Source organism: Anolis sagrei, chromosome 2 (assembly GCF_037176765.1).
Source record: "Anolis sagrei isolate rAnoSag1 chromosome 2, rAnoSag1.mat, whole genome shotgun sequence".
Lineage (NCBI taxonomy): Eukaryota > Metazoa > Chordata > Lepidosauria > Squamata > Dactyloidae > Anolis > Anolis sagrei.
This window is the reverse complement of record NC_090022.1, coordinates 99,914,479-100,036,374: the sequence shown is the minus strand read 5'-3', so window position 1 is coordinate 100,036,374 and position 121,896 is coordinate 99,914,479. Positions and strand designations below refer to the sequence as shown.

The following is a 121,896-nucleotide window of genomic DNA, read 5'->3' as shown; positions in this document are numbered from 1 at the left end:
AGTCTGAGCCCTGTCATATGCACAATGGACGACCTCTTTATAGCAACACCAACACCAGCTACTTGTCAAATAACACTTAATATAATGCCAAGTTTTTAAACTTTGTGTTTTTCAAATACATTACAACTGATCTGATAAATAGTGTTACATCCAAAAATATTTGTTTGTTTTATCTTATTTTCTTGAATAACATTTTTCTTAAAAAAGGATAAATGCTGCATTTCTTAAAAAGTATTGATTGTTTTCCAGGAGCTCCCATCTCCCCTTAGGGTTGTTGAAAATGGGCTCTGGCTTCCTTATCGCTCCCAATCAGGCTCAAGTGAATTAAGAATCGATCACTCTTCTTCAGCCTCTCATTAATCCAAGGGGAACAGGGAGCTCCAGGGAAGACTCCAATAAGGCTTTCCCCTGCAAAGGTTATAGATATTACATGTTTCCCTATTCACCCGTTTGTTTTTGCACCAGGTGCCCCATCGGGGCAAAAGCGTCAGAGGAGAAACTCAGCCTGCGGTTCCGCAAGTGGGCTGCAGGTGGCGCTGTGGCTAAAGGCCTCGCTCGCCCGTTGCCTCAGTCGCTTCCTCTGGCCGCCGGCAGGGGGAGCCCGATCCCGCGCAAGCAGCGCCGCCACCGCCGCCCCACATCCGAATCGCTCCTGTGCCGCAGACGCGGGATCGAGCTTCTCTCTCTCTCTCTCTTCTCTCCCGCCCTCCTCTCCTTTCCTCCCTCTCTCCCTCTCCCTGATTCACTCGCATTTGGAAGCAGCCGGCAGAAGAGCCAAGCGCTGTCCTTTCAGCACCATCCGGGAAAAGCCGAGGAAAGCAGCGCCGCCTCCGCCGCTACGCCCTCGATCCCTCCCGCGCCTCTGCCTTCGCCCCGCCGTAGCCTGGAGTAAGTCCTTGGGAAACCGTGGTGTGCAAGGGGGTGTGCGTGTGGGAGACTGTGTGTGTCGGGCTGGGAGCCTCCCCCCCTCCCTTTGTGGCCCTTCCCAACTCCATGCAGCCCACACTGATCACACCAAGGAGGAGAGGGAGGGAGGGATGGGAAATGGTTGCAAGGGCGATTCTTTGTACTTATGCGACTGATCAGACCTCAGAGGGTGGAGGGGGGGGGGGAAGGGTTGCCATTGGGATAATTGGCTTGCTGTGTGCCTTCCAGGTTGTGTGTCCATGTTCCAGAAGCATTCTCTCCTGACGTTTTGCCCACATCTATGGCAAACCTCACAGCCTTTGAGGATGCCTGCTATAAATGTGGGTGAAACATCAGCAGAGAATGCCTCTGGAACACAGACACATATCTATGACAAAGCTCACAACCTCTGAGGATGCCTGCCATAGATGTGGGCAAAACATCAGGAGAGAATGCTTCTGGAACACAGACACACATCTATGACAAACTTCACAACCTCTGAGGATGTCTGTCATAGATGTGGGTGAAACATCAGGAGAGAATGCTTCTGGAACACAGACACACATCTATGACAACCTCACAACCTCTGAGGATGCCTGCCATAGATGTGGGTGAAATGTTAGGAAAGAATGCTTCTGGAACAAGGACACACATCTATGACAAACCTCACAGCCTCTGAGGATGCCTGTGCAAAATGTCAGGAGAGAATGCTTCTGGAACATGGAAACACATCTATGACAAACCTCACAACCTCTGAGGATGCCTGCCATAGATGTGGGCAAAACGTCAGGAGAGAATGCTTCTGGAACATGGACACACATCTATGACAAACCACAGCCTCTGAGGATGCCTGCCATAGATGTAGGCAAAACATCAGGAGAGAATGCTTCTGGCATATGGGCACACATCCCAGAAATCTCACAGCAACCCAGTGATTCCGGCCATGAAAGCCTTTGTCAACACACTGTGATATTTATTGGTGGCCCCTCCCAACTCTATGCAATGGACACATTAAGCACACCTGAAAGGAAAGGAGGGTAGAAATGGTTGCAAGTAACTGATTATTTTACCCAAGTGTGGAGAGAGGGGGGTGACAAATGCAATGTATTATTATTGTTGTTGTTTTTAAAATGGTGGCGTCTTTCAGAGCTGTATAACTGACACAGACTAATGAACCCTGAACAGAAAAAGGGAGGGAATCGGCTTCTTGAAATAATCACAACAGCAACCCTTTCCCTCCTATTTTCCTCTTAGATCTGATCAGGTTGTGTTGGTTACACAGGGCTGATTCATTCCTAATATAACAGCATCCTAGATCAGAGCAGCATTTATTTTTTGATAACTGACTCTTATGTGTTGCTTAAGAGCAACCCCAGGAGTGGTTGGGTTATTATTCATGCTTAATGCGGCACTTGGGGTTAAGAGGGAGCACAACAGGAGTCCCTTCCACGCACAAAGCCAAACAGCCCCTTGTGAGGCTGTACAACAAAGCAGCAAGGCGGGGTCCACCCAGATAGCAGGCATCTTTCCTGGCAATGTGCTGTCGAGGCTTTCATGGCCAGAATCACTGGGTTGCTTTGAGTTTTCTGGGCTGTATGGCCATGTTCTAGAAGCATTCTCTCCTGACATTTCACCCAAAACCTCAGAGGCCGAGAGGTTCATGGTTCTTATGTCTGGATCTTTTTTTAAAAAAGGAGGGGGGAGGCTTGGTTTTTATTCCCTCGGTTGGAGAAGTGTGGGTGGTGTTTTGTTCTTTCAAATGAGGTCCAGAAGGGAAGGGTTACAAGGCACGAGATGCCGTCTGCTCTTCTTTCTCCCACCAGCAATCTAACAGAGACGACTAAGCTGCTGCTGCTGCGATTTGAAGCACCCCAGCGTGACAGATCGGTCTTGATTGCTGTATCTCCCCCCTCCTCCCACCTCCCTCCACCCTGGCTTTCTTTTCAGCCCTTTAACACCAGCTGTCTCCATATGCTTTCAGGTCTGGAAAGTGAGGTCTAAGGATGGTGAAGCTGGGGAGCAATTTGAATGACAAGACCAAGCAGCAGCCGTCCAACGAGGACGGCTTTCAGACCGTCCCTTTGATAACGCCCTTGGAAGTAAACCATTTGCAGTTCCCGGCTCCAGAAAAGGTAAATGGAAACAGAATGGAAACCAAAACGACACACAGGCACAAGGAGATACAGCAACTCTGTTTCCCTGCTGTTCGGTTGTCTTTCAGAAGTACTTAAAAGAGCGCCTATTATCCCATTTAAAAGCAAATGGATTGAAAGGGCTTGGCTTTGGCAGACTCTGGGGCTGTGTTTAAATGCAGAGAGGATCATATATATAATCTGGGAAATGGTTCATGACTGAAATCACCAAAATGGCAGAATCTATTCATACTATTGTTCGCTGCCATTTAGTGAGGAACAGATTAAATGGCACACAAACCACTAGAATGATTTCATAGAATCATAGAATCATAGAATCAAAGAGTTGGAAGAGACCTCATGGGCCATCCAGTCCAACCCCCTGCCAAGAAGCAGGAATATTGCATTCAAATCACCCCTGACAAATGGCCATCCAGCCTCTGCTTAAAAGCTTCCAATGAAGGAGCCTCCACCACACTCCGGGGCAGAGAGTTCCACTGCTGAACGGCTCTCACAGTCAGGAAGTTTTTCCTAATGTTCAGATGGAATCTCCTCTCTTGTAGTTTGAAGCCATTGTTCCGCGTCCTAGTCTCCAAGGAAGCAGAAAACAAGCTTGCTCCCTCCTCCCTGTGGCTTCCTCTCACATATTTATACATGGCTATCATATCTCCTCTCAGCCTTCTCTTCTTCAGGCTAAACATGCCCAGTTCCCTAAGCCGCTCCTCATAGGGCTTGTTCTCCAGACCCTTGATCATTTTAGTCGCCCTCCTCTGGACACATTCCAGCTTGTCAATATCTCTCTTGAATTGTGGTGCCCAGAATTGGACACAATATTCCAGATGTGGTCTAACCAAAGCAGAATAGAGGGGTAGCATTACTTCCTTCACAATGATTTTGTGAATCATTGTCCACTGCACCTTCAAGAAAACAGTGATGATTTGGGTATGTTACTTTGCAATTCTCAGCATCATGTGGCAGCTTTAGAAGTGCAACATAGATTGGTCATTTGCTAGTAAAACAGCCTTGAGCAAAACGACCAGGTTCTTCTAATAGACGGAGCTAGAGAGGGCCCTGCCTTCATCTTTGTCTGCCCACTCCAATCAAATTGCCTTTCAGGGAGGAATAAGAGAGCTCCCGATGAAAGCTCATAGATTTCAAGTGGCATGATCAAACTGCGTGTCATTGATTGGCTCCTCATTGATCTGTTTTCTTTATATAGCCCATTGTCCATTCCCCACACACTGTTAACTCTCATCAATATAGTCACTGGGAGAAATAGTGCAGTGGTGCAAACACACGTATTGCCGTAAAATTATGTGCTCAGAACATCTATGTGGTATAACTCCTTTGGGGAAGAAGAAAATTACTGCAATGCTGCAGTAATTCTAAAGATGTGTATATGAAAGGACACAGAAGGGTAGCTGTCTAGAAGTAACAGCAACGTCAATCTATTCACTTCTGAAAAGGAACATATAATAAAGGGAGGGGATGACCTTGAGATCATGTAGATATTATGATGACAGTGCATTTAAAGACAAATAACAGCAAATAGGGTGCAAAATACCGGGCTCAATTTGTTCACCTCAGCAAAAACAGACTTGTGCCACAATACTGGAAAGGGATTCCTTTAATTTAACTAAGGGATAGAAATGCTAAAGGAAAGCATTAAGGAAGGATACTCAAGAAGAGACAAAGATAAACTGGGCATCTGTGTTTCTCATTACAAGGAGCTATTCTCCAAATGGTGAACATGTTTGGATAATGTGACATTTCTTATCTTTTAAGGTGTTCAAAATGGAGATTGGTTATTTCTTCTACTATGTTTCCCCTTTTAAGGGAAAAACAGTTTGCTTCTTAAGTGCCAGTTTTCTGGTGTAGCTGCCAAATCCCTAAAATATGATTTTAGTTCTGCCTCTCTCTCTCTCTCTCTCTCTCTCTCTCTCTCTGTTTTCTTCTTCTTTTCCTGAGGGTCCACTCTACACTATTTACAATAGTTTGATTCTACTTTAACTGCCATGCCCCTATCCTACCATCTCCTGGGATCTGTAGTCTAAGAAATACCCAAGCACTGGCATTCCCTTGAAGAGAATTCAATGTATTTGAGCAAATGGTTGGTCCTAGAACCTCGTAGAGTGGAGCCATGGCAGTTAGAGTGGTATCAAACCCTCCAACTGTGTATGCTGATCTACTCTGAGAAACAGAAGAAGGAACCCAAAAAGTCAAAAAGTTACCCCATGAAATAATTTATTTTCAAAAAGGGAAAAGAAAATTATCCCATCAAAAAAATTTTTTTCTTTTTGAAATGAAAATAGTTTGAAGTTCTGAACTCCAAGCTAATGATAATTGATGATAGGACAAAGTAGACTCAAATATAGAGCCATTACTCAACAATTTTGTGTAGATGTCCTGGAACAGGAACCTATAAGACATTGGTTCTCAACCTGTGGGTCCCAGATGATTTGGCCTTCAATTCCCAGAAATCATAACATCTGGGATTTCTGGGAGTTATAGGCCAAAACACCCGGGGACCCACAGGTTGAGAACCACAGTTATAAAAATAAAATCCCTGGGTATATGGAAGGGTTCTGGAGGAACATCTGGAAAGATGGAGGCTTGGGAAACATTAGTGAAAAACAGGGTTTAGGGGAAATTCTCATTTGAGAAAGACCTGTATTCTACTGTAGGTAAAGGTTTTCCCCTGACATTAAGTCCAGTTGTGTCCGACTGTGGGGTGTGGTGCTCATCATTTCTAAGCCAAAGAGCCGGCGTTGTCCGTAGACACCTCCAAGGTCATGTGGCCGGCATGACTGCATGGAGCACCGTACTGTATCTGAACCTAATCCTTGTGAAGACTCAGTGTCCATGGAGATAACCACTTTGGAGATGCAAACTTCTAAAGTTTTATAGATGTTTGAGAAGACTTTTATGAAAACATTGGGGCCCTGGTTTATGAGAGGAGGTCAACACCAGATTCTACAAAGAATCAGCTGGTTAATGATGTGTGCCTTTGAGGGAGACATTAATGACAACAATTTTATGGTTATTTTCCAAAATCTTTTTGTCTCATTGTAATGATTCCTTCAGCCTTATGAAAGTCTCATCAACACATATCAAAAGCCCATCTATGTATGAGGGCATCTCACATTCACTTCAACTAGCATGAGGAACAAACCTGCAGAAAGGATGACATATGAAGCTGGATCACCCAACAGGGGTGGATGGAGAGCAACAGCCACTCTTGAACTTTGTTTGTTTGTTTGCGGTATTTATATACTGCTCTTCTGAAGGGGACTCAGGGTGATACACAGTGTTGGCAACACTTCAATACCATTGATAAAGAACAGTATAAAACATCAAAGTTGACCCTCCCTTGATAAAACATTAAACATTATTAAACATATCACATAAAATAACATCCCATATCACACAAAGACATAGCCATTGTCCATAAACAGTCCTGGGTCATTGCACTTTCAACTTTCACTTTCACTTTAAATATTTCTATGATGGGCCGAATGCTTGGTTCCACAGCCAGGTCTTTAGCTGTCCTAAAGGTCAGGAGGGAGGGGACCGACCTGATCACACTCAGGAGGAAGTTCCACAGCCATGGGGCCTCCACTAAGAAGGCCCTATCCCTCATCCCCACCAGCTACACCTGTGAGGCTGGTGAGGCCAAGAGCAGAACCTCCCTGGAAGATCTTAATCTACTTAATGCACAAGTTGGAGTTCACATGGCACCCAGAACTATGGCATGATTTCTTCTTCTATTACTACTATTAATAGAGATGATGATGATGATGATGATGATGATGATGATGATATTCCTTCTGCTAAGAGGAAAAGAGGACAGTAATGACACTAGAAAGCAAAATAAGAGTGCAATCCTAACTGGTGAAGATGGAAGAGATCTAACCAAGACCTAACTCAAGACCAACTGATATTGTATTGAATCTAAATTCCTGCTAGATTTCAGAGTGATGGAAATGATTTAGGACCACCTTCATCCTACCTTAATTTGTGGGGCATTGTGGCTGGAAGACATTTGAATCTTTCTGAAGATCTCTGACATTCAGCCAATAGAATAGTCTGCTTCATTCTAACCTTTTTACGAGGTGTGTATAGTTTTATTATTTTAAGCAGATTAGCAAGTGTTTCTCTTCAAAAAGGAAGAAAAGTATCTACTGCAGGCCATGGAAATCTTGAATATTTTTAACAAGAGTATCCAAAAACACGAATGTGTGTGTGTGTGGGGGGGGGATCCTTGTAACAAATTATTGATACCTCATCTTATTACAAATTAAATATGCTGGATTTTTTTTCTGTAGCTTCTATATATTTATATAGTCAAGGAAGCTATATTTCTTTCAATTAGTAAGCATTGCTGCCATAAGCAATGCATCTGAAGAAAAGCTATCAAAAGCAAGTCATCACTTAAAAAAATTAACTAATAAATGATCCTGGCCAATGATTAAGTTGATCTTAGAAGATGGGAACATGATTGGTGATGAAACAAAGAACAGTAAATGAAGAGATGGTTTATAATTCATAACTGCAGTTATGAATGTGTATCCTAGAGATATAATTATAACAAATTGATATTCCACAATCCCTACTCATTTAATAGTGTAGGGAATATGTGAGGATGGTAAAAGCCCCCAGTCCTGACCAAACATGCAGCATCTCTGTGAGCACTGGGGGTCTGTTCTCCTATTGATCAGGATGCAGCAAACTGGTGTTGCTACCCTCCTCTCATGAGTGATCTCTGGTGTACAAGAACAGAATATCTGTCTCAATTCCTCTCTACACTGAAGATCGCTGTTGAGAAAGGGGTAGAAATGGTGGTTTGATGTGCCCTGAATGACAGGAGAACAGACCATAGTCATTCACAGAAGCTGTTGTAAGTCATGGCCATCTGTCTGGGTTGCTTTGAATGTGATTTTCCTGCTTCTTGACAGGGGGTTGGACTGGATGGCCCATTAGGTCACTTTCAACTCTAGGATTCTAGGATTGAGAGGGTCGGGTCAGGAAATGCTGCGTATTTAAGTAGAGTGAGTAGCTGATCTAGAATCTCATCCATTGTTTCTATTTAGTGTAGCTTCTGATAGATCTGAAATTGGCCACTGATGAAGACATGGTAATCAGTGAGATAAGACTCAGCTCATCATGACTCTTATCTCTCTTACTGATCTTGGAAACAGATTAGACTGTTTGTATTGAGTGCAGAGTGGTATCAGTTGCCCAAGAGACAGATCCTGGACATGTTCCTATTAATTAACTATGGCTTTGTTTAAGAAGAGATCAAGTGATGAAGATACATGCCGTAATTCACAAATCAGTTCAGGCATCCAGGAAGTGATATCCAGGAAGACTTGGTCTGTTTTAAATAGGTTTCAGCCAGATAGATTTGAAATAAGCCTGTTCTGGTCTATGAGGTTTTTAGAATGCTTAGGACATATTACTTCTCACTAATTTAGATCCTTAAATAAAGCAATTTGGTCTTTCTTTATCAACCACCTAATTTCTCAGTACTCCATCTCTTACACATAGTATTGGCAATTTTGGGGTAGCCTTAGCAAATTAAAATACATAGAACTATGAAGTAATGAAGCCATACAGTTTTTCCACGTATAGCATGGAAGTATTTGCCTGTGACAATAGTGCAACATTAACACGTGGCTGGGCTGGAGCTGTACTTATTCCTTTCTGAACTTTGGGTTGTATCATTCCACATCTGCTTTGAAAGTTAGACTTGGTAATAAAGAGATGAGTTTTAATACCTATAACATTCTGCTTCATTTGGAGTTGGAGAGTCCACTATTTTATTCCAGAAACACAAACAGTCATATAGTGAGCAAGATGTCATGTTATGAGGCTGTTCAATTTTCATTAGGAGAATGGAAAAAAGCTTGATATGTAGGTGGTCATTTTTAAAAAAAGATATGTCACAAATTAAAGTAATTCTGGTCTGCAGTTCCATTGGCTGAAGGCTAAAGTTCAGTTAACTTGCATGCTTTCTTGGGCCAGACTATGGCTCAGCTTGAAGCACTCATTTCCTTCTGGTAACATTAAGCTTCAACTTCCAGAGTTCCTGGCCATTAGCCATGTCAGCTGGGACTCCTTTGGAGGACCATCTGAATGACAACTATGATGTAGGTACATAATTTGCTCTGCAGAAGGTCAATGAGCCTCAGTCTCTGACATCTTCATTTGGAAGGCCCAGGCAACACTTGAAGAGATGTTCTTTGTCTTGCTGGGCCCAGTCAGAGCACACTGAATTAGACAGATAAGAAGCAGCTTCTTAGGTAATTTCTTCTGCTTCATTGTTACCATAATGAGGCCCCTTCTCTGCAGAGACCTCTCTCCCCCTCCTTCTATTCTCCTGGTTCAAGTCAAATCATTTCATATTGTTAGAGAAAAGAATAAACTGTGAAAAATAAGCAAATATTTTAATTAAAATATTATCTTTTTGATGTGATCATTGTGACTGATGAAAAAATATTGTCAGTGGGCTGGGATTTCTAAGGGATGCAGCCCAACAACATTTGGAGGATTGAATGATTCTCACCCCTAATGTATCACCCTGCAGTTTAAAGAGAAAGTAATTAAAATAAATAAAGTGGATTAAAAAAATAGAAGTGAGCAAAGAGTGGCATTTTTTTTCACTCAAACACTGAAGGACCAGTGCAATTATGCAACAAATTAAAGATTGATGTTGCAGTAGAACGAATAATTATGGGGTGCTGCTACCAGTATAGTTCTGTGGTGAGGCCTTCCAGATGTTGCCAGAATGCAACTCCATCAGAGCCACCATGTTCTATGGTAACAGATCTGGAGAGCAACACTCCAGCATTATCAGAAAGACTCAAGTTTAATAAATTGGGGGGGGGGGGGGGATGAAGATGAAATACTTAGGTGAACATTCCTGTCCACCAAAGTATCCATATTTTAGAAAACTCTAGCAGAATCTTGGCATATTCCAGCTGAGACTGTTTTTTCCATTTCCAATGGTGTCTGACATTGGCAATGTTAAGAGAAAGATGTTTAGCATCGAAAGACTATAGGACTGACATTTAAGTATGCAGTACTGTGTTTATGTTGAGGGAGACATTGTAAATACAGTTCTTCTTTTAGCATGGAAACATCATGGTGATGTAAAGTCAAACTTAGGAATATGAAGCTGTATTTTAAAGACACAATATTAATGAGACAACATATTACTAACATTGTAAATCAGGAAATAGCAGCAATGCCTATCGGTGGACTGCAATTCCCACAGTTCCTCACCATTGGCTATGTTGGTTAAATCACAGATTTAACCACATCTGGAGCATCCCACTTGTTCTCACCTGTTGTAGGTGGCACTGCCTGAGGTGTGCTCTGAATATGTAGCAGAAAGATGTGATTGAGTGCGCTATACCACTTCTGCTATAGGGGACAACATTTTGGAAGCTTTCTGCTTGATAAAACATATGCTTAAGGTGATATCCCATAATGAAGGCAGAACAACTATGGTATTCAAACACTTCATTTTGTCAAACACTTCAACGTTTCCATTATATCATCTCAGAGCTCCATCACCTCATTCTGTTTAACCCTGACCTGAGTGATAAAATAAAGAATAAAATATGTATTCTTCCATTTTGCAGGATAAAATTGAACACACTGAAACCCAGATCTATATAAAAGTGTGTGGCATTTGGTAATGAATTTAGGTGCTAGCAGAATGCTTCATGTCCTTAATAAGGTCAGATGCCTTCAGTAGTAAATTTTGATGGACAGACATTAACTACAACAATTCCCAAAGCAACAACCCAAGGGTAGTTTAAAAATGTCAGCAGCTAGATTTTGTTTTATTTTATTTTATTCTATTTTAATGGAGGGTGGGGTGGAGGCAGGGATGGCTTGTGGTATGGGATATTGTGGGGTAAAAACATTTTTAAAATGTCAGAAGCTGTTTTTTTTTTCATATCAGCGAACCACTTAGGACTTGAAGGACATTATTTCTCTTCATGAGCCTCTTAGAGCTCTAAGATTGTCTGGAGAGGCCCTTCTTCCTGCCCACCTCCTTCTCTAGCCTGTGTGGTGGTAATAAGGATGTCTTTGGTGGATGTTCTCAGACATTGGTATTTCCTCCCTAGAGAGGCCATGATGGCACCCTCTTTCCTTACTCTCCTTCAATCAGCAAGTTACAACATTTGTATGCTATTAGGCTTTAAAAAACTCACTGGGGAGGCATTTTCATGATGTAGTGTGCTGTTTTTAAGATGTGCATATGGTCTTAATGAATTTCAGTGTTTCAATGTTTAACATTTAATGTTTTACCTTTATAAATGGTTTCATCACCTTTTCAGTAACTCCTATTCATACTTTTATTAATAGTGTTTAATCATTTTAATCTATATCATTTTAAAATATGCTGTTAGCTGCCTTTAGTCCCATTTTTGGGAGAAAGTCAAGTTAAAATTGAATTATAGATAGATAGAATTGGTAGCTGTAGTTTTACAACACCTTTAGCCTTTGCTACCACAGTGTGGTGGTGCCTCATCAAACTACAAATCCCAAGATTTCATAGAATTGGGCCATTGCAATTAAAGAGGTGTCAACATACATTAATTCTACAGTGTACTTGCACACCAACACACCCTGAAATTGTTTGGACGTGCGCCGGTCTATCCATCTGTCTGTCTCATAGCAATTAATTGTTGGTGGGGAAATCCATCTTTCTCTTTCTCTGGAGAGTGCCATCAAGGAAACTGGTTTAGGAGGTGGAATGGCAAATATTGTCACTATCCTTGTTAGGCAAAAGGTCCTGGAAGGCCCTAGATTTATTATACCACTGGGTGTTATCTGTGGTATTCAATCACAACAATCTCACAGTGTTGTTTGCAGCACCAAAGGGAAATATATATATAAATCAGCCTAGGAGTAGCCCCAAAGACCACAACATATGGTACTATGTATGCAATGTAGGTTAATGCTTAATGTAGTCCTATCCGGATGTAAGTTCATTTGGGTGCTGCTATATTAGAATTCATCTTTTGTGTCTATGCAGGGCTTCATTAAGGCAACCGTATAGCTCAGAGTAATTTAAGGATATATAGATGGCCACATCCCTTGCACTGTGGTATAATTTGCCACACTGTAGTTGTAAGCTGTCCAGTGCTTCTCTTCATTTGAAAGCAAACAAATCCTCTCCAAGCAAATCCTTCAATTAAAATTCTGCAGCTACTTTATCCTATTGGTATTATCCACTGCTTTCTTATGTATAATCCAACCACTATAAAATGCAGAGCTTTAATTTTTTTTCTACTGTGAGAGATATAAAATTGCAGCCATGGAAAATTCCAGTGTAACATGAACATAAAAGTCCTGCTGAAACTTTGGTGCATTGTGGTCAGTGCCAAGAAGAAATAAACCAGAGCTGGGGTTTCCCATTAACAACACAATGAGGATTTCAGACAGGCACCCATTAGGTCCCCCCTGGGCTCAGTTTTCTTCCCCACTATATTTCAATAAGAATTGCAGTATTAATGCCAAAACATACATCTATATGTAATTACAGAGAAAGTAATTCTTTGTAATTCATGCATACTTTCTTAAACATTTTATGCATATCTTCATAAAAAGGGATGATGTAATGTCCTATGACTGGTACAATAAACAATTCAATTCTTAAATAGGGATGGCATTACCCTTTGGGATGACATTTAAACGGAAATTGTCAGACTAGTTAGAAAGCATCACATGCTGAAGGAAACATTGACAAAATGAAGATATGGCACTCTAGGAATGGGTTTATTAAACAGAGAGAAGGGGACCACTGAAGGAGGCTCTTACAATGTTAGGAAGCAGCCCAACAGAAAAATGGGAATGTAAAAAAGAGATTAAGGAAGACGAATGACATGAACCTGGGAATAGAAAAGTGAGTGAGAAAGAAAGAAAGGGATAAGAAAAGAGATATTGAGCTGACCTCTGAATCACTTCAGACTGTATATTGTGCACTATTAGTTTGTTCTCCCATGGTGTGTGTATGTGCATGTATGCATGTATGTACCTGTATCTATATCTATATATCTATATCTGTATTTGGGGCTCACCATTCTAGAGGCAGGGACATTTCAATGTCAAAAAGCATTGAAAGTGTTCAGTGGGAAAGGATGCTGTCTCATGCATGACATGTCAGGCTGTGTTGTTCAGTTCCGACCAATATTTTGAGAAGAAGAATCATAGTATGAGTAATGACTTGAACTTTAATACAAATTGTTATGGAAAGCCCATGTGAAGTGGCTTAAGAAGGTAATTGAAATCATCTCTGAAAGAGGAGATGGGGAGAAAAGAGTAGCAGTGACAATGTCACCTACTGAATGAGAGAAATATGGCAGGAGGAAATGTCTGTAAGTTCTAGGCGTCAAGATACGTGACCAGGTCATGGGCAAAAGGGCTTTGGGCTTGAACTCTAGTGACAGTCAACTTATCCTTTCTCTGTGGAGTGAATCACCCTCTGCTTGGACTGTGGGGCACCAGTGTTTTTAGCAGTCAGTTATAAAAATGTGGATTTGAAGGTACTTAAAATTGTATAACAGTGTCCCTGATGGAATACAGGGAAGATGGAAATCCTGAGGATTCAAAGATGATACTTACTATTTCATCATACTAGAGAATGAATCCACTTTAAATCCGGTTTCTGCCTCCTGCAGAATTCTGGAGTTTGTAGTTTAGTGAGGCTGTTAAAGGCTCCTCCCTAAACTACAAACCCCAGAATTCTGCAGGAGGCAGCATCCGGTTTTAAAGTGGATTCATTCTCTAGTGTGATGAGGTCCTGTTTGTCTCAGAAACGGGAAAGATGAGACAATTGACCTACTTCAGTTGATGGATGAGGGAGGGTGTGAGGGAATTATAAACTCATATGGACCCTGTTGAGTTTGTGACATGCAATGGAATTTGTAAAAGTACATTTTAGAGGCAGAGATGAAGGGGTCAGAGACAATGTAAAGTGTAGAGAATAATCACCAATGACTGGAGAAGAAGCCAGAGGAATCAGTCAGATCATCTTGAATTATTATAAAAGTCAGGGAGTGATGGGCAGTCACCCTTCAAAAATTTTGTACCCTTCAAAGGTGAGTAGTGAAGTGAAGGCACACTCAGAGACAAAGAAAAAGTAATTGGTATAATGGGAAGATAATGGCTTAGAAATGCCTAAATCAGCAAGCAGCAAGCATCCTCACAACCTCTGAGGATGCTTGCCACAGATGCAGGTGAAACGTCAGGAAAGAATGCTTCTAGAACATGGCCATAAAGCCCGAAAAACCTACAACAACTAAGCAAGTGGAGTTATTGGTATAGCTCCCAGTGGGTGCCAAGAACAAATCATGCAACTTAGCTAGAATTGTCTCCTTCAGTTTATACTCTCCGGATGTTTCAAACAACAGTTCTCATTGGTTCCTGATCTCATGGCCAGTGATCGGAGGAGACAGGAAAAGTAAGCCTGAATATCTAGAGTAGAGATGGGCAAACTGATCTTATGTTATATGTATGAATTGTCTCTCCTGGAAGCTCCAGAAATGGCAATTCACATTTTAAACAGCCTCTAGCAGTAGTTCTCAACCCGTGGATCCTCAGATGTTTTGGCCTTCAACTCCCAGAAATCCTAACAGCTGGTAAATTGGCTGGGATTTCTGAGTTGAAGGTCAAAACACCTGGGGACCCACAGGTTGAGAATCACTGTTCTAAAGGATAGGATAGACTACAGAAACCATAGGAGACAAAATTGAGGCAAAGAGAAAATAATCAATGTGAAATGTTGAGAGCTAGTGCTAATTGTGCATCAAAATTTTTGGAATGATTCGGTTATGGATATATTTATACAAATATGAATGCAACTGTGTTCAGTTGGGCTTACTCCTCGGAAAGTTTGTATAGGATCACAACTTTTCACAGGATACATCTTGTTACCATTTTGTGGAAATTTTAAAGGTGATATCCAGCTTTCCCTTAGTTGCACACTTAAAAATCATAGAGTCATGGAAGGGACTGCAAGAGCCATGTAATCCAACCCCCCGCCATGCAGGGATAGCTCTAGAGCCCAGCTTGTTCTTAGAAGCTATTGCTAGTTTCAGAATTAGCTGGGGAGGCAGGCAATCACCTGGCTCTATGGCAATCAACATGAGTTGGAGTATGATTTAGATGAATCATGAGTTCGCCTTTTAAAAACAAATTTAAGAAAGAGAGACTATGTTTGCTGCGAGAGAAAATCCGTCTCTTGCTTCTCTTCTCCCCTTGTGTCTTGGGAAATGTCCCAGCCACAAGCTTTATATGAGTCTATAGGCCAGCTCTGAACCTGGAAGCAATCATTCTCCTTGGCAGGAACAACATGTTTTATTTATCAGGCTTGCCAATCCCAGAGACTCCTGCAGCGAGCAAGATTTTCTATTATTAATAATCCAGAGAAGCACTATTTTAAAATTTCATGATCTGCACTTTTTACACCACCTGACCTGCAATATTTTATATACTCCTTGGCGGCAAAATGAGAATTACATCAGGGCTACATGTCCTTTCTTTAAATGAATAATTTAGGAGCGTTTGGAATGCCTAGTTGTGTTAAATGTTATCACTCTATCCTTAGTGAAGATGGAAGTATTTAAGTATGAGTGCAGAAGTGCCAATAAGTGATACTAGATTTCCCCAAATGAAGGGTTCTGAAACAATGCAAGGCAGAAAAGATCTATTTATTTTTTCAGAATGAAAATCAAGTTTTTTTAAAGATGATAATATTGTTGCAATGATCACATGTGTTATGAGAGTGTGTGAGTCACACAAGGTCACACAGTGGGTTTCCATGGCCATAAAGGGAATCAAACTCTGGTCTCCAGAGTCATAGCCCAGCACCCAACCCTCTACATCACATTAGATGGCAAAAGGAAAAGCAGGAATAAGAGATTGCTTACCTTTACCTACCCCATTGCCATTGCTGCCAGAACACCAAGAAAGGTATGTTATTGGATGGAAGTAAAGAAAGGAAGTATGTGGAGTGTTGTGTAGTTTCCAGTCTGTATGGGTGTGTTCTAGCAGCATTTTTCCTGACGTTTTGCCTGTATCTTTGGCTGGCATCTTCAGAGGATCTGATGTCTTGATTCTGGTATATATACTCCATTTGCTTTGCCACCATCAGAAACTCTGAAGATGCCAGCCACAGATGCATGTGAAACGTCAGGAGAAAATGCTGCTGGAACACGGCCATGCAGCCCAGAAACCACACAACACTCCAGTGATTCCAGCCATGAAAGCCTTCAACAAAGGAAGGAAGAAATGCTAGAGTTTGGGAAGTAGAATTGGTTGAATAGAATCTGACCCAGAGAAGAATTTATTGGGTTGTAATATTCTTCTCATATCTGATATAGCGTTATGATTCCCAGATTTCTGAGTTAGGTAAGGAAAATGTGAAGATATTCTTGTCTAGCACTATATTGCTACTTCTCTCTTTTAGGGATGTGAAAATACTTGTTAACTTTGGCACTCTCAATGAAAAAAAGGTGTCTTTTCATTCAAGGCACTCTTCTGAGCAAAAGGGAGATAGTAATGAGATTCTTCCTATTCTGGGATATTAGAAAAAAAGTAAGCTAAACTACATATGGGTGTTCTTGGATAAAACTTGGGGGAGATGTTATTTTCCATTTAAAAAGTTACTTTCTTAAAACACAGGAAATGGTGTTCTGCAAAAAATATGTTTTTTGTTCAATTTTTTTAACAGAAAACATATTTTCTGTTTCCAAAATAATTTTCTGCACAGCAGTTTATTCCCACAATCATGTCTTCTGTGCAGAACAATCATGTAAAATGTACAAGAAGGAATTTCCCCAAATAAAGTCTTGAAGCATGAATAGTGCTTAAAAATCTGCATATTCTTATATACTTCTTATTCCTAAGGAGGAAATTTGTAAAATTATTCACTTGTGGAGTGAGTGTGATACAATGTAAACTGTTAGTTAGAGAATATAAAAAATGTAGTTGATGACTCTAACAATTGGGGAAGTATGTACAGAAGTGGCAGCAAAAAGAGTGAATTAATAGATTTATATCATCAGACACCGGCTCTGGACCTTAACTTACTATTACCTGAATAAAAAAGACCTGCCATTGTGTGATTAAAAGGCATCCTTTAAACTATAAAACTATTGATGGGAGGCCTTTGTGGGCTTACATTCCTATCTGTTATTCATTTATGCACCATTTTAAATTTTCATCCCATTTGTCTTCCATAAAAGTGGTTCAAGGTGACTAAGAATACTAAAATATAGATGGAAAAGAATTAAATTGGGTGAACTTCTTCAACAGTACATCAGCCCATGTGCAAAGGCCTGATGGAGCGAAGTGTCTTCAGCAGGGATGCTTCAAGTCTAGACACAGGCCTTCTCTTGCACCTCTCTCGGGCTACCTCTGATAGTGGCATAACTCTTAGAGATTTTAAATCCCAGCTATCTTAGTTTAATAAGAATTAGAACTAGGTGATCATGGTCAAGTCATATTCTGTCAGCCTCAGAGGAAGGCTATTAAAGTGAGAGAAATCTACGGCTCAGAAGGGAAATTCACTCCTGAAAGAGTTATCGTGGAGAAAAGGTGTCTCAACCAAAGCTTTAGCACCAATCCTTGTTTCCAAAACAAGCCACATTTTTCAAAATCCAATTATCACAGACAGAAAGTGAGGTGAAATATTTTGAACAGGAACACAGATGACAAAACAAATATCACAAGGGTGTTAACCCTTCCCTATGCTATCCGAAGTTTAAATATATATCTATATCTCTATATGTCTATATTTGGTAGCCCCCGGTGGTGCAGTGGGTTCAACTGCTGATCTGCTAAACTTGTTGACCAAAAGGTCACAGGGTCGAATCCAGGAGCGGCAGGAGCTTCCGCTGCCAGCCCCAGCTTCTGCCAACCTAGCAGTTCAAAAACATACTAATGTGAGTAGATCAATAAGTACCGCTCCGGCGGGCAGGTAACGGCACTCCATGCAGTCTTGCTGGCCACATGACCTTGGAGGTGTCTATGGACAATGTCGGCTCATCGGCTTAGAAATGGAGATGAGCACCAATCCCCAGAGTTGGACACGACTGGACTTAATGTCAGGGAAAACCTTTACCTTTACCTATACTTTAAAATGTACTAGTTCTGACTTCTATACAAACTCAACTTAACAAACCTACAGAACCTATCTTGTTTGCAACTTGACGGTTGCTTGTATCTTGTCAAGAGAACCCTGTGTTAGGTTCATTTTAGAATTGGCATGTCAGAAATGAATAGAAAGCATAGAGCAGCAAAGATTTGTATAATAAGAACCTGTAAGTGCCGAACCTATCTATGTCTGTGGTTTCATTTACCAGCACTAAAAGTCTCTGTAGGAAAAGGTCTCTCTAGGAATTTGCTTGGTCCTTCAAATTGTTTTGTCCTATATTTAATAATAATAATAATAATAATAATAATAATAATAATACTTTATTTATATACCGCTCCATCTCCTCGAGGGGACTCAGAGCAGTTCACAGGTAACATCACAAAACATACAAAGTAAAAGCAACATAACCATAAGATTAACAAAACAAAATATAAGCATAAAAATGTCGCCATAACACATGTATATTAAAAGTAATCCTGCTTGTTAAAGGCAATTTAAAAATTTAAAAGGCCGGGCCAAGATTTGTGCAAGCCCAAAATTTCTAGGACGCCCGGAAATTAAGTGCGATGCTATGGCAGGCAACAATAATATTAGGCACGGGTCTGTGACTGTTCATTCCCCCTGGAAGTTATCATACAGTTGTCTTGGAGGATCTCTAGTAAATTCCTAGAGAATCTCAAGGTCCTCCAATGCAATTCTGCGATGTGTTGGAACAGAAGTGAAGTAATTCAGTGGTATTTATTCATATTTGCAATTTCACAGAATTGCCGTCCAGTTAGAAACATATCCCTCACAAATACAGAGTAAGCCATCAGAGCCATGCAGTTGTTCTGTGATCACGAGATGAGAAACAACCTTATAATTTCTGGGAAAAGACAAGGAAGATTGCCAGTAAGCCATTCATGGGTGGATTAAACCCCGTGGCAGTCATTTGGGGAATGCTGGTATAGAGAAAGAACAGCTTCAGAGCCAGATTAGTTTCTATCATACATCTGGTTTATTCTGGGCAAAGAGACTGTCTTGTGTACCCAGTATATAAGGGCACTGCTGACACAGGATGACATACATCATGCTGGGGAATGAGCAACCCCCAGTATTGTGGGTGACATTATTGGGATGTTTCTGCCAGAGTAGATGTGGGGACAGCAGGTAGCTGGGAGTGTTGCATGGTCTGTCCATCCAAGTTATGTTGTAGGTTTGTAGGTCTTTGAGCTGAGTGACTGTATTTATTTTAATTTTATTTATTTACTTTAACTATACCCTGACTTTCTCCAAATGGGGACTCAAGGCTGCTAATAACCACACAACCTGGTTACAGTTTAAAACAAAGCAAATACAAAAAAACCCCACAACAACAACAACAACAATTAAATAGTACTGTGTGGATTTAGTTTAAAATACAGTTTAAATATAATAAATATAATTTAAATTACATTTTGTATGTAAGCCCATAAAAGGCTTGTCACTAAGAGACTTGTAGTAATATTTTTTTTTTATCACTACACAATATCAGGCCTTTTAATTCAAAGAATAGCAAGTTAAGATTTTATTTATTTATTTATCTGCCTCATGTAAGCCACCTATATCCCACCTTTCTCTACCCCAGCAGGGGGACTCAAGGCGCCTTACAATGGTACATACACAGTGCCCCAGAACAACAATTTCGCCAAAAATAATTTAAAATTGCAACATATCAGACACGATTAAAATACATTCAAAGATAAAAACATGCCATACAGAGTTCAAGGTCTAAGGCCATTCCAAGGTCAAATTGCACATAATTCTATATTCGGAGTACTGCATTGTTCTAATTTTTGAAATCCTGCTCCCAGAGCCAGATTTTGATGCTCTTCCTGAAGGCTAGTAGGGAGCGGGCTGATCTGATGTCACTAGGGAGGGAGTTCCACAACTGAGGGGCCACCACTGAGAAGGCCCTGTCTCTCGTCCCCACCAGCTGTACTTGTGAAGCAGGCGGGACAGTGAGCAGGGCCTCCCCAAATGACCTTAATATCTGAGCTGGTTCATAGGGGAAGGTATGTTCAGACAAGTAGCTTGGGCCGGAACCATTTAGGGCTTTATAGACTGAAACCAGCACTCGATAGCAGACCAGTGGATCTGACACAACAGAGTAGTTGGATGCTCTCTGAATGCCACTCCCGTGAGCAACCTGGCTGCTGCTCTCTGGACCAGTTGGAGTTTCTGAACAAAGGCAACCCCACATAGAGCGCATTGCAATAATCTATATGGGATGTAACCAGAGCGTCCAAAGCTGGTTTCAGGTGATACGTCCACTCTTCTTGCTACCAGTTCACTCTTAATAAATAATAAAAATAAAACTTTATTCATACTCCCCTACCATCTCCCCAAGGGGATTTGGGGTGGCTTACATGAGGCCAAGCCCAACAAATACCGTAAAGCAAATATACAACATAAAAATACAACAATAAAATATAATAAAAATAAAAAATACAAAAAACAATACAAGTAAACACACAAAACAGTATAAAATCACAATGATTGAAACACAATAATTGAACACAGTGGGCAGAGATGATTGCAAAGATGAAAAGTTTAAAAACATTGGGTGAGAAAGCAATGTGATGTATTTGGAAGGAGGATCAGATGGGACGAGAACAATGGGGGTCTCGTTCCAATTCTCTACATTCCTTCCCAAATTCACTTACTGATAGTTTGCATTATGGTGACTTATTTGCTTTTTCTTACCTCTCTCTTCCTGCATCACTCTAACCTACAGCTATTTACTCTTCCCCTCTCTCTTTCATTAACCATGTATTTGATTAGTTTTACTAACAATTTGTACTTATGTGTCTTCAAATCATATTGGACTAATAGCAACCCTGAGGTGATCCTAACACAGGGCAAGATTTGTTCAGAGAGTGTTTGCCTTTGCCTCCCTTTGAGGGCCCTTCCAGACAGGTGCTTAATCTGGAGTAAGAACATGGGATTAAAAACCCCACCTTAATGAGAGTCTTCATATGGAGCCATTAGTCTTGGGAAATGGTCTCAAAGCATCCAAAAAAGGTTGAATAATGTGGATTGAAGGGAAGTGCAAAAGGTACAGGACATCTGCCAGAAGTTATCTATTTTTTTTTCTTATTCACACTCAGATGCGCTGCACCTCATAAGCGCTGATGTGGATATAAAAAAGCGCACACAAGAAGATTTCCCATCATTGTCTCTCCTTTGTGCCTTTAAGTTTGCCCTCTTGAACCTTGTTTCCCTTTGTGGTCACTTGCCTGCTATGCTGGTGCACACTATGTAAATTCAAGCTCTGTTTCATTTCAGAAATGTGATAATAAAGGAATGGTTGGAAAGAGTCCTCATGGGAATTGTTTTCCTCTTGTGCCTCCATTTGACTCCATCTGTTTCCATCCCTCATCAGCTGTTTTGGGATTATAAAAAGAGGATAAATGCTGGAGAAGTCTACACCAGTTTATCGCAAGCAAATCCTATGGGTTTGTTTTTTGAGCGCAGGGAAATACAGTGCTCTGTAGCAGCACATTTTTGGCTGATAGCAGATTTTAAGTGAAGCCCTTTTTCATGTGTTTTTATGGCATCTCACAATTCAATTTATGGCATCTCACACATTTTTGGTGTGTGTCATCTAGCCCCACCCCCTTTTATCCCACTTTTTTTCTGGAATTTAAGGCCCGTGTAGGAGGGGCTTGAGAATGTGATTTGCCCAAGGTCAGAAAGTGGCGTTGATTGTTTTTCAGTTTCTGTTTTGCCAGTTTGATTGCTCTGTTGGAGAGATCCACTCCAATCTCTCTCATGTTTCCCATCTTTAATACCACTGGTATTTCCCTGGAGATATGGTGTGTCAGTCCTTTCTACAAGTCATGGATTTGCAATCCATTATTTACTGCACTGCATGCTTATTGATGAATACAACAAGCAAGCCACAGTCTGAACCTCTATTCCTCCCTTATGAGAAGACAAGAATCACTGGCCTTGATCGAACAAAACTATGAGGCATTTACACAGAGGTGGCAAGTCCACCCAAGTTGTCACCACTGCTCTTCTTCCAGCAGTGCCCAGTTGATCAGGAGTTCTGCCAATGGCAGACCTTTGAATGGATAGGATCCAGCACTGGAACAGGTGCTGCACAACCCAAGCAGCAGTGGAAGGAGTAAAAACCCAAGAGTAGATTCACTGCCCATAAAACATTAGATCCAACGACCACCCAATATTACCACCTCAAACTGATGCTCACATTAGAAACTACTTAAAATCCAAAACTAATAGAATGAGGTTATAGCATTAATAGTAGAGTTTAAAAATGTTACTTTTTGGACTACAACTCCCAAAGAGAATTCTGAATTGCTTGGTCACGACAGGTAGTAGGGATATTCTGGAGGGAATCATCCATACCTCTCCTAAACTCTGACTAGGAATAACTGATGCTTGCACTTTCAAAAGTATGATGCTTTTATAACAATCCTTAATTTACCTTGGTCTGTTTTTAGATGGAGGTCAGGCCAGATTTATTTTTGTGAAAACCTTGATCTTGTTCTTTAGACCTCCCCGCTGGCTCTGTAAATGGATTGTTGCAAAGCCTTCCTGAGAGGTGGCATTGTGCTATTTTTAAAAAATCAAGAAGTGCATAGACATCTCTGCACGCCTTATGAAAGAGTTTCAGAACTGAGTTCTTTCAAGTGTTAGCCGGAAGCAGGGATTCATATTAGCCCTTTCATCTGGTGCAATATACCATTTGCCAGTTGCCATCAGATATAATATGCCACAGGGGGCTTTATGATCTCCATCTGAAATACTGAGCATCACAAATTGAGCCTCTGGAACCCATCCAGCATTGCTACATGCCGCATTAAACATACACACACATAGATATATCTGCATACCCCTAAGAAGACAGTATTTTGTGAAAATCCATCTGAGATATTAGGTATGGGCTAATTGTGAGAAGATGAGCATAGAAGACAAAATGGTTCAGCAGTTTGAAAATTATTATTTGCTAACCATAAGGAGAATTTATCTAAGCTTAAATGGAGCATTTCAGCAATTACAGTGATAGTGAGTGAGAAACAATTTTAAAAGGACGTTGAAAGATGATAGAATAGAGGTTTATTTCTTACTGATTTTATATTCAGGTGAAGGATTTCAGAAGAGTTTGATTTTGAAGGTGCATGTATATGTACATTGCTGCTGAACTCTGAATTTGAAGAAATGAGGTCTAAATATATAGAAGGGAAGACAGTCATTGGGAAATGTTTATTGGTTTTTAGTTTTTTTGTTTAGAACAATTATGGGCCACTTTTCTATAAAAGTATTTGAAATATGGAATAAAAAGTAAAACACAATGAAACTGTGGTCAGAAAAAACATAGATGCAACGAATAATCCCTTCTTTAGCATCTTAAAATGCAGAGGTAAAACAAATGGAAGAAGTAGTAAAGATTCATACTAAGAGGCATTTCGAAAACAATTAAGAAGCTTGGAAACCAGCACTGACAGAAAAAAAAGTTCTGGAAAGCCATGAAAAGCTATAAGAGGCAGTCCTTCCCTGACTTCCCTTTGCCTCATTCTGCAGGTGAGACATTGTGACTGAAGAGGCCATCTTCTCAAAAGTCTTAATCCTGATTCAGCCCAATTGTGAGCACATGGAAGAGGGTGTCCAAAGCCAATCTTAGGTCTTCAGACAGGCTCACATAGGAAAAGACCCTGTTTATGACAACCCAGACAATGTTCTGCCTCTGTTAAAAAAAAATAATTTCCAAGGCAGGTAGAAACAAATCACCAGATGTGAAAAAATAAAGAAGCAGTAACTACAAAAGGATCCACCATCATTACAGAGAATAATTGTGGGAAATTGCTTAGTAATAGCAGTACATTCACTTTACTTCACTTTATTTCTTAATTAGTTGCTCCCCACCAAGGTGCTCTGAGCGACTTACAATTTAAGATAGCATTTCACAATATAAAAAACATTCAACATAAAAGCATTCAACAGTGACTATTTGGCAAATTAGATCTGATTGCTTGGGTGAATAAAAGGATATCTGTCTGGCACCTTAAAGAGAGCAATGTTAGAGTAACAAGAAATTCCATAAGTGGAGCACATTCATCGAGAAAATAACTCTCCCTCTAATTGACATTATTCTAACCTCAGAAAAGGGCATCAGTCAACATCTCGAAAGGTCAGGCAGATTGATATGAGCTTCTGCAGTTACCTACATCCCAAACTCTTCAGGGCTTTGAAGGTGAGCCTGTGCTTTGAATCTCAGTAGGAAACAAAGAGGAAGTTTGCTTCACTCTCTTAAATCTAAGGACTTTATTGGAAGGAAGTGGAAGACGGCATAGAAGAATTGACATTGTGTGATACCTGTTGCCAAACCATGACCTTCCCATGATGAAGCCATTAGGGGCTATTGATGGGCAAAGCCCATCAAAAGCATTTGATTGTGCCATGGTCCAGAGACATACCTCATGCAATGAGGTTCAGGCACTACTTTGGCAGCATGCTGTCCTCTTCCCTTGCAGAAAAATGATATTTTTACACAGCATTTCATAATTGTGAAAGAGAAAAGGGAGAGAGCAAATCTAATCTCTAACAGAAAAGAGTTCCACAACTTGAGAGCAACCACTGAGATGATGCTCTCTCATGTCCTCACCAAATGGGCTTGTGAAGTTGGTGGACTCAAAGGTTGACAGTTGAGCCAGCGTGTATAGGGAGAGTGGTCATACTGACTCAGTCCTGTGGCATGAAGCCCTATGGAGAAACCTATGTTTTATATATGTGTGTTTGCAAGAAAGGAATTTATATACTTTCAACTTTTGAAAATGAATGTCAAAAGGAAACCTATAAAACAAGCAAAAACAATAACCAGTTGTTAAGACACATTTACAACAAGCTCACATCAGCAGCAAAGATAAAAGTACAAAATGATCTGAAGTGAACAATCAATAAGTACAATTATCATACAGAGTTGGAAGACACCCCAAAAGCCATCCAGTCCACCCATTGCCATGCAGGAAAACACAACCAAAGTACTCCTGATAGATGGCCATCCAGCCTCTGCTTAAAAATCTACAGAGAAGGAGACTTCTGCACACTCTGAGGCAGCATATTCCACTTCCAAGCAGCTCTTACCATCAGGAAACTCCTCCTAATGTTTAGGTGGAATCTCTTTTCCTGCAGTTTAAATCCATAGCTCTAGGTACTAGTCTCCAGAGCAGCAGAAAACAAGCGTGCCCCCTTCTCAATGTGACATCCTTTCAAACATTTAAACATGGCTATCATGTCGCCTCTCCGCATTATTTTCTCCAAACTAAATATACCCAGGTCTCTCATCCATTCTTCACAGGCTTAGCTTCCAAATCTTTGATCCTTTTGGTCACCCTCTTCTGGACCCATTCTAGCTTGTCAATATCCCTCTTGAACTATGGTGCCCAGAACTGGAAACAGTATTCCAGGTGAGGTCTGACCAATGCAGAATATAGTGAGACTATGACTTCCCTTGATCTAGACACAATACCCCTTTTAATGTAGCTTGGAATCCTATTGGCTTTTTAAACTGCTGCATCAGACTGTTGATTCATGTTCAACTTGTGGTTTACTAAGGTTCCAGACATGCCCCAAAATGTGGGGCCTGTTGGGCTTTTACCTGAGGCACCCAAATGATGCCTCAGGTAAAAGTGAATTAATTTGGGACAAAGCAGGTAAACACTGCTTTGTTCCAAATTAATTTGATACCCCATTAGATTTGGGCCTTTCTGAAAGGCCTGGGTCTAATGGGGTATTGGGCCTGTGGGGACTCACCCCAGGTAGTCCTGGGACTACCTGGGGGTGAGTTCCCATGGCCATCTTGCTTCTTTGGGCTTCCAAAAGCCTTGAGGAGCAAAATGGTGTCCACCCGCTTCCCCCAATCCCCCCCCCCCCCGCCCTAAAGACTTACTAGGCCACCATTACGGCAGTCCTGGTCTCCTGGCGTGTAGAAATGGTGCGGCAGGAGACAGGCAAAAATACAAATCACATTTGTATTTTTGGGCTTTTGAGCTACAATCTACATTTCAGACACTAGGGACCTCATCATATTGGCAACTCCGGCTGTACCTGTTGGGGGGTGTGGGGAACCTTTCACCCCATGCTCCACACTGCCCTGTTTTCCAGAAACTCTATCCCACATGAGGAAGTGTCCACTGCTTGGCTTCCCCCCATTGTTTCCAGTGCAACACAGGAAGCCCCAACAGTGTTGCCGCTGTTGTGGCATATGCTGGTTCAGCTGTAGTTTAGCCACTGAGTCCCACCAGAAGTAGCTGTATGTCATGGGATGGGAGTCAGCAGGCTCTGTGGCTAAATTACAGCTAAACCAGTGCATGCTGCTGAAAATAGCCCCGTCTGATGAGGTCATTAGCTCAACACTGCAGATAATGAGAAAACCTTGCCATTCATTTACTGATACTTGCCTGCATACCAGGGTGTGGATAATCAGTTATGTTCAAAGAGATATTGGAATACAACTCTGTGTCTGCAACCATAAATTGAAAAAGGCTATTCTGCATTGGGCAAACACCCCCAGCTGTTTCTGTAGGAAAACGTACACATTCATAAATCCATGATGAATATGCAGGACAACGAGGATTTTGGACTGTGGTGATGTCCTTGTGTCCTTTTACATCCTCACAAAGGACAAAAAAAAAAACCCCTTCATAAACCATGACTTTATGTTATAGTTTATCTAGACTATTACTTTTTGGCCTGTATATTTTGTCTTCTACTTATTAAAAATTGAGTCCATATCCTGATCCAATTCATGTTCTTGGTTTGTTTTTGTTTTTTAATGAAACTCAACTTTTCAAAACTAAAAACTTCAGGTGAATTAAAAAAATCAGAATGTTACAAACACATCTGAAAAGTAAAGTTACATATATCATATTTTTCTGGTGAAAGATGAGGGTTGGCCCATCCCAGGAGATCCTTAATCTGCCGCAAAGATACCCTCTCCGCCGCAAAACCCCTTTGGCCTGGGCAGGGGTTACCTAGCTTCCTGAGACAGTGCTGGAGTTTCCCCTCTCAGTTAAATGACCCTTGACTTTTCCATAGATCATATCAAAATCCATAATTTTGCCCCCCAAATCTGCCAGTGGTCACTTTATACATGAATATATATGGTAATTATAAACAATTTGTTGTTTGTAACTAAGTTGACCCTCTGTATGCATGGATTCTACACCAATGGCTTGAAAATACTTTTTTTTTTAATCCCAAAAGCAAGGGAGGAAAAAAAAACCAAAGGAGGAAAAAAAGATTGAAAGTGAGACAAAGCTATCTTTATTTTGCCATTTTATGTAAAGGATGCCATTTTACTATACCATTTTATATAATGGGGTTGAGCTACAGATTTTGGTATCCACGGGTGGGGGTGTGTGTGTCCTGAAACCAAACCCCATTAAAAGGGACCACTCTAGTTAATTTCAAGTAGTTATTAAGTATAGCTGATTTCAATATTATTTTTCTTTTGTTTGCTGAACAATTGATTTTTGTCGTATCTGAACTCATTTATATACTTTGTAAAAAAGAAAAAGGAGCTGTCACCTCTTTTAAATGTTAATTTTGACAAAACATTAATCTCTGTGGTTAGTCACTTTGGGCCTCATTCTCCATGGAAAAGTGAAATATAAATGAAATTAAAACTATAATTGACTGTCGACGTGATAGTGTACACGGAGGAAGCACTAGATTTTCAAAAGTCTGCCTACACATCCGTTATAAATTAAGGGAGGGGAAAAAAGATTGAAAGGGAGACAAAGCTATTACAACTGGAAATAAATCACACACTGCAGAGGGAAAATGGATGCTCTGGCAGAGTTTCTGCATTGCATTTTCATGATTAGATAGTGGAAAACGTCCCTCCCCGTGCTTCAGAGCGGAAAGGGCTCGATGCTACGCTCGCTGCCTGGTTTCTAAATAGAACACAGATGCATTTTCCGAACATTACTTAGCAGGTGCTAATGGGAAACTTTCTATAATTAATGATCCCAGCTCAACAAAAGGCATGGAGAAAATGAGCAGAGTGTTGCTGCATCAGAGCTCAGCCAGCAGTGTAAGCACTGCAGCAAGGAGCAGAGCAGGAGAGAGAGGTTAACGCTGCCTCCTCAAAATGCAAGTGTTCGGCTTGCACTGCTGGCATTAACAGGCAGCAGGCATTACTGCAGAACTCACAGACCTTGACAGTTTTTCAGAAAACCTTGGAATTTACTCTGTGCCACTGGATTTGTAGGGATTTTTTTTGTCCAAATTGTCTAGCATGTCGAGCACAAATAATCTTTCCATACTGTAAGACATTTCTTTGATAGGCTTAATTGTACTTATAATTGTTAAAGTGTTTTTCAAAGTCAAACAAAAATTGCCAATACAGTTCTATCTTAAAATAGTGGTCGCCATTTCTCAGAGAACTGTATTTTTAAAATCTTGAGGAAAATGCCTTTTAAAGAGGTGCTGGAACATAATTAAGCACTGCTTAAGTCACCTCCATCTTAATTTGAGAAACACAGGGATATACAGGTTGAATGTCCCTTATCAGGAGTGCTTGGAACCAAGCATGACCCATATTTCATTTTGTTTGGATTTTAGAATACTTGGGTGCGCGTGCCAGGAGAGAGGGCGCTGTGTGTCCTTTCTGGCACGCATGCCATAGGTTCGCCACCATTGCTCTATGCACATTCCAGCTTGTCAATAGCTGTCTTGATCTGGTGCCCAGAACTGGATACTACCAGGTCATGTCTGAACAAAGCTGAAAAGAATAGTACTTCCATCAGTCTGGACACTATAGTCATGTTGGTGTAACCCAGTGGTTCTCAACCTGGGGTCCCCAGGTGTTTTTGGCCTTCAACTCCCAGAAATCCTAACAGCTGGTGAACTGGCTGGGATTTCTGTTAGTTTTCTGCCAGCAACATCTGGGGACCCCAGGTTGAGAACCACTGGTGTAACCCATTGCTTCTATGCATTATAGTGAAAAATACTTTTGCTTAGGATCAAGTTAAATATCATAAATTGCTGAGCATACATTCAAACTCTCCAGAACTTTTCATCAGGGAAAATGTTCGGTTTTGGAACTCAACAAAAGAAATTATAACATTTGTGATTTCTAGAAGTATTAAAATGGCAAGCATCCTTGTTCCTGAATCCCATTGTTAATCCTGACCAGAGCAGAATAATTGAATCCATGGGATTTATCATCCAAGAATGGACTCAGTGACTCTACTCTAGTTGAATCTAACATGATTTTAACCTCAGATTACAATCATATGCCCTATGTCTTGGTGGGGACGAGAGATAGGGCCTTCTCTGTGATGGCCCCTTGGATGTGGAACTCCCTCCCTAATAAGGTTAGATTTGCCCCCTCCCCTTCTGACCTTTCAAAAGAAACTTAAATCCTGGTTATGGGATCAAGTGTTCACAGAATAGTTGTTTTACTGGGAAGACAAGATTTTATTGGACTGTACTTGGACTGTTTTGGATGACGATTTTAATATGGCGATTTTAATCTGGTGAACTAGTTTAATGTATATTTTTAACTATTTTAATGTATATGGATGTATTTATTATGTGTTTTATATCATGTTTGGCATAGAATTGTTGCCTGTTTGGAAGCCGTTCCAAGTCCCTCATCGGAGGTCAAGAAGGATGGGGTATAAATGCTTGAAATAAATAAAAAATAAATATGTATTATCGAAGGCTTTCATGGCCAGAATTACTGGGTTGTTGTAGGTTTTTTTGGGCTATATTGCCATGTTCTAGAGGAATTCTCTCCTGACATTTTGCCTGCATCTATGGCAAGCATCCACAGAGGTTATGAGGTCCTCATAACCTCTGAGGATGCTTGCCATAGATGCAGGCGAAACGTCAGGAGAGAATGCCTCTAGAATATGGTCATATAGCCCAAAAAAAACCTACAATAACCCAATAAATAAATAAATGAAGGGAGAGGGGAAAGGCAGGGCAAGAAACTCCTATTGAACTTAGGGTAGCTTGTCATTAAAAAGGTTACAGCTTGGCTTGGAAAAGTTACTTTTTATAATACATCACCAAGAATTCCCAGTTGATAACAGTTTATGGGGTAGGTGTAGGATTGCACTGTGGTAACCTGGTTCCATTCAGATGTTATGGATGACCACTCATCATCCCTAACTATTGCCCACGCTGTCTTTGATTGGTGGAATGTTTAATCTAAATATCTAAAATATTGGTGGGACTCTAGGTTGTAGACCACTGGCTAGATGCAGAGGAAACAGATATGTTGAACTTGGTGCTACAGAGACAGATCAGCATGGATAAAACAATGGTTCCAAACCTTGGGACCCTAATGATGTCAGACTTCATCTCTGAATAGTCCCAAGCAACATGGCCAATGGTCAGGAAGTCTGAGAGTTGTGGTCCAGCAACTTCAAATACAAAAACTGTGTGGTTTTGAGCAAAAGCAAAATGGATTTCATTTGGGTCTCTGGCCAATGGCACCAATTAAATTTTTAAGAGACCATGCTGACTTGTGGGGTTTTAGGATCTGTTAGTCCCAAAAGAGTAATATTTCCAAGCTCTGCATTGTGGTGATCTAATATTTAGACAGCCAGGTTTGGTTGCAGGTGTTTAGTGTTGCTGCTGCTAATTTTATGACCCAGCTGAAATATATAACATCCTGGATCCTTTGTTGTCTTGTTTGTTTGTACATAGTAGCCAGCAACAGTAGTAGAAACACAGTAAACCTGAAGCATGAGCAGCCTGGCTAGGCTTAGGGAATGGGAAAGGCTGTAAAAATATACTGGTTACAACCACTCCTGCCCCAAATGTATCTTCATATAGAACAGCGGTTCTCAAACAACAAACAAACATAAAAATATAAATTTAATAACAATAACAATAATACCAATAACAACATCAAAGAAAACAAAAGAATTATATATATAATATAAACTTTAACATAGGAAATAAAAAAATAACAAATTTGGGCATATTGAGTGTTTGTGCCATGTTTGGTCCAGATCCATAGTTGTATGGGTTCACAATGCTCTTGAGATGTAGGTGAACTACATCTCCCCTAAATCACTGTCAGTTCCTCCCAAACCCCTCCAGTATTTTTTGTTTGACATGGGAGTTCTGTGTGGAGGTCTCAGTGGTCTGTGGACGTCAGCACTGAATCAGTTGAAGGTACTGCAAATCCCATCATCTGTTTTCCATACTCCCCCAAACATATTTTTTCTGATTAATCATGATGCTTTAATTGTGTTGAATTTGTAACAATGAAAACACATCCTTCATATCAGATATTTACATTACGATTAGTAACAGTAGCAAATTACAGTTATAAAGGAGCAACAAAAATAACTTTATGGTTGGGGGTCGCCACAACATGAGGAACCATATTTAGGGGTCCCGGTGTTAGAAAGGTTGAGAACCACTGATATAGAACCTTAATGCTGGCTGTGTGAATTGTATTTCCATTATTGGATGACTTATGTCTGTATGAAACTGGAATATGCTCTCTTTTTCATAGCTAACAGGTTCATGTTTGTCACTGTCTAACAATCACTGCCATGGGAACAGCTATGCATACGATGGGAATGATGATGTGAAAAAGACTGGAATCAAAGACATCTAATACTGACTGAGAGTGCCTTTAGGTCAATCAAAGGCACAGCACAGACAGGATTACCATGCTAAATCAGTGCACAAAAACCAGAGGCCAGAGGTGGGTCAGATGAAAGAGCATCAAGGCAATGCCAAAGGATTACTACTGAGGTGGAAAGAAGAGATTAAAACTAATGCATGTTAGTGCAGGATCCTTGCATTAAGTAGCTGCTGAAAAGCTCAAAAGCTAGGTACAGAGGCTTTGAGCTGATCTTCAGTGTAATGTACTGGAGACATGAGGTATAGTGACCTGTCAAAGAGCACATCCAGTCTGGCCATAATGGGCTGTTGTTTATGTGTTGAGGGATAAATGAGCTTTAGCTGGCATTGCAATGAAGAGAACTGGAGCAGCATCTTGACTGACTACCTTTAGAATGATGGCAGGCATAACATTGTGTTATGGGGCACTAGGGTCACTCTAGAAGTGTCCTCAGTCTCAAATCTATCCTACATATTAGTGCAGAATTTCCTCTTGTAAATAAAAAGAAATGATCTTGTATGTTCCAAGGAGATGCTAGCTATCTGCGGTTTTGAGTTGTTTGCTATTTATGTTCTTTTCCTGCTAGCCAGATATCCGCTCAGCATTCTCTCTAAAGCAGGGGTCCTCAAACTTTTTAAACAGAGGGCCAGGTCACAGTCCCTCAAACTGTTGGAGGGCCGGATTATAATTTGAAAAAAAAAATGAATGAATTCCTATGCACACTGCACATATCTTATTTGTAGTGCAAAAGACACTTAAAAACAATACAATAATTAAAATGAACAATTTTAACAAATATAAACTTATTAGTATTTCAATGGGAAGTGTGGGCCTACTTTTGGATTGTTGTTGTTATGTGCTTTCAAGTCGTTTGAGAATTAGGTTGACCCTGAGCGAGGGCCGGGTAAATGACTTTGGAGGGCCGCATCCGGCCCCCGGCCTTAGTTTGAGGACCCCTGCTCTAAAGCTTATGCTTATGAGAGCTGGGATTCTCACTTTGCAGTTTTAGATAAAATGGAGTTTGGAACTAACTATACAGGTTGGTTAAAAGTAATATGTATATAAGAAACATTCAGCACAGGTATTGGTGAACTAATAAACACATTTGAAATACAATGAGGAATAAGACAGGGATGTCTGCGGTCTGCATAATTGTTTATTCTGACACTAGAAGTGCAAATCTAGAATCTTAGACCTGTGGCTTATTGAATTAATTAATTTGTCATAAAAACAATATTAAATGTTTAAAAGCTCTGAAACAATCTTCTATGTTGAAAACAGACAACTCATTAGAATGTATTAAGGTATAATTGATAACACTGGAGAATTATAGATTGATATTTGGATTCAAAATCAATAAAAAGAAGATAAAAATGATAAAAAATATGCTAAGGGAAGATAAAGGGAAGCTAATGCAAATCTCTGGTTTTAAATCGGGGGGAAAGGTAAAGTGCCTAGGAGTAATTGTGCCAAATAAGTATTTAAGTGTATATCAAGACAATTACGTTGAAGTTTGAGATGGAATGAAAGAAGACCCACAAAGATGGTCCAAGCTTTTTTTCTCTCAGTGAAGGGGAAATGGTTGGTAGGGAAAGCATAAAAGGATTCTCCCTCTCGCAGTATAAACTACCATATTTCTGGAGGTGTTGTATTTTGGGATGCAAAGAAACTTTTTGGTGCTATAACATGTCAGAGGACATGTCTTGTTTGTATAGGTAGACAGAAGCATAGCTAATCAATAGCACCAGTACAGGCTCGTAGCCAGGATTTTGTTTTGGGGGGGGGGGATTTTTTCAGGGGGTTCTTGGGGGGGGGTGAGTTTCGGGGGGGGGCTGAGTCTGAGTGAAAGAGGGTCTAGCCTAGCAAACCTTTTGTATCATTACTCCAGTACCCCCATGCATATGGGATATATTGAGTATGGTGATCAGATCATGATATGAATAAACATAACAGTTTAAATAATGCACCAGTAAGGCCTTTTCGCGAACCACCATGCCTGCACCAGTACCTTGGCCCCTTCTTCAGACAACTAAGTCACTGTGGAAAGGGTGGGACAATGAAGGATATGGCCAGGCACAAATCCTTTGGGCAAGCTCAGTGTAGCCCAGGCAGGAAGCCAAAATTCAAGAAACAGCGGGGACCAAAGTGTTTGCTGGTTTAACCACAATTAAGTTAGCACACCCTGTAATTGATGGTGGTGCAGCAACTGCATTGTCTGCCAGCTTTCAGAGTATTGCTTGTTGATCTTTTAAATCCCATTTATACCTGGGAGAGAACTTGCTTTCTGAAGAAAACCTTTCCACAAACACATTAAGTCCCAAGCCATATTCCTTCTTAATAAGAGAACATGTCCACAGAGAAGACAACTTTAAAAGAATTCCTCATTCTAGATCAAGATCTGCACCCAACTTTGTTGGGAGTTTGATAGGGTTCTGCAATCTCCAACTGTATTTTCCCAGTCACTTATTTTGTTGTTGTTGCTAGTTCATCTGCCCTCAATAGGTGGATAAGCAATTATTTTGTTGTTTGATTTGGTGTAATTATTATCATCTAATAATTACAGATCACTGTGAGTTATTACTATTCGAGAATTTATTGGGTACTTCTGATTGTCCTCAACCTTATCTTTGACTCTGTAATTTTTAAGGATATAAATCATTGCTATGTTTCTGTGTCGATAAGGCAAATAATAATTTTAGCAATTTTCTTCTATTGGAAATAGCAACTTTCTCAAGGCTCCACTAACTATTTTTTATGTATATAATTTATTGTATATGTGTGTATTGGTATGCAGCTTTACCATAAGTCTTTGCTGTGGGAGAAGCTGCAGGCCATGTGATCAGGACTGGACTTGTTCAGGACTCAGACTCCATTTTAGAACTCTATGCCTTTATAAGACTGTGGGAGAAGTTTTGCTTTTAAAAAGAGGAACTGTATGCTTTAGACTTCAATAGGAACAGAAGCCACTAGACTCCATTGGGCTTTCAGACTAGACAGAGACTCTATTAGACTCTCAGAACAGAGAGATGCTTTGGACTATGGACTATTGATTCTAATCATGCCCTGTGCTTTTGCACATAAAACAGCAATATTTTCTGTGCAGGAAATGCTAGATATAGTTGGGGGCTTATTCTATACAAAATTCAAGCATGGATATTTTTGTGTAAAAACAAAAAAATATTGTAGGAAGCTTAATTTTTATTACAGAAAATAATATTTTTGCACAAAAATAATGTTTAGGCTCAGAAATTCAGGTTTTCATGCAGAAAATGCTCTTTTCTATAAAGAAAACATTTTTTGTGCAAAACTATACATATGAATTTTGTAGAGGATGGCTGAACTGCAAAATGGTCAGTCTGGTATTTTTGTTTGAGTTACTTGATACTTGTGGCCCATGTTTTTAACCATTTTGAACATTTTAATCTCAAATACTGAGGGCTTAAAAAGAAATAAAAATAATAGATGTGCAAAAGAAGATGACTTTGTGTATGAAACCAACTGGGCATGTCAACTTTCTTGGCTTTTTAGAACTGTGTCTTATTAAATTAATAATTCATAACTTAATTTTAGAAAACCTTTTGCAGTTCTTGATTAATTTAGTTTTATTAAAATGCATCAAGTTGGCCCTTTTCATTAACAAAGTTCCAACTTATTACATTTCTTAATTTGATTTTAATTGGGAAGTTGCTCTCAGTGGGTGGAAGCTGAAAAATGACTTTGTCATTGAGGAATCCCAGTGGTTCACTCATTATCAGTTCTATTTTTGTGAGTTCTCAGTCAAAAGTGATCAGGAGGACTGCTAACCAAAAAAAGGCATTTCAAGCAAGAGATCGCAAATTAATGTTTTTAGAATGATGTGTAATTTTATTGGCAGCAGCTATTATTATTCCTTTTGGATCATGAACAATTCTAAAGCAACTACATTTGAAGCACAAGTTCTATGTGAAATATAAACATTATTGCAATTCTAATCAACCTGATTATTTTATCTGATGCATGAGTCAGAATAACTAGCATCCTATGAAATCAAGGAATTATGTACTTGGGATTCAGGCTAGTTCTAAATAACAGTAAGATAAGCTATATCTCTATGGAGAGTAGCAGGTAGGGATTAAGCATACAATTCCTATGTCCCAATGGCAGTACAGTTCCATCCACATCTGCAGAGAAGTTATACCCATTAGGTTCAGTGTGGACTACTCCTCATTAATTAGGTATAGGATTATAAAATAGCTGTCCCCTGCCACATGTTGCTGTGGCCTAGTATATGTATATGTGTTTTTTGTGTGTATATATTTGTGTATATGTGTATATAAGTGTGTTTGTGTATTATTTATTCCGGCCCAAAATTCACAATAATAGATTGGCAACCTCCAAAGATGCTAACAACCCAAGGAAAAATCAAATCCGGCCAAAAATTTATAACAGAACATTGGCAATTCCAAAAATTGAGACCACAATTTGGCCCGAAATTAGTAAAGACAGATTGGCAGCTTCAAAACATCCTCCTGATAAGATACAACTGAGGTGCCAGGATGGTGGTCCCTCCAGGTTAAAGGTGGTGCTGTTCAATGCCAGGTTGGTAAATGGAAAAACTGCTATTATTAAAGACCTAATTCAAGAAGAACATGCTGACTTGGCTTGTATAACAGAGACCTGGTTGGACGAAGGGGGAGGGGTTAATCTCTCCCAACTCTGTCCACCAGGTTACTCTGTTCAGCACCAACCAAGGCTTGGAGGGTGGGGAGGAGTCGCAGTGGTCTATAAGGAGTTTATCCCTCTGATCAGGCATCCCATCCCACAAACATCTTTGTTTGAATGTGCCAGCTTTAGGATAGGTGACCAGGACAGGGATTCTGTTAGTGTACCGACCACCCCGCTGCACTACAGTCTCCCTACCTGAGCTAGCGGGAGTGGTCTCGGACATGGCTTTGAGCTCCCAATGGCTTTTGGTCCTGGGAGATTTCAATGTCCATGCCGAGGCCACTCTCTCGGGTGCGGCTCAGGACTTCATGGCCGCCATGGCAACCATGGGCCTGTCCCAACTAATATCTGGTCCCACCCATAGTGCCGGGCACACTTTGGATCTGGTTTTTGCGCAGGGAGGGGATGAGGATGACGGAGTGGAGGAGCTGTCCATCACTCCATTGCCATGGACCAATCACCACCAGATCAGACTCAGACTAACTGTGCCTTCTAACCTCTGCAGGGGTGGTGGACCCATTAGAATGGTCCGCCCCAGGAGACTTATGGATCCAAATGGTTTTCTGACGGTTCTTGGGGATTTTTCCACCTCCGTGGCAGGCAACTCTGTCGATGCTCTGGTCTCTTGCTGGGACAGTGAGTTGACCAGGGCAATTGACACAATTGCTCCGGAACGTCCCCTCTCGAGTAACCGAGCTAAACCAGCCTCTTGGTTTACTGAGGAGCTGGCAGCGATGAAGCGAAAAAAGAGGAGGCTAGAGTGCGTGTGGCGCCAGAACCCCACCAATCCAGCCCAAACACACCTGAATGCCTTTTTAAGGTCCTACGGTGTGGCAATAGCGGCAGCCCAAAAAAATCTATTACAGCCAATATTGCATCCGCGAAGAATCGTCCGGCTAAGCTTTTCCGAGTTGTCAGGGGCCTGTTAAATCCGCCAAAATGCGAGACCTCGGATAACTCGGTGGCCCGCTGTGAAGCATTTGCTCGATTCTTCACGGATAAAATTGAGCGGATTTGGTCAGGCTTTGACGTCATGTTAACAGCAGTCTCTGGGGATGTAACGAGAACATCTGCTTGTCCAGTTTTGTTGGATTCGTTTCAATTGGTTCAGCTTGAGGATGTGGACAGGATCCTTGGAGAGGTGTGACCCACCACATGCATCCTAGACCCCTGCCCATCCTGGCTGATAAAAGAAGCCAGAGGGGGTTTGGCAGAGTGGGTAAAGGTGATGGTTAATGCCTCCTTACAGGAAGGAAAATTTCTAGCGAGCTTAAAACAAGCTGTTATAAAACCGCTGTTGAAGAAACCGTCACTGGATCCCACTCAATTTGACAACTATCGGCCAGTTTCCAATCTCCCCTACTTGGGCAAAGTCATGGAACGTGTGGTGGCAGCACAACTCCAGGGGTTTCTGGTAGACACTGATTATTTAGATCCGGCACAGTCTGGCTTTAGGCCGGGACATGGAACTGAGTCAGCCTTGGTCGCCTTGGTAGATGATCTTTGCAGGGAGCTTGACAGGGGGAGTGTGTCCTTGTTAGTTCTGCTGGACCTCTCAGCGGTCTTCAATACCGTCGATCACGGTATCCTTCTGGGGCGCCTCATGGACATGGGGCTCAGAGGCACTGCTCTGCGGTGGCTCCGATCCTTCCTTGAGGGACGATCCCAGAAGGTGTTACTGGGTGACACCTGTTCGGCCCCACAACTGTTGTTGTGTGGAGTCCCACAGGGTTCAATTCTGTCCCTGATGTTATTTAACATCTACATGAAGCCGCTGGGGGAGATCATTCGGAGTTTCGGAATGAGGTGTTATCTCTACGCAGATGATGTCCAAATCTGTCACTCCTTCCCACCTATCACCAAGGAGGCTGCCCAGACCTTGAACCGGTGCTTGGCTGCTGTGTTGGACTGGATGAGAGATAACAAATTGAAATTGAATCCAGACAAGACAGAGGTCCTACTGGTCAGTCGTAAGGCCAAACAGGGCATAGGGTTACAGCCTGTGTTAGACGGGGTTACACTCCCCCTGAAGACGCAGGGGGAGTGATCCTGGACTCATCGCAGAGCCTGGAACCCCAGGTCTCGGCAGTGGCCGGGAGAGCTTTTGCACAACTAAAACTTGTGCGCCAGCTGCGCCCGTACCTTGGGAAGTCGGACTTGGCCACGGTGGTCCACGCTCTTGTTACATCCCGATTGGATTACTGCAACGCACTCTACGTGGGGTTGCCTTTGAAGACTGCTTGGAAACTCCAACTGGTCCAGCAAGAGGCAGCCAGATTGCTCACCGGAGCTACATACAGGGAGCACACCACCCCCCTGTTGTGTCAGCTCCACTGGCTGCCGATCCAATTCCGAGCACAATTCAAAGTGCTGGTTTTGACCTACAAAACCCTATATGGTTCCGGCCCAGTGTATCTGTCCGAACGGATCTCCCTCTACGTCCCACCTCGGAACCTAAGATCCTCTGGGGAGGCCCTGCTCTCAACCCCGCCTCTATCACAAGTGAGATTGGCGGGGACAAGGAGCAGGGCCTTCTCGGTGGTGGCCCCCCACCTGGGAACTCACTCCCCGGGGAGATTAGATCGGCAACGTCCCTTCTTTCATTTAGGAAAAAGTTAAAAACCTGGATATGGGACCAGGCGTTTGGTCATTCTGGCAGCTAAAGAAAGACTTGATGACGAGCTGGAACTTGACGAGACGGAATGGATCTACGGAACTCCGAACGCTGAGCCTAGGATTAGCCTACTACTGTGTTTATTGTATTGTTTTGTATTGATGATTTAATTTTTAATTTGTAAATGTTTAATTGCTTTTATATGTGTATGTATATGTGGCAAGGCATCGAATTGTGCCTTTCTCTGTAAGCCGCCCTGAGTCCCCCCTTGGGGGTGAGAAGGGCGGGATAAAAGTGACGGAAATAAATAAAAATAAATAAATATGTGATTTTGCGCGTGCATTGTAATATATTTTTTATTTTTTGCTTTTAAAGTCCCTTACGCTGTGCTTTTCAGGGTTTTTATGAGTGATGGTCACTTGTTGGTGTATTTATTTATTTATTTATTTTATTAATGCGCTTGTATACCGCTAATATCTCAGCCTAAATCGGCGACTCATTGCGGTTTACAACACTTAAAAAACAACAATATTCAGTTTAAAAGCATAAAACACATATACAATACAAATTATTGGGCCACCAATAACCATCCAATGCATCTCGTAACTGGAGTCGCAATCCAAATTCCTCGTCTATGATTACCAGACCTTTAGTCATCATAATTCATTGCAACGGATTAACCGAATGCTTGTTTAAACATCCATGTCTTCAATCTTTTCCGAAACACCATCAGCGAGGGGGCTGATCTTACCTCTATGGGGAGGGTGTTCCAAAGCCGAGGGGCCACCACAGAAAAGGCCCTGTCTCTCGTTCCCGCCAGCCACACTTGTGAAGCAGGCGGGATAGAGAGCAGGGACTCCCCAGAAGATCTTAGGGTCCTGGTGGGCTGATAGGTTGAGATACGTTCGGATAGATAAGTTGGGCCAGAACCGTTTAGGGCTTTAAAGGCCAACGCCAGCACTTTGAATTGAGCCCAGTAGCAGATCGGCAGCCAGTGGAGCTGGTGCAGCAGAGGAGTTGTATGCTCCCTGCGCCCCGCTCCTGTTAGTATCATGGCTGCCGCCCGTTGGACTAATTGGAGCTTCCGGGCTGTCTTCAAAGGCAACCCCACGTAGAGAGCGTTGCAGTAGTCAAGACGGGATGTAACCAGAGCGTGGACTACAGTGGCCAAGTCAGACTTCCCAAGGTACGGTCGCAGTTGGCGCACAAGTTTTAACTGTGCGAATGCTCCCCTGGTCACCGCCGAAACCTGGGGTTCCAGGCACAGCGATGAGTCCAGGATCACACCCAAACTGCGAACCTGCGTCTTCAGGGGGAGTGTGACCCCGTCTAACACAGGCTGTAACCCTATACCCTGTTCGGCCTTGCGACTAACCAGGAGTACCTCTGTCTTGTCTGGATTCAATTTCAATTTGTTCGCCCCCATCCAGACCGTCACAGCGGCCAAGCACTGGTTCAGGACCTCGACAGCCTCCTTAGAAGCAGGTGGGAAGGAGTGACAGAGTTGGACATCATCTGCGTACAGATGACATTGGACTCCGAAACTCCGGATGATCTCGCCCAGCGGCTTCATGTAGATGTTAAACAACATGGGAGACAGTATTGAACCCTGAGGAACCCCACAAGACAAAGGTTGTGGGGTTGAACAGGAGTCTCCCAGTAACACCTTCTGAGACCGACCCTCGAGGAATGAGCGGAGCCACTGCAGAACAGTACCTCCAAGACCCATCCCCGCGAGGCGTCCCAGAAGGATACCGTGGTCGACGGTATCGAAGGCCGCTGAGAGGTCGAGCAGCACCAACAGGGACACACTCCCCCTGTCGAGCTCCCGACGCAGATCATCCACTAAGGCGACCAAAGCTGTCTCGGTACCATGCCCCGGCCTGAAGCCAGACTGTGCCGGATCCAGATAATCCGTGTCTACCAAGAATGCCTGGAGTTGTGAGGCCACCACACGTTCCATGACTTTGCCCAAAAAGGGGAGATTGGAAACAGGCTGATAGTTGACGAATTGAGTGGGGTCCAGTGATGGTTTCTTCAACAGTGGTTTTATCACAGCTTGCTTTAAGCTGGCTGGAATTTTGCCCTCCCGAAGGGAGGCATTAACCACCACCTTCACCCACTCGGCCAATCCCCCTCTGGCCTCCTTCAGAAGCCAGGATTGGCAGGGGTCTAGGATGCATGTGGTAGCTCTCATTCCTCCAAGCACCTTGTCCACATCCTCGGATTGAACCAATTGAAATGAATCCATCAAAACCGGACAAGCAGATGCTCGTGTTACATCCTCAGATACTGCCGTTAATATGGTATCCAGTCCAGAGCGGATCAAAGCGACTTTGTCTGCGAAAAACCGAGCAAAGGCTTCGCAGCGAGCTGCCGAGTCATCAGGGCACCCATCCTGAGTGGCGGGTTTTAATAGGCCTCTGACAACTCGGAACAGTTCGGCCGGACGGTTCTTTGCAGACGCAATAGTGGCCGTGAAGAAAGTCTTCTTTGCGGCTTTTATTGCCGCGGCATATGCCCTTAAAAAGGACACAAACCGTGTTCGATTTGGCTCGCTCGGATCCGAACGCCACACGCTCTCTAGTTCCCTCTTCTTTCGCTTCAACGCTGCCAGCTCCTCGGTGAACCAAGGAGCTGGTTTAGCTCGGCTACTTGAGAGGGGATGTTCTGGAGCGATCGTGTCTATTGCCCTAGTCATCTCCCCATTCCAGAGAGCGACCAGAGCATCAACAGGATCACCAACCGAGGTGGCGGGAAATTCCCCAAGAGCCATCAGGAATCCATCCGGATCCATAAGCCTCCTGGGGCGGACCAGTTTAATGGGTCCTCCACCTCTGCGGAGGTTGGGGGGTGCAGTGAGTCTAAAACTGACCAGGTGGTGGTCGGTCCATGGCAACGGAGAGATGGATAACTCCTCAACACCGCCACCTTCCTCCCATCCCTGGCAGAAAACCAAATCCAATGTATGTCCAGCACTGTGGGTGGGGCCAGATACCTGTTGGGACAGCCCCATGGTTGCCATGGTAGACATGAAGTCCTGAGCCGCTCCCGATAAGGCAGCCTCGGCATGGACATTGAAGTCCCCCAGCACAAGCAGCCGTTGGGACTCCAATGCCAGGTCCGAGACCACCCCCGCTAGCTCAGGCAGGGAGACTGTAGTGCAGCGAGGTGGACGGTACACTAACAGAATCCCTAATCTGTCCCGGTCACCCACCCTCAGGTGGACGCATTCAAAATTTGTTGTCTGCGGGATGGGGGCCCTGGTCAGAAGAATGGAGTCTCTATAGACCACTGCAACTCCGCCTCCCCGCCCTCCGGATCTCGGTTGGTGCTGCACAGAGAAACCTGGTGGGCAAAGCTGGGTTAAATTTACACCTCCCGCTTCGTCCAACCAGGTCTCTGTGATGCACGCCAGATCTGCCCGTTCATCCAGGATTAAATCCTGGATGAAAGTTGTTTTACCGTTGACAGATCTGGCGTTCAACAGCACCACTTTCAATTCGGTGGGACCGCCATCCTGGTTACACCGACTTACCATATCAGGAGACCGATTTGGTTCAAATTTGTGTTCAAATTTGGTGTCAGTTTGCTCAGTAGTTTTTGAGTTATGTTAATCCCACAAACTAACATTACATTTTATATAGATAGGCAGATTACACATTTTTCTACTCAATGTTCCGTACCATTGGCTGCCCAGATGGAAGTGTGGAATGATGCCAGAATACGGGAGAAAGATGCAGGATATGAGAGAAGGGTAGGGATCCATTTTGATCAGGTGCTCCAAGTAATACTTACTTTCACCCTTAAGTGAATTAGACATTGGCCTTGTTGGTCAGAACACAGCACCTTGAAGCAATTGTTAAAGAAGGTGATGATGTCAGTTTTGGTAATACAGGTAAATACATCTTACTTTGGTCTAACGAAGGCAGGATGCAGTTATTTCAGAAACAATGCAGGAATACAACTGGGTTTGGGACTCCCGTATATCTCCCAGAAACCCTTATCCATGCTGCCTGGGTGGTTTTGTGTTTTTTCAAAAAAGAAAGATATGCACTAATTGAAGCATCAGATAAATTCACATTTCCTACTATTGTCTGGAAGATATTGGAAAGCTAGGAGAACAGTTCAGGGTGTGAGTAATATAGTCCACTACTTGATGTAGGGGGACTGATAGTTACTTTTTGTATTATGCCATTGGCTAAAATGCAGTTGCAAAATGCAATTATAGCTAATGGACATTTGTGTCCACTGGCAACAATTGCATTTTTCTTTCCTGGAAATTTGGCCAGGGACTGGCAGCCAATGACTTTAAGTTGTATTGACTTAGGCAACCCTGAAGGCATAGAGAAATTGAAGGTGAACACAACAGATCTTCCTTCCCTGGACTGACCCGATTTATTGTTTCTTCACACTTGACAGGGACCAAACAATTAGGAATCTCTTGAACATAATCTATATCACTTGTGCTGTATTTGTCCATTCAAGACAAATGTCATCAGGTTCTGATGACATATTTACTCACGCCCCCCAACATTTCATAGTTGAAAACCAGGACATGCGGGAAAGCAACATCAGAATGTGGTCAAGATAGCAAATTTATTAATGTATTAATGAGCACACAAGCCAGGATAGGTTATAGTAGTTTGCTTTTGCCTGAGCCTACTGGGAAGGACAAGGCACTTCTCTTTCCTCCCTCTCTCCTCCCCTCTGCTGAATCAACTGTGCAACCTACTTTTGTCCTTTGAAGTCAATTTGCAACCATTGTAGGGCCCTTCCACACAGCCATATAACCCGGAATATCAAGGCAGATAATCCACAATATCTGTTTTGAACTGGATTATCTGTGTCCATACTGCCATATAATCCAGTTCAATGTGGATTTTATACAGTTGTCTGGAAGGGGCCGTAGTAAGCTAAGAACAAAGGAGGGAAGTGGAAAGAGGAGAGAAAACAGATATTATAAAAGCAGTTGAAACCGTAGGATGACAAAAAATTAATCAAGATTGTTCCTACCAAATCATAATTTATTTATTTATTTATTTATTTACTTACTGTACTTGTATACCGCTGTTTCTCAGCCTAGCTGGCGACTCAACGCGGTTTACAACAAAATACAACGGTCAACAGTATACAATTTAAAACCATAAAGACATAATACACAATATTGGCACATCAATAACAATCCAATACATCTCCTGACTAAAATCGTGATCCAGTTTCGTCATCCATATTACCAATCCTTTAATCATCACATTCATTGCACCGAATTAACCAAATGCCTGTTCGAACATCCAGGTTTTTAATCTTCTTCGGAACACCATCAGCGAGGGGGCTGATCTTACCTCCATGGGAAGGGCGTTCCATAACAATTAGCTTGTGTGCTTATCTGATTGTGATATTGAAGAGTTCACATCCATGCCATTATTTGGGGTGATTACTTAAGGGGGACTTAAAGGGGGAAAGAACCTACTTACTTTGTTTTGAAATATTAACCTGTCCACCTTTACTTTCAGGTGATTGTGAAAACAAGAACAGAATATCAGCCAGATCAGAAAAACAAAGGAAAACTCAGGGTGCCCAAAATTGCTGAATTCACAGTCAGTTTCACTGATGGTGTAACAGAAAGATTAAAGGTAAGAAATGCTAATTGCTTGCTAACTAAGCTCTGTGCTAATTTTCACAGGGTATTTAACAGATGACAGCTGTCACAATTTTGCTTCAAAAATAGCACAAGTCAAGGCCAAAGTACCCATTAAGTTGGAGTTCTGGGACTGGGACTTTTAACTTAATCTTCTCTCCCGCCCCCTTCAAAGGCAGCTGCAGTCTGAACAGGAGCCATTTGTGTGTGTGTTTGGGGGGGGGGGGGCTGGATGTGTTTGACCCTCCCTTTGCTACATTTTTTGGGCTCTGTCTATTTGTCATGAGTCATGGGGAAACATTGTAGAACAAGCACTGACTTAAATCAATGATAGGAGGGAAAATTGGTTCAGGTCACATAGTTCAATTCTCCCTACAATGTATCCCAGATCCATATCACCTTGTCTACTTCGATATCCATATAACAAGGTTTCATTGGGAAGTTGGAAAAACCATCACAGAACTCCAGAGGAATGTTTAATTTGGCTCATTCATTGTCTTGATCTGATTCATCTGTTTTAGTGGTTTTTCTTTGCTGCCAACCATGTACAGTGAAAAGCACTTGGCTTTCACAATAAAAGCCTACAACAGAATTATTTTTTGAGGGGAAATGATGAACTTTGTATTGTCAAAGAGTTTGTTGCTCACCTCCTGGGTGCTTTTAGCTTTAGCCCAACCCCTGCAGAAAACCTATTTCATTCCTTTTGAATTTCCGAAGAAAGGTAGTTCAGTGTACATTTGTTAGAAAACAAACTTTAAATTTAATCTATAGCTTGTTCTCTTCATCTCTTTTCTGGTGACATGGATTCAATGCATTTATCCTCATCCCTGAGTCCCTTCAGAGATGTGGGATGGTATATAAATATATTATTATTATTATTATTATTATTATTATTATTATTATTATTATTATTATCTCAAACAATTTAGTTAAATGAAGATAAGGAAACAGACATACATAAGCATCAGATTAGTCCTGTGCCTACTCTTTTAATAAGGATAACAATGTAAAAGGACTTAAATTCAAAGAATGTATGCTTCCAATTCATAAGCCTTGACAAAGCACCATTACTTGTGTTAGGCAGCAGTAGTAACTTTGTCTATGATAGTTTCTCAGAAAACTTAATTTGCATTTGAACAATGGCCTCTATGACTTATTTGCTTGTTTTTTATGCAAGGCCTATTGTATTCCAACAGGCTTACTTTGAAGTATGCAGGTGATGTGAGGGTCAGATCAAACATATGCTTTGAACTCATTAGCCTGGGACTCATATATTCCATTTCCTCATCCTTAGTCCTTTCAGTGCAAAGTTTTGAAACTTCTGTTGCTCACATATGAGAAGAAGATGGTATCTGGCCTAATTGCCTCATTTGGCCCACAGTTTCCCATACAGTTCACAGCAGTGTCAGGCACACACCCCTCCCAGCCCATATGGCTGGCCAAGAGGGAATCCACAATTCAGGAAAGTTACTTTTTTTACTAATGCTCCTAGAATCCTCAGCCAGTGAAGATGCAAGTTGTAGGATTCTGGGAACTGTTGTCCCCCATATTTCAGTGCACTGATCCTTAGCATCTTCCTTCCCCAATAAGGTGTTGAAGCATCTGTACAGTTTGGGATAAATAATGCTTCTCTCCTCCTCTATCCTTCTGAAGTTGGAGGAATGAGATCAAGTTGTTAAAATGCTTGGATGTTAGAAAAGTATTGTATGCATAGTAAATGTATCATATCGTTTTTACATACCACCATCAAAATGTAATAGTCTCAGATAAAAATCTCCTGATATGAGCCTACAGAGGTTTTAAGATTTTTAGGGGAAGACTTCTTTTTTGTGTGTCTCCATCAAAGGCATGTTTGGGCTTTAACAAAGAGAGGGCTTTCTTGGTGGCTGTTCCCAGGCTGTTTGCAGATGGGGTCCTTCTGCTAACAGGTAAAGATCTATGTATTTAGGCTGGCTTTAGATTGGGGAAGTTGTTCTTCCCCACTAGGGGCTTCATCAGACTACTGTTTTAAAGCAGACACCCCCACATTCTTAGTGTGTTCTTCCTTCTGCAGAACTCTGGGAAATGTAATTTGGGAAGGCAAGGACCTCTCTAGTTGGGAATTCTAACCCTAACCCTAACCCTAAACGACATTTTCCAGAGTTCTGCAGGAGGCAGAAGACACTAAGAATGTGGGGGTGCCCACTTTAAAAAGCAAGTCTGATGAGCCTGTAGATTTTATTTTTAAATGGCTTCTACTGTTGGGAGAAAAAGGAATATAAAACAATGACAGTTCAACCCCTGTATCTGTGTGGGATACATTCCTGACTTCCCATGGAAACAAGACACAATGGATAATAACAAACTATATTGAATGACTTCTCCTGGAAGCTATCACAGAGTCATGTTGGAGGACCTAGAACATTCCTAGGGCCCTATATCCTGGGATCTGGGATATAGGGCCTGTCTGGAAGGGGCCCTAGAGGTATCCTATCTAGGAATTTAAGGGTATCTTCTAGCCGAATTACGATATAGAATCACTTGGACAACCTAGGAAATTCCTAGAGAGGAATATTTTCTCAAATGTGGGCATATGAACTTGTGGGTATGGTATTTATACTGTAAATCAATAAATATTGTATACGATAACTATTATTGTTCAGTCTTGTGTTGTTTATAATGTGTAGCTTTTGGAATTGGATAATGAAGGAGGGAGAGAAGTCTTGCTTCCTCCGTCCCCATTCCTATTATAGAAACAATGATACACATAATTCTCTGCGTGAACAGTTTGGAAGGCAGAAGTGAGGGAATAATGAATAAATATGCCATCTACAGTAACTAAAATGGTAAAGGAGTAAATTACATAGTCTTGTACATATTTGAAAAAGGCAAGCAGTGCCTAAGAAATGGAATTATGATCACCATTACAGTAATAGCAGTGTGCTATCATCCATTTCAGATCTGTAATCTAGCTCCAGGATGCTTCCACTATAGCATGAGGGTTAATGCAGTTTCCAGACCAACACTGAGCTTTACTCACTGAGATCAAAACTCTTATCACTTACTGAAACTATGAAAACAATTTTATTCATGGGGCTTTTAATACTCTAAAAGGTGTATTATTTGTTTAGTTTTGAATATGCTTGTTTAAGAATTGCTTCATTTCATATACATATAATGCCTCTTAACTTCCCTTCTACTGACATTTCAAACCTACCACATATATATTCCAGTTCCTGTAGTAGCTTTGAGTCTTGTTATGATTTCTTTCCCTCCATCAGGAATAGAAGAACCCCTGAGTCTCCAGATGAGAGCTAATGAAATGTTACTTTGTTAACATTACAGCAGGGAGAGGAAGGCCATGGGGTTAACCATGCACCCACCATCCTCCTTCCCATGTGATGGGAAGGGAAGGGTGGGCCAATAGCTACAGGTGCCCATCATTTCAACTCATCAGACAGGGGAAGCATCAAAATTGCACTAAAATGAAAGAAATTAGTGCAAAATTTACTTATATAATGGGCTCAGCAACATTAGGCATGACTTCCATATGCTGAATCAGGGTGCCAGTTTTTAGATCTCTAGGAAGCAGAGAAACAGATATTGTACACCAAGCTGGAATGTAGCATTCACCTTATCAGATGATCTTGGCCATACTGGCAGGAGAGAGAATTCTGAGAATTGTAGTTTAAAAATATAAACTTTCCCAAGCTCTTTTGGAGTAAGGATTGCTATTCCAAGATATTTTGGAGTAAGACTCTTACAGTCCCTTACTATAGATTCATAGATTCATAGAATCATAGAGTTGGAAGAGACCTTGTGGGCCATCTAGTCCAAGAAGCAGGAAAATTGTGTTCAAAGCAATTGCTGGTTGTGTATTTCTTGTCTTTATCTCCTTATCATCCATTCTTCCTACCATACACAATGATACTAGGGACCTAAATATTTGAATATTTCATTCATCCATATAAACAATACAGTCCTTTTCTTGCCACTGTGTATGAAAATACACATTTTTTCCTTATTTGCACTGAAAGACACACATCCCCCCCCCCCCCCTGCAGATCAGTTGCTCTGTATCACTTGCACAAGTGTGCCTTCAAGTTACCTGTTGACTTGTGGCAACCCTGTGGATTTTAAAGGGTTTTCTTAGGCAAGGAATACTAAGAGGAAGCTTTGTTACTTCCTCTGAAATGTATGCTACAGCATCTGCTATTTTTTGGTGATCTCCCATCCAAGCACTAGTAGGGCTGATCCTGCTTAGGTTTCAAGATCAAATGAGATCTGGTGCCTTTAGAGCATTTAGGTCCTGGAATACTTAGAGAAGGCAAATACCAAGAGAAAATCGAACAAAATTCCTGTTCTTTCTATTTTTTTACCTGAGAGCTATGAATATCATTTCCATCCCTAATCATTACCCAGGACAGCAAATAAAAGCAATGAATCTGCCAGGTGGTAGAGAAACATGAGTTGTTGCTGAGATCAACTGCACATGAGTTCATGTGTGGAAAGGAGTTCTTTCCTTCACTTCCTTAGAAATTCACTTGTAGGATCAATGGTTGTTCTTCCTTGACCTTACAGCTCCATTTTCAAGCCATTTTTGTTTCCCAAACCCATATGATTTTGATTCTGTGCCCCTCAATGTCACTTACTAATCACCTGTCATCACTACTGAAAGTGGATAAGGCCACGAGCTTCTCCTGTCTGTTTTTCATAAAGGCTCACATGTATCATATTAGGTTTGTGGTATTACTTCCTGACCAAAAATGAGTTGAGATAATAGATTATATTTTATTACCTCCTTTATTTCTGGATTTTTTTATTACTCTTCATTTTTATTCCAATGCATATTTTAGGGAAGTTATTAAATATACCTCCCTCTGGTTATATGCATAATCTGTTATCTAGAGCTGATGAAATCATTTTGCATTTGTGGTTTTTTGGGAGGTTTTGGTAGCAGGAAGAATAAATGCTTAAAGACTTTATGAGCTCAAATTTTTGCTACATATTAAAGAAAAAAAGAAAGAAAAGGAGACAGACATTTTTTATTCCAGGGTACATGCCTGCTTGAGCTCTCCAGTGAGCAATGTGTTAGAAATTTCATTTCCACCTTCCTGTAATAGAGCAGTTTGAAAGAAAGAAAATGAAGTGTTTTTATAGACATACAGACTACATTGCCATCTTTTCTAAATTGGTATATGAGTGAGCCCTATAGATACATTCTCAGTGTAGAGAGCCATCATCCAATTTGATTAAAATTGTAGACAAAATAATTTTAGCTTCTAGTATGGAACACTGGAATAATAATGATAACAATGATATTTGGGATATTTGAATTTGATGAGGGAGATGTACTGCACTCACAGATAAATACTTTCTCATATGCTTGGTTGGACTTCAAGGCTTTGTGACACAATCAGCTTTTCTTTCTCCACAAGAAACCTTTATAAGGAAAACAACAAGAAGAAAAGGAAAATAATAATACTGATAATAAAGCATCACTAATATTTGTTGAATTGTCTTTAACAGTTTTCTTTTTGTAGGCAAAATTGTTAGCTAGAGTTAGTTCTCCATGTTTTTTTTGAGATGGCAGGGTAGACAATTCAATTTCTTGTTCAAGTCCATTGATCACTTTTAAACAATATTTAAAATATTTAATATGTATTTAAGTGATTCTAATGTGTACTTTTTTTGGCTAAATTGTTTACCAAAATTGGGGTCCACATTATATTCACTGGCGCATTAGAATTGCACCTAAACTGCCTCCCCCTCCTTCCAGCATCCTTCTCTCTGTCCAGTCTTCATGTTAAAAGATTCTTTGAGGATTAACTGGATAGAGTCCACTAATGGTTCTTAAGCCTCCCAAATGGGATTTCAATCTGGCGTTGAAAACTTGAACCACTGAAAGGGGTTTCATTGTAGTTTCTGTCTTTCATAGAGGTATTTGTAGCAGCAGTAACGTTGGCTAAAAGGGTTTCTTTCCGCTGCGCATTATATTTGGTAGCAAATTCTTTTTTTGGTTTCAGGGTCTTGAAAATTGAGGTGCACATTAGAGTCAATGGCATATTGGATTTCAGTAAATATGGTTATCTAGTGGAAGATATTTTAGACCTTTCATAAATAGGTTTATTCACAAATAAAGGTTAAGTTGAAGTGATGGAAAACACTAACTCAGTGAAATTACCGATTCTGACAAATTAAAATTTTATTAAAATAATTCTGACAAATCAAAATATTATCCTTGTTATTCAAATATTATCCTTCACTATTCTGTCATCAATACAGCAACAACACACCACACATTTTTCTTTAAAAATAAGATGGAACTGATGCCAAAATGCACATTGTTGATTTTAGTAAATTATTCTGGCACTAACAGAAAATCACAACTATCCAGTAGGACTTACACTCAGGTAATTGTGGTGATTATGAATAATGGCAGGTGTTTGTGTTAAACATTTATCTGCAGTGACTTACTTTTTATCGGTTCTATTAACAAAATTTTCAAGTAAAGATAAAAGGGATAATGGGATCAATGGCTCTTAACACCCTGTTAAGAACAGACTTCTTTGAATGATGACAGTGTGGCAACAGAACATTCCCTTGTCAGATTAGAAGCTATTCCTTGGTCTTGGGTGCTGGAGTACTTCAAAGACTAAGAAATGCCTTAGAGAATTTCTACTTTTCTGTGGCATCTTTTATGACATATATCTGATGAAATAGATGATAGTCCATAAAATATTATGCTTTATATATTTGTAAGTCATTCAGGTGTTTCCCCAGTAACAGTTGGTGCAGCTTTCATAATCACACCCACACACATAAATCAAACCCAGACAGACCTTTTTTTCTAGATGGCTTTGTCTGGGTAACTATACAAAGCAGGCTGCTAATTCTCAGTCTTTACGTAGGTGGTTGAGGTAGGTGGGATGAAGTATGGATTGTTTTTCTGTTGGAAACAGACTGAGTAGAAGCAAGGAAAACAAACATGAATTCATCCACTGAAATGAAAGTGAACATGATGAATTCTACATGTGGGCTTTTGCGTATGTTATTTTCAGGGGCGGCTGAAGCAATATGCAAGTTACGCATTTGTGTACAGCACCAAATCCCGAGGGGCGCCCCCCCCCCCCGGCCGTGGGTTGCTTGCTTGCTTGCTTGCTCGCTCCTCCAAGCGGGTGAAAGAGAGAGAGGGAAAGGAGAGAGAAAAAAGTGTGCTGTCTCTTTAAAGCAGGAGTGCGTAGCAGAAGACAGAATCCTCCGGCCCCGCCCCTCGGCTGCCAATTACCCGGTGGTGCCTTTGGTCTGACTGCTTTTGGCGGAGGGAGGCGCGGGCTGTCTCTGCCCAGTGCGCACACATACTGCTTCTGCCCAGCGCGCGCTTGGTTGCTGGGTTCCTTTTTCCTCCCCAGGTAAACCCCTCCGGCGCTGCTGCTTCTCTCTCACTCAGGCTGGACTAGAAGTTAGTTAAGTCAAACTGATGCAGGAGGAGGGCCAAATTAGGGAGGGAGTGGGTTTCCTGCAGCCACTGGCCCCTTCCTGCGTTCCCTCCTCTCTCTTCCTCCCTTTTCCAGTTTTTCCCATTCTTTCTTTCTTCCTCTCCTCCTCCTTCCTATTCATCCCCACTCTTCCTTTCCTCCATCCTGTGATCCTGGCAGTTTTTAGATCTCCCCTCTCACCCCAACATCCATCTGAGCATATATTCCTATTCTCTTTTTCACAGACTTTGCCTCCCCCTTTTCCCCCTGGCAATCACATTGTTCTCCTTTTTTAATCCTATTTTTGTCTCCATCCCATCTCTCCCTCTGTCTCTCTGAGATCAATAATTTATATTTTAACCCCATTGCAACCTAGGCTCATCAAGGGGCGAAGAGCCAATATGTTGGGGAGGAAAGCAGCAGCAGCAGCAGCAACAACAACATAATTTGATTTCTTATCGGCCTCTCTGCTCAGGGTGGGGTGCAACATAGCTAAAACACATAATTACAATCAATCAAATCCCTATATTAAAATACATCAACCAAAGGTTTACACACATTGGGTTGCTGTGAGTTTTCTGGGCTGTCTGGCCATGTTCCAGGAGCATTTTTTTCCTGACGTTTCACTCACATCTATGGCAGGCATCCTCAGAAGTTAGTTGGAAACTAGGCAAGTGGGGTTTATATCCCTGTGGAATAACGTCCAGGGTGGGAGAAATAACTCTTGTCTGTAGGAGGCAAGTGTGAATGTTGCAATTGGTCAGCTTGATTAGCATTGAATGACCTTGCAACTTCAAAGTCTGGCTCCTTCCTGCTCAGGGGAATCCTTTGTTGGGAGATGTTAGCTGGGCCTGACTGATTCTTGTCAGGAATTCCCCTGTTTTTAGGGTGTATATATCTGTGGAATAACGTCCAGGGTGGGAAAAAGAACTCTTATTGAGGCAAGTGTGAATGTTGCAATTGACCAGCTTGATTAGCATTGAATGGTCTTGCAGCTTCAAACTCTGGCTCCTTCCTGCTCAGGGGAAGCCTTTGTTGGGAGGTGTTAGCTGAGCCTGGTGAACGCTCTTTCTTTACTGTCCTGATTTTAGAGGTTTTTAAAATACTGGTAGCCAGATTTTGTTCATTTTCCTGGTTTCCTCCTTTCTGTTGAAGTTGTCCACATGCTTGTGGATTTCAAAGGCTTCTCTGTGTAGTCTGACATGGTGGTTGTTAGAGTGGTCCAGCATTTCTGTGTTTCCAAATAATATGCTGTGTCCAGGTTGGTTCATCAGGTGCTCTGCTATGGCTGACTTCTGTGTTTGGTGGTCTCTCTGTAGACTTGTCCACAGCTGCAGAGTATAAGGTAGACTTATATATAAGCACAGTTTACGAGGCTGTGGGAATGGGATCAAAGCAAAACATGATATAGGTTGGGTATCCTTTATCTGCAAATCTGAAATCCAAAACTCTCCAAAATTGACCATATGAGTAGCTGTGATAGTGACACCTTTGCTTTCTGATGGTTCAGTGTACAACACAAATGGGTTGCTGTGGGTTTTTCGGGTTGTATGGCCATGTTCCTGCAGCTTTTCCTGCAGCATCCTCTCATAGGAGGGAATGCTGCTGGAATATGGTCATACAGCCTGAACAACCCAGTTATTCTGGCCATGAAAGCTTTTGAAAATACATGCAACACAAATGTTTTATGAACAGTTCTTCAGACTATGTGTATAAAGTGTATAAAGTGTTTAGACCTGGGGGCCCCATCTCCGAGGTATCTTATAATGTATATATATATATATATATATATGTAAATATGGATATTCCAAAACCCAAAAACAATAACTGAAATAAAAACAACATCAAGCATTTTGGATAACAAATACTCAACCTGCTCATAACCTGAAAATGTTAACACAGGTCATAACCCATCAACAGAAACATCCCAGGACTACATCAAGAATATTATCCTTACGATGGTTGTATATCAGTAGGGATAAGCAGCTTCTTGGGATACAGAATTGAAAAGTCAATGACAGATCCCAAATGTAGACTCTGCAAGGAAGCAGATGAAGCAATCAACCACATCCTCAGCTACTGCAAGAAGATCATGTAGACAGACTACAAGCAGAGGCACAACACTGTTGCTCAGATGATTTATTGGAACCTGTGCCACAAATACCATCTGCCTGCAACAAAGAACTGGTGGGATCACAAGCCGGAAAAAGTTACAGAAAATGAATACATCAAACTCCTCTGGGACTTCCAAATTTAGACAGGTAGAGTTCTGGAGCACAATACTCCTGACCTCACCATCATGTTAAAAAACAAAGTATAGATTGTTGATGTTTCAATCCCAGGTGACAGCAGGATTAAAGAGAAACAACTGGAAAAGCTGACACAATTTGAGGATTTAAAGATCGAACTGCAAAGACTCTGGCACAAGCCAGTCAAGGTGATCCCAGTGGTGATCGGCTCACTGGGTGCAGTGCCTAAAGACCTCGGCCTGCACTTAAACACAATTGACACTGACAAAATTACCATCTGCCAGCTGCAGAAGGCCACCTTACTGGGATCTGCATGTATCATTCGCCGATACATCCGACGTGTGATCCAATACAACAGCCAGCAGAGTAATCTTGTCTGCTGTGGACTCATCTTGTTGTGTTTCTAATAATAATAATAATAATAATAAAAATAATAATAATAGTCTTTCAAAGCTTTGCTTATCACAGGCACATTGTAGAGGAGAAAAGCTTATGTAAGTGGATGTGCCATAGGTCTAGGAGAGCAGTGATCTGATTGTGTTAACCATGCTAACATCTGACAGGAATTGTTGTCCCTGGGCATATGCTACTGTTAGTTCCTTGTTTTTCTTGCTGAAACCTTGAGCAATTTCAGCAGTTTGTCACTTTGAAATATGACACTATATTTCCCTGTAGCTCAGCTCAGTTACAGAGCATCCTGCCAGTTTGACCAATTATTCTTCAACTGCATGACTCATCCTTTACATACATTATGACAAATACCTTCCCCACTCTGTGTAGGTGGGGTACAAAAAATGATGTTAAAACAACATTAAGGCCCAGCCACCAATGCCCTAATGTAATTTATTTCATTGTTGTGTTTTCCCCCACAGAGAAGACATGTCAAGATTTCCTTACTTTAGAAGTTTTTCTTTGGAACTACAAAATGTAGTTTTCTCCTTCTGCAGATCTTTTCACAAACTCAGTGACTTGGTTCATCATAAAGTGCTGTTTCCTGTTGGCTCAGAGCATTATGGCTAGTACTCTCAATATGCGAAGTGAATGGCTTCCTAGGGGGTGTAGCTACTGCAGGGAGGAGAGAAGAGGAAGTTACTTATTTTCCTCCAATAGCTGCTTCCTTGTTCCTCCTTCACGGGGGCTCTCTTTCAATGAATTCTTTCTCCCATACACGATTGCAGTATGGTGCCAAAGCCAGACAAGACCCCAAATACTGATGAAAGTGATGACAATGTTGAGAAGGTCAACAGAATTCAGAGGGTCAGTGATTTTGGAAATTTTCCCATCAACCCAGAAATGTTGGGAGGATCCCCCTAATAACACTAGAAGACATATAGAAACTACAGAGATGACAGGAGATAGCCTAAAGCCATTTGCCTCTTCATCCCATAGATTGTTCTACTGGATAAAATAATCTGAATGTCAGGTGTGTCATCAATGGCCCACAGGAACCATGTTTCCATATTTATTTATTTATTTATTTATTTAAAACTTTTATATCCTGATCTTCTCTACCTCCGTAGAGGGACTCAGACTGGGTCACAGCAAGGGTTCAATGCTAATAATACAGTCTAAAAACATCATACAATAACAAGTTAAAATACATATAGATTAAATTACAAATAAGCCAAATCGCCAAGATAAAGTCATGTCCAACTCAGTCTGTATGTGTGATCGATAACTTTATTCTGTATCAACCATTATTTTGAGAATGCTTCCTTCCATAGCCAGGATTTCACTAGCCTCCTAAAGCACAGGAGGGAAGGGGCAGATCTGATCTCAATCGGGAGAGAGTTCCATAGTTGAGGGGCCACCACAGAAAAGGCCCTGTCTCTTGTTCCCACCAGACGCAATTGCAAAAGTGGCGGGACTGAGAGCAGGGCCCCACCAGAAGATCTTAATAGCCTTGATGGTTCATAGGGGAGAATACGTTCGGACAGGTAAACCGGGCCGGAACCATATAGGGTTTTGTAGGTTAAAACCAGCACTTTGAATTGTGCTCAGAAGCTAATTGGCAGCCAGTAGAGTTGTGCACTCCCTGTACCCCGCTCCTGTTAGTAATCTGGCTGCCAGTGTTGGACTAATTGCAGCTTCCGGGCAGTCTTCAGAGGCAACCCCACATAGAGAGCGTTGCAGTAGTCAATACGGGATGCAACCAGAGCATGGACCATACGTTTATAGTTATGATTCCACTGTAACTGTAATTGGAATTGTGGGATTGGCATTTTAGGGAGGAACATTTAGAGTTCTCGAGCACAGAGTTTTAGTACCTCAGAAAATTAGGGTTTTTCTTTTACTTTATTTCTTTGAAAGAGCAATTTCCATTAGTCCTCTGGCCAACATTCTGTTTTAACACAAATGTCACTAGAAATCTTTGTTTGCTCTGAACATAAAGGCAATTTTGCTGTGCTGCTAGCATGACCTCAGCCATCAGCAAACCCTATTAAAGCCGTTCTTTCAGCCTTGGTCTGCCCAGCTCAGTGGTTTCTTGCACCATTTGGGATGCCAACCTACATATTTTGTCTTCTGACAATCAGTTCCAGTCTTTGTTTCGCTTGGATTGTTCTTTCATAGAAGGAAATAATTCATCTGTCCCCTACACTAGATGTTATTAAGCTGTAGCCCTGGACTGAATGGATGAAGGTGGGCGGGAGAAAAATCGGGGTATTGAAGAAAAGAGAATCAAGGCACATGCATTGATCATCACTCCAGTGCACAAGATTAAAAATGTCACCCTTTCTTTGATAAACTTCTATTTGGAATCACATGCTGTATAAGCTTTTCTGTTTACATTGCTGGCTTCACTTTATACCAAAGCTTCTGCTTATATGCTTATCTTTCAAGAGTGCGATCGAAGGCTCTTCTTGCCAGCCAAAACAGGGGGTAAAATATCTTATTATATTTGCTACAGTGATTTCTCCTCTGACTGAAACAGAGTGAAAGGAATAGAAATGGGCTCATATCAATGAATTTTCTGTTGGGAGAGTCATCTTTTTGCTATATTAAAAAAAAAAAGGATAGCTTTAGCATCATAACACCTAAGCAGATTTTTCTTCGCCGTTTTCTCTGTTTTCTTCTGTCTTTTCCCACAGCAGGGGTGAGCAACTGCATGGGAGATAAGGGACAGTTTCCTCCCAGACCACTTGTAGGTTGCAACCCCCAACCCACAAATACAGCAAGTTCAAATGCTTCTGTTGTCCCTCTTTGTGGTGCCATTTTGTGAATGAATACTGAGGAAAACAGAAGTATTGGGGGCTGTAATAGGTTCTGCAGATTGTGTTACGATTTTCTGTGTGGTTTTCCAATTTTAAACCCCCCACAATTGTTCTTTTTTAAAAAATCCAAAATTAAGATGCTAGGGGTCTTTGAGAGAAACAAAAGTCGTGTCCATGCAGTCCATAGCCCACAATGCCTACCTACTGGTTGTTGTGCGACGCTGTTCCTCTGTTCAAGAACAAGCAAATCAATGAGTCATTTGTATAAAAACATAGCCTGTAGGTGTATTTTTAATGTGGTTGCACTCATTTAAGCAAATCATCACAGGTTAAGGTGACAGACTGTTAATAAGCACAACAGAAGAAGGCACCATGACAACCATTGCATCTTGTGCTCATTGTCTTTGAATTGCAGATATATGCTGGGTAATAAATAGCCTATTGTACTTTGCAGAATGACCAAAACCTCAAGAGAAGAACATGACGAGCATGGATCCTCCCACTCTGCCAGTTACTTTAATGTAATTTTCAGTGCAGCTGTCACACTGGAGAGCAGGACAAGTTAGGAAATTCAAAGGTGTGTGTGTTTAAATACGAGAAATCTAGGGACAAAGGCTGGTCAAAGGGCAGTTAGAGGGCAGTGAGGCTGCTGAAGCGTGAAAGACTATCACTGAGGTAATTGTACCATATTGTTACAATGCAATAATGGACCAAAAACTAATTGAGAACAAGGTCTCCTTCTAATGCTGCCTGTTTTGCTTGCTTCCAGCTCTGATGAAGAGCCAGAGGTATTTGCTCTATTTTTCTCTTCTGTCTGTCTTTCTTTCCTTCCATATACAGTATCTGGTGCTATATTTGTCATGCATTACAAACTGATGGAAAACAATTCCACTGAAGTTGAAATTCTCAGGTGCTTTTATACCTCCCAAGATTCTTTTTAAGACAGAGCATACCTTGCTTCACAAATGGGTACTTGTAAAAATGTACATGTAAAAATACAGAAAACTGTACCTATATTTTAAAGATATGAATCATTCAAAATGCCTGCAAGTGTGTGCCTTCAAGTAATTTCTGACTTACAATGATTCTAAGATGACCCTGTCAGATTTCTCAGAAGTGATTTGCCATTGCCTTTTTTGAGGCTAAGAGAGTATGATTTACCATTGGGTTTCCACAGCTGAGCACAAATTCAAACCTTGCTCTCCCATGTTCCTACTCTAAAACTCTAACCCCTTTACCACATTCATTTTCAAAATCTTCAGCTTAAGTTAAGATGGAATATGTGCACAGCAACAAAAATATGGAGGTAAGAAAAAAAAGTTTCATAGTTTGATAGGAACAAAGGGCAGGTTAACAACTCTGGTGGGAATAATAGAAATGTGACTAAAAAATGAGTGTGAAAGTAGATGCCTGGCAAGATTTGAGATCTAACATTCCACATCAACAAACTAAACCACCTCCCCACCAAAAAAATCCACCTTGGAGATGGGGGGTGTCAATGTGAGTCCTACTCACTCTCTGTTCTACATGTGCAGCAGTTGATAGTTCATCACAAGAGTGATGTATTCTGCTGTGGTAGCTGAATATACTATTGTATTTGTCTGGACATTTTAGTCGAAGAATTGACACAAAAAATCTGGGTTGATTTATCCTCTGGTCAATATAAGAACTATTCCCTGACACTTATAAAAAAGAACCATGTTTAAGTAGAATGGCACCACTCTGTCTGCTGTGGTGCTACTTTTGGCTTCTTTTAATGTCTGGGCAGAAAAACGATGGCAGCAAGGAGTGGAGGACTCCCCGAGGTTCCACTGGTCCTTTCACCTCTCTACAAACCCATGAAATTTCCATGGGTCATATCAAAATCAACAATTTGGACCCCCAAAACTGTCCTGCAGTGGACTTATACATGAGTACATACAGTATTCCCCACCTGTGAGCTTCCCATCTGGTTGGTTGCAGTGGGAAAAGACATTCAGACTAGATAGAACTTTGGTCTAACCCAGCATATACATATAACCCAGCATTTTATAGTTGCGCTATGTTTGGGTACAGAAACTAGGCATTCAGATTCCCCTTTTCTTATGTAATCTGTAATTGCATAAGCATGTTTCTTGTTGGGGCAGACTATTTATGTTCAGTAGATAGGTAAAAGTTTTATTTTTGCACTCTAAATTACAACCCTTGTTTTGTTTAGCAATGCTCATGTAGTAAAATATTGCATAATGAAGGCTGTGATACATCTGCGGAAATAAAACCTAGCATAAGAAAGGCCCCAAAAGCCTACTAGAAGCAGTCAAATAAACATCTTGAAGCAGTCTTTTAAATTATGCAATAATTCTGGACCAGGTTCCCTTTCTGAAACCTGGTAAATTCTAATGGGTCAATAAAATCAAGCATCTGTGTGACAATTGTATGTGTTGGCTAGAGTGGAGAAACATTGTAGATCCAAATCAGATCCATTCTAGAATAGTGTCCAATTGGCTTGGTCTTCCAAATTCCTTGGATTCTGAACTGTACCAGCTTTGGAAATGAATGAATGCAAAAGACAATCCATTAGTGGTGAATGTCATGGGAAAGTTTATACAGATGACTCATCATTCAGATCCTGTCGCCAGATCAGAAGGCTGTTCAAAGGCTGGCAATTTTAAAAGCTTTATCCCATCTCATCCTATCAGAATATATAATTATCTGTATTTATAATAAAGAAGTAGAAGCAGCTGTTTGAGGACTGAAAGAATGGAGCTTCCTTCCATGACTATCCTCAAATTGGATAGATTTTTCCAAACCATCTATTTAGGCATTTTATAAAAATCCGGCTATGAAATTGCAGGAAATGCAATGCGTTTGCTGATATTTTGGAGTGCCTAAATGTGATTTGCAGAGCTCTTCTGTGGAAACTCACCTGGACTTGTAACATTGAAAAAATCATACTTCTTGAGATCTTAATATTTGGGCTACACTAATAGTTATATGCCAGATTGCATGAGAATGGGAGATAATCAAAAGTATTTTTGCTTCCCGGATTTCTGCTATTCTCTGTGGTGTTTTTTTGTTTTTTGAAAATACACATGGAGAAGACTGCATCACATAGCCCCCATTGCGCAGATGCTCTTGGAGAAGAGGGGGAACCTTTAAGGCTGAACCTGATACATTTCATTCCTGTGTCATCTGTCTTGAGATCCTACTTGGACAGAACCTATTGGTGAACCACACTAATAAGGACCAGACTTTTGTATGATCATGATCTTGAAGCAGGAAAGATGTCTTCTTGCATTTTATGAAAATGTGGGAACTATCAGAACCCAAAGCTTTAGAAGAATTACTGTTTGGTGTATGGCTTCCAGAATTCCCTAACTAGCATTGCCACTAGTCGCATTATCTAAAAATACTGGAAGTGGTGGTTCAAACAGTAACTTCTGCAAGTTCTGCCAGGACCTTATTGGCTTGATGCATCCAAATGCCACAAACAGACTTCTCAGTAGAGATTTATTGTTTATTCGTGAGAGATTCTCTACATATACTGAAGCAAGTGCAGAAAGATCCTGAACTCCGGTAGCAGTCATGAGTGAATGGTAAAGGTGGTCTCTATATATACATATGTAGGTACAGAGAGCTTATTCTCATGAATATCAACTAGGTTTTTGTCAGGGAAAAAAAAAGGATGGTAATGTTTAATTTTGAAGACAGGTTAGCCCTGCACCTCTCTATACATGATCTTTCATTGCATGGAATGGGGTTGTATGTACCTGCTTCAAATAATTTAAGTGAAGGCACATCATTACTTTATGGAATTTCCACCATTAAATGGAATATGAAGGACACTTGCTTAGATATCTGTGAAAGGGGATTAGATAGATCCATGGAGAATACATGTGTGTCAGTGGTTATTAGTTGTGATGACTGAATGAAAACTTTATGTTCAGAAAAATTGTTCTATTCAGTTTCAGTTCCCAGGTGGATGAGAGTCTTCATTCATCTTTCCAGTCCTGCCTTTGTGGACTTCTTAGCAGAACTGTATGAGGCATTCTCCTGTCCAGGCTGGACAGCAGTCTTCTGATAGCTATGTATAAATATGTGAGAGGAAATCACAGGGAGGAGGGAGCAAGCTTGTTTTCTGCTTCCCTGGAGACTAGGACATGGAACAATGGCTTCAAATTACAAGAAAGGAGATTCCATCTGAACATGAGGAAGAACTTCCTGACTGTGAGATCTGTTCAGCAGTGGAACTCTCTGACCTGGAGTGCGGTGGAGGCTCCTTCTTTGGAGGTTTTTAAACAGAGGCTAGATGGCCATCTGTCAGGGGTGCTTTGAATGCAATATTCCTGCTTCTTGGCAGAGGGTTGGACTGGATGGTCCATGCAGTCTCTTCCAACTCTATGATTTATTATTCTTTCTCACTTGTCCTGACTGCTGGAGGAGGTGGAGAGCTAATGAGAAGACACTGTTGCGTTTTTTGGTGGAACAATGGTGTGGCCCACCCTGATATAGATAGTGGGTAGAAACAGGGAAATTTAAGCTGGCTGAGCTGCCTGTCACTCAGCCTCATACAGTAATAATATCTTACCATTAGCATTCTCCTATGCTGATTGTGTGGCAAAAAGGTTGATGGAAACACAGTTAACCTAATTTTAAAACTAGACATTTGTCTTGTTGTTGTTTGCCTTCAACTTGTTGTTGACTTATGGCAACTATAATGAGAGATGATCATGGGGATTTATTGAAAATATTTGTTCTAAGGGGGTCTGCCATTTTGTATTAGCAAATGCTTCAGCAAATGGTTCAGTGCCCTCTCTCTTTCATTATTATTATTATTATTATTATTATTATCCCTGTTTTCAGTTTGGATTGCCATCAGTATTGAGGTTTGATCTTTCTGCTTGTTTTTCTCTCTCCCCAAATTTCAGCATTTTTTCATAAATAAAGGAAAAACACAAGCATTTTTGGAACAGAGTAGTGATAGGAAAAATACTTGAAAATATTTTTTGAAAGTCAAGAAACATTGTTATGTTGCTAAGAAACCCCAAGGAGAAGAATCCTGGACTGATAGAATTGTTGCCACCTGAGACTAATTCTACACAAAATTATAGTTATTTTCTGTGGGTAAGCATTTTTAGCACAAAAAACACCTTTTTGTGCAGGAAACAATAATTCTGCACAAAATAACTCCCCAAATATATTTCACAGTGGGAATAGTTTTTCCTGTTCAGGAAATAATATTTCTCTATCAAAATTTCATTTCCTGCACAGAAATGGCTGCTCCCTAGTCAAAACAATAACAACAAAAACCTGCACTGCAAATTTTGTGCAGAATATGTCCTGAAATATGAATAATCTTTGAAGAAAAGCATAGTTTTTGAAGATGTTTTTGCAGTGTAAAGCAAATTGCTAAGATTGTGTATTGTTTCCTTTAAGAGCATACATACTGAATAATGCCATCCCTTAACTTTGGCACTCAAGAATACTGCCATGCTCTGCTCCTGTTGCTGCATAGTCCAGCAGTAGTGGATGCCCTTTCCAGCCTAAACCAACTTTGTATGGGAGTGTTTCTGCAGTAGGCTCCAGGGATAGGCTCTATGAATCTGCATGGTCATATCTCCCATCCCATCCAAAAGCTATAGTTGCAGAGAGGGAACAATGCATCCACAATAATTTTCCCAAGGACAGACTTGCAATATTTGGCTAACACTGATGTAGTTTCCTGATTGTTGTGGTTATGTGCATTCAAGTTATTTTACAGTTCATGCAGCACAGTGATCTTTGATACTATCTAAACTATGACAGCTAATGATGGATGCATCATCAGCTGTCATAGTTCAGATACTCAGTTTGGGCAGCCAATTCAATTAATACAGTTAGTGAAAAAAATCTTTCAAATATGAAAAAACTCTGAAGACCATTAGAAAATGTCTCACAAGGCAGGAGAAAGTAATTGAACTCTCTTTTTTTCACATGGAAGAAAGAGACAAGCAAAGATTTACATAGCTATACTGATGCTGCAAGCAGCCCTTATATTCTTTGACAAATCTAAGACTCTTGACTGGAGTTCAAATGTCAATAAGGTTTTAGGATAAAGGATTAGAAAAGCTCATTGTCTAGACAATTGATAGACAGGTTTCGCTTTTGTTCAGTCATAATGTTTGTGAGAGAAGTTTTTTCCTCTTGAGGTGATGATTCTGTCAGTTTTTCTTTTCTTGAATCATCAGACATATGAGTAGTGAGTACCCAACAAAGGTTCCCCATAATGAAGTTACTCTAAGAAGATAGGCTTGAACAACACCTGCTACTTGACTTTTGAAACATTGTAAAGTTTGTGCTCAAAGCCTGTTTCCTTGATCTTGTATTGCCCATTGTTCAGAGGTCACCCAGCTATCCAGTGCATTTAGATTGTGTTTCCGTCTCACTTTTCTCATCTGCATAGGACTTGGGATGCATTACAGCAATATTAGGTAAAGGAAGAATGAATTAAAACACAAAGCAAGGCCATCTCTTCCCTTTTTGTATTATCTTATATTTTCTGGGGTGAGTCCTAGAGTGACAGGCTAGACCAGAAAGGAAGCCGTAGACTAGCCTTCATTCAGCATCACACGTTGACTGAAAGTAGGAGCAACCACGCTATTGCAAAATGGGTGCATCATGTTAGCTCTGTCTCAACCATTCTTTACAAGACAAAAATGAAAAACATATATCCTATTGGAGTTGACAAAATGTACAGGCAGCATATCAACAAGACCCTTTTCCAGATGTATGGTCTGGCTTCCCCACCAGTTGCACCTGTGGGGAAGGAAGTGGGACAGAGAGCGGGGCCTCCCCAGGTGATCTTAATCCCTTAGATGGTTCATAGAGGGAGACACGTCTGGACAGGTAAACTGGGCCAGAACCATTTAGAGGTTTATAGGCTAAAGCCAGCACTTTGAATTGTGCTTGGTAGCAAACTGGCAGCCAGTGGAGCTGGCATAACAGAGCAGTTGTGCGCTCCCTGTACCCCACTCTGGTGAGAAATCTGACTGCTGCCCATTGGCCCAATTGAAGCTTCCAAACAATCTTCAAAGGCAACCACACCAGACTGTGTTGTAGTACTCTATATGGGATGTAATTAGAGCATGGACTATCGTGGCCAAGTCTGACTTCCCAATTGTCATTTTATAAGGTTTTGGTTTTACTTTTTTGTATTGTTCTGTGTGTTTATTTTATGCGTTGTTTTAGGTACTTTGTGCCATATGTAAGCCGCCCTGAGTCCCTTCGGGGATAGAGGCGGGGTACAAAAATAAATTATTATGATTATTATTATTATTATTATTATTATTATTATCAAGCCTGCTTCAACCACTGCTCTTTTTTCACAAGGTTATTTAACAGTGAATCTCTTAAATAAAATTAGACCCCACAGGAACATTTTCCTCTGGAAAAATATGCACTTTTCTGTATTCATTAAATGGGACAACTCTTATACTGCCCCAAATTAATGGGCAATGAGAGATTATTATTATCACCATCACCACCATTATCATCATCATTTTACAATACTGCCCATTTTGAATTTGCATCAATGTTCCCCAGAAATCTGCAAAAAGATTTTGGGCACCAAAGTGACTGTATCAGTAAATAAAAATCACCACTTTCACATCAGTGACACATTTGTGAATTGATTTTTCTGCATTGGGTATAATTGTACAGCATTAGAAACCAACAAGGATCCCAATGTACCTGTATTTCAGTGATGACATGTATTCAATGTTAAACATAAAGGGGCCTCTGCCACTCTGAGGGCTCTATTAATGCATATCCGCACATGTCATGATTATGGTAAAGTGTCATATATGAAATATTGCACAATTTGATGGGAAGTTATTAGATGTCACTTATGAAAAATTGGTGGCTGAATGATATGCCCTTACACAGTAGCTGCATTGACTGAACCACTTGCTCACATTGGTGATTGAAAGGCAAGTCAATTTTGCTTTTTCTGGACACATTTTTTTCTTTATTCCAACTGTAGAAAAACAGTTCTGTAACTAGGCATTACTTGGGGATATTGGCTGGAAATAAAAAGATCTTATCCTTGCTGTCAATTTCTAATTGCTGGAAACACAACAGTTTCTTTTCTTGATTCCAAGCCTAGAGAGCACAATTTTAAAAAGCAGACACATTGTCCATGTATTAATAGTTAATCATCTGACTAGAATTCCCATTAAATAATATATACTTGCAGGGGAGATTTCTGATGTTGTTAGGCTGGAATTCCCATCAATCTCTATCAGAATTGCCAACAGGCAGGGGTGATGGCAGATGCAGCCCAATACCATATGGAGGATCCACATGTTGTATATCCTGACATGTGGAGATTATCCTGAGCTCTCTCTGTTGTACTGGAGTAAGACCACTAAGAGAGATGTGGATTAAAAGCATATAGGTGGAATACTAATTTTGATAATCTTATTTACTACTTCTTTCTATTTGTTTTTATTACTGATATATCAGTATTTATATCCATCTATTGCAGAAGATATAGGTTATATAGGGAAGAGAAAAAAAGAATTTGAATTGTGCAGACTAGCCAGTCTTCCATCCCAATAGATATGAGAACAATATTGGCAAGTGCTACAAGGAAAGTTTACTGGCCTTTTCCCAGGCTAAAGTGAAATCACAGCTTAATGAACCACGTATTCATTCTTTCATGTGCCAAAGAGCTGTTAACTTTTTATAAGAACCGTCGAAACCATTTGTTTACTAGCCAATAGAGCCCTTCCCATCCACACAGTTTATTCTTAATAAAATTGACATTGCACACTTGCCACTGGTTTGGGTCACAGTTCACCCACCCTAGAAGTATATCTTTCCCTTTGTAAGCCCACCTGGAATGTAACAAAATTACTCAAAATGTGGCAGAGATTACACTTTCAAAGAAATATTACTATCTCATTCACATATTTAAAATGGCTCATCTCTGAGATGGACACCTACAACAATTGACACCTACAACAATATCTAGCTCTGATGTTGGTCAGAGCTGTAAAGTAATACCAAAAAGAAAAATGAGTCCCCCTGAAACTGTGGAGACCAAAATCCACTGATTGTAGTAATATGAAAATAACTAAATTGACTCCATGTATATATTACAAATACACATATAAAAAAACCCTGCCACATTCACATTAAGTAGAAACAACTGGTTCTTCTCTTGAAGTAGAAAACAAAGTCTTTGTTTGAGAAAATGTCCTGTTCTTTATTACATATTAGTACAAAGACTCATATGTAATAAAGAAGACTTTGTTTTCTACTTCAAGAGAAGAACCAATTGTTTCTACTTAATGTGAATGTGGCAGGTTTTTTTTTTATATGTGTATTTGTAATATATACATGGAGTCAATTTAGTTATTTTCATATTACCACAATCAGTGGATTTTGGTCTCCACAGAGCTGTAAAGTAGCCATGATAAGAATATTTAGCTTCCACTTAATTGAAAATTATCGCATTATGTTCACATGCCATTTCAATAGTCTAAAGTTGCTACCACTTGGAGAGGTATCTTTCATTCCTTGCATAATAAATGTCAAACTCAACACTTTGTCTCTGCTTCGTAAGTTTCCCACCACATATCTCACAAGCTATTAGTCACTACAGATTCACCTCTCTGTTGCCTGTATTTGTTGTGCTTTGTATTCCAGTAATGTCTTGTAGTCCCATGCTCCCTAGATTGCTCCTAAGTGTTCTACCCCCACAATAGGGAGGGAGAGTTTGGAGGAGTATGGCCTCTGCCACTAGTCATGGGATGCGGAAAGGCTAAAATACACTGTCCACTGACTTAACATTGACTGCAGCTATGCAACCCGTTGTTTCCTGAGCATCATCACAAAATTCTTTTAAAGGAGAAGGGTCTAGAAGTCCTTGAGGCCTTTTGACTGGAAGCCCTTGGAGATTGCTATCATTTTTTTGGACATTTACATTTCACTTTGTATGTGAATTCTCTGTGCCAGAGTGTTTTGATGTCTACTGGTAGCAGAAATTGGAGTAGGAGGCATGCATTAGCACACCAAGGTAGAAAATGAGTTAGCGTGGAATAGCATTTCCTTTAGGATTCACCATATTAAAATTAGACTTATTCTTCATTACTCTTGTACTAAAAGTTGCATGCTGCAAGTCACTTCTGGTGTGAGAGAATTAGCTGTCTACAAAGACTTTGCCCAGGGGACACCCGGAAGCGATTTGCAGTGTGAAACCAACCAAACTCTTATACTTAAGGGAAGGCACACAGGCAAACAATATGTATGTATGGAGAGAAATCAGAATCTCCCTCTCATTCAAAAGAGATAAGTGTCTAAGAATTCATTCTCGTGAAAGCAAACCAGCAGTGGTTTTTCTTATGGAAAGCTGTTTCTAGCAACTTGGCCATGGCCTTATTTTGGTCACCCAAATTTTGAGCTTTAAAATTTTGAAATATTCTACATGCAAAATAGATTCTTGGTTTTTTAAATGTGTTTGCTTATTTTAGATTTTGGACTAAGCAATGAGATATGGTACACAGCTGCCACTTGGCTCCACAGGCATTTAAAAAAATCAAGTCCATTAGGGCCTAAACAGCCACTAGAAATTATATTATATGATAGAGGTTGCCTAGTCTAATTGAACTAGATACTTCATTTAATTATTTAACAAATTGCTTGGAAAGACGATGTACTTGTTTGTTCTTGCTGTACTCATGGGATAGTAGGGCAGCGGGAATTAGCAGCAGTGGTATAACTTCAGTAGATAGGCCTTTAATTATAAAGTGTTTTTAAAAGTAGGACAGTGGTATCAAGGGATCGTTATATAAGATATGCTTAGATCCCAGGCAGACATTGAAATTGGACAGGACCTATATCTAAAGTAGCCAAAAACCGCTGGACTTATTTGAGTTGCTTCTATTATATTTGTTGACACTACATGATTCTACTTATTAAAATTATTTCTTATGCTGTTCATTAGTAATACATTATGTATTACTAATCAGTGGAATTACAAAAAGGACAAAATGATTCAAAAATGTCCAGAATAAACCTTCAAAAATATTAGGATAATGTATTCATTGCTAATCATAATGTTAACTGCATTGTCATAAAGCACTTAACGTAATGGCAATCTCATTCTTTGGTGGTAAAGACTAATGTTACTTTTAACAAGTTGTTATTATGACTGGAAAAATATATTTGGAAAAATGGGACTATGAGTTTGCATATACTTTACTTGCTTATAAAATCAAATGGTTCTGAAGGCTAAACATCTTCAGCTTTAAACCTCAGCTGAATTCTATTCAGGATCAAATAAACGTACAAGCAGAAACTCTAATCTCAGGGTTTTCTTCATATTAGATGGGCCTCTTGTGGGAAATATCAAGGGTTGCAGGATGATTACCTCCATCCTGGCCATGGTCTGTGTAGCTTTGTACATGATGGTGAACATGGGAGGCTTGATAAATAACTTGGTGGGTCTGTAGAGCTTCTACTCCCTCATGCTTCACAAAGAAAATCACTAGTGGTGAGAGATTGAAGGAGAGTAGGAATAGAGCTTGGAAATTTTCACCTTTAGATTGGGGCATTCTGACTTTAGGACTCTAAAAGTTGAACGTTTCTAAAAAAAGAAACTTACTCTAGTTTGGAAAAGTACTCATCCCATATATTATAAGATACAGTATGTATACCTCCCTGGACATGGAGCTGATACTCCCTTTGTATGGATGGGAATGGGAACATTCTCCAGCAACTACTACTCTTCTCATTGTCTAAATGGGAAGTTCAGGCCAAAATAACAAGTCGAGCATGGAATATGAGGCCAAAAAGATCTGCTTAGTGCCATCAAATCCTTTCAGTTGCTGCCAGTTTGGGTTGTAGGGTATGCCTGTGGAAAGCTTGAGGTTTTCACATCTGCTTATGCCTAGAATCATGCAAAAGTTGCCAAAGCTTCCAGGACCCAATGGAGATTGTGGAAGAAGCACAGAAGCTGCAGCTAATCTCAGAAACATAATTTTTCCCATGTTTCACGGCTGACCAGGGGGTTGGACTGGATGCTCCATGAGGTCTCTTCCATCTCTGTGATTCTATGGGCCCTTCCACGCAGACCTATATCCCAGAATACGAAGGCAGAAAATCCCACATTATTTGAGTGTGAAATTTTTCAAGGAGTTTTCTTTGACAAGGAATACTTAGAGGTGGTTTTGCCAATTCCTCCCTTTAAAATATAGCCTACTGCACCTGGTATTCACTGGCAGTCTCCCATTCAAGCACTAACCAGGATTGCCTTGCTTAGCTTACAAGATCAGACTGTATCTGATTCCTTTAGGGTTTTCATTTGATAGCTTTTACCTGATTACCTTGAATATCTGAAGATAATTTGTTTCATTAAAATCAAGTAGTTCCTGATGCAAATCACAGTCTTTCTACATTGTTTTTATGTTCATATCTGCTGCCATAATTTCTTCACATGGCAAGTACTCCAACTTTCTTGTGACTGAAGGCTGCTCTTTAATGGCAAACAAGCTATCCAACATCTGGTCTGGATTCAAGGATTTACAACAGTGGTAAAACCCATTAGAGGTTGTACTCCACTGATATAGTTTTCAAGAGCCCAAGGTCACCACCTGGCACTTTGGTTGTAACTATCATCAATGTTTCAACAGGAAGAGAATAAAAACGGGGAATTTAGGTTACAAAACTGGATGGTCACCAATTTAAAATGGCCTGCATGGAAATCATGCAGTCCTCCAGATTATGTTGCAAATCCACATCCAGCAGAACTAGCCAGCATAGGCAATTGTGAAAACTGCTGAGAAATGTAGTTTAATTAACATCTGATGGATTGCATAATTCCCACCTCTACTTTAAAGACAATATAGGAAATTATACTGACTATTCTCTTTCATACTTCACAATTATTGATAGTGCTTTAATGACTGTGCTGCATTCTGAAATTTGAAGTTTAACCTCTTGAAATAGCAAATCCTGGGATTCCATGGAATGTAGCATGACCGTTAAAGTAATATCAAAGTGACATAATTATGTTGTGCAAAACAAACCTATGGCAATCTGTTGGAACCTTATTAAATTTAATGGCAATGAAAGGTTGAATTTGACTGTTGTTCACAGCACTTTAGAGCCAGCCCAGATGTTCAGCAGGCTGTGTTTATATATTCATGCAGTGTGGATACACACACATCATATACTTATTTGAAATGCAGTATTTTTTGTTATTTTCTAATACTGGAGACTCACTGGATGATCTTGCACAAGTCACATTCTCTCAGACTCTGAGGAAGGTAAGGGCAAATCCCCTCTGAACAAGACTTGGTAAGAAAACGTCTGTCATAGGTCTGTCTTAAGGTCCTCCTATGTTGGAAATAATTTGAAGAGAGCAATAAACATGAAAGTCCCCTAATCCCCACTTTTTGAGCAGCAGCTGCTGTTATTGATGGGAGTTTGTTCCCCATCAGTTGGGAAGCATCTGCCTGATGTTCAACTCTCTTTGCTCAAGAGATATCTAGCATGAAGGGGAATTGTGCCATGGACTATGATTTTGTCAGTCATGCTTGTAATCATTCATGGAAGGAAGTGGAAATGGCAGCTAGCTGCTTCCTGATTGATGGAAGAAGAGACTCCCATTGGTTATAGTGGCTGTTTCTCAGTAAGTGGGCAAAGCGGGCAAGTGTTAGACCAGGGCTCATTGCATACAGTAAAGGCCATACAGGATTCTGACCTAAGTTTTTAGGATCCCCTTTTGTGTGTGATGGGGAAAGAGCTATCATGAAGAGAGGATGTAAAAAAGAGAAGAGCAAAGCTGGCAAGAATTTTGTCCATGAGTTGTATTGCATGCCTTCAAGACCTGGTATGATTTCTGCTTTGACTGTCCCACACGTTGCTGTTCTGATGCTTAGTCCCAGAAAGTCATATATGCTCCATGATCATTTCGCAGAACAATTGTTTTTAAGCTAATACAGGGATCACATGTTGTGCTGACCCTCAGTTTTCCAAGTACTGTAATATCCCTGACACTGGATTTATGTACTCCAATGTGGTGCTCAGAAACCTGCTTTGCTTTGTGATCAGTGGTTCACCCAAGTGCCAAATTGTGTGTTTTATGTTTTTCTGCCTACCTTGTAGATGTCAGTTCTGATCAACTTGCCCACTTTGTGTACCCTAGAGATTCAACGGGTTTGTAGCTTCAAAATGTTAATAACTCTGACATTTCTTTATTGTTGTCATAACCCTTTCCCGTCTATTCCCACAGCAGTTTCTAAGCATTTCATTGTTAACCTGCACATATTTGGGGCCAAGTCACAATTTCAGAAAAAGCAAGTGGAGAGATACTACTGAAACTGCTCCTTTTTTGCATGCAGGTGGAAGCTGCTCATAACTTAGCAGCCTCTGCCTATCCCTATTAAAAAGAAAAACAAAATGTCCTGCCTGTAAATAACTAGTATGACCAATGTAAGGGATTTTTTTTGCAGTGTTCAGGATGGTTTTCTAAAATGACACTCAAAGATTACCACAGAAGCTCAACATTCTAGATGATTTTGTACCTCAGATGTGGCTTTGGTGCGTGCTTACATACAAATGTCCACTTACGAATGTAGTGGGGTGTGGTAACTGAATGCTGTAGCTTCTGTGAACAATATCCTAGAACTGGTAAAACTGACACAGCTGAATGCAGAGTAACTCCAGGGAAACCTTTCAATTCTACTTCGCAGGGCAGTTGAGAGACTGTTCATCACTAATCTACATGCACACAGATTACAAGATGATCAATACAGGAATTAGATGTTTGGAAACTGGGGTACATGCACACTTCTTAGTTTGGTTAGACTTTGGGTACTCTTTTGAGCTTCATGGCTAGTATGAGACAAAGGGGGCTTCTATCTGAATTGGCTCTGGTTCAGTTTGGGAAGGATAATCTAGAGTTTATAAAACTATTTTTAGAAAGAGTATATTAAGCGATTGCACATTATATTTTTAAGCATAACCATAATCATTACTTGCTATTTTAATATCCAAACCTTATTAGTACTTTCAGCTACAACAGACCAACAAAACCTATAGGATTTACATGTTGACTCATCTTAAACAGTTAAATCACTAGATATAATGTAGTTGGGAAAAGCTAAATAACATGATTCAGATCTAACTGGAATGTAGACTAATGCAATATCCATGTGCTTTCATTGTCATTATGAAGTACCCTTTAGAAAATAGCAATGGCCTCAGATCCATGTAGCTGTCTCCTATGAACTGACATTTTAGAAGTAATAATAGACAGTGTACATTTTAGTAAATGTAACATGGTATTGCTATTTATCACAATAATTTTTTTGGACATAGTCCCCCCAAAGCAGTGTGTTACAAATTATATTGATTCTTGTAGTGTGTTACTTCACAGCTCAGGCTAGGATGCTGTAGTCTCCTGCCCAATATGATGGCTGTTCCCTATGTTAACTTATGAGAGTATTGTTGGCTATCTTTTTCAGTCTTCACAAAGTGATTTCACAGTTGAGCCCCTGAAACAGACTAGAGACTAGTAATGGAACTGATGGTAGAAAACAAATGGAAGCTTAATTTGGGAAAGCCAAATGTGCTTCTGTTTAGTAAAGGTGCTATTTTGGGAGCTGGAGTTGGGCCAGACATCCATTCATGTGAGATGAATGGAAGAGTCCAGTCAGCCTTCCATAGTCGCTGGAGTCAGATGTGCAGGGCTACTGTAAAAGTGGGAAAACTGTGAATAAAAAACATTATTTAACTGAGAGAACACTTTTCTAGGAATCTCTTTTGCCATGTCAAGTCTTCCATCACAATTTGATGGCGAACTTCTTCAAGATATTATACTGGCTGACATAGACATTCCTAGAGAACATTTCAATTGAATCCACAAAGGCAAACCTGCAAATGGAATGGCCTTCCAAGGCTTTGCTTGTGGGTGCATTGGTGCTGGTTATGACCAGGAGTACCTTTATGCAGCATAGACTGGTGACTCCATTGTTTCTATTGCTGGAGAAAGGAGATCTGGCAACACTGACTTGTGCTATAATTTGAGGCTAGATGCCAGCTATGTGCTCTATCTGGGTCTGCCTTGGGTAGGGTTCAGAAATGTGTCCAGAATGAAACACTTTGAATGTTGACTCAATCAACCCTTTAGCAAAAATTCTATGAACTTTTAAACTGCTTCAGATCTCAACTCATTTTTTTTTAAAAAACCCACCTCTCTAAATTTCTTATTGACTTGAAATCTATATATTTAAAAGTTCAACATCTCACATATAAGCCTGTGCATTTACGGGTATATATGAGGAGTTTTAAATTGTAACATCTTTAAGACATGCCTGTGACTACACTAAGAAATGTGGAACTCCTTCCTTTGAGGGGTGCATCTTGCAGGTTTCCTGACAACTAATGAAGACTTTAAAATGTGTCTGAAATTTGGCTTACTGCTTGTTTTAATGTTCAATGGCAATTTCAGAATTTTAAGCTCTGCCATTATCTTCTTTGAATGCTGTTTTCAAACAGATTGTTGATTGACTCTTTAATGCGGTAATGTACTTTTAGTGTTTTTATTATGAAAAGGTGAGGTTTAGATTCAGTAGAGCAAGAGATGCAATAGACAGAATGATTCACTGAATCCCAAGGAAAATTCAAAACTATGTACTTTGGCGATGTCTACAAACATGTAAACATTTTCCCTGGACAATAGCAGAAGACACAAGAGAAAGTCATGAAGGATTACAAGATATACTTGGTTGCTTTTGAATGAACAATGGATTGAATCTTTCATCCCACTAAAGATTATGTGCTTGGTTGAACACAGATTTTTACTATCAGGTGCCAAGAGATGGAAAATGATTGTGCTGGAATACATAAAGCAAAATCTCCCAAATGCTTTTCCACTGTGGAAAATCATCAGGCAGAAATCAAAAAGATGGAAGAATGTCTACCTTTACATTTCTGATTTATAATAAAAAGGCAATTTCACCACTGTTTTTCTAAGGAGAAAAAAGAGGGGGAGAAACCATTTCAAAATGATGCCTCTAAAACACACACGCTCTCAGAGAAAATGCAAATAGAAATGTATCACTTTTGGATCTGATATTCAGTTAATTTACTGTCTTAGTTAACTACTTCATGGTGTAATAAAGACCATAGCCTATTATCGCAAGTTGAAGATCGACATAAGCAATTTAATTTTGAGATGGTATATATGTCAATAGATTCATATGATCCTTCTTTTGCAGGTCACTATTCTCATCAGTTTGGCTCTTGCATTCCTCGCCTGCATAGTGTTCCTTGTGGTATACAAAGCTTTTACCTATGACCACAGTTGCCCAGATGGATTTGTTTATAAGGTAAGAAGTCTGAGATTGATAGATTGGCTTTGCTAATAATAGAAATTAATTGACTGCATGGCTGCAATTTAGAACTGTATTTCCCATCAGGATTAAAGACAATCATGCTGAAAAGTGGTTTGAACTCAAGGAAATAAGGCTTTGATAGCCATAGTTGTTTTGAACTTGACAGGTATCATGGAGTCTTCCTGAACTTGAAAGGTATCATGGAGTCTCCATGGAGTCTTCATAATTCTGAACAAATTCACAGTAACTGACATTTTGAGTCAGCCTAATGTTATCACAGAAAATTGTGGATCCAGATTTGTGTGGATCCAGATATTTGTGTAAAATTTTTCTGATGAGTCTGCACAGAAAAATAATTTGTGTCTCTAAAGAAGAAATTAAAGTATGCTTTTATTCAGGTTATATATTTGTTTCAATGGCCGACAATATATCTTGAAAAAGGCATGGTTGTGATTTTAATTCATTTTCATAAAATGTAGATGACAGTGGCTGGATTTACACTGTCGTATAGATCTATACTGACTATGTAATGCAGATTCAAACTGCATTATATCACAGTGTAGATCCAGCCTGAATAGACAACACCATTTGTTAGATCAGTTTGTGAATAAAAATCTTCTAGAAGGGGTAAGTAGCTATAGGAAGTGATACTAAAGGAAGATTAAGTGTGCACGAGTATATGCACACAGGGAAGTATCATCCATCGAGATGCATGGTTGGATGCACATTTAACCCATCCTATTATAGGGGTAAGCAAAGTGCAGCCTGCAGACTATGTGAGAGCTCCCCCCAAACCTCCACACCTGTGTGAAGAAAGCTTCAATGCCCTCTGGGAGACTTGGGGACATTTTCATCATGTTTAGTGTCCTCTTTTGGGTTCAAGGAAGGATTTATTTATTCTGGTCACTTGTTGTTTTTTAACAAGTCCTCTCCTGCACTGGGAATGCCCCATGGAGGCTAAAACATGGCAAGAATGCTATTGTTTCTAGAGGGCTCTATGGAGGCATTTGAAGGACAATTTTCTTTTAGTTTTAGGGTGCAGTTCTCCTGGTGGCTCATGCGGTCCCTCAGTCTTCCACAGTTGCCCATCTCTGTCCTAACAAAACACTCTATCCATTACACCCTATTATAAAGAATGATGAGTAGAAAACAGCAGATTCCAGTGCTTGTCCATTCAAAACCCCCACTAATTTACTTCCAGTTAAGTATTTTTTGCAGCTGAAATGTTCAAAGATCCATCACATGAAAATAAGATAGAATCATAGATCCATGGTGCTAGAAATATCCAAAGGGCCATCTAGTTAAAACTGTCAGTGCTGGAATCTTCTTCTAAAATATTCCTGGAAAAGGGATCCCCCAATCTATATTGAAAAACAGAGTCCACCAGCTTCTGAGGCCGTCTATTCTACTCCCAGGCAAATGTCAGGAAGTTCTTATTAATGTTTTGTTGGAACCTCTTTTCTTGCAATTTGAATCCATCTTCTTTCCTCTGGAGTACAGTATCCAACTCTCTCAATTGTTCCACATAATGTCTAGTTTCTGAACCTTTTTTTATCATCTTGGTTAACATCTTGATTTTGCTTGCTTGTATGCTTGTTTTTGGTTTCTAAAAACTGGTTATACTTGATTGTCGCTCACAGAGATCCATTCTGTTGTTCTTATTTTCCTTTTCTTTAGCATAAGCGATGCATCCCAGCCTCCCTGGATGCTTACTATTCAGCTCAGGATTCCAACTCCAGGGGCAGATTCTACACTGTCATCAGCCATTACAGCATGGCCAAACAAACCAGCTCGCGGTCTGTATCTCCCTGGCTTTCCTCAGGATCGGTAAACCATGAGCCCAAGGCTACCAAGACAGAAGCCCATTAAAGCCATTTGGTGGCCCTGGGGATGGCGGGGAATGGGGAAGACAACATGCTGTCTTTGTCGCATTGCTGTGGTTTGAAGAAGGCACCCGTGCTTTCAGTGCAACAAGAATAAACTTAACTCCAAGTGCAGGTGTCATCTTAATGGATATTTCTCCTTTTCTCTCTCTCACTCACTCTCGCTCTCTTCCTCTCCCTCCTTTTCTCTTTTCCTCTTACTCTCCCCCTTCCCCTTTTGGTGCATTGTTCTCGTTAATTTGTAACTAAGTCAAGATCTTGTACAAAGGCATGTTAGGTGTTCATTATATCTTACAATGTACAAATATTTTTAAAACCATTGCTTAATATTTGTTAAGAAAATAAAAACAAAAAACACCAAAAAAAGTCAATCTAGAGAACATTCTCAAGGAAGGAGAAGAAATGGCAAACAGAATTCCACCGGACCTACTTGGCCGAGAAGATGGAGCCCCAGAATGTATATTGATGGTGTTCGTGGGGGATACCATGGCATTTGTTTCTTGGAATATAGGGTGAAAAAGAAACTTAGTCCACATTGGGAGGGATACTTTTTAATAGACATTTATTTCACCCAGATATAGTACACAATGGGCTGGACAAATGCCCACAATGCACTTTGCCCGGTCCAGTGTTTCATTGTTACTCAGAAACATGTGATGCTGTCCCTTGCATTAAAATAAGTGGGAAAGCCCTTGCAAACAAGGGAGTTCATATCTACAGTGGAGCATTCTGCACTGAACCATGGCTACTATTCTGTGGTTGCTTGCTTGTTTTTACTGAGAGAAATTGCCATGGATACACACAAGTTGGGTTTTTTGACTGCCAACTGAATTTTAGATACATGTTCTCTACTCCCAAAGGTGAGTGGCAAGTCCCAGAAAGGGCATTCCAAGGTTTAACTAATTGAATGAAGAATTCTGAAAAATTAATTTTTTGGACTATAAAATAATACCATCACTCTCAGAAATACTAGTTATACTAGATGAGGAATTCTAAGAGATACTGTCTAAAATGCAATTTTTCTAAACTGTTTCAAAGTGACCATTCTTTAACTTATTAAAGCACACTTAAGATTAGATGGAGCAAGAGCTGGGGGAGACGTATCTCTATTAACTGCCACCTTCTGCTCCATTGTGGGCAATATTATGAAGAGCCTTTAGCCCAGAAACCAGCATATTCTTAGTAGCTTACAATGAAGAGTCACTGAACATAATCCAATAGTGTATCCCTAGAATATTTGGATGTACAGCTGGAATATGTTGTTCCCTCTTCTATAGGCCCTCACCCATGGAAACTCCCTATTACTTTATAGTAACTTTGAAGGTGGTATGTAGTTTAATATGGAGCTGCTGTGGAATAAAAAAAAGCAGAAGTCTTCATGCGTATTTGTATGCAGCCATGTATATACATGTGATATTTATCATGCTGGATCACAGATTCCTTGGATGATTTCGGCAATCCCCTCTCCAGCTTTTCCCCTACCACTGTAAGTTACAAAACAAAATCCTCAATACCTCCTGTCACCATGATGGTGTGAATGATATATAGGAACATTTGTCCTTTGCCATTTGCCCTCCCACAGAAACATTCTATGTGTAAGAAGAAATTAAGTATACACACTGCTTTGTGAAAGATGGAGCAAATTTTTATTTTGCAATGTCAGCTTGATCTAGGAAGATGCCTTGTAGGAGGTTCGAGTCTATAAACAATTCTTACAGCTCCTATTACAGCTCCTAGAAACCCCAGTCAGCATGGCTGATGAACATGACAACTGAGAGATTCTGGGATTGTTTGTCCAGGCTAGTAATGTGTATTCAACAGAGAGAGCTCTTTTCCATCTAGAATGAAAAACTTTATTGGGATGATTCAAATCACCCATATATTTCTGATCAGCAATACATACACATGTATATGTGTGCCTGCATACCCATTGTTGACTGGGGAGGTGTTGTGTGTCTTTAAAACTTTTTCCTTTTGCAAGGTTGATTTGTTGCAGTTTCACCTTCAATTTCACAAAGAACCAAGGGCACCATCTCCCAAGCATGGTTTGTTAGAAATAACATTTGTGTTAATAGATTTTGCTTAGGAGTGGTCAGGCAGAACAGTACTCAGCGAATTATGCCTCCATTAAGCAAATTAAATTAAATTTGAATACAAAGAAGAACTGGATGAAAGCCAATCAAAGTGTTACTGAATGTAAGTCACATAGACTCTAAAACTGGGCATCTGATTTATGTCAAGCATTTATATTTTGTTTGCCAAAAGAAGAGACAACTCATTTTGTAGAAGTTGAAGGTCAAAGGGATTAATGATAAATGGTTGTATTATGTAGCCAAACTGTAGTGCCAAATCTCATTGTCTAACTCTTTCCCCCTTTCTCTTCCCCCATTCTTCTTCATACTTCACCTGTAAATCCATTTCTCACCTGAAATGTACAAATACATTGGAAAAGAAAACAATGCCCAGAACAATAACTGGACAATTTATAATTTTGTGGTGTATTGTATGTCAGTAGGTAGAAGAGACTGAAGTATTTTTGGTGTAGTTCTTGACCTTTTCTGACAGGACAAATAAAGCTAGATGTGTCTGAGCGTCTCAGCCATTGTGGGTCATGTTGTTTTCTTTGGTTCTTTCAAAAAATAAGGAAGGAATTGACATATCTGGAATGACAAAGTACTGATTTTTCATATTTGCATCACTTTAGGCAGAAGATTTTACTTGCAAACCTGCGTTTTGAACAAATGTTCAGAAAATAAACCTAGATTGACATTCTGTAATGTATTTTTAGATGTTGTGGATGGTGTTATTCTCTTGCACACTGCACAATGACAAAAACTCTTCTCCCTAGTATTCCTGGTTTTGATTGATGGAGAGCACGAAGTGGGGTGGAGGATCATAAAAGCTTCTGGATAACCAGACAGAGCCTAACAACATCATCCACCAAGATCCTGGCATACTTTGGCAGAAGATACCATTAGTCTGTTTTCTGGCCATGGGACAAAACAAGACTTTTTTTTCTGATTTTTCCTTTGCACTTCATTCACCATTAGACATAGAATAACCATCCAGGGATGCTATCACAACAAAATTATGAATTCTGAAGTGGGGAGCAGTTGTAGAGGTCCCTCTGTAGAACTTTTATGTTCTGGAAAATGTAGCATCGTGGACAGAGTAAGCAACCTTCAACCTATGGCTTAGAGAACAAGCTTTTGGGTCTTTTCTGGTTAAGCATAGCTTTTGTTGGTTTGAGACTCCATAAAAACCTATTTTATTAAATTGTGATTTAATTAAAATAAATTCTGAGGAACCCATATTATTTCCAGCATATGCCATCGTCAACACAGTTTATAAAAGGACTTTTACATTCTGCTCTGTTGATCACTTTATGCTGGTTGAACACATGGTCTGAACACAATCTATCTGCATAAAAACTAGACATGCTCTAAGAAAGGATATTATTGCAGCTTGCTCTTTGTTTCCCAACCACAAAGTACAGGCAGTTCCCAGATTATGAACAAGATAGGTTCTGTAGGTTTGTTCTTAAGTTGAATTTGTATGTATGTTGGAACAGATACATTTATTATGTGTAAATCCAGATTTTTTTCATATGTGTGTGTGTGTGTGTTTTGAATAGCATAGGGAACAATTAACACCCTTGTGATGTTTCTTTTCCTGTCTGTGCCCCAATTCAGAAGATTTCATCTCACTTTCTGTCCCTGTGATAATTGGATTTTGAAAAAAAATGGGCTTGTTCAGGAAACAAGGATTGGTGATAAAGCTTCAGTGGAGACATCTTTCCCTCATGATAACTCTTTCAGAAATGAATTTCTCTTCCGAGGGGTAGATTTGTCTCACTTCTTGTTGTATCACCCGTGTTCTTAGTTATGAGTCATTTGTAAGTCAGATGTTTGTAACTCGGGGACTGCCTGTACTTGCTTCTGATGACTAAGGATTAAGAGGGAATTAGTCTGTGGGTGGAAAGGAATGTAATGTTTATTAGAGAAACAGAACTTTTACTGATGACTTTAAATGCTAAGGCTGTCATCTTGTAAGTGTGTTATGTTAGCACAAGTCCATCCTACGCAATTATAACCCATTGTTTCAGTTGTTGCAAAGTTTTGCATTCTTTACTGGCAGTGCAGTTTACAAACTTTTACCCCGTACCTTAAGCCCACCTTTTAAGTCATGTATTCACTCCAAGGTGGTTGTCAGAGAACAGAATCAGAAGAGATGTAGCCACTAGCCAGATACTTTCCCATTGTTGGGCATGGTGCAAGGATGCCATCTACAAGGAGCTCTTGAGGAACCCTGAAGATGCAATTGGATGTACAGCCTACTGCAGTACAACCCAGCTGCATGAAAATGGCATGGAAACTGCTGCTTAAAGAATTTCAGCATTCCCACCAGCATTTCGCAGATGAAAAACATGATGTGTAGCTGAGCAACATCAGGGTGTGGTCAAAAGGCTGTGTTTGGCAACATTAGGGCAAAAGTTGTTAATGAGCAAGAACACATAAAGGTACAATTTAGACAGAGAAACCCTGGAATTTCAGAGAGCCTGGGGGGAAATAAAAAGGGGGGGGGGATCCAAATTCAAGAAATCTAACACTCTATATGTGTGTATGTGTATCCACAGAATGGACAGTAAATATAATATATTTCACATTATTCTAAAATCACAATAATTTTATCAGACCTGTTCAGAAACATGCTCTCTGATCTACTGTATGAACTCTATTATGATACCCACTTCCTCTGCCCAATGCACATTGTAGAACTGTTCAAACCCTCACTTTCCAATAACATAACACTCAACAATTGTATGCTCTCGGACTAGTCTACACCACAGAGTTGCTCTTAGAACAAAAATGGGATGGTGGGGAGGAACCTATAACACATTCTGTGAGCCATTGTTAATGTGAACAGAACAGTGCATGAAAAAGAAAACACTGTCCCCCCAAAAAAGCAGACAATAAAATCTTTCCAAATGTTTAATGTCTTCAAGTTGCAGTTTCTTTTCTGTGGCACAGTGGAGCCTGGCACATACAGGGAATTAGTACATCAAAAAGAAGTGGAAGAGAGAGAAGAAAACCAGTAATTACAAAGTCTATAATAGAAGGTCCATACAACTCTCAAAAACAAGCAAAAATCTGAACTGAAAGAGAAAAAAATATTGGAATAGAATTGTTTATCTGCAATTTTGGCTGTATTTTATTAAAATAAGAGCTGCTGGCTGAATCTATGAGAAAAAGAGATGGAGAAAGGACCTGGTGCACAATTCAGTGGATGCTATACTTGAAAGTGGATCTCATTTAGGGAAGCTCCTTTTAATTGGAAGGAGTCTTTCCTGTCCCTTCTTTTGACGAGGTATATTTATTTCTCTTACTTACCTCAAGGAGCAATTTGGAGTCACAGAACAAACTGTTCTGTTCAAAAGCTAGGAAATTGCTTTTGCTTGAATTGGCTGGAAAGAGCAAAATTTTGCCTTCTCCTCTCTCCTATGCTGAGTAATGAAAAGCAAAAGCCTAGTTCTCAAGTCCTTCTTCTGCCTATATGGGTACATTAGCAAGGGAGAAAAGAATTGCCATTACTTCCATAATCTCAAAAGTGAATATGGTAATATGGGAGGAGAACTTGACAAGGCATTGTAGGCAAACATCATAATCCTGCCACAACTTCTGCTCTTTTCCAGGATATTAATAGGAATGGACAACTTAATTAGAAGTTTATATTGATATTAAAGTCTGAGGAGTAGCTATCTTGTTTCCCTGAAAATAAGACAAACCCATAAAATAAGCCATAGCAGGATTTCTAAGCATTTGCACAATATAAGCCATACTCCGAAAATAAGACATAGTGATAGGCATGGCTATGCAATGTACAAGGTCGGCTCCCCATCAGGTCTCGGTCATTCTGTGCATGCTGCAAGCTGAGGCATAGAGGGAGACATAGAAAGTGAAAATAAAAGGCTCCTCAATGAAGTGAAGAGCAGGACACTCTGTTTTAGGTATTGTCCTCAGGGAGAAGAAGTAAAGCTGTGGCTGCAGTTTTACTCAGCACTGTGAGTCTCTCTCCCCCAGCACCACCCAGCACCAAAGACCAGTAATGCTCCTGGACCCCAGCACTGACCAGCAATGGTTTGTGGATCTCTCTCACCCCAGACAAAGACCAGTAAAGCTGCTGAACCCTAGCACTGACCAACAACAGTCTGTGGATCTCTCTCACCCCATACAAACACCAGAGGATAGGGGAAAAGATTCAGCGAGCAGTCTGCTAATGAGCCCAGAGAGATCATCCCAAAATGCAGATTGTTGTACCATACTTAATAAAAATAAGACATCCCCTGAAAAAAAGCCATGGTATGCCTTCTGGGGAAAAAATAAATATGACTGTTTTATTTGGGAGGGGGGGGGGAGGAATGGTATGTGGCCACGAATTTGCTGTCTCGGATAAGTATATTCTTTCCAAAATGATTGACCTACATAAACAAAATAAGTTAGGTTTTAGTATTAAACACAATTGCATTCTTATTGAGGACAATACTGCCTATGGGTGACATTTATTTTGAGCATAATGGGCAAAGTGCAAAGGTGGCAAAAATACCCCTCCCCCAGCTCCTAGAAGGCGGTGGAGGATGTTTAAGAAAAAAAAGAATGGGGATTTTTTTTTTTTGCAGTTGAGGGTGTGATGTTAAGGCGTAATCCCTCAAGGTTTGCTAAGGGATTATTGCTGATCCCTATCTTCCCAAAGTTGTACACCCCACCTCTAGAACCAGGATCTTTTTGGAGTGTTATGTTTTGTTTCACTTGTGGTTATACTGTTTAGACATTTGTGTAAAGTGGTATTTAGTACCTTCTTATGTAGATAGATGCTCATTTGCCTGGAGAACAACCTTTTGAAGTCATTGTTGGCTGCCCACCCGGCCTCACATGACAATTGGAATGATCACTGGAACTTCCCCAGAACAGCAACCTCGCCATTATCCACAGGAGTACACTATGTTCAATCAACACCAAACAGGATGTAGACATAGTAGTTTAGCAGAAATAACTGGGCAGATGGCTGTAATTTTGGGGTACCCTCTTCAAATGGAAGAACTCTTCTTTAAAACAAAACCTCAACATGAAGATAAAGTAAAGGTAAAGGTTTCCCCTGACATTAAGTCTAGTCATGTCTGACTCTGCGGGATGGTGCTTGTCTCCATTTCTAAGCCAAAGAGCTGGTGTTGTCTGTAGACACCTCCAAGGTCATGTGGCCAGCATGATTTCATGGAACATCGTTACCTTCCCATGGAAGCGATATTTATTGATCTCACATTTGAATGTTTTCAAACTGTTAGGTTGGCAGAAGCTGGGCCTAACAACGGGAGTTATGCCACTCCCTGGATTTGAACCACCAACTTTTTGGTCAGCAAGTTTGGCAACTCAGCGGTTTGCCAGCTCAGCAGTTTAATCATGTGTAATGATTTTAAACTTTGATTTTCTTCTGCCCTATTAACCCATGGGAATCCATTTTCCATCAGCCCCCAAAGGGTGCATGTGTGGCCACTCCAAACCAAGGGCCCCCAAATTTCGAATGGTGAGATTATCTAGGCAGCATTTGTGGAGGCCAAATTCTACCATTGACTTGGAAGAGCCTATGATGAGCCTATGAGGGAAAGGACTGGAACGTTTGTCTGCTGTGTACCATCTGGTGCATCATTTGCTACTCATAATGTTTATGCTATAACAGTAACACGTGTCAGTGTCTTACATGCACAAAACCCTTAGAGAGGTCTGGAACAGGTTCCGTTGGTGGGGGTGGGGGGAGGGGCATATAATAGTATTTCTTAAGTATTTCTTAAGTAATAATGATGAGAACTGCAGCCATTTTTTAAAAATCCCAGTGAATGCTCGTAAAGTTTATGCAACAACCCAACTGCCTCAAATCTTAAGTCATATCTCAAACAGAACAATCAAAGCTAAACTTTGTCATTCTCAAATCTGAAATTCCCTTTTAAATATAGAATGGTTATATTTGAAAAAAAATGCTGTTTAAAAATTTGACAGTTTTCCCATCCCTTCAATAATTTTTCAGTCAAGTCCTCCAGGAATCCACAGTTTCAAAAACAGATCTCATTTGAAATTAATGGATTAATGTGTTATAATCTGAGGCTTTAACTGTTGCCCTCTGTGCAGAAAAGTTGGGGGAGGGGAAATACTTCGATTTTGTATTCTGCTGCTCATTTATATGGATCTCTTCCATCAGCAATATGTCTCTATGGCCCGGTAGTTATTCTCTATGACATTGTTAAGAAGGAACATTTTTCTATTTTCAGTGGCATTTGGGATTTTGCAAGTGTGAAGCTTTTGACTTTCATATTGAGTATTAATAATAATCTGACGAAAAGGAGTAAGAAATTGGGACAGCTAAGGGACTTGGGTCCTTGCAATAACTGATGTTACTGTTGGGACTTTTTCTTTGATAGGCTTAGACCATCTAAAATGTGGAATAATTTGGTTCCCCTGAGTCAAAGCTGTGATAGCTGAATTTCTCTGTGTCAAGTTTCTTTGCAGCGAGCAAATGAACAGAACAGTCTGCTTATTCCTCCGTCTATCCTGGATAAATGTTGGAAGACAAAATTAAGGAAAGTTTACCAAATAAAAACATTTTTTCTCATTGGCTGTAGGTTTGCATTAGGATTGGAAACAATGTGCTTTCAAGGCATTTTTATTAATCTTGTGATTTGCTTATTAATTTTTTGGGTTGGGATATTCTCTTATCCATGTTAGTGCCAACTACAGGGCCATTTGTAAGTTGAGGGGGAGCTTGGGCAAGATTTCAATTGACCTGTAACCTTAAATGTCCCAAGCTGAGTAAATATTGTTACCATTTAGACTCTGATCTGAGCTCTAAAAATTAAAGCTTGTCACAGAATGTCAGGCATTAAAGACAAGTGATATAGAGGATCCCAGAGGTATCCACATTAGCCAGTTACAGCATTTTAATATTGCTTAAAGCTCATGCTTCATCCTGTGAGACTTTCTAGCCACACTACTATGCTTTCTGACAGAGAATGTTATCACCTCATGAAACTACCCCATAGGATGAAGCCATGCTAGTTCAAATGGCACCAAAGGGCTATAGGTTTATAGTTTCAAAAATACTAGTTCTTAATTGGCTTCCCAGAATAGGTAAATGGATAGCATTTACCAAAACTCCATTGCAAAACTAGATGGACATTAAGAGATTATTTGGGCTTTGGTATAAATAATGGGCTTTAAGTCACACTATTCAAGTACAGTATGACCCCTGTTCTTATTGCCCAATTTAGAATAAAACTAAAGAGATCAGGGAAAATACACAGACCAGTTAGATATGATCTCACTAACATTCCTAGCGAATATACAGTGGAAGGGAAGAACAGATTTAAAGGACTAGATTTAGTAAACAGAGTCCCAGAAGAACTATGGTCAGAAGTCCAAGACATTGTTCAGGAGGCAGCAACAAAGTACGTCCCAAAGAAAAAGAAAACCAAGAAGGCAAAATGGTTGTCTGCTGAGACACTGGAAGTAGCCCAAGAAAGGAGGAAAGCAAAAGGAAACAGGGATAAGGGGAGATATGCCCAGTTAAATGCGCAATTCCAGAGGTTAGCCAGAAGAGATAAGGAACTATTTTAAAATAAGACAATGCATGGAAGTGGAAGAAGACAACAGAATAGGAAGGACAAGAGACCTCTTCCAGAAAATTAGAAACATTGGAGGTAAATTTCAGGCAAAAATTGGTATGATAAGAAACAAAGATGGCAGGGACCTAACAGAAGCTGAAGAGATCAAGAGAAGGTGGCGAGACTATACAGAAGATCTGTATAGAAAGGTTAGAACCAGACATCCTGAGGAGTGAGGTTGAATGGGCCTTAAGAAGCATTGCTAACAACAAGGCAGCAGGAGACGACGGGATCCCAGCTGAACTGTTAAAATCTTAAAAGATGATGCTGTCATGGTGATGCATGCCATTTGCCAGCAAATATGGAAAACACAAGAATGGCCATCAGACTGGAAAAAATCAACTTATATCCCCATACCAAAAAAGGGAAATGCGAAAGACTGCTCAAACTTTTGTACAGTGGCCCTTATTTCTCATGCCAGTAAGGTAATGCTCAAGATCCTGCAAGGAAGACTCCAGCAATACATGGAGCGAGAGTTGCCAGATGTTCAAGCTGGGTTTAGAAAAGGCAGAGGAACGAGAGACCAAATTGCCAATATCCGCTGGATAATGGAGAAAGGCAGGGAGTTTCAGAAAAACATCTACTTCTGCTTCATTGACTATTCTAAAGCCTTTGAATGTGTGGATCATAATAAATTGTGGCAAGTTCTTGGTGGGATGGGCATCCCAAGCCACCTTGTCTCTCTCCTGAGGAATCTGTACAAGGACCAAGTAGCAACAGTCAGAACTGACCACGGAACAACAGACTGGTTCAAGATTGGGAAAGGCGTACGGCAAGGCTGCATCCTCTCACCCAACCTTTTTAACTTGTATGCAGAACACATCATGCGATGTGCGGGGCTGGATGAATGCAAAGCTGGGGTGAAAATTGCTGGAAGAAACATTAACAACCTCAGATATGCAGATGACACCACTCTGATGGCCGAAAGCGAGGAGGAGCTGAGGAGCCTTCTAATCAAGGTGAAAGAAGAAAGCGCAAAAGCCGGGTTGCAGCTAAACGTCAAAAAAACCAAGATTAAGGCAACAAGAATGATTGACAACTGGAAAATAGAGGGAGAAACCGTGGAGGCCGTGACAGACTTTGTATTTCTAGGTGCAAAGATTACTGCAGATGCAGACTGTGGCCAGGAAATCAGAAGACGCTTACTTCTTGGGAGGAGAGCAATGTCCAATCTCGATAAAATAGTAAAGAGTAGAGACATCAGACTGGCAACAAAGATCCACCTAGTCCAAGCCATGGTATTCCCTGTAGTCACCTACGGATGTGAGAGCTGGACCTTAGGGAAGGCTGAGTGAAGGAAGATCGATGCTTTTGAGCTGTGGTGTTGGAGGAAAGTTCTGAGAGTGCCTTGGACTGCGAGAAGATCCAACCAGTCCATCCTCCAGGAAATAAAGAACGACTGCTCACTGGAGGGAAGGATACTAGAGACAAAGTTGAAGTACTTTGGTCACATCATGAGGAGACAGGAAAGCCTAGAGAAGACAATTATGCTGGGGAAAGTGGAAGGCAAAAGGAAGAGGGGCCGACCAAGGGCAAGATGGATGGATGGCATCCTTGAAGTGACTGGACTGACCTTGAGGGAGCTGGGGGTGGTAACGGCCGACAGGGAGCTCTGGCGTGGGCTGGTCCATGAGGTCACGAAGAGTCGGAGACGACTGAACGAATGAACAACAACAACATGACCCCTGTATCCATGGGGTATTTTGTGGATTCATTTACCCATGCCTAAAAAAATACATCAAGGCTGTGGATGTTGAGAAAATATCACTGTGAAGAAGGATAATGCAAAGGTTTTGTGGCTGAACTATTCACCCAAGCATGTGAGCAGCAGAAGGGCTCAGAATGAACCCTTTGTGATATTGGGAAATGACTCTAAAAGATTCAACCTGACTACTCCTTTGAATACACATTGCCTCCTTTGTATTAGTAGCATAGCCAGACAAGAAAATAAATACTTCTACTTGTGGCAGTCAGTGGCAGCACCTAGGTCTCATGTTAAAGGTGTGGTGACCCTGAGTTGCAGTTCAAATCTTAAAGGTGCTACTCAGTGCTGAACATATATTGGAAACAAAGGTCAGTCCCTTAAGTAGGTCTTTTAAAATTCAGATTAAATCCTGGAGCAGATTCACTGGCATGGAATCCACCCACTGAAATTGGAGGCAGTCACATCATCTTGAGCCTCACCATGTTGAAATACTCGTAGATAAGGTTCAAATACAAAGCTGCTTCTAAGTTCTTGAAACGATTGAGCTTTAGGCACAAATTTAACTCTCAACGTCAACTCCAGAACTCTTTAAAAAAATTAATTTAACCCTGGCTGTGACTTGTTCCATTGTTTAGAGTGAAATAATTCATCCACATAAATAACATTAGTGGCCATAGCTGACTGTATGGAAAGCAGAATTATCTGCTGGCAAAGGTAGCATGCCAGATGCTTGGTGAGCAAGTGAAAAGCATTTTTTTCCTAATCAGCTCTGATTCCTTATGATTTATTACAAACTAATGAGCAAATGGCATCCCAGGGCTTGAAGGAAATGTTAAATAGATGGCAAAGAAGGAGGATATGCTCCTTACACAGGGCCTTATGTATAGCTAGCTAGTGGAAGAATCTGAAAAAGGAGATCTGGATTGCTCCTGAGAGTGCCTTAATTTTACAACAGCCTCTATTCTTGCTCTGGCAGTTGCCAGCGGGGAGTAAGTGAAAAATATAACAAAACTCAATTTGAATTCCCTTTCACGTATGCCCCCAAACCACCTAGATTCGGCACCTACCCAAAAGGAGAAACTCATAATTGAGATGAAATACTCTTGTATTTCGCCTCAAGAATGAACATCTTTATTTGCCCTTAATGGAAACCAAGGTGCTGAAGAAGATTTCAATGGCTGCTACTGTTAGAGAAAATCAAGCCTGAACTCTCATTAGAAAATATCTAAATTGTAATATTTTGAACATATCATGAGCATTTTGGAAAAAATGATAATTTTGATAGTGTGGAGAAAAGGAAGAAAAGAGGACAAAATCATTACAGTTGGATTAATTCAATAAATGAAACCATGGTTCTGGGATTGCAAGACCTAAGCAAATTTGTTGAAACAGGGTGAGTTAAAGATCTCTCATAGGGTTTCCATAACATGAAGCCAGATTTATGACAAATAACCCACAAACAAACAATGACAAAATCATCATGTGTGAACCCATTTTCAACCCAGCAACTTAAGTGAGATTGTTAAATTTAATTCCATTGTACTCAGTTACTAAAGTGATACACCCAAGACTGAAGTCAACAAGGCTATAGATAGAGCTGCAGCAACCTATGTCTTTTCCTTCACCACTAGTTTCCTAGTCAAGGAAGGGCCTGGGGCACTTGCACCAATTGAGCCACTGATTATCCAACCCCAAGATTAGCATCTTGGATGGTTTATTTAAAGTTTAGATCTATATCCAAAAGAATTAATCAGCCCATTTACATGGAAGCCACCCAGCTGCCATTGCTGGCCACCATGTGTGTTGCCAGCGACAGAAGGAAAGACAAACTTGCTAAAGATTTTGTTTGCATTGTTTAGTAAGAAGTACAGTTGTCCCCACCCCATATCTATGTATACCTACTCTATGTGAGATGGGTGTGATCATTGCTCGAGGATTCTCCAATACCCTCAAAAGAGCTCAATTCCAGTTGTTGCTTTTTTTTGGGGGGGGGGTATAATAAGATTAGAGATATCTGGGGCAGGGGGGAAACAACCAATCCCACCTATGCCCTTTAAATATAGCGTGGAACTAAAGGCTGACCCTAAGTGACCGAAGTACTTGGTAGAAATATAGCTGCCACCACCTCAGAATTGCTGGCCTGAGGAACCAAAAAGGGTGTGACTGTATTTAAAGTAAAAGGATGTTTGAGCACTGAGACTTTTATGGCTGACTGGAGGGTAAAGGTGTGTTGAGAGAATGATTTATGAGGGAAACGAATGGATTGAGGCGAACACCAGTTAAAAGTAAACTAATAAAGAATTTATTTTAACTTGAGAATAACAACAACTCGTTGGAATGAGTGGTACAAAATCTTGATGCAGTTGCAGTAACTTGGTTGCTTAAATCAAACAGTTCTCCTGACAGAATAGCTTTCTCAGCTTGAGTCTCTAACCAACTGTTCTATTATTAGACACAGTTTGACTTGGAGCACAGACCCCTGTCTGCCTCCCTCAACTGGCTATAAGGTATCTTTGAAACCTCTCCTAGGCTCAATAAGACACAGCTCTCTCCTTTACTAGTCTCTCTAACTAAGTAAAGCTCTAGCCTAATGTCTTCACCATATACCTTACACCTAGAGACTAGCTAAAAGCTCTTCCCTTCTGTCAGTTCCCTGCTCTAAAAATCCAACTCTCTCTGTCTCAATCTCAGATTCTTCTCCCCTTTCTGTCAGATAAGACAGCTCTTTTCCCTCCATCCAGCTGACTCCACCCCTGATTGTTACACCCAATCAGGAGTCAGCCTGACTCCTCCCCCTTCTTTGCTCAACAACCAGGAGGCCAAACACTGCTATGCAGGCTTCGGCCTAGCCAACTAAAAAGGTAGTTTTATTACATACCCCCCCCCCCAAAAAAGTCAAGGAAGGGCCTGGGGCACTTGCACCAATTGAGCCACTGATTATCCAACCCCAAGATTAGCATCTTGGATGGTTTATTTAAAGTTTAGATCTATATCCAAAAGAATTAATCAGCCCATTTACATGGAAGCCACCCAGCTGCCATTGCTGGCCACCATGTGTGTTGCCAGCGACAGAAGGAAAGACAAACTTGCTAAAGATTTTGTTTGCATTGTCTAGTAAGAAGTACAGTTGTCCCCACCCCATATCTATGTTTACCTACTCTATGTGAGATGGGTGTGATCATTGCTCGAGGATTCTCCAATACCCTCAAAAGAGCTCAATTCCAGTTGTTGCTTTTTTTGGGGGGGGGGGGGGTATTCAAAATTTTATTAATGTAAAATGCTTGTTCTGGTGCAAAAGATATTATTTCCTCTCATTTTTGAAGGTGAACACAAACATACAGCAAGCACAAGATAGTCAGATGGATCGCAAAGGCACCAATAATCCCCATAGTGTCACTGTTTTAGTAGCTAATGCAAATACCATGATGTTGTTATGTATTCTGGTACCACATATATGCAAACAAACATACAAAACCAGACCTTGTAAAATGTGTCATTTTTTTTTCAGAGACTTTAAACAAAACAAAACATCAAGGATGAAGTCAGTGGGACTTTACACTGCAATCTAGCAGTACTTTTTGAGGTCAGAATAAACAGTATCCCACCATCAGACTCTGCTGCTCTTTTGACTTGCACTTGTATTTGATGGATCTGGCTTACTTTCATAGTTTAGAGAAGGCAAATTTTCAAAGCTGAGCTGGATGTTTGCAGAACTATATTTTTGAGTTTGAGCTTGCCAATTTCAAAGCGTTCTTAAAATATATATAGTGGCCTTCGGTCCTTTTGCTATAACAAAACACATTAGTAAACTTTCAGCTAGGTGCCCAGGGACTGCACAAAATTCTCACATGCCTTTTGTTTTTAGTGTGCTGGATCAAGTTCTGACCTCTTACCTGGGATCATCTTTACTGGTATAACAGCAGAACTACTTCAAAACTGTTCCCTGTGGATGGGTTGCCTCCTATCAAAGAAGAGGAGACAAAAGGGCAACCTGTTCCATCAGTCTGTTCCCATAGCATCCAAGCAGGTGTTCTGGGATTTTCACATGGCAGTCATGTTCCTCAGCACCATGACTTGATGCTGAAAGACTTACTGGAGTCCTGGTGCAGGAAGGCACCAATCCTTTAATGAATCCTTGAATTCTAATATTCCCGCTTTTTGAAAGGGTTGAAAAAATAGGGGGAAAATTGTTTTCTTATAATATGTCAAATATTATATGTTGTGCATTTGTATATTTTTTAAAAAGGTAATACCTTTTAGTAGACTTTGTTTTATAACCCCACAAGATCTATATTTGAATCATGGGTGATCTTTCAGGTGTATGATATAGGAGCTTTTAAAAAACAATAATTCTGTACTTGTGCATTGTTGAAACACAAATTACTGGTATATTTCCCGTCTTCTAGACATAGGATCTAAAGAACAATTCTGGGGCTGCTTTGAGGCACACAAAATATCCTACTTACTAATTTTAAATGGGGAGTGGGGTGTGGGTGGCTCACATTAGGGATGGGAGATCATTTTGGTAATCCACAGGCAATGTCTTGAATACCATGATGGAAGAACAGTCATATCTCAGGAGTAATAAATTGTTGGAGTTCAGCAATGCTCTACACAAGCAACATTGTCCCATAATTGTAGTGCAAAAAATAATAGATAGGAATTAAGGAAGCAACCCCACTGCCTGCCGCTTTTCCTTCTTTCTTTATCTGCCCTACCCACAATGTGAGTGGCATATAAACTGATACTTTCAGTGGGTTGCTGTAGGTTTGGCAGGCATCTTCACAACCTCTGAGGATGCCTGCTATAGATGCAGGCAGACCATCAGGAGAGAATGCTTCTTGAACATGACCATACAGGTCAAAAAACCTACAGCAACCCGGTGATTCCAGCCATGAAAGCCTTGAAAGTACATTGATACTCTCAGGCTTACTCTGCCTCTTCTCAGGTTTCCAGTCCATCTTTCCAGTCCAACTATCTGCCCTTTTTGTTCCCTAGTATTATGTAGCTAGGCTAGCTAAGATTAATAACTCATTTTTCTATCAGTGATTGTGTTCTTTTAATAAAGATTACTTTCAATGTTAGCGACTGCTGTCTTTGCTTCTTAAGTGCCATTTTGCACACTCTCAGCCATGAATTTTACTCTGCTTACATAAACAAATTTTAGTTCAGTTTTAGAATTCTGTGAAGTAGCTATTTTATATTCTCTTCAATTTACCTACCCAAGAGTTCCTGGATGCTAAAGGAAATGAAAACTGAGGTAGAAAATTGATACACTCTGAACACTTAATGATATAGGAAGAGAAATAAAACAAATTATAGAGGAATGATTGGATTAATGACCACTGAATTGGGAAGGTATCCAAAGTTATATAGTATAAATGTCTGTCTGTGAACACATGCTGATGTACGAGCCATTTCTTAAGTAAGAGGTTGGCACTATCTTACTCTGTAATGCAGGATAATGCAATCACTGTCTGCTATAAATATTCCCACCTTGAGGAATCTACAGGATAGCGGGTAGAGCAGGGATGATTGGTGAACCACCTAGACAATGGCAGAGTACAGAAAGGGCTGAAAATATGTGATACAAAAAACTGTATTTCTGGTTAATACTGTTATAATGTCTTCTGGGTAATTGTATGACTGTCTTTCTGGGTAATTGTTTCGATGGCTTTTTGCTATTTGTTTGGATCTGGAGAGTTCTGGTAACTAAGGATTTACAGAATAGAACTGGCTTCTCCTGCTGCCTTGAATTTCTAAGGGATGAGCAAAAACATGTTGCACTGCAATTCCAATTTGCAATTTCACTTTCTGTAAAATTCTATTTCCACCAGAGCTTCCTTTGTGAAAGTTGCTGTGATAAACACATAGACTGAAATAAGCGCAAAGGCATTCAGGAGAATACCAAAGGCAATTTTTCTATGCTATGTGTCAAGGCATTTGAAAGCTTATTTTCTAATGCTGGTTCAACATAATCCTTTCAAAATTTGGGGTAATGTCACTCATTTGTTACAGGTTTTTTAATTCACTAGAAAGGCCAAGTTAGCAATTAATGCAAATTGATGGGATGTTGACACTGACATCACATACTTGGTTACCTGCTGCTATGAGATATGTTGACCTGCTGAGTAGTTCATAGAATCATAGAGTTGAAAGAGATCACAAGGGAAAGCTATTCCAATTCCATTCTGTCATGTAGGAAAACACAATCAAAAGCACTCTCAGCAGTTCGCCATCCAGCTTCTGCTTAAAAATCACCACAAAAGAAGACTCCATCATACTCCAAGGCAGGGGATTCTACTATTGAATACCCTGCCAATGTTTTGGTGAAATCTTTTCCCCCATAGTTTGAATCTATTGCTTTATGTCCTAGGAAATGTCTACACCAGAAAAAAATTCAATCTGAAATTTTGAGTTTTCTGACACAGCACAGTACGATGGAAGAACACCTTTATCAGCCCCAGCTCCTAAACTGCTCTTGCTACCGCATCAGACAGGCTGATTTGTCATTACGGAGCCCTTCACACAACAAAGGGACTTCTGGCTGGGCTCAGTGCCGAAAAGGGAGGTGAAGCCATGCATGCTGCCATGATGGCAATATGGGAGCCTTCTCGTGTTGCTTTCCCTTCAATGGGGGAAGCCAGGTGGCAATGCTTCCCCCCCCCCCCCCCCATGGGATGAGGAGGAAGATAAGGCAGGCAATGTGGTGCATGAAGCAGTGGCTTCTCCATACTCCCGGCTGGGAGCTCATGGATTTACCCTGATGTGGGGCAAAAGCATGGGCCTTTCTGATAAGGTCTTTATTAAAGGAGTGTACCACTTAGAAAATAACATATTCATTTTTTAAAAAATAAGTTCACAGCTCAGCCCATATGTCCTCACATTCACTAGAAATTCAAGTTTGTTCTCTTTCTGTGTTTGCATCATGCATGCATATTTTTAAATCCACTGGCTATTGGCTTTTACCCTTCATCCCTGTCATCTCACTCTCTGAGATCCCAGGTTTGCATTATAATCACTCTCTTTACAGAGCTTTTAGACTGTGTAGTGTTTGAATAAGCATTAACATTTGTAATGATGATAGCACTCTGCTTTGGCCTTCTTTATTAACCTCTGGCCTGTTTATGTTGGTGAGGACTTTCTCTTCAATAAGCCCATTTACTTTCAATCTTTACCCCATCTAAGAAACAGAGGAAACGGAAGAGAAAATGGCCTATTTAATGGATGCAGAATGAAGAATAGCCACCCTCCATTCACACACATTATTTTCAACGTCCAATGTCTTCAATTGACTAAAAGCTCAATATGGTGGTGCGGGAATGCACAATTTTTATTCCATGGCAGTTAAATGGGTCTTAAAGATTATGTCCATGATGCTCCTCTCATAGCTCTTGCTCCCTTGAGAGGCTTACATTGACCCAGTTTTTCTTGCTATTGCAGACATCTGCTTGTAAAGCCGATATGATTATTTAACTCCTTAACACTCCGTTTTTTTACTCCCTATTCTCACATTTCTCAAAGAGCCAAGCACCCAAAGACACTTCTAAGAAAGTAGGATTTTAAAAAATATATCCTTAATTTTGCACCAAAGAAATTGAACGGAATGGACAATCACAATATTGTGGCTTGCATTCCTTGCAGTCTTGCTGCCATATTTCCAGCCGACATATATTAGGTCCTTCTTAGTGACTGCCCAGGATTAGGTTTCCCTTGCCCAGGGAGGCCCTTTTGGTCATCCATCCCAACTGTCCTGCTGGTCTCCCCTCCTCCGAGAGCATAGATGGTCAATTACCCCACCAGACTATGCTTATCCAGTATTGCACCATGCCTGCTTTACATTTAATTGTGTTGGCCATTCTTCATTATACTCACACTACCCCCAACTAAACGTTTAGGGCTAAGGGTTTGGTCTGCTTGCCTTCTGCCAGACTGCAAAGACACTGAATGTTCAATCTGCTGAGTTGGTTAGCTGGTTTTCTTATTATTACTAGCTGTATTACTCTACCATACTTGGGAGGATATTTAGCTATTGTTGACAACAAATTAACAGCAGCAGCGACAATACTGCATCATCTTTTTGCAAACACCATACTTTACTCTTCTGGTATACACCTATAGGCCAAGACACAGGAAGGGCCAGTCTCATTGGGAAAATGGTAGAGTGTACACACACATTTACCTTTTCCATTTCTATTGACCTTTTTTTTTCATTGCTGGCCAGATTGATTTTTTTCCAGACCAGCAACTTAAAAAAGACTTCATGATACTTGGATACACATTTCAGAGGATACAAATAGATAGTTAACAGAATAATTGGCACTGGTCCAGCATAGGAAGATGGTAGAAATATGCATGTGTGTGATGAGGAATGGAAAAGATTTTCTATTTGTAGACAAAAAAGGGAGAAAGTGTGGTATCTTCAAATCAAATCACTTTCAGGCCACAAGACAATATTCACATTTTCCATCAATGCAATGACACAGTGCTCTTTCAGCAATGAGTCACAGATGCAGACTATTGAGAGTGACTACTATTGTCATAATGGGGGGAAAAACTATGACTAGTTCTATCTAATCTGTTGAGAAGGATTACAGAGCACTGTTGACCATCAGATGTAGGAATACATGGTAGAAGATAATAATGAGCGCTGATCATGGCCACGAGAAGCTCTACCATTTTATGACACCAATCAATGTCTTGAGAAACAGGATGAGGTCTGACCTCACCCACTCAAGATGGACTCCATTCTAGGACTGAGGACAGCTTAGCAAAGGGATGAAAGTGATGAACAGCAACCCCCCCCCCCCCCCCCACCAACATATGTATGTGTCAAAGTAACCATGAGGCTTCCCATACTTCCATTGTCCTTGTTATGCCATAACTCTGGACTCTACTCCTTTGGCAAGGGAAGTGTGTGCAAAGTTTCAGTTCACTGACTCTGTCTCTTTGACTAATTCAGGTTTATGATTCATTTTAAGCTTATGACATTTAATGTTATTGGTAGATGGGAACTTGGTGAGAGGCTCTCCCTCTATGAATGATGATGTTGGTATTCAAGTCATTTCAAATAAGGCTCTTACAAAGAAGTGATAAAAGATGCCATGCAGAGAGACAGGTTCTTGCACTGACTGAAATTCCCATGGCAAAAACCAATAGTTGCTTTAACTGGGAGATAGCAAAATATATCTTACTGGGATATAATTTTTGTTTTTGGTGCTGACAACACAGAAAGCATTTATATCATTGCTCTTAATTCTGATGTTAGGGGAAAATGGCCAAACATTTTGAATATAAAAAAAGAAACACACTGATGTCTCAATGTTATAGTATACAGTTTTCAGCTTTGTCTTAATTAGAGAATGTTTTTGTTTGATTATAACAATATTATGATGATTTATTGAAGAACAGTGAACCTGCATTCATACATTTTCATATATTGGGGAAAGGTTTTATTAGTTATTGAAATAAATTTATTTCTTTACATACAAAGCTGCATAGTCATCATTACTTGGCCTTTTAAAGCAGCCATTTAATTAAGCTGATAATGAACATTGCAGGTCATGAATGTGGCAATATTTTGAACTCTATGGCAAATGGTTTGCACATGCCACTGCAAAGCATTCAAAATGGGAAAAATCCATAAAAAGAGCATGCTTTCTGGTTTCAAATTAACATGTTTGTGAAGAACTTTTCCACTTGAAAGCCCTGCAAGATGGCTAATTTCAATTCAAAAGACATGTCAACACTATAAAATAGCAGTTACAATGGACTCAAATCATTATAGTTTCCATCCAGAGCTATCTGCCAGTAAATGTTCATAAAGGTAATCCCAACTGCTTTCCCCCTTGCATACCCCCACCCTGTGTTGAGCCTCCTAAGTAAGAGCCCAATGTGGTGCAATGGATTAAACTCTTGTGCCAGCAGGACTGCTGATGAAAATGTCAGTGGTTCAATTCTGGGGAGTGAGGTGAGCTCCCCTCAGATCCAGATTTTCATGTGGGGACATGAGAGAAGCCTCCCACAGGATAGAAAAATATACAGGTGTCCTTTATCTTTAGTAAACACAATTTTCCTTTTGGGATTTTCTTTTTATATCACATCACACATATTCTTATAATCTTGGCAACTCATCTTGCATTTTAATTGTAACTCTGAAATTCAATAAAGATATATATATATATATATATATATATATATATATATATATATATATAAAAATATACAGGTATCCCCTGGGCAATGTCCTTGCAGACAGCCAATTCTCTCACACCAGAAGCAATTGGCAGTTTCTCAAGTTGCTCCTGACACATAAAAGCCTCCTAAATGTGTGAATACGTTTGCTTGTAGTCTTGGCCAAAGAAGTGTATCTAAAGGATTAATTATGTTCTTGGACGTCTGCAGCCATGAGGTCCTGTACTAGCAGAGGTCACCCTGGATGCAGAACTAATTAACAGCAATGAGTATTAACATGAGGTGATATTGCCTACCAACTAAATGGGTCCTAGGAGGTCCTCTCAGAGGTCTGTACCCAACTGGACCTTATGGTTCAATCTCATATTAACACACACATAAAACTCTATGTATACTGAAGATTGCTTTGTAGCTAAAACTTTTTTATATGTATAAAAGAAGCCTGTATACATCTTAAATGTTTTTCAGAACAGCCATGTCTTAGTTAACCATTGGAAGATCAACAGTGATGGCATTCAAAGAGTCATCCTTGAGACAGCATCCCATAGACTGAAAGCCATAAGAGAGGGGCATCTTTTAGTGATAGCCTCTAATAATACTTCAGTTGTTTGGAGTGCATGAGCTCAGACAGAGATCTAGATGTTGAGGTAGAATCAGAGAATCACAGACTAATAGAGTTGAAAGAGACCACAGTCCAACCACCTGTCATGCAGGAAAAGCACAATTCAGTAGATTCATTAATGCCACTGTTTCTGCAGTGGATATGTTCCCAACCAGACTGCAGTTACATGAGACTTGGATACAACTGAACACCATTACATTTCTTCACCTCCAGTCCTAGTGTACCAGACAGTTGCCCTGGAGGACCTAGAGTTTCCTACCAGTCCCTTTTGGGGAGGTAAAGTGGGATATAAATAAATACAAGAACAACAACAACAACAACACCTCATCACACTGAGTACTTTTTGTGTCCTAGCACACTGCCACTATACTTCCTGGATGGAGCCTGCCAGATGCCATCATATGACATAAGACAATTTCTGGTGAAGCTCTGTAGAGGAAGCATCCAGGCAGTATGCTAGGATGCTCCATTAAACAGAGTGAAACAATGACCTTAGAAAGCATATTTCCCACTACCACCACTCCTGGAAATAATACTTAATCATTAGCAAGTCTGTCATCTTTGAGAGAGCTACATAAGCTGCCCCCCCCTCCTGCCCCCGAGGAAGCCCGGTTTGTAGGATATCCTTTCATAGCTCATGTTTAGGTAGGAATAGGGTTTTTGAATCCACTGATTTTCCAGTTAGGATGTGTTAGAATCATTTCTGCCTCTTAAGAAATATATAGCATATGGTATAGTGTGCATCTGGCTAACACCATGTCGATTACTATGTATAATAATAGTAAAACGAACAGCAGCAACAATAGCAGCAACAACAAGAACAAGATGGGTTTGTTCAATCATCAATGAAATTGGCTTCTTTTCTATCTGATTCCCTAGAAACTGATTTACTCTAATTGTAAACTGTAATGACTGCTGTTCCCATGGGGCAAACTGAAGCCATTGCTCTTTAGAGAAGAACCACTGGGGCAGCACCATATTAAATGATGCTTAGCCAAGTGTTAAATAAGTCTGTGAATCTGAGATTGAGTCCTTTTAATACTTAAATCGGGGTATGCATTTTACATCTTTATATTGTGCTCTCACAAGAAGTGTTGAGGACCATCACTGAATCATTGTGAATAAGAAGTTAGAAAGAGATGATCAGTTAACCATATGGCAACTGCATCAGCATGGAGACTTCTGCCATGGGGTGTAGTGGGCTGTTATCAATGCACATATATCTCCATATATCTGCATGCAAAGGTCTTGGATCATTATCTCATAAAGCTGGGGAAGAATCCTTTTTTGAAATTCCCGAGAAAGCTTGAAACTGCAGATGTCATCTACGCAATGTAAGCGAGTACCCTCCATAGAGCGACACTTCCCAGTTTTCAGTTCCTCTGGAGCTCTGTAGAATGCCTCTGTGGCCATCGTATATGGCAAGCGTGCATGACAATACAGTTAGAACATTCTATTTTGGGAGCTATTCCAGGGTGGAGACTGTCCCAATAGCATTTTACAGTGCCCACAACATTATTTTTAAGCTAATTTTTGAAGGGACTGCTAGGGCCTTAGAGGGTAGTTCTGAGGATTCCAATACCACACTGGACTCCTGGGTTCTGCAAGCTGTGCAGAGGCTATACAATTGCTTGTTCTGATATAAATTTGGAATGAAAAGATCTGGTCTTTCAGATGATGATGAACTGCCATTCCCATTGGAATTCACCATTGATCAAGCTGGTTAGACTGGGTCTAATGGGAAGTGAATCTCAATGATATGTGAAGGGGCACAATAGTTCACCAGTACTGGTAAAGATAAGACAGTGGACCACTGGTCCAGCAGAAGGTAGTTTCCTGTACTTCCAAATTGCTCCAGATTTCCATAGTTGCAGAAGCTTGACAGTGTTTGATTGCCACAGTCTACAAATAAACATTTATTTACATGGCTGCAATCACGGTTAAGTTTAAGAGATAACTTATTTATCTATTTTATTTATCGTGTCAGTATCAACCAGACATTTGTATTACATTTTTAACAAAACAAACAAACAAACAAACAAACAAACAGACAAAACACAAAGTTTGCAAGCTTGATAGTTGATTAAATGTCCTTTGACCAGTATCTGGCCACTTGGAGTGCCTCTGGTGTTGCTGCAAGAAGGTCCTCCATTGTGCATGTGGCAGGGCTCAGGTTGCATTGCAGCAGGTGGTCTGTAGTTTGCTCTTCTCCACACTCGCATGTCGTGGATTCAACTTTGTAGCCCCATTTCTTAAGATTGGCTCTGCATCTCGTGGTGCCAGAGCGCAGTCTGTTCAGCGCCTTCCAAGTCACCCAGTTTTCTGTGTGCCCAGGGGGGAGTCTCTCATTGGGTGTCAGCCATTGATTGAGGCTCTGGGTTTGAGCCTGCCACTTTTGGACTCTCGCCTGCTGAGGTGTGTCTCTGTAGATCTTAGAAATCTATTTCTTGATTTAAGTCGTTGACGTGCTGGCTGATACCCAAACAAGGGATGAGCTGGAGATGTCACTGCTTTGGTCCTTTCACGATTGGCTGCTACTTCCCGGCGGATGTCAGGTGGTGCAATACCGGCTAGAGAGTGTAGTTTCTCCAGTGGTGTAGGGCGCAGACACCCCGTAATAATGTGGCATGTCTCATTAAGAGCCACATCCACTGTTTTAGTGTGGTGAGATGTGTTCCACACTGGGCATGCATACTCAGAAGCAGAGTAGCATAGCACAAGGGCAGATGTCTTCACTGTCTGGTTGTGATCCCCAGGTTGTGCCAGTCAGCTTTCGTATGATATTGTTTTTAGCACCCACCTTTTGCTTGATATTCAGGCAGTGCTTCTTGTAGGTCAGAGCATGGTCCAGAGTGACTCCCAGGTATTTGGGTGTGCTGCAATGCTCCAGTGGGATTCCTTCCCAGGTGATCCTCAGAGCTCGGGATGCTTGTCTGTTCTTAAGGTGAAAAGCACATGTCTGTCTTTCAGATGGATTAGGGATCAGCTGGTTTTCCCTGTAATAGGCAGTAAGAGCACTTAGAGCTTTGGAGAGCTTCTGTTCAACCATTTCAAAGCTCCCTGCTTGAGCAGTAATGGCATGATCATCAGCATAGATGAAACTCTCTGTCCCTTCTGGCAGTAGCTAGTCATTTGTGTAAATGTTGAACATGGATGGAGCAAGCACGCTCCCCTGAGGTAGGCCATTCCTTTGTTTCCGCCATCTACTTCTCTGGCCCTGGGACTCAGCAAAGAAGCTCCTGTTTTGTAGCAGGTTTCCTATGAGGCGGGTGAGATGGTAGTCCTTTGTGATATTATACATTTTTCTCAGGAGGAGGCTATGAAGACAGCTCCTGTGATCTGCTGCCTTTCAAAGCCATCTTCTATGTGCTGAGTCAGGTTCAGCACTTGCAATGTGCAGCTTTTGCCTTTCCTGAAGCCAGCTTGCTGTGGAATCAGACATGGGTCTATTTTGTTTCATAATTCTATGCAAAATAAGTCTCTCCAGAACTTTGTAGAGATGGCACAACAGGGAGATTGGTCTATAGCTTTTTGGATCATTACGGTCTTTCCCTGGCTTCAAGATGGCGATGACTCTTGCCTTCCTCCAGATTTTGGGGATCTGACAGGATGCAGTGCAGTGCAGTTGTTCATCAGCTCCAGCAGCCAGTGCCTTGCTTTTGGACCAAAGTTCTTGATTTGTTCCATCCGTAGATCATCCAGGCCAGCTGCTTTGCCATTTTTACATTTATTGAGAGCCATGTTCAATTCAGTAGATGTAAAGAGATAGCTGAATTGCCATTAATTCCCACAGAAGGAACTTTTAAGGTTGGACATTTCAGTTCATTCACTGAAACAAGGTTCTACATGAGCACTTGTGGTGCACATCCCCCCACCTCCAACTAACCTGTATTGTTCAGATGAACATCTCCTGGAATCAAAAAGCAGCAGGGGCTAAAGTGAACTGTGCTGGAAGAGTTTGCAAGAAAGATTAGCCCATATGGTTCAAACATATGCCATTTGCTATAGACAAGCAGGAGGGAATGAAGGGTGATTTAGCAAACATTCCCATGAAGATCTAAACGTTACAAGTGAAAATGAGTTTGGACAATTCTATTTTTTACTTATATCAAATTAATTAGTTGTTTGTATTTATTTAAAAGACATGACTTTCCAGAAGACAAGGTGAAAAGATCATACCCACAATCAAGGGTCCTTCTGATAGTAAAGGTAAAGGTTTTCCCTGACATTAAGTCTAGTTGAATCGGACTGTGGAGGTTGGTGCTCATCTCCATATCTAAGCTGAAGAGCTGGCATTTTCGGTAGATGCCTCTAAGGTCATGTGGCCAGCATGACCGTATGGAGTGCCGTTACCTTCCTGATGGAACAGTTCCTATTGATCTACTTATATTTGCATGTTTTTAACTGCTAGGTCGACAGAAGCTGGGGCTAATAGCAGGAGCTCATCCTGCTTGGTCAGCAAGTTCATCAGCTCAGTGGTTCAATCTGCTGTGCCACCGGGGGCTTCCCTTCTCATAGTTTCAAGGAATAAGAAGTTATTGAATCAACAAGTGGTACTAGGACAGCAGTGCCCTAATGGCACAAGAGGTAGGTAAGCAGCCCCAAAGTCATTTTGCTGTCTGAAGCAAGGGACAAAATGGCAACCCCTTCCATTCATCAAAGAGAATGTGGCCTTCCTTCTTGCAAAATTATGTGTGGCAAATGGCATTTATGTACAGAAAATATATTTCCTGTGCAAAATCAACATTTTCTTTAGAGAAACATTCCCATGTAAAAATCTCCACAAAGAAAGGCATTTTCTGCAAGGAAAACAATATTTCTGAACAGAACATACTGTTTTTGATACCTTTCAAAAACAGCAGTTTTTGACAGCAAGGAAGAAAAAAAGAAAGTTATTGTTGCCAGCAAGAATGGTATGTATCAAGATTTGCATCCCTATTTCACAATGGCCAATTGGTTGCCCCTGGAAGACAACATCCTCCTCTATCTTGTGCTGCTCTTCCACTGATATATGGAGACATACTGCCTCTGCTGCTGGAGGTAATCGGGTATCAGAATAGAATTAGAAACCTAAATCTAAGTAAAGATCTTATTTGAACTTGAATTCTAACAAAGTACAGTATGACTCACACACACACACACCCATTCATGCAGGATACATTCCTTACTTACTGTGGAAACAGGCAACCATGGATAATGGTGAACCCTATTGAAATGAATGACTTCCACTGGAAAGGAACCTGTTTAGCAATTTGCTAGTTTCTCCAATATGATTCTATGATAAATTTCAGCAGAAGCATGGCAACACTTAGACAACCTGGAAAGTTCTTGGAGAAGACATATTTTGTCACATGCAGGTAGGTAAAGCCTCAGATGCAAATCTTACAGGTACGGGAGTGTTGTCCTATACTAAAATTTCCTTGGGTGAAAAAAGTGAGGCCATTATTGTAAAATGTACCATTTCCCCCCTGAAGAACAACAATATGTGGAACAAAATGCCCCAATGCCTCCCTTCAATGCTCGTTGCCCCTTCCCAGTATTGTTTTCTAGTGGTACCACTGTAAAGCAGCAACCTATTGGTACTACAACAGTAACAGAGCAACACATTTTAAATTTTATTAGCAATATAATTTTGTAATTTCCTATTGCCAATATTACTTAGAAATCTGTGTGTGCATGCGCACACGCATGTGTGTGTGAAGTGTGCAATGCCTAGAGGAATATTTCTCTCAATATTTCCTTACTTCCCTCACTCAGTTTTCTCTGTCTCTGTATGAATAATCTCTCCTGTGGGGAATCTTCACAATACATCATATATCGGAGAAACAAAGAGCGACTAAGCCTTCACATGGGCTGAATAATCACTATGTTATTGATGGAGACAGGCATATTCCTATATGATAATTCCTCTTGCTCACTGCTGATGAGATGGTGAACAACTGCGACATTTGGTGATGGACTCAATATGGTTGGTTACATACAACTATTGTTTTTTTTAAGTGAGTATCCAATTATTTTTCTGTGTGCTGGCAGAATTTGAAGGATAATATAGAGGTTAGGAAACAAATTGAACACAAAGGCCTCTAAGCTGTCATGGCAGATGAGGTGTTATATGCACATTCTCAAACCATTTGTGTATTATTTGTCACCTCACTCCATATAAAGGGTGAAGGTTGGGGAAGGAGGGAATTTAGTACATCAAAACTCCAACTTAAGTGAAGGATGTGACTGAGGTCTGAATTATGATTTCTTTGGGGGTATTTGAATGGAGGTCACAAATTTCAGTCTATTCCTAAGCAATCTTATGAATTATTGTGCTGCAGGGATTTCTGAATGGTAGTTGCATGTGGCTGGAAGAGAATACCCTCTTAAACTGGCGGTAACTAATATTTTAATAGTGTTGTGCCATACATTGCCTCCATCTAAGGGGTTACTTCTCTGTCAGTTCATTTACCATCTATACAATCCACCCCAACATGTGAAATCTTTTGCAATATCCTCCCATTATATTCTAAAAGCATGTGACTTTGTTGGAATGTTAAATGTAGGAATATTTGGGATCTATATCAAGCAGAGTGCAGTGTAGTCAGTGCCTGCATTTGCATATTTGTACATACAATATCTCGGACATAGGACCAAAGTGCCCTGTTTTAACTGTATATGTTTAATTGTTTTTATAATTTGATGGGAGTGTTTTATTGTTGTCTGTGCTGCATTGAATTTTTCCTGAGTTTGTAAGCTGCTTTGAGTCCTCTGTGAGATGAGAAAAAAGGGGTAAAAATGAAGTAAATAAAAAAAATTACAAATACAAAATCCATGTATTTTTTCATATATACCCTATACACATAGCTTAAAGGCAATTTTATATAATATTTTAAAAATACTCTTGTACACTGAAGCATCATAAAGCAAAGGTCTTCGTATCTTAGTCCCCATGTGGATATTTTCAAAATTTTGAAGATTTTGGATTTCAGGATAAGAGATACTCAACCAGTAATATTGAGCTGTCTCATTACAGCCTAAAGTGTTTTGTGCATGCTCCCATGAATCCATTTTAATTTTTAATTTAATCTTTTTTCTTTTGATGGGTCTGTCCATTTAGATATTGTGACAATACCAATATTCCACGGTAGTTACCCAAGTATAGCTTTTCCAGGAATGAGGATTCCTCAAAGCAGGGTGTAAAGGATTGGAGATGGAGGATTGTTAATTTTAATTAAAGGCCGACTCAAATGATCTACTGGCAGGGGAACCTTCCCTTTGGTAATCCCATTGCTGTATCACCAAAAATTAAAATAATTATTACATCAATTCAGTTAAGTGTTTGGAGGCTGCTGAGACTTTGCCACCAGCACACTATTTTCTGACGTAATGTTCTGTGATCACTGGCAACCACCACACTTAAAGGAATATTTAGCTTCTGGTTTGGCAAGAGGTTTTAAGTAAGCTGAGTTGTGCTGGATTCGCACTCAGAACTCTGAGGTAAATAGCACTAAGATTCTTTTAAATAAACGTTGCCACCAATCTTAAAATTCTGTTTCTCTAAACTGCTATGGAACTATTTCACATAGAGGCACTCTTGAGACAGTTGTTGTTTAACAAAGAACAAAGTTGTTTATTTGTGAAAACTTCAACAATACAGGCACTTAAGCTTAATGGCTGCAATAATGAGATGGAGCGTATGGTTACTTAAAACAGTTCAATACTTGGTTCCAAAACAACTCCCTCAGGAAACTAGCAGACTTCCCTCTGACTATAATTTCTAAAAACTCCAGACAGTCCTTTCCCTTGGATCTGTCTATTCTCTATACTAGCTATTCTCCCTAATAGCTATCTATATTTACTAACTAACCAACTTATGGCTTCTCTGACTTCTCTTCTCTTAACACTCTCCAAAACCTAACTTTCTTCTCCATCGCACAAACCCTGACTCAACTCTTCAAACACCAGACCCTGACTGAGCTGTCAGATTTTAAAACACCCCCTTACAGGCATTTTTTTCCTGCACTCTAGCTAAGCTCCGCTCACTTTCTTCCAGCCAATTATAAAGGCTCTCCACATTTCCCTCCAGGCTGCTCCTAAGCTCCCCCCTCTAGGAAATGGGTACTCTAAGATGGCTGCCTCCATGCACCATCTCATAAAATGGCTGCCGAAATACTTGGGCCTACTTTCTGAGCTTTCCCCGGACTCAAAGGTAGGCAATTCATCACACAGGGGTCCTCAAACTTAGGCCCGCAGAGCAGATGCAGCCTTCCAAGGTCATTTAACCAGCTCAGAACATTCTCCTAACCATACAAATGTCTTATTCATTTGATAACTTCATTCCATTTACAACTTAACAGTTTTAATTGCCATGGGTTGGAGAGAGGAGGGAGAATATTTTTGTGGTGTGCTTCCAAATTATTTCTGGCTTATCAGTACTGTAAGGCAAACCTATCATAGGACATTCTTAGCAAAATTTCAAACCCTAGTCTCCCAGATTCCTATGTTAACCTACAAACTACCACATCACACTGGATCTATGTGTGGCTGTAGCACAAGGATCATGCTATGCCTTGCTCTGATAACTCATGCTAAGATATGAGCACTGATATGAGGAAGAGCAATGTTTTTGGGGCCCAATCCAGTACACTCAATCAAGGAAGTCACTGCATGAGTTTGGAAGGCCTGAGCAGGGCTTTTGATAGCAGAGTGACTTGGAGGTCTCTCAGTCATAGGGTCACTGTAAGTTGAAATCAACCTGATGACCATTAGCAACAACAAAAACAAATTCTGTGAATTATGGGACATTTTTTGATCTCACTGAAATTTACGGTGTAGGGCATAACATGCCCCTTATAAATAGAAATGTTCCAAATCATGTGGGTCCTATCCAAACACTCAGCTAGAAAACACAAGATGGAATAAAGGTAAAATAAATAAGTAAAAAACCTCACAGCTACCCAAAATAAAATCAGATTAAATAAAATTTATTCTTTTGTGTGCATTGTGTGATATTTTCTAATCCCAATGAGAATGTCTGTGTCTCCCAGGAGAAGAAATATCAATTTCTTCCAGAAGGATGGATAATCATGGCTCCTGCTTCAGTACAGCATAGCATATTCTCAAAATGGGACATATTTTTTTGTCCCAATGTGTTACATGATGTGGAATAATTATTTGGATTGTTTATTTTCCTTTGCGTTGTTGTTCTTATGTGCCTTCAAGCCAACACTCCTTTATAGCAACCCTGTAATAGGGTTTTCTTGACAAGATTTATTCAGAGGAGTTTTGTCCTAAGGAAACCAAGAGAGTGTGGCATGCTAAAGGTCTTCCACTGAATTTCCATGGTCAAGCAGGGATTTGAATAATGATCTCCCAGAGTTTCGGTCTAACACTTGAACCACTATACCACATTGGTTCACCAAACTCTGATGCCTCACCAGACAACAATTCCTGGATTCCATATAATGGAGTTATAATATTTAAAATAGAATCAAATTGCTGTAGGTGTGTAATGTGGATATTCCCTTAAGTTCAATTGCAAAGTGAGCTCCATCATAACATTCTGAAGTGTGTGTTTGACGCTTCATAGTAGATGGTTTATAATGTAGCAGATGCCCAGCAGTTAACGAATTGAAGAGATGATGCTCCACAGAGACCAAGCTGTTATACAGCTTGTGTGACTTCTTTCTCAAGGGTGAGCAAACTAGAACCCCCATTGCAATGAACCATGAAACAGCTGTTGTTGTTTCCTTCAGATCTCAGCAGCCATGTTCATTTCACTGTCTGCAATTACCCAATTATTGTGCATCACCCAGATAACTTTCCTAAATATTAATAGTTTTCTCTGCTATAGCTTTTGCATCAAGAAAAAAGTTTTTGTTTAGGATCAAGTTAAATATGAGGTCAGAACAATAGTAGGAATAGAGATTAGAAGAAAACATGTTCAGTCATAGTATCTTAAGCAGCTGACTATACATCTTTTCTGCTTCGTTGTGCTTCACAAGATGAAGGGGAAATTGCTGAAGGCAGCATTTTTGCCTCTACCTAGCTCCCTCAAAATACATAAATTTCAGTGTTTTTTTTTTTCAGAAGAGCATATGAGGAGAAGACGTCTGTGTAGAAAAACAGTGTGAGGGAAAACAATTTATGATTGTACTTTTCTTCTCAGGTTAGGTAGTTTATTTTTTCCATGTGTTGGTTTTGTTTGGGAAACAGGAATTCAGCTCACCTGTTTTTAACTAATGTATGATTGCTCAGGAGATATGATCGAACCTTCTTTTGTCACGTGGCTGGATTTCATGGATCCTTGTGCTTGTTTTCCGAGTGCAGTCTTTCTACCTCACAGAGTCAGTCTAAAGCATTGGCCGGAATCCTGTTTGTACTCTGAACTGCAGTAGACTCACCATTCAACAGTCGGTTCAACAGGTCTGTTGTAGCTGGGACTAACCAACAAGTTTCAAGACAATATTTTGTCTTTCTTTGCTTCCATCTATTTTAGTGCAACATATTTGAGATCACAGACTGAAATCTACAGGTAATGGGGAGAACTGCAACTAGCTAGTAAAAGAATGTTCTGTCATTTGAATGGTTTGGTACCTAAATCCAACTTAGCGTGCATCTACACAGTAGAATTAATGCAGTTTGACACCACTTTAACTGCCATAGCATAGCACAATGCAATGGAGTTATGGTCATTTTAGGGTTTTTAATGTTCTCTTCCAAATAGTGCTGGTATTTCAGCAAACTGCAGATCCCTAGATTTGGTTTAGTAAGTCATCACTTTTCTAAGATCCATTGATCCATTTTAGTTGGGTCTAGCAACTGGATTTTGGTTGTGTAAACAGGACTTTAAGTCAGATTTGTGATGAGTTGAATAGGCTGTTGGTTTGCTTGGTATTATTTAACAACACTTATTTCTTTTCACAGAAGGTGAATCAAAATTGCGTTTTGGAATGTGCAAAATAACATTTAAATCAGCATGCAGACAAGGTGAAATGAAAAGTTTCTAAAAACAGAGAGATGAAGAAAACATCTTTGAGCATCAAGGCAATTCATTTTTAGCTTTCTGACTGACCCATTTTCAAGAGATAGTGATTCATGTCCTTGATCCCAGATGCATGAGGGTCAGACTGGTAGATCTAATCAAGAAACCTTGGATCAAGAGGTGCTGGGCCACCAAGGATGCAATCTCAGGCTCATTTCTTTGAAAGTAAGCCCACTAAGCTCCAGATCAAGTCCCAAATCAATGTAGCTGGAAGCTTTTCTTGTCTTGTTTCGATGATAAGATGAAATACTAGGAAAAGATTATCTTGTGAATAGCTTTATGATTAGTGTTACTTCTGTTTCCATAGAGTTGAACTTTTTTTTCTAAAAAACATATATTTGATGGGAATGCATCTTATCATGAGCATTTTACATAGAAATCAGCCTGTGTCAATTTATCTTCCTTCTCCCTCCAACACTTCAGTCTTGTCTGCAGACCAACTAACTATCTACAAAGCTCTCTTGCTGCTTCACTACTGTGGTTGCCATGGCCTGACTTTCATTCTACTACTTGGGATAAAGCTCTTCACTTAGTCTCTGTTTTTTTTAAATTTAATTTTTATTAATGATTTTCCTTTAACAACAATAAAAAACCCATGGTTTGGGTGAGGGGGGGTAGAGGGGTGGGAAGCGATGGAGGGTAAGTGGGCGGGTGGTGAAAACGGAAAAGTGGGTGGGATATAGGTGGGTTAGGGGAGGGAAATTTGGGGGGGGGGGGTTCTTCTGTCTCTCTTCATATAATCATTCCCGGTTGCTATTTCTTTCTTTTCTTCTTCCTTTTGGTAGTGGATCTATATAGATTAGAATTCTTTATTGTTCTTATTGTTGTTGGAGTTGCTATATTCTTACTCCAAATATTTAGATGTCATCACTCTATTAATAAAGGCACTTTAATTTCTTTAAACCAGTTGTTCAAGGGTGTCCAGTCAGTCTTCTTTGTTTGCTTGTTATGTGCTCTCGCCAAAATATATGTCAAATTGTCCATACACTTTATATCCATGATTTTCTTCGTCCATTCCTCCATCTGTGGTTTGGTTTCTTGTTTCCATAGTCTGGCGTATACAATCCTCGCTGCTGTGATCATGTGAGTAAAGAGCTTGTCTTCGTTGGTATTCCAATTTATGTCTGCCATCCCTAGAAGGAAACACTCCGGTTTAAATTGTATTCTCTTTTTTAACACTTTTTGACATACCTCTGCGATCTCTTTCCAGTAGGATTTTGCTATCTCGCAGGACCACCACATATGCATGAATGTTCCTTTGTACTTCCCACACTTCCAGCATTTGTCTCTCATATTTTTGTTATACTTCGCTATCTTGTGTGGGGTAACGTACCATTGATAAAATATCTTGATCCAGTTCTCTTTAAGGTCATATGCATATGTGTGGTTTATCCTTTTATTCCATAGTGTTTCCCATTCTTCCAGGAGTATCGGTCTTCCTATATCCTTTGCCCACTTGATCATACATCCCTTAATCAGGTCTCTTTCTGTACTCCACTCCAGTAATTGCTTGTATATTTTCGTGATTATCTTTCTTTTACTATCGAAAATTCTTTGCCATGTTGAATTCTTTTCTTCAAATCCTTCTTTATTGTCCTTACTGAAGTGATTGTTGATCTGCATGTAATGAAACCAATTCAGATTTGGGAATTTCTTACTTAGCTCCTCTTGTGATCTTAGCTTGATTGATCCCTTATCTTTCTTTATACAGTCATCATACGTAGGCCATAGCGACCATCCCATTTCCCGCCTGTGGCCTGCCTCTAGGGGCGATAGCCACAGTGGGTTTTTTCTGAATATTCTCTGCTTATATTTCTCCCAGATCTTCAATAGGGCGGAGCGAACGAAATGGTTTCCAAATTTTTTTCAATTCGTTTCCTTCCTAGCCAGAGATACGCGTTCCGCAATTATGTTGGTAAATATTTTGTAGTCGGCATTTAAAAGTGATATAGGTCTGTAGTTTTTTATGTTGGTGGGATCTGTATTTTCTTTGTGAATTAATATTATGTTTGCTGCTCTCCATGAGTCCGGCATCTTTTTCCCTTGTAGTATCTGGTTCATTACTTCTCTTAGATGTGGTTTTATTGTTTCTTTTAATGTTTTATAATACACAGCTGTTAAACCATCCGGACCCGGCGCTTTATTCAAATCCAATTTTTTGATGGCATTTTTGATCTCCTCATCACTTATATGTCTATTTAGATATTCTCGTTGGTCCTCTGTTATCTTCTGGATTTTTTGTTTTCCTAGAAACTTAGTCTCTGTTTAGCAGCACTCAACCAAGCTTTTTTGGTGGTGTAAACCTCCCCAAATCACTTTAGCTTGTAGTCTCTTAAGGCGCTTAATGTTCTGAGCTGGTTTAAACTGAGCTGGTTTAAACCACATCTATATCTGCTGGTTGTCTGGATTTTTTTTTCTTAAGTTGCCAAGTTCCTGTTCTTCTTCTTCTCTTAGTTTTTTTGTTGTTTATTGGTTCAGCCACTTTTGACTCTTTGTGACCTTATGAACGGGCCCACACCAGAGCTCCCTGTCAGCTGTTGCCGCCCCCAGCTCCTTCAGGGTCAAACCAGTCACTTCAAGGATAATATCCATCCATCTTTTCCTTGGTCAGCCCCTCTTCCTTTTTCCTTCAATTTTACCCAGCATCTCCAAGCTTTCCTGTCTTCTCATGATGTGGCCTAAATACTTCATCTTTGCCTCTAATATCCTTCCCTCCAGTGAGCAATCGGGCTTTATTTCCTGGAGTATGGACTGGTTTGACCTTCTCTCAGTCCAAGGCACTCTCAGAATATTCCTCCAACATCACAGTTCAAAAGCCTCTATCTTCTTTCACTCAGCCTTCCTTATGGCCTCTTAGTTTACTCACACATTATTTGTTATTTCTATTTTTTTTAAAAAAATCCCTTCTTAGAACAAGCTTATCCTTAGGATTGTTCAAAGACGAGATATCACTCATGTTAATTAGACAGCTACTATTGAGCAAATACATTGCCCCTTTTGACCAAAAAAAAAAAATCATATCAGGAGTACTAGCCAACAGAACCGAAACAAGTGAGAAAGGATGTCTTCACAAACTGAGGCATCCCACTGAGAAAACAGCCATGCTTTGGGACTTTTGCAATAAATAAATAAATAAATCTGCAAAACCTCCAAATACACTGTTTTATAAAATGTTTCTCCTTCAAACAATATTTCTGCACAGAGAACAAAATGTGTTGTTTTCTCTCTAAAATATCGCCTTTTTTGTTAGTCTCAGTTAAAGTAGTTCTGTTCAATTACTGAATAGTGAGTCAACATGTAGGCAAATCCCATTGATTGAATGGATGTACTCTGGTCAGGAATTAAGCTTTTTTTTTTTGAACCCCCCCCCCCACATTTTTTTGATCATAAAACACAATCCTCCCAAAGTGTGAAGCATGAAACATGTATAAATATTCTTTCTGAGTGGGAAGACAGCTTTTTTTTAAATGACAGTATATGTTCTTGCACATGAGAACAAAATAATAATAGAATTACACTCCCAAGATGGACACCTGCTCACCATCTGCATTTGTGATGGCCTTTTTTCAAATTCTGAAGTACAGAGAACTCAGCACTAGGTGCAAAATACATTTCAATTTTTTGAATTCCATGAATGGATCTGTGTAGATCTACTTAGGTCCCTTCATTGGATGAGATTGTATTAGACCAATTACTTATGTATGTTATGTGCTAGGGACCACAGGCCTCTTCATCCAGTGCACCTAAATTCCCAGATTTCAACAAGAGGTATGAAAGATCTGTCCACCCAGATGTTGCTGGACAGTAAGCCCCATAAAGAACAACTTAAGAAACTGGGTGTGATTAGCCCAGAGAAGAAAAGATCTGAAGATAGTCATCTTTAAATATCTGAAGTGATGGCATGTGAAAGATGGACTGAGCTTGTTTTCTTCTGGTGTAGAGGCAAATGGATTCAAATGGCAAGATACTGAGATTTTATTAAAAAATGAGGAAGAATGTCTTGATTATAAGAGCTGTTTGCTAGTGCAATGGGCTGCCAGGGATGGAGTTCACAAACTCTTCTTTGGAAGTCCTGAATCTTCTTTGGAGGTTGAACAAGTAATTGTGTATTCCTCATTACTTGGATTAGCCTTTCAATCCTTAAGATCTTAAGAACTCTCAGAAATCTTCCCCATTGGCTATTCTGGCTAGGGCTACTGGAAGTAGCAGTTCACCAACATCTGGAGGACTGTTAAATTCCTGTTTCTGTTGTAGAATCGGGCTTGTAGACAAACCCAGGGGTGACTCCAAAGACTGAGGCTCTAGATATCATTGTAGACCTGAATCCTATGAAACAACCCATAGTACATCATCATTGCAATTTTGACTTTTGCAGATTTGATTTTTCACAAATGTCTTCTCTCTAGAAATTTCTAGGTTTTCCAGTGTGACTCTATGGTCACCTTCCTCTAGTTATGAGGATTTCTTGATTTCTATAGATTTCTTGAGTGAATACCTCTCTTGCAATGTCTATGTCATTTAGTGAAATTCTGTGATCTGATTCCAGCAGATCATGCTGGAAAGCATAGACATTCTAGAGAGGTATTTTCTTAGGTAAAGAAAAAAAAGCATATTCATTATTAATGGCTTTACCTTCACAGGAATCCTATGTCCCTAACCCCAGTGAATGTGATGGAGGGCTGATTGTATCTCTTTACATGCAATCTAAACACTAAACTTCTTGGTACCAGTTTCTTTTCATCTCTCATGTACACAGACCAGAGAATGGGAGCCTATTGCTTTATTTTCAAGACAACTTGGTTTGTTATATATAATCAATGCCCTGTTAGATGAAACAGAGGGACAGAATGGAAAGGCTGTATCAGCTTCTTACCAGGATCAATGGCCTAGCATGGTGCAGCATGGGCAATCCAAAGATTAATGTAGGGAGGGAGACGGTTTGGCTGATCGTGGCTGCGGCAGCCTTTTGCTCTCATGCAGACAAAACAATGATATAAGAGAGGCTGATGAAAATCTTTCCCCATGTATCCTGGTTTTCATAGTGAGAAGCATGATCAATCAACAAGGATATCTTGGTCATAATACGTACCAATCACTTACAAACATTTTTCTGTTTTTAGTAGAGCTGGCTCAAAAAGATATAAACCCAAATGTCCCGATTTCAGAGACAAACAATCAATCTTCCGCTGTCCCTTTTTTTCCAGCTCATTTTAAAATGCTCCAGTTTTTCTCTTCTCCACTCTTTCCCCCCTTTATCCTCAGATAACTAGAATAGCTGCAAACTGAGTTAAAAGTGCAAAAGTAGTTCTCATTCAAATAGTATTTGCCATCTTGACCACACTCTGATTTCACTAGGCCTCATATACCCTTGTTTTCTTCTGTGGTGTGCTGGAATATGAAATAAAAGGCAAGTTTGGAAGAAAACAATCCTTCATTGAAATGGGCTAGATAGAAATTTTTCCTCTCAAAGTTATGATGTGAGATATTGAGAAAGAGAACTCCTAAGAAGCTGGCACATGCCACTTTGTTTCCTGCATCTGGCATAATTAAATATGTCATTGCCTCCTTCCAGTTGACTTTCACCATTATATGGGGTAGAATTAATGGGGAGAATCAGTATTTTTGATAAACCCTAACTTCCTGTTTGTATCTTTGTTTTACAGTGACCTACTATCTTTAGCAGGCTGCCTAAGAAATAAGCAGTTAGTTTGGCACAGGACAAGGACATCAAGATCTTCTGAGAAATTACTTTTCTATTTCTAATGGAGATGAAATGTTGTTACATGTTTTTACTGCTCTTTGTTCCTAGTTTTCACAAATAACAGGAATGCATTGAATTTTCTCAATGCCATTGTAACTGACAACATATCAGAAACAATGACAATTTTTCTCCTTTATGATTTTGACATCTTTAATGATGAAGAAGCCATAAAGCTCTGAAAGCTAGCATAAGGTATTTCATGCTTTGGTTTACCCAGGCACGACTAATTGTAGATTTTTGTTGGATTTTTCTGCATGATCAATAGCTACCCCTTAAACTTTTACACTTTTTCATGTTACTCATTGCAATTATCCTAAATGTAATTCAGGGTGCATCTATGTGGTAGAATTACTGCAGTTTGACACCACTTTAACTACTGTTGCTCAATGCTATGGAATCATGGGAGGTATGGTTTTGCAATGTCTTTAGCCTTCTCTGTCAAAGAGAGTTAGTGCCCCACCAAACTACAAATCTCAGAATTCCATAGCAGTGAGCCACGGCAATTAAAGTCTTGCCAAACTGCAGTGTAGATGCATCCTCACATACAACTTGTACTACAGGAAACAACGGGGGGGGGGGGGGGGATCTTAATTACCTCCTGCTGTAACACATTCTATATGAGGGTGTCCTTGGAAAGGACATGGAAGCTTCAATTACTCCACAATGCAGTGGTAGACTGGAGTCTCGTGTGCACTTTGGAGGTCATGTAGTATATATAAGCAGCAATGCATGCCAATTTGCTTCCAAACCCAATTCAAGATGCTGGCTTTAACAAAGACCTAAGTGGCTTGGGGCTTGGATATTGGAAAGACTAACTACACCACATAGGAGTTTCCCTGGAATATTCCAATTCATCTGAGAGGCTAGGTTGGAAAGGGCTTTTGGGCCTTAATACAAAATAACTTTTGTCTGAAATCCATGAGAGATGTTGCTAAAACAAATTCATTCCCTTGACTTTGGGTGGGTTACATAATTTCCATCCCTGATATAGGCCATACTAAGCCAAATGGACAAGAGTCTGACAGGAGGTTGCTTGTCCATCCTGAACTTTGGAAGAATGCCATTAGACAACAATGCAAAACAAGAGGAAGGAGAACTCCTAAACATTTACTTTAAAATGATAGCCATGGTTGTGTACTAATTTAAAACTTAATGGCACAAGAGGTATGTTAGTGTCTCATTTCCTCTAACATAAGGGTAATTTGAATAACTCGATAACTTTAAGTGACAATACATTTCTATGTGTAAAATTTTACATTAAGAAATCTGGAAAGAAGAGAATGTGCTATTCTAAATTTCCCATTTGTAGCTTACAGCTAGACTTGTGTCTGAATACGATAATGATAGCCAAGGATTAAGAGAGATTTGTTCAGGCTCTTTGGATGTAGTTACGTTAAGGATTTAGAAATTTAGCATACAAGACAAATCATCAGTGACATAGCAACAGCAAACTTGTACACAATTTTAGTGGGTTATGTTTGCAAATGTAAAACCATGCAGGACTTTATAGACTATTTAAACATGAATTCCTTAAAAAAACAGTTTTGTAAAAAGGGATCAAACAGCTGTGATCAATTTTCATGATATATGGGGATTATGGCTTGTAAACCTATGAATTGACATAGGTTATATACTGAATTAACCAACTTTAGTACTGAATTAAGACTGCAACAAAACCTATGGACATGCAAATGAAACAATCTCGCATTTCTTTCAAGAGCTTAGAAACGTTAGTATTCAGAGCACAAGATTCCATGTGTTTTGGAAATTCTGGGAGCAGTAATATGCCCAAATAATGTTCCTCCCCTGTCTATCTGGTGTGGTCAAATTTAGACATAGGACCTCATCAGACAGTCTTTGAATGTGTGTTTTTATACTTTTCCCATGGCATCGTGCATATCCCATCCCACGATATACATCCTGTTTCATCTGAATTCCATTGGAGGAAAAATGTTGGAGGAAACAATGAAATTACTGAAGTAACAAGGTCAGGTCACATGACCCAGGAAACTCCTAGAATCTATAGGAAATATAGGAAGCTCCCTTTTAACGAGGTCTGATTATTGGCCCAACTACCCCAGTCCTATCTGTTTGTTGGTTCTCCAGAGATTCACATCACTTGTAACCTGATATTTTTAAGTGGAGATGCTAGTGATTGAACCAATGACCTGTGGGCTCTGCTAGTCATATGCAAACCTTTTGGGCTAACATGTGCAATGTTAGTGCTGCTCAGTGACTATGTTATAGAATAATTTATTGCTACTGTCAGTTTAGACAAATGCTGAGATGTTCAACTGTCTAGGGCCAGCTCTCTCTGTAGCAGTTACTGTGTAGCATTTCGCATTTGCTTTGTGCAACTATATGGGTCATCAGTTATATCTTGGTGGCACAGATATATTGATGCATATGCCTTGAGATGTAATTCCCAGGTTGAATTCATCATTGCTATGCATTAAAAAGTGCTGGCTTTATACGAGCAAGACCTTGCTTGTAGTTCATCCTGAGGTCATAAATATAATGAATCTAGCAGATTGAGCTCTGTCACCAGGGAAGCAGAGCTGCTGCTGTGACACTGTTGCACTTCATTATGGGTGGAGGGCCTCTGCCAGAAATTGAATTCTCTCTCCTTTAGAACACTATTCTCTTAAAATCCTTTCTCTCTCCTTCTCTTTCTTAATGGAGATCCTTCCCCCCATATATCTAAAATATGTGGCATTTTAAAATGATCAATGACATGTACATATAGGATAGAGGTTCTGTTTTCATTTAATCCCTGAACAATTTCATTTCTGCAAATGATTTTTGGAATAATGTTAAAAATTACTATTTTAAATTTTGGTCTCACTGTTTAAAAATCTCTTCTGTTCAGATCTTTCCCTCTTTTAAGGTTACTTCTGCATCAATACAAATATGACACAACATTAGGAAACAACTGGGTGCTATTATTTTCTTGGAGAAGGAGTTCTGTCTCATTACTTTTCAGATTAGCAGAATTGAACCATCCTCCTATCAGTGGTGCTGACATTTCTTTACAGTAGTGATATAAACATCAATGCATCAGTGTCTATAAAGAAAAGAAAATGAACTGAATGCCAGCGAGCATAAAGGAAGTGCAATAACAGTGCTCTCATTCAGTTCTTGACAGATTAAAGATAATGGATTATTCACATACTTCTGGTTCATAACCATAGCTCCATTTTTGCCTCCATCATTTCTCTCTTAACCTGTGAATAAGGTTAGATGCTATTACTCCCCATTCCCCAAAGGAATTTAGTAGATGCACTTGAATGTCAGTAACATGGCAGAGTCGAGTTACTTTTTAAAATTCAGGTGGACACTTATCTTGAAGCCAGGAGGCCGGATCTTAGGAATAGTTTAGACAGGTAGCCATATTCAGCTATTTTTGGCTACTCACCTTATGTGTAAATCCAAATATGAGCAGGAAATTCTCAGATTCTGAGATGATAAGTGTGATTATCTTCTTAGTGTTTTGGAGCTTTGTGAATAGTGGAAATGAAGCTCCTCTTCTCATATGGTACACACTTAATGTGAATATGCACGCATGTAGGACTGAGAAAAACAACCTGAAAATAATACATGGAGCAAATCAGAACTAGCATTGTCAAATATCAGATTTCTGAAATTAAGCTTATTCAAATAATGCTGTTTATAAATTCTTATGCAAACTCTGAAGAATATTATGATGTTTCTCTTTGTTCAATGTGATTTTATTGGCAAATTTGCCACCAGACAGTTCCTTGATGCTGTGGAATTCCCATTTCCTCAGTGACTGGGTGTGATATCTAATTTAGCTACCAATGCAAAGACAAGAAATTGTTCTGACCCTGAGAAACCAATTTTAAAAAGGACAGTGTAGAAGATTTTGTTCTACTAAACCAATTTTTTTCTTCTTCAGTACTTGGTTAGAGAAAATATAATATTTTTCCTTCACTTACCACAGTTTACATTTATGGGATAGCCATTTTTAAAAAGAGGTAAATTTGATGGAAATCAAAGAATTAAAAGTCAAATTAGAACTCTTGTAATTGCTGATCTGATTCCAAATTGAACTGTGGGTTTATTCGCTCATCTAATAGCTTCTAAAGTTTTTAATTAAATGTTCTCATCTCGGTTTTGTCAGTTTGCTACAACTACATCTGTACAGATGATTTCTGCTTCAAATAATGGATTATTTTTGCAGAGAGCACATACTACACTGGCAGGGTACATGGTCCATCTAGTTTCATTCAGAGTTCATTCTGATGTATTACTCAAACATCAAAGCAAGTACAACACTTGGGAGTATCTAGTAGGCATGTGCAAAAAAAACTGGAAAGTGTTGTAAGTCAGATCTGTTAAGTATGATTCGCACTTTCAACGTGATATCCAATGCTCATGTGCAGTCCGCATCAAAAATTAAGAAACTGAAACTTACACCATACTTTTTCATTTTAGTTTTGTAAATCTCGAAAGGCTCCCAAAGTCAGTTTCATATTCAGTGCAAGGAAGCAAAGCTGAAAGCAAAGCCAAAGGCTGTAATTTCCCTTACCTTTGCTCTGTAAATTGATAGAGTCTCGCCATTAGGAATGAGGAAAAGAGGGAGCTACGTTTTCCGGGAACAGCACAGAACTCTAGGACATTGGGAAGGGAGGAGCCCTATGCCAGAGAATTCAAAATTCTCTGCTCTAAACTACATTTCCCAGAATGCAGTGCATTGCTCAGCACCAGAAAGAAGCGGAACAAGCCCTGTCCGGTCTGCCGGCAGCCAATAGAAATGATTGTGTTAACTTATTTTTGCTAACTAGTTAAAGAATCTCTATATACAAAATCTCTAATACAAAATATTTTGAAAGATTATAAAAGTGTTTTTTTTAATTTTCTTCCGTAGCCAACCAGAGTTCCAATAAATTATGATTTTTGTTCCTGGGTTATAAATGTCATTTTCTAATTAGTTTTATCATTAAAAAAAACATGGCAAAAGTTTATTAAACTGCAAAGACTTTGTCTTTGCACAAGGGACATCATGTTTTAGTGCATATTGCTATGGTCTCCAGTCCACCAATGTAACATCATCATCCACTCATTTAACAAAGTTTTTGGTGCAAAAACAAGCTCCTGGAGTAGAACTAGTACTTTCAAAGTAAGAACTACCCAATTAAACAGGAAATGATACTTTCAAACTAAGAACATGTTTATTATTATTATTGTTATTATTATCATTATTAGCCATCTGTCAGGGGTGTTTTGATGTTGTCTACACTATGGTTTTTGTTCCTGGGTTACAAATGTCATTTCCCAATTGGTTCTATCATAAAAACATGGCAAAAGCTTATTAATCTGCAAAAAACTTGTCTTTGCAAAAGGGACATCATGCTATAGTACATTTTCTTAGATCTAGATCTTAGATCTTAGATCTAGTCCACCAATCATCATTAACTCATTTAACAAAGTTTTTGGTACAAAAACAAAGTTCCCAATGTAAAACCACTATTTTCAAATATACAATTAAACAGGAAACAATATTTTCAAACTAGGAACATATTTTCTTTATTATTAAAAATGTTGTTTATAAAAAAAAATTCCCCCAAAGTCCATGGATAAGTGAAACATTGTGAAATTTGGTGGGCTAAGAGTGATGAATGTGTTCTACTATTGTAGTGAGTTTCACCCCAATAGCTGTAAAAATGAGGGAGAAAGCAGCCCCTTAAATTTTTCAATTATAGTAATTATGTGCAGTTACTATAATGAAATAGTAACAAAATTTCATTACTTTCATTATAGTAATGAATTTTTCACTAACTATACTTCAGAAACACTTTAGAAACAAAACATCAGCATCCCCCAGGTCTGTAATGACTTTTGAACCATTTTTATGCTGACCAAAGGAGTCTGGGAGTTATA

The 121,896-nt window shown here is 40.1% G+C and overlaps 1 protein-coding gene across 1 annotated transcript; it reads left to right on the top strand.

The window, feature by feature from the left end:
- Nucleotides 1–621: 621 nt before the first annotated feature.
- NSG2 (neuronal vesicle trafficking associated 2) lies at nt 622–79,580 on the top strand. The gene is made up of 5 exons (XM_060765121.2): nt 622–888; nt 2,888–3,038; nt 44,690–44,809; nt 74,979–75,089; nt 76,773–79,580. Exons 2-5 carry the CDS (start codon nt 2,910–2,912, stop codon nt 76,962–76,964), a joined length of 552 nt encoding a protein of 183 aa, XP_060621104.1. The 5' UTR covers nt 622–888; nt 2,888–2,909; the 3' UTR covers nt 76,965–79,580.
- The last annotated feature ends 42,316 nt before the right edge of the window (nt 79,581–121,896 follow it).

Excerpts from the sequence above, each read along its gene's own strand:
- NSG2 (XM_060765121.2), top strand. The coding sequence starts at position 2,910 with ATGGTGAAGCTGGGGAGCAATTTGAATGACAAGACCAAGCAGCAGCCG. Across the intron at positions 3,039-44,689 it reads AGTTCCCGGCTCCAGAAAAG|GTGATTGTGAAAACAAGAAC; the intron begins GTAAATGGAAAC and ends CTTTACTTTCAG. Across the intron at positions 75,090-76,772 it reads CAGATGGATTTGTTTATAAG|CATAAGCGATGCATCCCAGC; the intron begins GTAAGAAGTCTG and ends CCTTTTCTTTAG.